General features: G+C 39.9%; 3 protein-coding genes across 4 annotated transcripts; 1 reads left to right on the top strand and 2 right to left on the bottom strand.

Moving 5' to 3' along the window:
* Positions 1 to 29,479: 29,479 nt before the first annotated feature.
* On the top strand, positions 29,480 to 54,049 carry cdkn3 (cyclin dependent kinase inhibitor 3). 2 transcript variants are annotated; one of them, XR_010018064.1, is made up of 9 exons: positions 29,480 to 29,946; positions 35,758 to 35,840; positions 41,377 to 41,432; positions 44,885 to 44,929; positions 46,423 to 46,645; positions 50,706 to 50,737; positions 50,871 to 50,974; positions 51,448 to 51,533; positions 52,649 to 52,751. XR_010018064.1 is itself a non-coding variant. In XM_063049079.1 (8 exons), the coding sequence occupies exons 1-8, from the start codon at positions 29,938 to 29,940 to the stop codon at positions 52,736 to 52,738; spliced, it is 642 nt and encodes a 213-aa protein (XP_062905149.1). In that variant the 5' UTR covers positions 29,480 to 29,937; the 3' UTR covers positions 52,739 to 54,049. The 2 variants fall into 2 exon arrangements, 1 of the variants encoding a protein (XP_062905149.1); XM_063049079.1 differs by lacking the exon at positions 51,448 to 51,533 and having other exon boundaries at positions 52,649 to 54,049.
* Positions 54,050 to 54,243: 194 nt separating this feature from the next.
* cnih1 (cornichon family AMPA receptor auxiliary protein 1) lies at positions 54,244 to 78,781 on the bottom strand. Its single transcript, XM_063049098.1, has 5 exons — positions 78,627 to 78,781; positions 77,958 to 78,026; positions 67,419 to 67,531; positions 57,893 to 58,036; positions 54,244 to 56,332 (listed from the first exon to the last, which is right to left on the bottom strand). The coding sequence occupies exons 1-5, from the start codon at positions 78,705 to 78,707 to the stop codon at positions 56,305 to 56,307; spliced, it is 435 nt and encodes a 144-aa protein (XP_062905168.1). The 5' UTR covers positions 78,708 to 78,781; the 3' UTR covers positions 54,244 to 56,304.
* Positions 78,782 to 92,883: 14,102 nt separating this feature from the next.
* Positions 92,884 to 121,645, bottom strand: LOC134347056 (glia maturation factor beta-like). The gene is made up of 7 exons (XM_063049111.1): positions 121,521 to 121,645; positions 121,115 to 121,211; positions 114,073 to 114,122; positions 113,673 to 113,724; positions 109,638 to 109,718; positions 96,022 to 96,095; positions 92,884 to 95,665 (listed from the first exon to the last, which is right to left on the bottom strand). Exons 1-7 carry the CDS (start codon positions 121,521 to 121,523, stop codon positions 95,594 to 95,596), a joined length of 429 nt encoding a protein of 142 aa, XP_062905181.1. The 5' UTR covers positions 121,524 to 121,645; the 3' UTR covers positions 92,884 to 95,593.
* Positions 121,646 to 121,896: the final 251 nt, after the last annotated feature.

Below are 121,896 nucleotides of genomic sequence, written 5' to 3' on the forward strand. Positions count from 1 at the left end.
ATTCTATAGCATGCTGAAATGTAATAACAGGGAGCTGATCTAGTGAAGTGTTTATTTGACTCTATTGTCTTTGTAAATTAAGTCAACATTTTGACAGTTACATTTAAAGCAAAATAAAAATGCCCTGCATCAGTCACAATCATCTGTTTAACAATTTCACTATCACATTTGCATTATGTACATATTCAAATATATATAATGAAATGTGAAATGCAGAGTGACATTGCTGTTGTGCAGCACATTAAATTATTTTAAAAGTTAGGTCTGAGAGGTATATTTAGAAACATTTACATATACAGTAGATTGTGTACATACTGAAATTATCCTGTTGGAACTGAACACTGTTCTGTCTCCTCCCATCTTATCACATCTAATTCCATTAGCACCATCTTCTATGTCTTTTCTCCCTTACATATTAATCCAACTTCCCCATAAACGTAGCTTTGCTCCAACCACTCTCTGCAGTAAAAAAAAATCCCATATTCTCTCAGTAAAAATAAGTTCCTACTTGATTTCTTGTATCAATGACCTCTCGTTTTGCTCTTCTCCATGGGTGGAAGCACATTGTGTGTCTACTCTATGAAAATTTCTCATCATTTTAAAGACTTCTATCAAATGACCTCTCAGCCTTCCTTTCAAGAGAAAGGAGACCCAACCTACTCACCTAATAGATATAACCACAGAGCCCTAATATCCTCATAAATCATTTTAATATCCTCTTTGGTGCCTTCATATTCCTTTGAAGATATGCTGATCAAAAGTAAATACAGAACTCAAAGTGTAGTTTAAACAAATTTTATCACAACTCTGTTTTCAATTCTAACCTTTTTAGCATACCTAGTTTACTTTTGTTAGAACCTTAATGACATTCTCTGATCATACACTTGTATACCCGGAAGCCTTTGCTCTTCCTATTCAAAGAAACCTCTCTACCTTTCCTACCAAATTGCAACTTCATACATCTTTATGTTTTTTTATTAATTTCCTAATTATTCTACTTAGCAAGTTTAGACAGCTCTTATAATTTGTTTAAGTCCTCAATGTTAATCAACCTTTCTAATTTAATATTATCTGTAAATTTAGAAATTATGTTTAACTAAGGTATGGGCAAAAATTGTCCTTGTTAGCAAGGCCCATGCTCCAGAAAATAAACAAATATGAAGATGCAAACTAAAACACAAAGAAAATACTATTGCAGGAAAATTTATATAAAAACATGGAAATTTCCAATTCTGTTGCTAAACAATATGCCCACTCTCCACATAAGCTGAAAAGATAAAGGATTTAAACTGAAATTAACTAATTAACAGCTGCTCAAATATTTCATCCATGAATATTTGCTTTAAAAGTTGAGTCTTGCCTTCAATAACAATTGCACTCCAATGAATTTTAGGGAGACACCTCAACTGAAAAAAATGCTCTTTCCAAAACACATTCTTAAATTAATATTTTATTTCATCTGGCATCAACTCCTCCTGCATAGTACATTCTCCAGATATGTGTGGACTTGTTGCATGACTTTTACTTCCAAGTAAATAGAAAATGTTTATAAAGCAGTCGCACTGGTATTAGTTCTGTATCTTCTCGTGAACTTCAGAGCAAAGCAGAGACAAAATGTTCTGACTGGAAGTATAGACCCAACTGCAGGAGATGTGCAGTTTAATTAGTTGCTATAAAAGTGGGATCTAATGTCAATAACATTTTTTCCTTTAAATTTCCTTACAGAACCCAGTTAGCCACCAATAAATAGAAAATACAAGTTCCCTGGCAACATCTCGTCATAAAAGACATTTTAAAAATATCAACTACCCTTCCCAAGTTTCTGCACTCTCCTTTGCTTCTTTAACTAATTTTGTTCCCAGTGTTTTAATTAAGACCACAGAAGTATTTAACATCCAGCAATTCCCTCCTCCTTCCCCCCCCCCCCAACACTACCACAGTCCCCAAACCAACCTCTGCTGTAAATTCTAAATACTGGGGGAAATTATCCATCTTTTTATGCTTTCAAGACAAAGTAAAGTGTGACTAAGAACATGCAAGTTTCATTAATATGAAACTTAAAGGCATTCTTATTTTAAAATACCATATATTATTTACCCATACGCATCCCTTAAACCAGTAGGGTTGCTCTAATAGGGCTTCTAATCACTGGCTTCATGTCTAACAGCCATAAATCACATACAATAAAATGAAAATATTTAGCAAACAGAGTTGTACATTTTTAACAGGGGATGCACCATGAGCTTTCAGGTATATTAGCTATCACGACAGCCAGAATAGGAAACTTTGCGGTCAATAGTACACTGGAAATTTGTTTGAGGGAGCAGGAAACAGGTCTTGTGGAGAAGATTCGCTTGGAGTGGGAATAAAAAGAAACTGAAGAGAAACATGGAACAGGTGTGAGTGCAAGCTGAAAATGTGAGGCATCTTCTTAAAGGGTACTTGGCCATGGCTGGATGCATGCTGAGAAAATAAAGACAGAGAAAGGGGCAACTGAGTTAGTCCTCTCAAAGTCCATGACAATTTTGCATACTATTAGAAGGAAAGGGAGAAGTTAAGAAGATACTGAGTAGCAGAAAAATAAAGCTCTGAGTAACCTTTGCATTCTGGGATGGGATGAGATGAGATAGATGACAGAGAAGAATAAGACCCAATAGTGATTTGCGGGCTACAGGAATAGCTGATGGTCGATGGCTAAATCATCTGACTACTACATATATTCATGTCCATTTTTTTATGTAAAGGGTGTGGGATAGTTGAACCAGCTGCTACTTGGAGAAATATCGTGATGAATAGACAACTAAAGACTGGACAGTTGGGACTTTGAAGGTCCAAGGAGAATGATCATCTTTGAAATGTCTTATTGTAAAACATTGCAGCTATTCCTGCTAACTACAGGAAGTTGCATTCTTCCTCTTCCACCATCCTCCGCACACAGGCAAATTACAAACATCTGTCCAGCAAATGTGCGTGAAACACTTATAAATTATTGGGTATACTCTGCCCAGAGGTCCAGACAAAGAAAGCACTCTGGAGGTTTTCGTGAAATCCTACATTATGCAAGTGTTTCTACCCACACAGCACTACACCACAGGGAGCTAAGAATGGGTCAGTAGAAATGCCATTGCTGTCTGTCAAGAATTCTTTACCAGTTAACTGGCCAAAATATAAACACATAATTCAGTTCTGTGAAACAATACCAACCTAATTTCACAAAATAATTCCACTAGTGAAGTGTTCTCCAAGGTATTTTCATTAACCTTATCCATTAGTACCCAGAAAGGGGTAACTCAGGTAGACAAAGTGGTGAAGGTGGAAAGTGGCACAGTTACTATACTGAGCACAAGAGTTGCTACTAAATACGGCAAGTGGGATACAGACTACAAGAATTTGAACTTCATGTTGCAGCTTGCAAGATATTAGTGAAAATGCACCCGGAATGTTGAGTGCAGCTCTGGTCACAAAGCCAAGTGAGGGATGACTAAACAGGCCAGGGTGTAGAAAAGATTCACATGGTTGTCGCCAGAACTGAAGGGCTTGCGTTATAAGGAGAAGACAAGCCTGAGAACTGCATGCCGGTGAAGGCTGGCGAGCCTGCCTTCAGTTGTAGGAAAGTTACTGAAGGGAGTTCTGAGGGACAAGATCTACCATCCTTGGATGGTCAAGGCCTGATGAGGAATAGTCAGCATGGTTTCGTGCATGGAAGGTCACATCTGATGAAATTCTTGGTGTTTTTTTGAAGAGGTAACTAAGAGGATAGATGAAAGTAGGGAAGAGGATGCTGTCTATACGGACTTTAATAAGGCCTTTGACAAGGTCCCACATGGCAGGTTGATCTGAAAGGTTAGGTTGCATGTAATTCAGGGGAAGCTAGTAATGTGGGTTCAGAATTGGCTCACTGATGGGAAGCAGAGAGTGATGGCTAAATGTCAATTCACCAACTGGAGGCTTGTGATAGTAGAGTGCCCCAGTAGTTCAGTTAGGGAAATGGGCTGAGGAATGGCCAATGATTTTTAACCTAGTTAAGTGTGAGGTGATGCATTTTCGACAATCAAACCAGGGGAGGATCTATACAGTGAATGGCAGGGGACTAAGGAGAGTTGTGGAACAGAGGGACCTGGGAGTACAAGTGCACAGTTCGCTGAAAGCAGCCGTGCAAGTAGACATGGTGGTGAAGAAGGCATTTGGTATGCTGGCCTTCATCAGTCAGGACACTGAGTTTAGGACTAGAGGCATTATGCTCCAGTTATGCAAGTTGATGGTAAGATCACATTGGACCATTATGTACCGTTTTGGTCACCTGTATAGCAAACATTGTTAAGCTGAAGAGGGTGCAGAAGCAATTTATAAGGATTCTGCCTCAACCCTTACTTAGTAACTTATTGTCCATTACACCGCTGGAATTTAGGGTAGCAATGAAGGTCCTCAATCTGTCTGCCTATACCGTCATACACAGATATAGAAGGATTCTTCATTGCTGTTCCCTATCAAGATCTTTTGACCAGTTAGGATTGTTAGCCCTGAGCTGAAATCCCAGACCTGGAGGACTGGTGGACCACTCTTAGTCTGGTCTCTACCCTTTGACTTGTATGGCATGGGTGAACCTAGCAAGAGACAAAGCACAAGGCCCTGACTCCGGCCAACATACCGTAGCTCTCCAGATCACTGAGGCACTCAGGCTCCAAACTCCATGACAAGGTTGTGGTCCTCTCACAGGTGTCTAGAACAGAGTGCCTCGGTTATAGGGAAAGGTTGGCCATGCTGGATCTTTAGTCCTTGCAGGGTAGGAGAATGAAGGGACACCTCAAAGAGTTTTATAAAGTTGTGAGGGACACGAGTAAGTTAGACGGTCGTAGTCTTTTCCAAAATGAGGGGATACAGATACAAGTTTAAGAGTCCTGCGAGGGAAATGAGTACCTGGATCGAGCTGCCAGAAGGCGGTAGACATCATTAAATAGGCATTTAGATAGGTACTATACATGGAGTGGAAGAGTTTGGATGGTTAGGAGCCAAACACAGGTAACTGAGACCAGCATGGACCAGTTGGGCTGAAAGGCCTACTGTATTATTCTATGACTCTATGACACTATGAGAAACTAGATAGATTGGTACTGTTATTCCCAGAGTGACAGAGACTGAGTGGCAAGAGGTTATTAAATCAAGAGGGGTATAGATAACTTTGATGGTCACAGTCTGTTTCCCAGGATAGTGAAGTCTAAAACTGAAAGACATAGGTTTAAGATGAGAGGGGATAAATCCAAAGGGACCTGAGGGGCAGGGTGTTTTTTCACACACCATGTGTATTCACAGTGAGCTTCTGCAGGAAGTGGGAGAAGAGGTATAATTATATCATTTAAAAGAGATTTATACGTTCACAGGTAGGAATGGTTTTGAAACACATGGGCCAAATACAGGCAAGAGCGATGAGCTAGGGAAGACATTTTGGTTGCCATGGACCAGTTAGCCTGAAAGGCCTGATTCCATGTTGTATATTGCAATGACTCCATCATGCTTTAAAGTTATAACACAAAACATCTGTATAGCTACCTTTTGTAAAGCTGGTGTATGTTTATTGAATAATAGAGTCCGAATTTCATCTCAGAATGATTATTATTCGGCAGTTTTACAGCTGTCTCAGATGTCCGTTTGCTTTTTTGTATCACTAAATCAAGTGTTGGTTGTGTGTGGTGGATCTGAAATGACGTAAGTTACAAAATTGAGTGACCTACCTTGATTAACTGTGATAGAAACATCAGTTTGATGTCTGTCAGGGGAACAGCTGTTTCAGAGTTAACGGTTAAGCCTTTCTGTGAGTTCGCTCTGATGATATAACCCTATTGTAATAGAAGTATGAGTTATCACAATTTCTCGTAGTGTGAGAGATTCATAAGAGCTTTTGTTACCACCAACTCATGAATGTCTATTTAAAGTGCTAAGTAGTGCTGAAAGTATGTAATTAACCTCTGTCCAGACAGTGAATCAATAGGTTACACAAGAACAACCACGAGATTATGCAATGCTGGGAACGCAGAACAACACACACATGATGCTGGAGGAACTCAGCAGGTCAGGCAGCATCTATGAAAATGAACAAACAGGTCGAGACCCTTCTATGTCTCTGTGAGGAACTAGATAGAGTGGTACTGTTATCCCTGGAGTGAAAGAGGTTGAGTGGTAAGCTTACAGAGGCTCAGAAAATAGTGAGGGGTTGCTTTTTTATCAGAGCTGATGAAGGGTCTCAGCCCAAAATGTCAACTGTTTATTCCCCTCCATAGATGCTGCCTGACCTATTAAGTTCCTCCTGAGTTTTATGTGAATTGCACAAGAATTTTATGAACTATATAAAATTATGTAACAAATCCAAAAGGAATCTAATCCTCCCAACATCAGTGTGTCAGTAAATTTGTGGAACTCTTCTAGATTTCTGGTACAACATTCAGTATTGCAGCAACACGCTGATGACACAATCAGCACATCAGCACGTGTTCCCGGGAGGGAAAGGTGCTCTCTTTCCGTCTCTGTGTTTGGCTGCACAGGTCTCTCCAGCCTGTAGATGTCTGCGTGGAAGACATAGCAGCTTCCACGATAACCAATAGTATCTGGGCAATCTGTCAATTCAGGAAGCAGCTACTGCTAATCCAGTATTGCCTTGCACTCACCCTTTTGGCCAGAGTACAAACCAAAGCAGCTTGCCCTATCTGCCCAGCACCAACCCTTGCTGGCAGCCTTTCCACACTCAGTCATAGGGAAGTGCCCATGGACAGCAGAGGTCTGTGCCAGATTCCAAGCACAAATGGTGTGCGACGGTGGGAAGGGAAGGGCTTTGAACCAGGTGCTAGGCACAGGAGCATGCATCATGGTGTCCAAACTCCTTCTCTAAAATTGCAGCGTGGTAACATTTGCACAGGTAGTCCAATTCTGCTAAAATAAAACAAAGTTCTGCTGAGCAGTGTTATGCTGAGTACCAGCCTTTTCATTTTTGTACTTAAGGATTGAGTTGTGCATTTTGGTCATTTTAGGCTTTTTTTCCAACCAATTCAACAAATATGGGCACAGTAAAAATTTCCACAAACTTTTCTGTTGGCATTCAAGGAATGAAGAAACATGGTGCTGGGGGCTTGGGATGGAGAGGTGAGGTGGGTGTCAGAGGAAATGAGTAAATGGAGGCGAGGGAAATGGATAGCGAAGAGAGGATTACCTGAAATTTCCAGTTTTCTTTCTCCTCCTCACCAGCCCATCACCCACCCACTTCTCCTACATGGGCCCATCCCCAACAGTTCCTGTCTGTCCATCACACCTCCTTTACTTTGTTCCCTGGCCCACCTTCCTTTTCTATCAGACTGCATCATCTATAGCCTTTGCTACCTCCCACCTACCACATTCCAGCTTTTGTCGCTGTTTCCACTCTTCCATCCTCCATCCGCCAATAACCCCTCCTCACCTGGATCCACATCTCACATTCCAGCCCTTATTCCACCCCTTCTCCTCACTTTTTTTATATTGGCTATCTCGCCTGCCTCCCTACCTTGCAGTCCAGTCGAAGGATCTTGACCCAAAACATCAACAGTCCGTTTCCCTCCGCTGATGCTTCCTGACTCCACTGAGTACCTCCAGTACTCTGTGATACCTTGATACGTTTGCCTTGATACCTAGCTAAAAGGCCAAGGACAGCAAGTGAATAGGAAAAGTACCACCTGCACATCTCCTGGCAAATCTCACATCATTCTAATCTAAAAATATATTGTTATTCCCGAATGGTTATTTAACCTAAATCCTGGAAATCCCAGTCTAAAAGAATATAAGAAGACATTCAAGAATAAACCATGTGGCTTCATGAGCTTTCTCGATCACTCTACAATATTATGGGTTAATTGCTGGTCCAGTGGGTGGGGAAAATCTGGGCAAACAAACCAGAGACCTGACTTCCATTCCCACCATGGCCAATATGGGATTTAACTTCAGTTAATAAAGATTACTTTTATTTGTCACGTGTACATTGAAACAGTGAAATGTGTCGTTTTGCATTAGCAGCCAACACCGTCAGAGGACTGTGCCGGGGGTAACTCACAAGTGTCGCCATTCTCCCGGCGCCAACACAGCGCACCCGCAGTTCATTAACCCTAACCATACGTATCTGAAATGTGGGAGGAAACTGAAGCACCCAGAGGAAGCCCATGCAGTCATAGTGAGAACGTGCAAACTCCTTACAGACAGCTGTGAGAGATTTAAACCGCAATCAGTCATCACTGGCGTTGTACGTGATTGAGCTAACTCCTACAGAACTGTATCACCCTAGGTGATCAATAATAATGCAGACTATTAAAAATAAAATAAACACATAATTGGTAATGGTACTGTAACCAATTAATTACAGAATTGTTATAAAGACTCATTTGGTTCACTAATTGCCTTCAAGGGAGGATGTACTGTATGCCAACCTTACCCTATATGGCCTAAATGTCTCCAAACCCATCAATGTGATTCACTCACCCACTTGAAACAGAGAAGAAATAAATCTGGACAAACACTCTAACCTGGACACCAAGTACATCCACGGGCAATTAACCTTGCAAAGTGCCACTCAAATATTTGGGGATTGTTGTCCACTTTGAGAGCTGTTCCAGTGGTTATCTGTCTCACACAGCGTACTCACATAATCACACCTTACCTATACCGTGTCAAAACTCTCCATTACAAACCCTGGACATGTCCCCTTCCACTGCATGAAAAAGAGATGATGGGACAGTAGCATAGAGGAAGGAGTGAATGGTGAATAGTGAGTCCTCAACAATGATTCCAGATTTCATGTGTTCTCCCTGGTACCAGGTCAAACATGTCAAACCTCTTCCTGTCCTCCATTAGCTGTTGAGTCAGAGTTTCTCCATGACGACCAACACTGGAAAGAAGCAAAAAGGGAGCAAGGGAACAGAATTTACTCTGGGGGTGGGGTGTGATGTGATTGTCCAAAAGTAGTCACTCAGGTTGTTTTGTGGTGTGGAGTAGGGTGGGTAAGGGAACGTACACAAAGGATTTTAGGATGTGGGGGAGAAGTTCCTAACCTGAACTTATATTCCATGTAACCAAATCGTCATTTATGTAACATGATGTGCTGGATCAGAGGATATTCATTCATTCCAGCCAATTCATTCTCATCTCTTGAAATGCTACACTTTATTTGTCAACCACTGAAGTGGGAGTTAGATAAAGTGCCTCCCTGTCACTGGTCCGGAGATGATCTCTGAGTTATATTCATTTACTTCTGGCCTGACACGTTCCCTCTTCCGAGGATTAACTTTTGAATGGATAACAGTATTTTCATGAACTAATGAAAAAAAATGCATATACCCCAAAATCTAAATTAAAATCAGAAAATGTTGAAATCACTCAGCAGGCCAGGCAACATAGAGTCATAGGGCTCTATAGGCAGAAACAGGACTTTCAGTCAATCTAGTCCATGCCGAACTATTATACTGCCCATCTCCTTCAACTCGCATCTGGACCATAACCAACCCACACCAAGACATCTGAAAAAAGCAAAACAGAGTTAACCTTTCAGCTCAAAGACCCTTCCTCAGGTCTTCAATTTGACACATTAGTTTTATTTCTCTTTCCACGTTTCTTGCCTGGCTTCCTGAGAGTTTCAAGCACTTTTTGATTTTCTGGTTATAAATCCTGGCTGTGAACGTTTAAATAATCCCACAAACCCTCAAAAACTAGAAAATTCTACTAGTTAACATGCCCTCTACTAAAGCATATTTCTTAAACACGGGGTTTGGGAAACCTGGGGTTAATCTAAATAACCAGACCAGACCTTACAAATTCAGGGTATGATTTGATCATTCACCACACCTTCCCCATCATGTTAATTGTTCCAGTACAATTTGGTTTGAAGATGAACTATTTTTAAAAAAAGCTACATACAGACTCCAGTATTTTAGTCCAGGAGAATTCTGCTAATTATCCATTTCAAAATGAATAGTTAAATATAAATTAAAATAGAATTCTAGGTTTCACGGCATTCTTAAAAATAGTTAATTTCTTTCTGGAGCAGACAGCATTGTGTTCAAGTAGGCATTGTTCAAATAAGTTTTCCCAAACCCCATGCATAAGAAATATGCTTTAGTAGAGGCATGTTAACGAGTAGAATTTTCTAGTTTTTGAGGGTTTGTGGAATTATTTAAACGTTCACAGCCAGTATTTAAAACCAGGAAATCAAAAAGTGCTTGAAACAGTCAACTCAATTCTTTCCAATCTGATACCTGTTACTATAAAGCATAAATTAGAGCCACAGGTGGAGTATTTCCACTTCATCCTCTGCTAACCTAGGCTACGTCCATACTACGCCGGATAATTTTGAAAACGAAGCTTTTTCTCATCGTTTTGACCTTCCATCCACACTGAAGCGGCATTTTCATCCCCTGAAAGCGGAGATTTTTGAAAACACTCTCCAGAGTGTGTAAATTTGAAAACTCTTGTGTCTCGTTGTAGTGTGGACGGGGTAAGCAGAGAGATTTTTAAAAGTTGTCATGACAACACCACAACAACAATGCTTTTTCTGCTTCTGCTTGGTACTGCACAAGCAGCACATGGGCTGTTCTTGGTTCTTGGTTCTTGATCCTCCAAAATATTCCGCATGGAATTTAAACTGGAAGTGGCTTTCAAGCTGCTCCCCTCAGTTTCTTTGTTTGCATCCTCTGTTCTTCTGCCTGTACCCTCCGGTCTCCCAGTCTGCGGTGGCCGTACCCTCGATCTCCTGTACCCCGTGGTCTCCAAGCCGGCACTGTTGCTGACTGACCACCGCTGTTATAACGCGTAGTCAGTGTGAGCGGCGTGAGAGTTAAATTGTAAAGTGAGCTTTTTTGACTAGATCCCCTAAATTGATTTGATTGAGTCTGTCTTTAAAAATATTAATGTCAGAAATACTGTGCAGGTCTGGCGGTAGAAGATTCCACTCTCTTGGTTCTTGGTTCATGGTCCTCCAAAATATTCCGTATGGAATTTAAACTCGAGGTGGCAGAGGGTGGGCTTAAGAAGGAGACTTTTGAAGAAGAAAAGCTGCCTTAAATTTAATTGGGTTTGGTTGTGTGACTATGTTAGAATAAGAGATTATTCCATGCTTTAATTGTGCGGGGGAAAATGAATTGCTGTACACATCTGACTTGGTAGTTAGTATTTCAAATTGAGTTGAATGTCCTCTTCTACTCCTACTAGGTTTGGGTTTGATGTGGGATTGGTAGTCTATGTCGAGTTGACCATTCAACATTTTGTAATTGTTGATCTTGGGCAGAGGACGGCTTCATGCGTGTGTTGTTTACTTTACTGTCTATGTTAATAGCTTGTTTGGAATTAAACATCTCCACTGCTTTGCTGACTTTGTAGTCGTTTGTAACTTGCAGAAACAGCTCGACTTCATTGTCTTTCTAAACGAAGAAGTCCGGTCTGATTTTCCAAGTTTTCTGTGTATTCCTCGAAGACATTGTTGAAAACTTTCTTTCGCTGTTGTTGTAGGTACTCTAGTTTTTGACCAATGGAAATAGCACAATGCCACCGCGGAAACGTAAATATTATACCGTTTTCTCTTCGCTTGTTTTCTGTAGATATGTCTGCGCATGCACAGTAGGAGTAGATTCACCCAAATATCTGTTTTAGTGTGGACAGAGATATTTTGAAAAATGCCTAGTGTGGACGCCTGTCGTTTTTACTCAAAACCGGCGTTTTCAAAATTATCCGGTCTAGTGTGGATGTAGCCCTAGTTATCCTTAATTATTAGCCAAATCAACACTCTATTAGTAGAAACATTAATTCATGCAACATTTATTTAATTAGGAAATTCAGGAGAATTTTTAACTGATTGTTACACATTGTTTCATAATATTGCCCATCGTATCCTCCCCTAGTATTGCCCATCGTATCCTCCCCTAGTATTGCCCATCGTATCCTCCCCTAGTATTTCCCATCGTATCCTCCCCTCTGTCTTTGTATAATTCTTTTCAAATGTCTTTCCTCCTGACTGAATACTGGTTTCCCTTTGGTGCACAATCATCATTACTCATTAAACCTAAATGATACCATTTGCAACTAATAGCAGTTTCTACGACTCTTTATCGGGATTGGATTTTTCCATAATTATGCATCAAAACTGAGGACACCAATCTATCCCACAAGCAAGAGTCATAACTGGGATGTGAACTAGAATAAATAGTTCATGCTATATCCGGAAACAGTAAATTATTCTGAAAACAAACACAACCCCACAGCCCAGACAACATCACGTACATAAAATTCGATGGAGATTGCACTGCAATGGATGGGCGTGGCAAGAAATCATTACACAACCAAAATAGTGACTTCCACTCAACCATTTCTTATAAGCAACATGCCGCAATATAGTTTAACTCAGACTTGCAAGTGGAATGTTTCCTTTCACTACTCAGGAACAGCTCTTCACAGAGGAGAACCATTTCCCCTCAACTCATCAGATGAACTATGGATGGTTAATAAATTTTCAAATGCATGTATCAGCTCTGCTATCAGTTTCATAAAAGCAGTTGGCATGTCACACAGTACTAATACCCCACAAAAAAATCTTCAATAAGCTATGGACAATGAAGATCGCCTGCTATCTCCACTCAACTTCCAGCTTTCTAGCCTCAATAGTTGCAGTAGATGTGAAAATATTTCAAAATCTCTGTATCTTTGGGAAAGCTTACCCAGGGTATCTGGAACAACCAACTTGTAAACTTTAAGTTAATGATACCTATAAGGCCTGTGCTTCACTTTAAGGCTGTGAAAGCAAGGTCCTGTATTCCAAGTGGGATTACAGATTGAAGAATTTCAATCTTCACTATCTTGGAAAAATCCTTGGAATCAAATTTTGACTAATAATCACCAACAGGAGAACTGACCTACATTTTATCCAGACAATCCCAAATGCTTACATACTTCATTGGCTGGAACAGATGGGATCTGTGAAGGTCATAGATGACAAAATCCCCCTCAGCAAAAGACCTAAACTCCAGTGTAGGTATAAGATCGAACAAATACACTCAGAATTCCCATAGAAAACTTGAGAACCAGGCTTGCAGTAGACTGGCCAGTTCAAGTCAATTGGAGTCAAGGCACCAGAGTGAACCACCAGGTAGCTTGGACTGAATTCTGTTGGGTGAGCCATGAGGTAACATATGCTCCAGGTAGCTAGTAAATTGATCGGTAGTCGCCACAGCCCACAAGTTGCCTCTTCTCCCACTCCCATACCATGACTATAGACAAACTAACCAGCTGTTAGTCGAGCCAAGGAATTTGATTATACGATTTGATTTTACAGTGTTATATAATCTAAAATTGCCCTTATCTGGAGCAAAATGCAGCAGCAGCCACTCCAGCACAGTTTCATGTCACTCCAAAGACTCAACTGAGTGACCCACTGACACTCGATTCCCATTAATCACAGAGAGGGTGGTGTCATTCCCTGTAACCAGGCAAAGGTAACTACATTACAGGGCAATTCCACCAATTAACCATTGGTAATCACCAAAGAACTGGGTCTTCCCATCACATCAATACATTGATTGTTTAAGTCCCTTTACTTACTTGTTTTCCTTTGTGCCCTATTTTACCACTAATCTCCACCCCCCCCATCTAATTCAAAATCCCCGCAGATTTACCATTGGTCCAGGACCTGATAACCTGGCCTCACACCCATCCACCTTATGAGCCAAACCATGTCAATGCAGATTTGCTCCAGCCCTGCAGCCTCGCCTCACTCCCGATGTTTTTATTGATTCCAGGCCCTGATCTTTGACCTCCACCCCTCTTTACACAGCCAGCATACTTTCAATAATAAACATCTGTCATGTCCATTCTGTATATTCCAAGACCTTGGTCTGCCAATTCAGGTAATTTGTAGGTTGGGTTAATTGAAGAAATAAATAACAGAGGTTACAAAGATAATTCATACTAATTTAAAATGTTACAGCATGCCATCCAGTTTATCAACAATAAGGGATGGCCAATAAGTGATGGCTGAGCTAGCACCACCTAAATCCTAAGAACTTGTTAAAATCCTACCCATATACACATAGTTGCTGTTTTTCCAGAGCTTTTATGACAGCTGCGAGCTTCCATGGATAAACTGGCTGCTCTATTTTAGCTTTTTGAGAATGTTAAAATGATGATTCTTTTCCCATGGGAGCCACATTTCTGTATGTCCAGCATCCTTTGCTACCAAGTAAAAAGATTTATATGTTGGTAACTATATCTGGACTGTCTGGCTGAAATCCCTTGATCGCTGGAAAAATGGGACATCTAATTGACACATTTACTTAAGCCAATGCCAAACTGGTATAATCAAACAGTTTTAACTCCTGTAATTTTTTGGGTTTTTTTTGCAAGAGTTGCATATCCACAATTCATAGAGACTCCATTCTATATATACTGATAACATCAATAAATTAAGGCAACACCAGGTCAAAGTCTCAAGGTGGATGAGTCCAGAGGTAGAAAGCCCAAAACATCAAAGACCAAAGTCAGGAGATGAAGGCCCCAAGGTGGAGTCTGCAAGTCCAAGCCAGAGACTGAAGGCTGGAGGCCCGATGTTTGTGATCCTGAGAGTCCGGGGCCAAGGACTGGAGGCCCAGAGGGTTTGCAGTGTGAGAAAGGGGTTTGCTTTGCTGTTGATGTCTTGTTTTGTTCTGATGTTACTGTTGCTGCTTGCGCTGTTCCGCTGTATTTGGTGGGCGTTGGCCCCGGAATGCATGGTGACACTTGCAGTCTGCCCCCAGCACATACTTCAGTGTGTCAGTTGTTAACACAAACTACAAATTTCACTGCGTGTTTTGATGTACATGCGATAAGCAAATCCGAATCTCAACCTGAATCCGAGAAAGTGTGTTATTGCTCCTATTAGCATTTGTCCCTACTGCTAGCTTTTCCTTGGACCAGTAGTTAACATTTATAAGTTATCTACTTTTAAAAGCACAGGGAAAACATATGTAAGGGGGTTTTGACTTTTATGTTACTGCGGAGGCTAATTAAAATGGCGTCTTTGTTATGTTAATCTGGGGAATGCGGCTTTGTTGTGTTAAACGCTGAGAAAGTTTGCGCTAACAGTTTGTTTTTGCTTTAGTGTGTGATAAGAGAGTGCTATTAACCAATTGGGATAGTTGTTATGGTTTTGGTGTATTTGAAGATACTGTATGCGCGGGGTTTTGGGGCAGAAGGCGGGAGAGCGAGACAGAGGATGGACGAGGTGCTGTGAGTCTGCTGACGGGGTCGGACCCCGAGCGGGACATTCTGCGAGGAGACGGAGACGGACTCGTGTGGAGCATCTGGTCGACCACCGCTGTGGGTCCCAGGCGGCCGGTCGAGGTGGTCCGAGGGGTCGCAGGGCGAAGAAGAAGGTCCTTGAGCTCCAACGGTTTTTGTGCACGGAGAGATTGAACTTTGATAAATGTGGCGCCTTTTATTTTCCTTTTATATTTTATTCTCTTTTAATTATATAGTTCCAGTAATATGTATAAACTGTAAATCATTTAATTGCATCTGGTGTATTGTCTGTTATTTGGGCGGGGTGGGGTACCTCACACAGCATCCACACAAACGAATTATCCAGTTTGCCGGGGCCGAGGCTGTTTCCCTAGACGACAGCAAGCCAAGCGACCCTGAGGGTGGCCGGGGGGGCTACACATACAGTGAACTTGAAGGCTGTAAAGTTAGGTAAAAAGTAATTAAAACACAACAGTCTAACATACAAGTGTTTGCAAACATTTCTTCTGGCAAAGGGAGAGGTGTGGACGGGGATCATGTGTCAGTTGTGGTCAAAGCAAGCAGACACAGGGGTCAGATGTCACAAAGCAGGTAGTGTGTGGCCCAAGGTTAAATACTGTGCCATCAAGGAAGATGGGGAACGATAGCCACTACATCAGCAGGAAACATAAACAGGCTAGCTGAGACTAGCTGGAAATGGGTCAAACAGATGCACAGAACACCTCAGAGTGGCCGGGATTGTCAGTGACCCTGCTTATCAAGGGAAAAGGCTGTAAAGAATGAAGCACATCAACATCCTAGGTTGAAGCCAGAAAAAAACAATACAGAAGGCAGAGCAGGGCAACCTGTGGTAGGACTGTAAAGGCCGTCCAATAAGAACCCTGTAACCACAGACTGGTGTGACAGCACCATCTAGTGTACCGTGTGCCGAGAGCAATCTTGGGCCTGCAGCCTGGCACACTCCGTAATACACTTGTGCCGTTTGCCTGTTAAAAATCATTGGGGAAGACCGCCCCTGTCTGCCAATGGAGTAGCAGTATTTTCCTGCTGCTCTTAGTTTTCTTTCTTTCCCCCTAGTTTAAGCTATGAATTTAAAATTTTTACTTGTTGATTCTTGAGGGTGATCAATATGTCTATGTCTACAAGAAGTGGAAAGAATTTACCTGAACCTAGTGATAAAGGTAACGGGAAAGGAAGGGTGCAAAAGGAAAGATCTGATGAAATGCCATCGTGGGCTGAAGATAACGTTCGGACACTGAATTCAATTAAGGATCAGACTGGATCAATTAAAGACTAACTGGAAAAGAATAGTAATGAAATGAAGTCATTTCTGGGAAAACTTAAAGATCTGGAAACTCAGGTTATTTCACACAAAGAGGAATTGAAGATAACTAAGCAAAAGCTGTCTGAAGCTACAACTTGTTTGGAAAGGTATCAAAATAAGATTATAGACCTGGAAACTAGGTCTCGACGAAGGAATATAAGAATTGTTGGGCTGCAGGAAGGAGCTGAAGATGGAGATCTAACGGCTTACTTTGGTAAGCTTTTCCACACTTTATTTCCTACCATTCTATCAAAGCTACCTGCTGTAGAAAGGGCACACAGGGCGTTTATCTCGAAATCGAAGGACCCTAGTCAACCAAGATCTGTTCTGGTTTGCTTTCATCACTTTAAAATTAAAGATCAAATAATACAACAGGCAAGAAAACAGAGAGTTTTTAGATTTATGGAATCTGAGCTCCGCTTCTACGAAGATTATCCAAGAGAGATAATGGAACAAAGATCAAAATTTGCCCTGGTAACGAAACAAGCACATGATAAGAATTTTTTTCCGTCTTTGAGGTATCCAACAAGATTTTAAATTTTCCCCCCTTAAATCATTGGCCTGATGGAGAAACAAGGTGCTCAGCATCCTTACAACTACATGATTCAATTGGTATAAAGCTTTCAAACTTTAATGAGGATATATCAAATAATGTATCTGTGATGATTAAATACACCATTCTGAACAGACAAATCCCCATATAATTGCAATTGGTATTGGTATTGGTTTCTTATTGTCACGAGTACCAAGGTACAGTGAGAAGCTTATCTTGAACATTGTTTGCACAGATCAATTCATTGCACAGTGCATTGAGCTAGAATAAGAATATAAGACCATTAGATATGGGAGCAGAGTTAGGCCATTTGGCCCATCGAGTCTGCTCTGCCATTTCATCATGGCTGATCCATTTTTGCCCTCAACCCCAATCTCCCACATTCTTCCCATGTCCCTTCATGCCCTGATCAATCAGGAATCAATAAGGTAAAATGATAAAATGCAGAATAAAATGTAAAAGCTACTGAAAAGGTGCAATGCAGGTAAATGATAGTAAGTGCAAGATCAAGATCATGAAGAGATAGATTATGAGGCTGAGGACTCCATCTTATCATACATGAGGTCCATTTAACAGTCTGATAACAGTGGAGTAGAAGATGTCCTTGTGCCTGATGGAGAGCCTTGAACTTTCAGATTTCTCAACCTCAACACTACTGACGTAGACAGGAACATTAGCACTGCCCCCTTTCTGAAATCAATGACCAGCTCTTTTGTTTTCTTGACATTGACGGAAAAGGTTTGTCATGATAACATGACAACAAAGCTCTCTATCTGCCTTCTGTACTCACAGCCTCACCACTGTTGATATCGAGGAGCATGCGCACACCCTCCTTCCTGAAGCAAATGACTAGCTCTATCAGTCTGCTGCCTTTGAGTGAAAGGTTGTTGTCATGACACCAGGTAATTAGACTCTCTATTTCCTTCCTGTAGTCTGATTCATCATTATATGCGATATGGCCTACCGTGAGGGCATCATCTGCAAACTTGCAGATGGAGTTAGAGCAAATCTGACCACACAGCTGCAGGTATAGAGGGAATAGAACAGGGGGCTGAGGATGCGATCTTGTGGAGCACCAGTGTTCAGAATAACGGTGGTGGAGGTGTGGCACCTATCCTTACTGATTGTAGAAAGCAAGTCACAGGTCCAGTGGCACAGGGAGGCATTGACTCCCAGGTTCAGGAGTTTACTTGGAATAATAGTATTGAAGGCAGAACTGTTGTCAATAAACAATGGCCTGACATAGGTGTCTTTACCGGCTAGATGCTTTAGAGATGACAGTAGGCCTGTTTTGGCAATAGGTAAGTTGCAGAGCGTTGAGTCTCTCTGGAAAGCTGGAGTTGATGTGTGCAATGATCGGCCTCTCAAAGCACTTTGTGATGGTAGATTTCAGAAGAGTGTGATTCTCCTGGTTCATCCATGGTTTCTGGTTTGGAAACATCCAGATTGTCCTCCTTGTACAAAATTCTCAACACACTTGCTGAATAAGTCTGTAATAGCAGCACATACTCATCTGGGCTGGCAGCAGAGTCTTTGAACCTGGACCTGCCTACTGAATTAAAGTATTCACTTAGATAAACCTGTTTCCTCAGACCAGTACTAGGCAGAACAAGGTAAAACAATTATAATAACAATGCAGAAGAAAGTGTAAAAGCTGCAGAAAAAATGCAGTGCAGGTAAAGTGCAAGATCATAATAAGGTGGATTGTCAGGCAAAGAGCCCACCTTATCATACAAGGGATCCATTCTAGAGTCTGACAACAGTGGAACAAGAAGCTGTCCTTCAGCCTGGCGGTACGTGCCTTCAGGCTTTTGTATTTTCTGCCCAATGGAAGGGGGTGCGTGGAGGTCTTATGTTTATGCTGGTCACTTTACTCAGGCAGTGAGAAGTATAGACAGAGTCATAGAAGGGGGGCTGGCTGCTGTGATGTTCAGAGTTGTGCCTACAACCCTTCGGCAGTTTCTCGCAGTCACGAGCAAAGCAGTTACCAGACTAAGCCATTATGTATCCAGACAGAATGGTTTTTTTGTGGTGCATCGATGAAAATTGGTAACGATTGATGGAGGCATGCCAAGTTTCTTTATCCTCCCGGGGAAGTAGAGGCATTGGTGAACTTTCTTGGCATTAACATGATGGGATCAGGACAAGTGAATGCTGATGTTCACTCCTTGGGATCTTGAAACTCTCAGCCCTCTCAACCTCAACACTGTTGATGTAGACAGGAGCATGTGCACCATCCTCCTTCCTGAAGTCAATGACCAACTCTTTTGTTTTGCTGACATTGAAGGAAAGGTTGTTGTCATGACACCGTGTTGCTAAGTTCTCTATCTCCTTCGAGCACTCCAATGCTTTGGCATAAGTTATGGTGCTGGTGAAGCACAGCGATGACTTACTGACAGCAGACACAACTATCTCTACTCCTGTACTCAAAGACGATTTCAGTACGTCTTTGAATACTCTCCTCTGACTTCCTGGTAACCTCTTGCTGTGACAGGGCTCATATTAGTCAGATTCAAAAGTTTGGTATCAGGCTTTCAAATGAGATGACCCGCCCAAAGCAGCCATCAAAATTTAATTAGGTGCTTAGGGCCTACACTAACCAGGGATGATGGTGTAGGAGAGGTTATTGATATTGGTTCACCCATTCTTCCAGATGCAGCGTTGATGGAACCTTTCCAATGTCTCAAGGTGCTTTTGGATGTCTGCTGAGGGTAATGCATGATCCCAGAGTCAGGAGTTCCAGCAGCCCGGCAGACTACCAGTTTTATGCCATTTCTAAGGTCTTGATTTAAAAGTACCTTTGTGTCAATCAACCAAGGGTTGTACTTGAGCGATGTAGGAGATGGTAAGTTTCTTCACTGATGTGTGCCTTCCAGGAAAGGTGGCTCCTGAGATACAGATATCACTGTCACCCTTTATCATGGGGAGGAGGCAATGTGACACGGAGAGACAAATTGGTAGGAGACCTTTGTTTCCACAACGTTGAGTGTAAGGCCCATTCCTCATACTCTTACATTTCAGGATATCAACAAGTGCATAATAAAAATTATTTTTGCTTTTGTCATTGCCAAGTAATGTTCAATAGGTCCAAAAGGTACATTTAATGTCAGTGAAATGTATACAATATACACCCGGAAATTCTTTTTCTTCGCAAACATCCACGAAAACAGAAGAGTGCCCCAAAGAATGAATGACAGTTAAATGAGAGAACCCCAAAGCCCCCAGCCCCCCTTCCACACACAAGTAGTAGCAAGGCAATGACCCCCTCCCCCCCATACCAGAGAAAAAAGTATCAGCACCTTCCACTGAGGCCTCAAGCATGCAGCAAAGCATCAATAAAGACACACACTTGCAGTACCCCAAAGACTACTTGTTCAGACGGTATTCGACATACCACAGGCTCTCTCTCTTGCTAATGAGGGAAAAAGAGATGTCCCTGTTTCACAGTGAGAGGGAAGACATAACAAACAACTCACTGATTCATGGTGTTAAAAATCAGATCTCTGGGCACACAGTCAGCAGCAAGCCACTGCTTAAATCTTTCGTGTCCTCCTACGACACATCGGGCAGTGGCACCAGCCTTGAATCAGCCTGTCTCCAGAGCCACAAAATTCAGAACCCTGACGGCACGCTAGTCTTCCAGGCCGTATCCCTGGGATATCAAAAAGTAGCCGGTCGTGAGGCCCTGAGAGCAGGTCCCATTCCCGCAAAAAACCGAAGTCAGAGTCTTCAAAAGAACTTTGAAGGGGGAGAAAAGAGATATCAAAGATAGAAATAGAGCTGTTTCTGAAGATGCAAGCAGAGGAGTTGTCGCTTAGCGCCATTATAACTAAGCTCCACCCTCCAGTATGTGATTGAATAAATACAGATAATGGTAACAAAATGTAGTTAATGGTAACAAAACTTCTATCTAATGGTACACCAACACAAATAATCTACCAATTTGCAAAGGGCATCTCAATCTATATCAACCCGCTGGTGACAGCAAAGCCCCACACCATGTTCGCAATGTCATTTGCATCTTCAGTGTGGCAGAAGGAAGTGCAATTGACCTCATTAATACATTAGGCTGTCTCACCTTTAAGAATAATTGATATGACAAAGGGATAAGGATATGGCAATAAGGAATCAGGTTGGTGAAAGGGAAATAATGTACTAAAATAATAAATCAGAAAATGCTAGAAATACTGAAGCGGGCTGAGATTGTGCATAGTAACAAAGCTTACAAATTTTCTCAGGTAAGACACTTCTCATGAGCACTGTGAAAAATGAGAGTTGTTACAAGGTATTAAGCAAGTTCAGATGTATGAACGGGTAGTTACAAACGTTTATAGAAAGATGAGTAGTTAGCAGAACAAGCAAGAAGATCTAGTATGCAAGACAGTTTACATGACTAAAGGACAAAGCAGATATAACAGAACAATTAAAACACATGCTGTCCAAATGATTTCAATTTATTGAGATTAGTATTGAGTCCAGAGGACTCTAATGCATTTAATTTGAAGTGTAGGTGCTAGAAATTGCATCAGGTTTTTAATGCTGTTAAAATAGTGTTGGAAGTTATCTTGACTCTTTTTGTAAAAGTTGCATGAAGAGTAGGGCTTCAGCTGGGGATTTCTCTGTGTCAAGCCTCTCTGAAACCAGACTTTTAACTGCAGCAACACACCAGAATGCTGGTGGAATGCAGCAGGCCAGGCAGCATCTATAGGAAGAGGTACAGTCGAAGATTTCGGGCCGAGACCCTTCATCAGCATTCACCTTATTGTTGCAAGCTCTACAACTATCAGCAAGTAACACACCAGATGTGATCCACAGAGACAGCCCCTAAAGCAGACATCCCACCCTGCAAAAACTCATTTCAGGGAGGTCTCAACCTCATAGCAGTCTGTGTCAATGAATTTGTTAATTTTGCAAGACATCAGATTCACAAGTGTTTTGTGAGATAGCTGACTTCTGAATTCTGTCTTAATGTGCCATGTTCACAATTGCTGCCGTCTTGGTTGATGAGCAGGCACAGTTTTTTGCTATTTCTGATTCAGGAAACATTTTCCTGAGTAGCCTGCCTGTGTGCTTACACACCTGGAATGGCAGGTTATGCTCAACGATGAAAGATGTAAAGTACACCTCAGCTCCAGTGACCTTCTCTGTCAGACTTTGGTTTTCTGCTGAAAAGAACTGTGAAATACTTGAGCAGCCTTCCCTGCGCTTAGCCTCCCTAATATGTTGTGGTCCCTAAAAGAAATAAAAGCATAAGGTGTATCCTTATTACAGGTGTGCGCCGCTTAACGTGCATTCCGACAACATCCGATCGCATATACGTGTGTACACACACACACACACACACACACACACACACACACCCCTGCAATAGTCAGGATCAGAACTTACTTTTTACATCGAAATGGGGGATTTTAAATGAGTGATTTAGAAGTTCTGTATCTTCAAGTTCAAGTTTATTGTCATCTGGCCGATTGTCCACAAACGAAATAATCTCTGTCCGGACCACGGTGTAGCCACAATACATATAACACGCACACCACATAAAATAATATATTACCATATTATTTAATAAAGTGCAATTCAAAATGCATATAAAGTGCGCAGCACAGGTAAACAGTTCGCTGTCCTAATAACGAGACCTCGGTGGGGGCCAGGTATTTATTAAAATTGGTTTTCCTTCTGAAAATGGCTGCGCTTAAACCCAACCCATCGCGGGCTTCGATGTACCTGTAAGTGGAAGTGTTTCAGGAAAAAACCCCGAAGAATTTGCTTGCTGCAAATTTCTTGACTAAGGTTAGTTCCTTGAGCTTATTTTAAGCTTCTGGGGAACAACAAAGGGCATTTATAGAGGGATATCCAGGTACTGCAAAGACTGGTAGCTGCAGGCACTAAAAGCTTGAGATCACACCAGTGGATTGAGCAGATATTTTCCTGAGAGCGATCCAGTCAATCAGCATAAATAAATACACATGATGGACAACAAATACAATGCTAAAATTTAAAATTACTTCATCAAGAAATATTTGGAGGCTTGAATAGAGGGAATCCTTCAAGAGGTCCAAAACCTTGTCTTCGGATTTGGAGGCTTGCGTACCTCAATGACCCAGAGAGCTGTTGGCTGAAGTCAGGTCCTTGTGCTTTGACTCTTGGTAGGGTCACCCATGCCAAATACAGCAAAGGGTAGAGGCCAGACTAAGAGTGGTCCACTGGTCCTCCTGGTTTGGTGTTTCAGAAGGGCTAACAAACTTTGACTGGTCAGAAAAATTTGTTAGACAAACAGCAATGAAGAATTATATATCTGTGTGCAAAGGTATTCCTGAGTCTCCACCCAGGATTTGTATGACTTACAGTAGTGATAACCGAGAGAAAATTGCTGGCACAATGAACACCTTCAATATCAAGAACAAAATTTGGAATGATCAATACTGCCAAGCTAGCACAAATAACTGTGGAAATGACAATTCGAAAACAGGCTAACATAGCAGAAATAACTATAGGAGATATAGAGCATCGCATAGCCCTGTATGCAGATGACATAATTTTGTTTTGTTCCAACTTGAAACAAACATTACTTGCCTTAATTGACCTGATAAGTAATTTTGGTACTTTTGCAGGCTATAAAATAAACAACAACAAATCTGCAATATTATTCATGGATAAAGACGAGAGACTCAATCCCCCACTTCAAACTCCGTTTATGGTGTCAGAACAGGGTTTTACTTATTTGGGTGTTAAAATTACTCCTACTATTGATAAAATTATCCCAACTAATTATAACCCTCTCACAGACTCAGTTATTCAACTTACAAACAGATGGATGAAATTGCCCATATCTTTGATTGAACGCATAAACATTCTAAAAATGTCAATTTTACTGAAGTTCCAGTACCTTTTCCAATCTATCCCACTTTCTCCTCCATCATCTTTCTTTTATTTATTAAAGAAATTTTTTTCTGATTTTATCTGGAATAATAGACATGCAAAACTCAGGCTTTCCCTGTTATATTTGCCATATGATAGAGTCGGGTTACAGCTACCAAATTTTATACGGTATTTCTGGGCGGACCAAATTAGAGCAGGAATGTTTTACTTTGTTAAAGATCACTCCCCTACTTGGGTCTCAATGGAATGCCAGTCGATTAATATCCCTATAGAACTATATATGTATTCAGCAGATAAGAAAAAACTGGTCAAACAAACTAAAAACCCTTTCTTAAAAAATATAATAATGGTTTGGCACGATGCTCTTGTGTATTTGGGACAGACATCTCAGTTATCCCAGTTTACTCCTATCTTTGGTAATGATAGCTTCCGGGAGCCTGGCACAGCAGACCCTGGTTTTAAAACTTGGTCGACCCGAGGCATAGCTAAGGTGTCTGATCTTTATAATGACAATACATTTATGTCATTTGAAGAATTCAAGGCCACATATAGAATTCCAACAAAATGTTTTTTTAAATACCTTCAGTTGCTAAGTTTTATTATGGCCAGGCAAGGTTACAGTTTGAAGCTCCCTCCTTTATCTACCCTAAAAGACATCACTCTGAAATTATCTGAAGCTAGGGGACATGTGACTGTATTATACAATTTGTTTGCAAGTAAATGCATCAAACAACATACTACAAGCATGGAGAACTGATTTGCATGAGAATCTGTCAGAAAAAGAGTGGTCAGAAGCTTGTTCCTTAGTTCAAACCCAATCAGTAAACGCTCATTCTAAGTTACTACAATACAAATGGATAACCAGACAGTAGATTACTCCAGTCAGATTACATCACTTTAACCCCAACATTCCAGACACATGCATTAAATGTTATCATCAAAGGGGTCCCCATTCCATTTTATGTGGGAGTGCCCCCAGATAATCTGCTTCTGGAAGAAGGTGCTGGATTTGATTAGTCAGATTATTGGGAAAAAAAGGTGCCCCTTGATCCTAAATTATGTATTCTGAATATTTATCCAAGGGACTTTGTAACCTCCAAAAATGTAAGGTCTCTGCTTAATATTTGTTTTTTGGAAGCCAAACGCTGCATAGCCTATTCATGGAAGAAACCAACAACCAGAGGACTCTCACAATGGCTGAAAGAAATGACTTCTTATCTTGCTCTAGAAAAGATAAGCTACATCACAAAAAACGAACTTGGCAAATTTTGGGAAATTTGGGACATTTTCTAACAAGTTTCTGGAGAACAATATTCAGGATGAAAGTAACGAACTGAATTGACTGCTTTTTTTAATGGTGGGGTGTTTGCTTTTTTTGTGTGTGTTTTTTTTTCTTTTGATTTCTTATGTATTTTATTTTTTCCTTTTCTTTAACTTTGTTGTACTTTCAAACCTATGGATGATCTAATGTGTTTTCTTTTCATTCTGCAAAAGCAATAAAGAGATGTTTTTAAAAAAAAATTTAAAAACTGTGGAAATGCGTCACAGGGCGTCAGTGAAAGCAGATGGACAGGGTCTGGATGACTAAAGGCTGCGACTGGTGAAACAGATTTACACTCAGGAAGGGAAGACAGTCAGCATCATGGTGGTGTTGCTGTCATTTTGCAACACATGAGGATCAACCAAGTACAGTATCCACACCAAGGTGAAGAAGCTGTACCAGATCTGTGTTCTATCCACAATCCTGTGCCGGTCAAAATGTTGGCACATGACAGAGTGCGACCTTGCCAAGCTGTCATCATTCCACACCATGAGCCTCCGAAGATCCTCCGCATTTTCTGGCCTAGAAAGATCTCCAACCATACACCCTACTCCTTCAGTATCACCAAGAGGACATGGCCATGATCATCATGAGGCAACATTAGAGATGGGTTGGGCAAGTAATGAGAAGAGAGGCCGACTCCATCATTAAGTGGCACTTCTGAAGGGTGCAAGAAATGCGGGAAACCAAAGACAATTTGGCGCCCATACCATAGAGGTAGAAGTGAGGACCCTGGACCACAATAGAGATGGCGAAGGACGGACAGAAATAGAGGACCTTCATTGCTGCCCTAAATGCCAACAGCGTAACAAAATAGAGGGAGTGGTAAGTGAGGTAAAGGGAGGAGGTAGAAGAACAAGTTTTGCTGGCAAGGTTTAGTGTGGATGAGAGGATGGTTAGGATGAATTGAATTGAATGATCTTTATTGTCATTATACGTAGGTACAATGAAACTTTGTTTGGCTTCCTCTCAGGCAATTAAATAAAGCGGTAGATAAAAACAAGACAGTAATAGAAAAGCAGTATTAAATAGATAAGTAGCAGAAAATAAGTTGCAGCAGCACAGAATATCACAGTAATGCACAAAATGCCGGTAGTGCAAGTATTTGAGTCCTTGTGTGTGCATGTGTGTGCTCACAGTTTCAGTCATTGTTCTGTGGGAGTGGTGTGATGGAGGCCACGGCTCTGGGATAGAACCTGTTCCTCAGTCTATTTGTTCTGGCTTTCAGTGTCCTGAACCTGTTGCTGGACGGCAGCGGGTCAAACAGGGAGTGGCCGGGGTGTGTGGTGTCTCTGGTTATGCTGAGTGCTTTCCTCTGGAATAGATGGTGTCCAGTCCTGGGAGCTCCATCCTGACAATTCGCTGGGCCGCCTTCACCACGCGATGCAGGTCTTGTCGCTCAGCGGCTGTGCAGTTGGCATACCACACTGTGGCGCTGTTGGTCAGGATGGTTTCAATTGTGCTTCTGTAAAAGTTAAGCAACAGCTTTTGTGGGAGTTTGGCCTGTTTCAGCTTTCTGAGGAAGAAGAGTCTTTGTTGTGCCTTTTTTACAAGCAGCGAGGTGTTGGTGGTCCACGTCAGCTGTTTTGACAACATAACTGCAGGGAACTTTAGGTTTTCCACACTTTCCACTACCTCTCCATGTATATGGAGGGGGGTGTGCACTCTGTCCTTTGATCTCCTGAAGTCCATGATCATCTCTTTTGTTTTAGAAGTGTTAAGGACCAGGTCGTTGCCCTTACACCACTCCGTCAGATGATCCACCTCAAGCCTGAAGGCTGTTTCATCCTCGTCCGAGATTAGGCCAACCACTGTGGTATCGTCCACAAATTTAATTATGGAGTTGGAGGTGTAGATGGGGGTGCAGTCACGTGTGAAGAGCGTGTAGAGCATAGGGCTCAGCACACAGCCCTGCGGGGTGCCTATTTTTAAAATGAGGGTGGTGGAGGTGTGCTTACCAATTCTGACTTGCTGTGGTCAGTCTGTGAGAAAGTCCATGACCCATGAGAACAGGGAGGAACCAAGGCCAAGAGTGAAGTAGTTTTGTGGAGGGAATATCTCAACAGATTACTGAATTGGGGAGAAGGGGAAGTAGGGGAAAATACAAGTGCTTAGAGATAGTTCCAGACTTGGTTGTCATTAATGATAGATGATAGCTATTGATTTTGAAGCTGGAAGATGAGGGTGAGTGACTTGTAGCTCTCAGGATGGGGAAAGAGTGAGAGGATGAGCGCAGGAACTGGAGCAGAGATGGGTGATGGCCCTTGATGGAATGAAGTTAGTATTCTTCAACCATCAGGCTCCTGAACCAGTGTAGATAACTTCACTCACCTCAACACTGAACTAATTACACAATCTGTACTCACTTTCAAGGACCCTACACTAATTTTCTCAATATTTATTTATTTGTTTTTTATATTTATTGTTTGTCTTCTTTTGTGCATTGCTTGTTTGCCTTTTTTGTGTTTAGTTTTTCATTGATTCTATTGTATTTCTTTGTTCTACTGTGAATGCCTGCAAGAAAATGAATCTCAGGTGATATATACATTTAACTTGAACTTTGAAAATCTTTGAGAAAGAGAAATTGAAAGTGTTGCAACATTGTCATGGAGACTATGGGAATGGGATGCAATCTTTATAGGAAGGAGGGTAAAAGGAATTGTTATCAAGGTAACTATGTGGTTTATCATGGATATTAATCACTTTCTCTAAACTTCTTTCAAACATATTTGAGTATTTACCTTTTAAAAGAAAAGGTGAAGGAGTTTTTGTTGATAGTTTTTGACTAACTTCATCACTTGGAATTCGTTAGTGCACAAGTTTAACGGTATTTCTGGGGTACAAGGTCTATGCTCTATTCCACTTCACAATAATCATAAATACAAGAGACTTACATGCCAAAGGCATCAACAGAGCTGGAACTCCAGCAAATATGATTAAAAATATCTTTCAAAATTACAAAAGCAGAAAAGAATTCAGGTGCTGGAATTAAAATGTCAATTCTGCTTTTCAATGTTTCCTGACTTTTCTGATTTTATCTCAAAATATTTGATACACAAGCTATCTAAAATCTGTTTTGTTTTTGGTCAGTTACATATAAAATAATGCTAATGTACCAAATTTACAAATAATTGTACAGCATTAAAAACTAATTTGGTAATTAAGACAATGTCAGATTTAATAAAGTTATTCGTTTGGGGCTACTTCCTTATTCATTGACTAAGCCCTGAAAACGTTCCTTCTTCAAAAAGCAACAAATGCTGGAGGAACTCAGCGGATCAGGCAAGTTCTATGGAGGAAATAAACAGTCATGTTTCAGCCCTTCAAAAATACATCCAATCCTCTTTCACAGGTTACTGTTGAACTATTTTCTTCCGTTGTCTCAAATCACACTGTTACTGTATAGCATCATAGCATCGTGCACCACGTATATTAAAGGCCAGAGGAGAAGACTTAATCCCCTAATTCAACCTAGTCAAAATACTTTTCCTCATCCTCATTTTTTGACAGAAAGTCTATTTTCATTTACTTTAGTTTCCTTTACTCTCTTCTATTTATTGCAAAATTTGTAGATATATAAGATAAGGTAAGATAAAACTTTATTTATTCCAAAGGAAATTATTGTTGAAGGTTGCTCAGTCCGAAATATATACTTTAAATACAAAATATAAGCATTGAAAAATATACAAAATGTGTATTAAAAATTAATAGTGATAGTTAAAGTAAAATATGTCTATATTTAAGACGAGTTTATATTAAAAAGTTAGCAGCTGTTACATAATTTACACACACGTCTGTAGTATTTTTAAGCAAACTTAGTTCAATATTTAAATATCAGCTCACATGTAAGCACCTCCAAATACTAAGGAAGTAAAGTTCGACATTATTGGAACGCTAAATGAACCAATAAAACGATGAGAAGTAGAAAACGTAACCAATCAACTCCCGCGGATTTAGGGTGTTGCTACATCCCAAAAGTTAACCAATCGAAAAACGCATAATAAACCACCTGGCCGCAATATCCAATCAGAATGGGTAAGATAGGACCACCCCTGACCAAGTGATTGGCTATCGCACCAAAATAGATTTTTTTGAAATCAAACGTATATATAGGCGGCTTAAATGTGATGCGGAATAGAGGCAGAGGGAGAATAGTGCGAGCTTAGAAACAGAGCAGGTGACAGGTGAGGGGTGCATTACAGAAATGATGGCAGAGAAAGAATAGATAATAGTGCAGAAGGAAAAAAAGGAGTATGAGTACAGTTGACAGGTGTGGACAGGAGTTAAATTTGTTAGCAAAAGAGCTGGTATAAAATAGGAGATACATATAGGACAACAGAATTAGTAGGAGAGTGGGGGTGCGGGGCAATAGCCAGGAAGTTAGAGAGATTGGATGTGACCGAAAAGAGGATAGCAGGAAAAAAGGTGAAGAAAATCGAAGAGAGAAATCAGCTGATGAGAGACTACAGGGAGTAGAGATGAGAATGATAACAGCAGCATAGTCGGGTTTAACGAGGCGGCAGAAGAAGACACCTGCAGCGACGAAAGAGTGAAATCTCAGAAACGCGAAGCACTTGGTGTCTCCGTGGTGTGATGAACCTGGTGAGTTCAGTTCCTGAAAACTTTTTACTTATTAAAAGTAAGGAAAGGATAGAAAAATATTGTAGCCACCGAACAGAGGCGTGGAATGCCTCTGACACCATATTTCACTTTCATCCAGACGTGTCATTAACCCACCAGATTAGAAACAAATTAAAGCAATATTGGTATCCGATACAATTTAATATGCTACAGTGTGAGGGAAAGCGACAAGGTGGTGGGACCCGAAGATGCCCTTCACTTGCCCCGGGATTTATAAAGTATGACTATGACTTGACAACACTAACCTTTTAAAAGTTCAAAGCCTATTTTAGCTTTTGCAATGGTAATTAGAAGCTTTCGGAATCGGTTGGATTACATTTAAGTAATTGCAATATCGAGTGTACTTTCCTTATTTTAATTTCTTTATTATTTCTGTAGCTGGTTATGAGTCGGAGTTTGTGAAGTTACTCGTGTGCCTGGCTGGTAGTGTGATCAGTATTTTTATGATGCCGTGGATTTGCTCAGTAGTTCTTTTTCACTGTCGATTAAAAGGTGGTGTAATTTGTGTAAACACTTGCAAGTGTAGGTAGGTAAAACAGTAATACATACCACCATCGCTTTGAATTTTTATTATTTACTTTGGGAGAAACTAAAATGAGAGAGTGTACAGCTTGAAGATAATCTGAATAAAATAAATGAAAGCAATAAAAAAGTGAGATATCCGTGTTCATCCTACAATACTTTGGCATTTTGCTCCTATAGTGCAACATTTTATTTTTGTTAAAATTCTTCTTTGATGCTAGACAAATGCGTTTATTGTTGTGCTCACTTGGCGGAAGGAATCGGAGGGTGTCTTTTCAATTTGGAGGGCTCTGGCCAGTGGTGTGCTGTAGGGATTGGTGACGGGTCCTCTGTTGTTCACAGTAAATTTATTATCAAAGTACAGATGTCACCATATACAACCTTGAGATTCATTTTCTTGTGGGCATTCTCAATAAATCAATAATAGAACCACAAAAGACAACAAACTGTGCAAATACAAAACAAGGAATAATAAATATCAAGAACACAGGATGAAGAGTAATTGAACGTGAGTCTATAGGTTGTGGGGCGAGTCCCGAAGTACCTGGGCTTCCTGATGGCAGCAGTGAGAAGAGAGCCTGAGCTGGGTGGTAGGGTCTCTGATCATGGATGCTGCTTTCCTGCAATAATGATTCATGCAGGTGTGCTCATGGTGGGGTGGAGTCATATCCACTACTATTTGTAGGATTTTCTGTTCAAGGGCATTGGTGTTTCCATACCAGGCTGTGATATTGCTGGTCAACGTACTCTCCACCATACATCTGTAGGAGCTTGTTAAAGTTTAGATGTCATGCCAAATTTTAGCAAGCTCCTAAGGAAGTAGAGACGCTGCCGTGCTTTTTTAATAATTGCACTTGTATGCTGGGCCCAGGACAAGTCCTCTGAAATAATAACACCAAGAAATTAAAATTTTCTGATCCTCTGATGACTGGCTCATGGACCTCTGGTTTCCTCCTGTAATCAGGCTCAGGCTCCTTGGTCTTGCTGCCATTGAGTCAGAGGTTGTTGGTAGAGCACCACCCAGCGAGATTTTCAATCTTCCTCCTATATCATGATTCATCACCACTTTGATTTGGCCTATGACAGTGGTGTCACCAGCAAATTTGAATATGGTATTGGAGCTGTTCTTAGCCACACAGCGTAAGAGTAAAGCAAGTAGAGCAGGGGGCTAAACACACAGCTTTGTGGTGCACCTGTTTGTTGGAAATCATGGAAGAGGTGTTGCCAATTTAAACTGTCTGGGGTCTGCAAGTGAGGAAACCGAGGATCCAATCACACAAGGTGCTATTGAGGCCAAGGGCTTGAAGCCTATTGATTAGCTTTGAGTTGGTGATATTGAATAAAGGGCATCTGGATGCATAATAGCTGTATAATTGCTGTCCAGATATTCCACGGTTGAGTGAAGAGCCAAATGAGATGGTATCTGCTGTAGACCTGTTGCTCTGGTAGGCAAATTGGGGTCAATCCAAGTTGCTTCTCAGGCAGGAGTTGATGTGTTTCAATACCAACCCCTCAAATCACTTCATCTCTGTGAATGTAAGTGCTACTAGACGATAGTCATTGGGACAAGTTAACATTTTCTTGGCCACCAGTATGATTGAAGCCTGCTTGAAACTGGTGGATACCTCAGACTGCTGATAGCGAGGTTAATGGTCTCCGTGAACACTCCAGGCAGTTGATCAGCACATGTTTTTAGTACTTGGCCAGGTACCTCATCTGGGCCAGATGCTTTTCTTGGGTTCACCCTCCTGAGGGCAGCTCACAAGTCATCCTCACAGACTGAAATCACAGGATCAGCAGGGGCTCTGGGAGTTCATGACAGTTTCCATGTTTTGGCATAGAAGGCATTGAGCTCATCTGGAAGCAAAGCCCTATTGTTGTCCATGTGGCTTGATTTAACTTTTTAAGAGGTGATCATATTTGAGCCCTGGCACAACTGTCGAGAATTCTTTGTTGATTCAAGTTTAGTCCAGGATTACCACTTTGCCTGTGAGATGGTTTTCCAGAGATCGTAGTTGGACCTCTTGAAACTTTCTTGGTCACCAGATTTGAATGCCTCTGATCTGACCCTCAGCAGATTGTGGATCTCATGGTTCATCCAGGGTTTCTGGTTGGGGACACACTCATCTATAACTGTTTTAATAGAGTCCTTGACAACCATGGTGTATTCATGGTTATCCATAAACGAGTCCTTGAACATGGCCCAGTCCAATGACTTGAAGCATCCTGTGACCGACATTGTTCTAATCTCTGGAGCTTTGCTCTTTAGCCTCTGCCTTTATGCGGGTAGAAGGACAGCTAAGTGACCCAATTTACTGAGATGCTATCTGGGCATGGAACAGTAAGTATTTCCTATCTTGGAACAATAGTGGTCTAGTGAGTTGGGACCTCTGGTGTTACAAGTGATGGTAATTGGGCAGGATTTTCTTCAAGCAAGCCTAGTTGAAATCCCTGACTATGATTTGAAATGTTTCTAATGACAATTTCAATGAGAATATAGTGGGCACGATTACTAATCGGTGGTTTAGTGGACAGTGGGATCTTGCAGTGGTTTAGAGGACAGTGGGATATTACACTGGGAACTATTTCTACTCTGGAAGAGTTGAATGTGTTCTGGTAAATTAAACCAGGTAGGACTTGCACCAGTAAATGGTAGGGCCCCAGAGAGTGTTGGAGAATGGAGACCAAGGAATGTAAACACATGCATAGTTTCCTGAAAGTGGAGCCATGGGTCGACAGCGTGGTGAAGGCATTTGACATGCTTACATATATCAATCAAAGCACTGAGTGCAGGATTTGGGATTCCAATTGTACAAGTCATCAGTAAGACCACACCTTGTGTTCTGATCTAGTTGTCCAGCTGGGGAAGGGTGGAAAAGGTGCAGGAAAAGATCCACAGGGGACGGAGTTGTGAGGAGAGGCTAGAAATAGTGGGGCTTCCTTTGCAGTGTAGATGACTGAGGGGTGACCTTGTCAAAGTTCAAAGTAAATTTATTATCAAAGTACACAAGTCACTATATACAACCCTGAGATTTATTTTCTTGCAGGCATACTAAACTCTGTAGAATAATAACCATAACAGAATCAATGAAACACTGCACCAACCTCGGTGTTCAACCAGTGTGCGAAAGATGACACATTGTGCAAATGCAAAACAGAAAAAATAGTAATTAATAAATGTCAAGAACATGAGATGAGTCTTTGAAAATGAGTCCATAGGTTGTAGGAACATTTCAGTGATGGGGCAAGTGATGTTGAGCGAAGTTATCCCCTTTTGGTTTGAGAGCCTGATGACTGAGGGGTAATAACTGTCCCTGAACCTGCGGCTCCTGTACCACCACCTTGAGGATAGCAGCAAGAAGAAACATGACCTCAGTGTTTGGGGGTCCCTGATGATGGATGCTTCTTTCCAGCAACATTAATTCATGTAGATATGCTCAATAGTGGGAAGGGCTTTACTCGTAATGGTCTGGGCTGTATCCACTGTTTTATGTAGGTCTTTCCATTCAAGGGCATTGGTGTTTCCATGCCAGGCAGTGACGCAGTCAGTCAATATACCCTGCACTGCACATCTGTACAAGTTTGTCAAAGTTTAGATGTCATGCTGAATCTTCAAACTCAAAAGGAAGGAGAATATATACACATAATATTTTAATATTTTTAATATTTAATATTTGTAATCCAGGGAGTGGAAAGTGCAGAATCAAATATTGCTGTGTTGATTGTACATTCTAGTACCAATTGTTTGGTGACAATAAAGTATAAAGTATCAAAGTATATATTCTCCTTCCTTTTTGAGTTTGAAGGTTTAGCATGACATATTTATGTTTTACTTAAAAAAAAACTTTTTTCCCACACAATGGGTATAGTGAACAAGCTGCCAGAGGAAGTTGTATAGTTGAATAGAATTGTAAAATTTAAAGGATACAGATACATAGATAGAAATGGTTGAGGGATAGCTCGGGTACATAACTTGATTGGCATGGATGAGGTGGCCAAAAGGCTTGTTTCTCTGCTGTACAATATAGGAAAGAAAATGGAAATGTGAGCAAACCAGGATATTTCAATGAGTGAGTCAGCACAATAGGACCTGTTGTCTGTTACACACCATTATGGTGATCTCTCTTCACGTGTGCATAATAGCCAATGGGACTCTACTTTCTGACCCTGAGTGTGCCAGCCAAAACCATTGGCCCTGGTCACCCATATTTCCCTGATCGGGAAGCTGAAAGCTCGAATGCTGGATTCCAATGACACAGTTGAGAAGGCCTTCCGACAAAAATCCCTGAACGCATTAAAGTTGTTAAAGCCCTACTCCCAATTATCAGCTGTCAAGTCCTGACACTTGGGAATGTTGTAAAACCATTAAAAGTAAAATAAGTAATTTTTAAGCAAAAATAATCATTCCAGAAATAAATAATCCTAAGAACAATGAAAATGTTTAAATTACTTTTAAAATGTAACTTAGGTGGCACGGTAGCATAGTGGTTAACTGAACACTTTACAGTACAGGCGACCCAACTTCAATTCCAGCCATTGGCTGTAATGAGTTTGTACATTCTCCTTGTGACCACATGTGTTTCCTCTGGGTGCTGTGGTTTCCTCCCACAGTGCAAAGACTTGGAGGTTGATAGGTTAATTGGTCATTGTAGATTGTCCTGTGATGAGGCTTGGATTAAATCAGGGTTGTTAGGTGGCATAGCTCGAAGGACCCGAACGGCCTATTCTGCACTGTATCTGAGTAAATAAATGAATAAGGAGCTCGCATTTTCATTTCTACCCTTAACCACTCTGCATCCATATCCTATGTTTAAATGCTGGGTACATTAACAAGATTGAGCATCACTACTGGGAATCCAGAAGCAGCCATCTTGACGAAACAATGCCCTCGTAGATTAAGTACATTTAGAACTTTTTGCATTTGACTGGACATATGACACCGCCTAGAGACTTTCTGCAACACTTGCCGGTAACATCTGATCTAAAATTACAGATTTAGTTAAACTAGAAAATAAAATTTGGAAGATTTCTGCATTCATAAATTAATATAAAAATGAAATGTTTTAAACAATTTTCAATATTTAGCACATACTTGATTATATTGATTCATGAGATCTTAGTTTAATCTAACAGTGTTCATTAGTATTGGTGGCTAAAGTAGGAATGTTTCATGTTTGTTTCTCTTATTCTGAGTACACTTGCAGCTGACTTCTATAAAATTGTTTATAATTCTTTGTTTTTTTTAAAAAGACTCCAACAACAAGGGCAAGTGAATTTGATTCTTCAGATGAGGAATTTGAAGAAGAGCACCACTTGCCACTCCAAGTATCTTGGTGAGCGTCTCCAGCGGATACAGTGGTGATGTGCTGCACATGTACAGAGACACACAAACACTTGGCTCAGCAGGCAAAATATTACTGTCATTTGAGAAACTTGCAACAGAACTTGTTTCTGCGAGATTTATTGCTCAATCTTAAATCCTCTATGTTAAAATATTCATGCAACACATAAGAGGAATAAGATAAAGTACAGTTTTTACAAATGTAATGATATTTTCACCAATTTCTCAGTCTTTTACATTTTTAAAACTTTTTAGTTAAGAAGGGAGTTTGCAATATGGAAACAAATATTTGGTTGTGATGCACTCTGTAACAGTAAGAAAGTGCTGAAAACTGTCTGACTTGTTATATGTGATCCTGAAATCCAGTGTGGCAGATGTTTGTATCTTCCATCACCAGTTTCTACAAATAATTAGTAAACATTTGACAAAAATGAAACGCTTGCCCTAACCAGCTGGTAATTTGTGCTGCATTCAATTGTCTTTCAGTCCTACTCATTTAAATCATTTTTTAATGTCATTGCGTATCATTTCAGACATGTCCAATTCTTTTTAAATAAAGACATACTCTACTTGAAGATTTAATTATGATGATGCACATCCTGATCTAAAACCGTGTGGCGTAGTATTTTTCTTCTCCCTTCAATTGCTAAAGAATATCTCAAATTCGTGCCTTAGTAACTAATTTGCCTGACTGTGATATTAACTATTTAACTATTCAAAATTTTAATAAGTTTGTTAACCTCTATTACATCTCCTCAGTCTATGTCTGTTCCATTGACATACTATATAGTAATTTTTCATGATCTATAACATACTGATGAATTTTCATTGTATCCTTTTTGTCCTTGCTATAATATGTTGCCCATTCTTTCAGTTTTAAGACAGTTTAATTATTATCTTGTATGTATTTATCATCCCTTTTTGCTTTTGGCCAATAAGGTGCCATGCACTTAATTGTCATAAAAAAGGCATCCGTTAGTCTTGCGAGGCCATGGATCTGCAGCTGGAAAGTCTTCACTCTCCAGGGCGCAGGCCTGGGCAAGGTTGTGTGGAAGACTGGCAGTTGCCAATGCTGCACGTCTCCCCTCTCCACGACACCGATGTTGTCCAAGGGAAGGGCAAGAGCCGATACAGCTTGGTACCAGTGTCGTCGTAGAGCACTGTGTGGTTAAGTGCCTTGCTCAAGGACACAACATGCTGCCTCAGCTGGGGCTTGAACTCACAACCGTCAGATCGCTAGTCAAACGTCTTAACCACTTGGCCACATGTCATAAGATGGCTCTTCAACTGTACCTTAGTGCTTTTCACCTCAGTTCTTGTAGTGGACACGTGAACAGAGAATTTAGCAATTTTTAGATATTTCTGCATGTCTTCTGCTGTTACACTTGTGTTCTTTTTCACCTCCTTCAGCATTGTACGCTGTGCTCTTGGTGTGATCTTTGCAAGATGCTCACTCCGAGGGAGAGTAGCAACAATACTGTGTTTCCTCTATTTGTAGACTATTTCTATTACTGTGGGCTGATGAACACTCAGGTCTTTCAAAATGTTCTTGTAGACTTCCAGCTTCATGCATCTTTACAATTCTTCTAAGGTCCATTGAAAGTTATTTTGATCTATGCATAGTGCACAGAGATCTCTCTTGAGAAGAGCAGGCTTTGTCAGTAACCTGACTTTGTGTGTCTTTTTTATAGGGCAGGGCATCGCCACAACCCATGCCTCTAGTCTCATCTCATCGATTGGAACACCCGTCTCCAAATAGCTTTTCTAGAAGGCATTACTCAGGGGTTCACATTCTTTTTCCAACAAATACATGTAATATTGAATCACTTTTCTCAATAAATAAATAAATGAATAAATGTATTTAATTAGGTTCTCTTTATCTAGTTTTAGAACACATGAAGATGTGATCACATTTTAGGTCACATTTATGCAGAAATAGGGAATGTTGTACAGGGCTCTCAAACTTTCTATTACAGGTTTATTATGCCTCTAATCTAACTCTCATGATACCCATCTCTATTTCTCACCGTCTCCCTTGACCCTCTGTGGTCAAGCTGCTTGACATTTTCTGCAACTATTTTCCAGAAAAACATTTAATATTTCAGTTTGCAGACCATTCCTGACAAAGGGTATTTAACTTGAATTGTTAGCTCTGTCTTTTCCACAGATGTGCCTGGACTTGATGAGTATTTTTGGAATTTAACACACACAAAATGCTGGAGGAACTCTGCAGGTCAAGAGGAAAATTAATAACTGATGTTTTGGGCCAAATAATTGTAACTTCCTGTTCTTTTTTCTTGGATTTCCAGCATCTGCAGTTTTTCTTCTTTCCACAAAGATGATTTACATATTATTTATATTGAATGATTGTTTTTAAATTAAACTTGATAAAGCTTCAGGATTCAGTTGAACTTGCTAGGTTTTTAAAAAAGAAAGGGAGCGATTTGCAAACTGATCGAGATGCAACATCCACTCTAACCCAGAATGATCTTGAACAGCACTGATTCATTGTCTCATTTCAACTGTTCCTACTAATCATTCACACTGGGTTAGAAGGACATTAATTGCATATATTTATAACATGAGGTGGTCCTGTGTGGGCACGTGGCCAAGTGGTTAAGGCATTGGACTAGATACCTGAAGGTCGTGAGTTCGAGCCCCAGCCAAGGGAACATGTTGTGTCCTTGAGCGAGGCACTTAATCACACATTGCTCTGCGACGACACCGGTGCCAAGCTGTATGGGTCCTAATGCCCTTCCCTTGGACAACATTGGTGTCATGGAGAGGGGAGACTTGCAGCATGGGCAACTGCTGGTCTTCCGTACAACCTTGCCCAGGCCTCCACGCTGGAGAGTGAAGACTTTCCAGGCGCAGGTCCATGGTCTCGCAAGACTAACGGATGCCTTTTACCTGGTCCAGCCAGATATCTCTCTCTAAAGGGAAGGATAATGTTCATTTGGATAAGTTCAGTTTTTAGGAGCTTGACGATAAACCACACAAATAAGTCAGCTGGTAGGATAGTCAGTGCAGAAATGAGTTTTTCAGCCCATTGGGTCCACCTGACCGTTAAGCATGTAATCTCTCCACCTTCCCATCAGTTACTCCCTCTGCACCGTAGAGCTGACTTACAGCAATCAATTGGCCTAGCAACGCACACAATGACAGGGAGAATGTGCAAACCACACCGGCAGCATCCGAGGACATGATTGCACTCCTAGCTGCTGGAGCTACAAAGCAGTAGATACACCATGCCACACCAAGGTGGCAACAGAAGGGAATAAACTGCATTTTGAGAATCATTTAGTTGCTTAAGGCTGCTGGAGAACACGTGTGTTTTAAGAAGACACCCAAACTCTACTTGATATTCACTTATTACTAAAAGGGCTGTCCAATCAGAAACTTTTCAAACCACTAAAATAATCAATGTGGTACATTTTTATTGTCAATAAGAAAAAGCTGTTCTTTAAACTATTTATTATTCCAGCTGTTAACTACAGACTTGAAGAAAAAAATTACTTCAATTTGGCTTAATTTCATTTAGGTATGAATTGCTCAGCTTTCAGAAAGTTGGCGAGTCATTTGCAGGATATGCTGCCAAAGCTAATTGAGCCCTCCATTGGTCAGGGTTGACTATGGATCGCTGAGTCCCAGTTGTCTACATTATACACGAGCCAGGGCAGCACAATATGGAGAGCAAGCTGTTGCCGTATGTAGCAGGTTACCCCTCCCAACACAGCTGATGAATCCAAAGGAATAACAGAGATTAATTCAGTCCAGCTGCAGCGCTGTTGCAGAAGTTGCCAGTCAGTGTTGAACTCAGCATGGGACTGCCTTAGGGACTGTGGCTCTGGATTTTTCCTCTGGATCCATAACTGGCTTGCTTACAGAAGGCAAAGAGTGGCTGTAGACGGGTCATATACTGCATGGAGGTCGGTGACCAATGGTGTGCCTCAGGGATCTGTTCTGGGACCCTTACTCTTCGTGATTTTTATAAATGACCAGGATGAGGAAGTGGAGGGATGGGTTAGTAAATTTGCTGATGACACGAAGGTTGGGGGTGTTGTAGATAGTGTGGAGGGCTGTCAGAGGTTACAGTGGGACATTGATAGGATGCAAAACTGGGCTGAGAAGTGGCAGATGGAGTTCAACCCAGATAAGTGTGAAGTGGTTCATTTTGGTAGGTCAAATATGACGGCAGAATGTAGTATTAATGGTAAGACTCTTGGCAGTGTGGAGGATCAAAGGGATCTTGGGGTCCGAGTCCATAGGATGCTCAAAGCAGCTGCACAGATTGACTCTGTGGTTAAAAAGGCGTACGTGTATGAACCTTCATCAATCGTGGAATTGAGTTTAGGAGCTGAGAGAAAATGTTGCAGCTATATAGGACCCTGGTCAGACCCCACTTGGAGTACTGTGCTCAGTTCTGCTCACCTCACTACAGGAAGGATGTGGAAGCCATAGAAAGGGTGAAGAGGAGATTTACAAGGATGTTGCCTGGATTGGGGAGCATGCCTTATGAGAATAGGTTGAGTGAACTCGGCCTTTTCTCCTTGGAGCAACGGAGGATGAGAGGTGACCTGATAGAGGCGTATAAGATGATGAGAGGCATTGATCATGTGGCTAGTCAGAGGCTTTTTCCCAGGGCTGAAATGGTTGCCACAAGAGGACACAGGTTTAAGGTGCTGGGGAGTAGGTACAGAGGAGATGTCAGGGGTAAGTTTTTAACTCAGAGTGGTGAGTGTGTGGAATGGGCTGCCGGCAACGGTGGTGGAGGTGGATACGATAGGGTCTTTTAAGAGACTTTTGGATAGGTACATGGAGCTTAGGGAAAAAAAAGGGCTATGGGTAAGCCTAGTAATTTCTAAGGTAGGGACATGTTCGGCACAACTTTGTGGGCCGAAGGGCCTGAATTGTGCTGTAGGTTTTCTATGTTTCTTCAGTGCCAAAGCCTTCCCGTTGAATGGGTATAGCCTCAAAGCAGCGATCAAAGCTTTCCTCCTTCTGGTTGAGCCGCCAACCACAGCTTACGAGCCCATCCGCCTGGAGCGGCTGTTTATAAGGTGCCAGTAACATGCCCTTGCCCCTCCTCCTGTCAGCAGAAATGATTCCGCTGAGCTTAATAGCTAAGCCACACGTGAAGGCCAGGAACTGGACTTGGTTGTGAGAGGTTATTTGAGACACGCACACGATTGGGTGCATTTAATAGAGAGTGGGAGCTTACCCCCACTCCCATCCCTGGCTATAACAACCCATAAATGCTACTATCCTGAGACAGTCTGTGTAATCAAACTAACTACTAATAATGAGGCCAGAATGTAGACACTGGTGACAATAACTAAAAATCTAATTATCTGTCCAGTCTTCATAAGCAGATGAAAGTATTTGTTGACGCTGATGCCTTGTTTGACAGTGATCTACTGTTGTCTAATAACTATTAGAAGTATAGGATTAATTTTGCAAGTGCAACTTTTGTTGGGCAATTAACTTTCTGAAATAAAGATAGAATTTCTTTGTTATAAATTTAATAGGTTGGATTTAACTGTGCTGAACTACCAACAGTCCCTTGGAATCTGTGCACTACCAGGTAAGCCACTAATTTTCTTCTCATAAAATATAGAAAATCTACAGCACAATACAGGCCCTTCAGCCCACAATGCTGTGCCAAACATGTATTTACTTTAGAAATTACCTAGGGTTACCTATAGCCCTCTATTTTTCAAAGCTCCATGTACCTATCCAAGAGTCTCTTAAAAGACCCTATTGTATCTGCGTCCACCACGCACTCACCTCTCTCTGCTTTTTTAAAAAAAAACTTACCCCTGACATCTCCTCTGTACCTTCTTCCAAGCACCTTAAAAGTGTGCCTTCTCATGTTAGCCATTTCAGCCCTGGGGAAAAGCCTCTGACTATCCACACGATCAATGCCTCTCATCATCTTTACACCTCTCTCAGGTCATCTCTCATCGTCTGTCGCTCCAAGGAGAAAAGGCCAAGTTCACTCAAGCTGTTTTCATAAGACATGCTCCCCAATCCAGGCAACATCCTTGAAAATCTCCTCTGCACCCTTTCTATAGTTTCCACATCCTTCCTGTAGTGAGGTGACCAGAACTGAGCACAGTACTCCAAGTGGGGTCTGACCAGGGTCCTATATAGCTGTAACATTACCTCTCGGCTCTTAAACTCAATCCCACAACTGATGAAGGCCAATGCACCATATGCCTTCTTAACCACAGAGTCAACCTGTGCAGCTGCTTTGAGCATCCTATGGACACAGACCCCAAGATCCCTCTGATCCTCCACACTGCCAAGAGTCTTACCATTAATACTATATTCTGCCAGCATATTTGACCTACCAAAATGAACCACTTCACACTTTTCTGGGTTGAATTCCATCTGCCACTTCTCAGCCCAGTTTTGCATCCTATCAATGTCCCGCTGTAACCTCTGACAGCTCTCCACACTATTCACAACACCCCCAACCTTTGTGTCATCAGCAAATTTACTAACCCATCCCTCCATTTCTTCATCCAGCTCATTTATAAAAATCATAAAGAGTAAGGGTCCCAGAACAGATCCCTGAGGCACACCACTGGTCACCAACCTCCATGCAGAATATGACCCGCCTACAACCACTCTTTGCCTTCTGTGGGCAAGCCAGTTCTGGATCCACAAAGCAATGTCCCCTTGGATCCCATGCCATCTTACTTTCTCAATAAGCCTGGCATGGGGTACCTTATCAAATGCCTTGCTGAAGTCCATATAGACTACATCTACTGCTCTACCTTCATCAATGTGATTAGTCACATCCTCAAGAAATTCAATCAGGCTCGTAAGGCACAATCTGCCTTTGACAAAGCCATGCTGACTATTCCTAATCATATGCCTCTCCAAATGTTCATAAATCCTGCCTCTCAGGACCTTCTCCATCAACTTAACAACCACTGAAGTAAGACTCACTGGTCTATAATTTCCTGGGCTATCTCTACTCCTTTCTTGAATAAGGGAACAATATTTGCAACCCTCCAATTCTCTGGAACCATTCCTGTCTCCATTGATGATGCAAAGATCATTGCCAGAGGCTCAGCAATCTCCTCCCTCACCTCTCACAGTAGCCTGGGGTATATCTCGTCTGGTCCCAGTGACTTATCCAACCTGATGCTTTCCAAAAGCTCCAGCACATCCTCTTTCTTAATGTCTGTATGCTCAAGCTTTTCAGTCCGCTGTGTCATCTCTACAATCACCAAGATCCTTTTCCGTAATTAATACTGAAGCAAAGTATTCATTAAATATCCCTGCTATCTCCTTCGGTTCCATACATACTTTTCCACTGTCACACTTGATTGGACCTCTTCTCTTGTGTCTTATCCTCTTGCTCTTCACATACTTGTAGAATGCCTTGGAGTTTTCCTTAATCTTGGTCGCCAAGGCCTTCTTAAGGCCCCTTCTGGGTCTCCTAATTTCATTCTTAAGCTCCTTCTTGCTCACCTTATAATCTTCTAGATCTCTATCATTACCTAGTTTTTTGTACCATTCGTAAGCTTTTCTTCCTGACTAGATTACAACAGCCTTTGTGCACCACAGTTTCTGTACCCTACCATTCTTTCCCTATCTCATTGGAACATACCAGTGCAGAACTCCACACAAATATCCCCTGAACATTTGCCACATTTCTGCCATACATTTCCCTGAGAGCATCTTATCCAATTTATGCTTCCAAGTTCCTGCCTGATAGCCTCATATTTCCCCTTACTCCAATTAAACGCTTTCCAAACTTGTCTGTTCCTATCCCTCTCTAATGCTAATATAAAGGAGATAGAATTATGATCACTATCTCCAAAATGCTTTCCCACTGAGAGACCTGACATGTGACCAGGTTCATTTCCCAATAGCAGATCAAGTACAGCCTCTCCTCTTGTAGACTTATTTACATATTGTATCAGGAAACCTTGCTGAACACACCTAACAAACTCCACCTCATCTACACCCCTCGATCTAGGGAGATGCCAATTTACACTAGTGGACTGTTGATCTGAAATATTAACTGTTCCTCCCTCCACTACTGTCTGACTCACTGAATATTTCCACCATTTGGTTTTTGAGATTTCCAGATCTTACAGCTTCTTTTGGCTTTTAATCCCTTCCCCAAAGGTATTTCACAAAGGACACTTTTGCCTTCAAGATACCTCAGACATGTTGCTATCTGCTTACCTATCCAACTATGCAAATATTTAACTGAAAACTTGCTGTTAATGAGTTTTAAAAACTTGCTATACTGCTAAACATGCAGCATTCAACAATCTTGGATTATGAATGCTCAATTATAGAGTTCTACATTGTTGAAGTGGTGCCTCGATCCTGCCCCATCTATGCTGAAATTGTGCCCATCTCATTATGCCTATCTATTCTAATCCCACTTAATTGCATTAATTCCACATTTGTCTGTCCTGCTCATTCAAGTACCTGTCTGGTGTTGCTTAAATGTTCTTTCTGTTCCTGTCTCCATAACCTCCTGTGCCACTTTCTGAGCTTGCTATGATCTTGTGCAGTTGCCTGACTCCACCATACCAGATGGTGATGTCAGCCTTTCTAGTGTGGTGGCCAGAACTCCGTGCAATACTCGAAGTATGGTCTCACCATTGACTTGTACGGTTGTAACTTAAAAGTCCCAATTCTTATACTCAGTGTTTCAGCTGATGAAAGGAAGCATTCCATATGCTCTCCTCATTACCCTGCGTATCTGTGTTCCCATTTTCAGGGAACTATATACTTGCACCCAAAGATTTCCTTATGATACACTCCTCCCTAGGGCCCTATCGCTCATTGTGTGTGTTGTGCTGTGGTCTAACCTCCCGAAAAGTATCACATCAGTTTCCCCAAATTAAATTATTTCCCAGTTGATCCAGATCTTGTAGTCATCTGATCCAACCTTCTTCACTGTCCACTATATCACTAATTTTGGCGTCATCTGCAAACTTGCTAACCATGCCACTTACATTGTCAACCAAATCATTGATAAATACTGTTTTATTTAAACAGGTTGTAAATTTAAAGATGTAAGGAGGAACCTTCAGAAAGATCTAGGTAATGGATATTCTATTTAAACTCTCTAGACTTGAATTTCAATATAGACATTTCAGGATTGTACTGTACAATGTCAATATTTCATATTTTTTAATACATGGGGTGGGGAGTATCAATCCTAGAAAAGTGCCTCTAGGACCATTTTTTGTAATCAGAAGCTGCATCATCTGCCATGTGTCAAGAAACAGAGCTGAAAAATATTGTTTTCCTATTTACTTCTTTCACTATCTGTAATAGCCAATTATATTCTGTATTTTTTTTTGGGTAGTAATTTGTCAGTGCTGAAAGGGCAAATTGGCTTTGCCATAATGGCAGTAATATAGGTTACTTGGATTGCTTTCCTCTCCTTTCCCAACCAACAGTAAAAGGTAAAACAAGAAATCTAACTTGTAGAAACAATTACAAATGTGTGTATTAGCTTTTTTAGACAAATTCTGCAAACTGTACAGTTGTTCAAGTCTTGTTATGCGCATAAACACTTTAGAGATGTATTAGTGCATATAACCATAGGAATTAGGACTTCAATCACTCAAGCCTCTGTTGTGGCTTATCTAATTGTAACCTGAGCTCTACATTCCTGTCTACCTACAGTAACTTTTCACCCGCTTGTATCAATCTTTAAAGGTTAGCTTTATTTGTCACATTCATCGAAACATACAGATGCAACAACCAACAATGCAAGCATGTGCCAGAAGCAGCCCGCAATTGTTGCCTTGCCCCTGATGCCAATTAGCATGCCCATAATTACTAGCCCTAACCTGTCCTCCTTTGGAATGTGCAAGGGAACTGGGGAACCTAGAGGAAATGCACACTGTTACAGGGGAAATACACAAATTCCTTAGACATCAGAGGGAACTGAACCAAATCACTGGCACTCCAAAGCATTATACTGTACTAACGACTAGCCCAATCTACCTCTGGTTTAAAAATACTTCGCTTCTGCTTCTACCATCCTTTTGAAGCTGGCCCTGAGAAGGGAGGAAAAACACATCCGGCTTAAATAGGTTATGCTTATCTTTTTAATAAATGCCCTTTGTTCCAGATTTTCAAACTTTCATGGAACTGCTTCAAATGTGTTAACAACCTTCCTTGTACACAGAGACCAAATTATCTGCATTTTATTCTTAAATTTGTCAACATTTAGATACATAGGATAAATCTGATATTTCTTCCCCCTTCCCATCTGCCACCCCCCACATTTGCTAGATCTTTGCCCAAACATGTAATCTACCTACATCCCTTTGCAGCTTCATATTGGTTCTCTTTATATTTTCTATTGACCAAATCATTAGTGCTTTCATTCAAGTCATTTGTAAAAGGACTTCAGCATTGAACTCATTCACATCTAGCCAACAATAAAAAATATTAGTTTCTTATCTTGCTTTTTGTTAGCCATTTAATCATGTATACACTCCTTTCCCCATGAGCTTTTGTTTTGTGAGTTAATATTAGATGTGGCATAATTCATAATATCCATCTTCAACTATTGACAGAGGACCTCAAGAGCTACAATATACAAGATGTATTTGTGTTCTGCACCAAGGGAGAAATGGTGAAGTACAGGGTTCCAAGCTTGTTAGAATCATACCAGCAGGAAGGATTCACGGTGCATCACCATCCTTTACCTGATGGAAGTGTTCCTGATATTGTGAGCTGTTGGAAAATTCTGGAAGAGTTGAGAATCTGCTTGGAAAACAGCAAGACAACCCTTATCCAGTAAGTGGTATTTCAGTCTGTTGCAAACTTGCATTGTAAAATGTATATAGTTCTTTACATTATTAAGGATCAAAAACTCTATAGTGACAACTATCACGGCCATTTAATTTCCAGCAAGGTTATATAATGCCCCGATTCACATCTTTACTGTTTATGCATGTCATTTAGCAGTTCTGTAAGAGCAGTCTGTTCTGCTTTCAGCCTGTTTGGGTTATTGTTGATGATGAGGAATGTGAGCCATCCAATTAGGATGGTAGAACTGAGGGGAGGTTTATCTAGTGATGGCTCTAAGGTTGGTCTTGGGGGTTTTTATTTTGTTCGGTGGGAGATGACGAGAGAAGACACGGGAGAAATGGTCGTAGGATACGACCTGGTGGGAGACCTGTTTGTTCAAGATGGATTGCGAGCAACGTTTGGAAGATGGTGTGTGCTTTCATGCTGACCAGCGCAAGTGACAGAAGTTCAAAATGAGCTCCAACTTGTGCACATTTGACTGCTTAATTAAAATGGGCCCTTTTCTTTGTTATCCTTTACTAACCTTTCAGTTAAGATTCATAAATAGAATTCTTTCAATCGTATGCAATGTACTGTCTGTTATTTTGCAGCAGTAACGTGTAACAGGGTAGCAAATTACAAGAACCAGGTTTGAGACAGGAGAGCCATCTCAGTCTCACGAGTTTTTTGGGACCTGAGAGTGCTTTCCCTAGACTTGCACAGCCAAGGAAACTAGGGGGTTCCAGTTATAATTTCCAAACAGTTATACTATTATGGGAAATTCCTTCAGCTGAAAATGCATAGTGCTATGAAATAGCGATTGCATTGTATAGCAGCTTTAATGTAGCAACACATCCTATAGCATTTTGCATAAATTCCACCCAAGATATCTTAAAGCTGCCAAGCAAAGGACTCTGAGGAGTCCTTTGAAGGAGGAAAGAGAATTGGAAGGAAATTTGAGTTTGGGGTGTGGGCAGTTTGAGCGATTTAAGGGATCGCAAGATCAATGGTGAAATGAGGATTTAATTGAAACACTTTCCCCACCCCAATCATCTCCCACTTCTATGATGTTAGAACACAGACCTCAATTGTTCCCTAAAGGCTCTTGAATAAGTGAATCATCCCAGTGTTATTGCTGAGAACAATTACTCCTCAACCATCAGGCTCTTGAACCAGAGGGGATAACTTCACTTGCCCCATCACTGAACTGTTCCTACAACCTATGGACTCACTTTCAAGGATTCTTCATCTCATATTCACAAGATCACAAGACAAAGGAGCAGAAGTAGGCCATTCGGCCCATCGAGTCTGCTCCGCAGCTCCCCCATGAGCTAAACTATTCACCCATCTAGTTCCAATTTCCCCATATCCCTTGACACTCTGACTAATTAGATACCTGTCAATCTCCTCCTCAAACACCCTCAATGATCGGGCCTCCACAGCTGTATGTGGCAACGAATTCCACAAATCCACGACCCTCTGGCTAAAAAAATTTCTCCTCATCTCTGTTTTAACTGGGTACCCTCCAGTTCTATGACTATGGCCTCTCTGTCCTGGACTCACCCACCAAGGGAAACAACCTTCCCACATCTACTCTGTCCTGCTCCTCTACCTATCTTGGTGTCATCCGCAAACTTAGCCACAAAACCATTTAATCCATAATCCAAATCATCGATATACATTGTAAAAAGAAGCGGCCCCAACACCGACCCCTGCGGAACACCACTAGTAACCAGCAACTAATCTGAATAGGATCCCTTTATTCCCACCCTTTGTTTTCTGCCTATCAGCCAATGCTCCACCCATTTCAATATCTTTCCTGTAATTCCACAGGCTCTCTTCTTATTAAGCAGCCTCATTTGCGGCACCTTATCGAAGGCCTTTTGAAAATCCAAATACACAACATCCACAGCCTCTCCCTTGTCAATCTTATCAAGATTACCTCAAAAAATTCCAATAGGTTGGTGAGGCAGGATCTTCCCTTCATGAAACCATGCTGGCTTTGGCCTATCTTGTCATGAACCTCGAGGTATTTCATAACCTCGTCCTTGAGGATTGACTCCAATATCGTTCCAACTACCGATGTCAGACTAATAGGTCTGTAATTTTCTTTTTGCTGCCTCCTTCCTTTCTTAAATAGTGGAACTACATTTGCGACCTTCCAGTCCTCCGGAACCATGCCAGAGTCTATTGATTCCTGGAAGATCATTTCCAATGCTTCCACAATCTCCAAAGCCACCTCCTTCAGAACCCTTGGGTGCACCTCATCCGGACCGGGAGACTTATCTACTCTTAGTCCATTTAGCTTCCCAAGCACTTTCTCTCTAGTAATCTTGACTGTACCTAATTCTATTCCCTGATACCTCTGGCTATCACGTATATTGCTCATGTCTTCCACTGTGAAGACTGATGCAAAATACTCATTCAGTTCCTCCGCCATCTCTTTGTTATCCATTATAATTTCTCCGGCATCATTTTCAATCAGTCCCGTATCTACCCTTGTCACTCTTTTACTCTTCATATATTTTTTAAAAAACTCTTAGTATCCTTTTTTATGTTAAACGCCAACTTCCTTTCATAATTCGTCTTTTCTTTCCTTAATGACTTTCTTAGTTTCCTTCTGTAAGTTTTTAAAAGTCTCCAGTCCTCATTTTTCCCACTAATTTTTGCTTTCTTGTACGCCGTTTCTTTTGCTTTTATTTTTGCCTTAACCTCTCATTAGCCACATTTGTGCCATTTTTCCATTCATGATTTTCTTTTTTCTTGGAATATATTTTTCCTGCATTTTCCTTATTTCTTGTAGGAATTTCATCCAATTCTGCTCTGCCATCCCTCCATTTAGCTTACTTTTCCAATCGACTTGGGCCAGTTCCTCTCTCATACCACTGTAATTTCCCCTGTTCCACTGAAATATCGATACACCTGATACCAGCTTCTCCTTTTCAAATTTGAAACTGAACTAATTTCCCCTGTTCCACTGAAATATCGATACACCTGATACCAGCTTCTCCTTTTCAAATTTGAAACTGAACTCAATCATATTATGATCACTACTTCCAAGGGGTTCCTTTACCTCCAGCTCCCTAATCGCCTCAGGTTCATTACACAGCACCTAAACCAAAACAGTCCCCTGCTGGGCTTCTGGACAAGCTGCTCCAAAAAGCCATCCTGTAGGCATTCTACAAACTCCCTCTCCTGAGATCCATTACCTTCCCGACTTTCCCAATCCACTTTCATATTAAAATTCCCCATAATTATCTTGACATTTTCCTTCTGACACGCTTTTTCTATTTCCAGCTGCAACTTGTAGTCCACATCCCGGCTGCTGTTTGGAGGCCTGTATATAACTGCTATTAGTGTCTTTTTACCCTTGCCATTTCTTAATTCTACCCATAAGGATTCTACCTCTTCTGATCCTATGTCCCTTCTTTCTATTGATTTGATATCGTTACTTACCATCAGGGCCACGCCACCCCCTTTACCTACCTTCCTATCTTTCCTATACACTGTGTATCCTTGGATATTCAGCTCCCAATCACAAGCATCATTTAGCCATGACTCCGTGATGGCCACAATGTCATATCTTTTAACCTGCAGCTGCGCAGCAAGGTCATCCACTTTATTTCTAATGCTGCATGCATTTAAGTACAGTACATTTAGATCAGTATCTGTTGCCGATTTTGCTATATTTCTATTTTGTAGCAAATTATCCTGTATATTCACGAGCCTGTCCTTGCCATCTTTGCTGCACAGTATTTTTGACTTATTTCTGTTTTCCTCTTCCTCAACCCTAACACTTTATTCTGGATACTTATTAAGTATTTCTTACATTCATTCATTTTTCTTTTTTACATTTGCAGTTTGTTGTCTTTCTCACACTGGCTGAATGCCCAAGGTGGTGCATCCTTTTATTGATTGTGTTAATAGTTATTACTTTATAGATTTACTGGTTATGCCTGCAAGAAAATTAATTATGAACTTTGATATGGATATTTTGATCAAACTTTGACCATTGTGACATGAAAATGTCAAGTATATTAAGCAATTCTCTGATATATTTTTGCAGATGTTATGGAGGTCTAGGACGCTCATGTCTAAGTAAGTGCAAATTTCTGCTCCTGTGTCTTGTAATTTTCTTTCAGCCCCTGCCCCAACTCAAAGTGTACCCAATTGAGAAATTCTATTTAATGACTGATTATACCTTGTGTATTTTCATAAATTTGTGTTTTAGTTGCTGCATGTCTCCTTCTTCAACTGGCTGATACTATGCTACCAGAAGCAGCAATTAACCTTCTTCGTGAACTAAGAGGAACCAGAGCTATTCAAACTGTCAAGGTAAAGTGGACTATAAAGCTTCTCACTACCCTTTCCTTCTGCTACCACTTTTCTAGTTAATTGATTCTGGCTGGAAAAATCTTCAGGTGGAAGGAAAATTCTTGTATTTCCAAGATGTCTAAAGTTCTGTATTGTCACATTCTTGTACGTTTTTTTAAAGACTGCCGCATTTTAAATTAAATGCAATTAAGAGACCAGAAGCTAAATTATCTGTACAAAGTTGTTCACTGTTTTGCTCTGCTCAGATTTTGATAGATTGCTCTAGCCTAAAAGCTCATCTAATCTCCCTTTGACAAGAAAGCAGGAGTCCTGCAGCTGTGCCCCCTTTCCTCTCCTGTCACCTCCCATCTGTTGTCTTCCTTCATCTCCTTTCTAAGGCTTAAGGCAACTGAGTTGCTGTTTAGCTTCAGTATCTATTATTATTACTACACTTGAACAAAGCACTTTAATACTTGGGTATCTGCTGTCTTTAGGAAGCAGGACAAGGCATCAAGATAGATTAAAGTTACTCAGCACTCCAAGGCACTTGCTGGCTACTGAAGGCAATGAAGATTCCAGTGTGGGTATTTAAGGTTTTTTGGAATAGCTCCAAGATGCTATTTTAGTGTTTACATTGAGGCATATAGAATTCTGAACTCTGGCTGGACAGTAGAACAAGGGGGAACCAACTCAGGCCATGAACTTGGCTATTTAGGAGCATGATAAGAAATTTCAAGGTTGTTAATTGTGTCCTCAAAGTTGGAGAATTGTTTTTTAATATATTCAAAACTGATCAAAATAAGGAGAGGAAATCATGTGGGCAAACCAAATACAAAATGAGTTATGATCTTAATGCTAAACTGAAGGAGCAAAGGCCTACATCATCTATTTCCAACCTCAAACACCAGTGCATACTCTGCCTTTTTAAATGAACTGTAGCTACCCTTAACAATGCAAATCCCACTTTCTCTGATCTTATAGTCACAGCTCCCAAACCCCAAATCTTACTTTTAACTCCTCATGATTACTTTCCTCCTTAAGCCACATATTGCTTCTGCTCAACTGCCAGCTTTTCTTTACAGCAGACAGTGACATAATAAAACACATTTTGAATTTGTAACCCTTGGACAAGCCTAAATACAAGACGTGTATCTGTCACAAAATAGGGAGAGCAACAGCCTAATTCAGTGTCAATAAGACAGCATATACCACTTGCTCATTCCCACTAGATAACTTCAGCTATCCTTCTACCCTCCATTTCTGCAGTTAGAAGGCCAGCTAACCAAGAGACGAATGAGCTATTAATTCCCCCTGGGATCAAGAAAATGGAGTAAAATACAAGTGTGCCACTTAAAAATACCACAATCCTTGAACTGCAACATACTGTATGTAATACAATGAGAATATACTGTAGGCGAAATCTGACTTCATCATGGAGATTCCTTAGAAATGTCCTTCAGAGCTCCAGCATCTTCGTTCCAGAAGGCAACTGCTATGGAACAGGGCTACCTCTGCTATTACACTCGTGCACAGTACAAACAAACCATTCATTTTCTGAAAGCTTGGTGCCAGCAAACAATGTCATAGCATTCAATTCTGGGATAAGAGTTAAGTTAAAGGTGATTTGAGCTTGTCTATTTAGGAATTAGTTTTAGTAAAGAACTGTAAAATGAATGTTTCTTGTTTGTTTGACAGCAATATAATTACTTGCATGATTTTCGAGATAATCTGGCAACATACTTGGAAACAAAGGAAGACTCGCCATGTCGATCAGTGTCAAGATGAAGGTTAAATGCAGAAATTTCAGACTGTATTGTCATTTGTAAAATTGTAAATACTATATTAACTTTTTGATTTAAAAACAAATCTTCTAAACAATCAATACTTAAGACTTGAAATTATTGTACACAAACTGATTATCCAAATACATAAATTAGTACAAAGAATAACTTGTATTCAGCAACTAAATGGGTTGAATTCAGTTCCAATAGGAGCGTTATTCTTTGTGTATTTTGAGTTCACTGATGAACTGGGCCACTCCGAGACTTCAGTTGCTCCTTGTATATTATTAATAAAATTAAGTTACAATCAACTAATGGAAGTTACCAATGTTGACATTCAAAGTATAGGTAGCTTAACTATTTTCTACATTAGTGCATTTGCTCTTAAGAAAATGCATTTTCCTTTACCCCATCTTAAAAGAAGGATCTTAGGAGCAACATACACTTTCTTAACATTGTCAGTGCTTTGCCCAGGATTGTCCAAAAATAGGCAAACTGGGTAACTGAAATGGAATACTGGAGTAAAAAACTGAAGAGGTGGTGCTGCTGCCATTTTTCTATGAACAACCATGGGTTCCCAGATACAACTTGAAACACAAGGGAATTCTCCTGCTCCAATATTGACCAATTAACCAGATTCTGATTTAGTGATATTGAGTATATAATTTACAATAGTAATTTCATTTAACTGTTCAATTAGCTAAAAAGTACCTTAATACTTTTCATGGCGTGTGACCACAGCCAGAAGTGAGGAAATCTGGCTCGTTTTATTTTAAGTTTCAATTTTCAGCATATAACAGTTTGATTATACATATTCTCTCCACCATAAACAGACTCAATCTGTAGTAACACAGTGGATCATTTGCTCTATTTTTCCAAGCATCAGTTCTAAAGACTATCCAATCCCATCGTCCCTTCAGTTATTTATCTAATTCACTGTAGAAGTTTTTAAATCTAATCTACTTCCACTGCCATTTCAGGTATTGCATTCTAATTTATAAATTGCAACATAGAAATTGTTTTATTCTTCTATCCAATGATTTCATTTTCCCTGTGACACCAAATTCAGTTACTTGCTGTCTTCCTAGCAGAAGCAAATTTTCTCCCAAAACTATTCAATTTCAAACATCTCTAAAATCTTCCATCAATTTTCTCAGCTCCAAAATAAGCAACACACAGAAAATTTCCTTGGTGCACTGAGGTCTTGATGTTTCCTTGGAAGAATGAAGCCCCAGATTAGGCAATGTTCCAATTGACTAAATGGTGATTTGTAAAAGTTTAGTCTAAGTACCACCAGATACACTCCAGCAGTTCCCAAATCTGATATTTACACAAGCAAGAAAAACAGGGTACTGTTGTCATGGGGAGACAATCATCTTCAAGATACTTGAACAAGAGATCCAAATGAAATTATTAATAAATTCAAGTAGTGCAACCCACAGCCCCATTGTAGATGCAGCTCTTAGTTGTCTTAAAAGAAAAACTTGAGGTGTTACAAAACTTGAGCTCTCAGTCTATTTTAATTTGTCAATTTGATCTCATGCTCATTGACAAGGCTGTATACTGGCACAGTAAAAACAACTTGCATCTACATAGTGCCTTTCTGCACACATGAAACAAAGTATGAAAATTTATTTGCAATAAAGTTGATGCAATGATATATTCAAGTATAAAGTAGCATAATTGGGATGTCTGTCAAAACCTACTTAAGCAAATGAAATGCTGACATATGGTAATGCTTTCAAAGTGCTGTTGAACTTTTCTGGAGTAACACATAAAGGCTGAAGGAGCTCAGCAGGTCAAACAGCATCTACAAAAAGGAATAAGGAGTTAATGTTTCAGATAAGAGTGGACCATAGGAGAAAGGGACGGAGGAGAGACACAAGAGGAAGGTGATAGGAAGATAAGGAGAAGAGATGAGAAGTGAGTATACCCTTTTCCTATCAACTTCTCTCTTCTTCAGTGTTTACCTTTTCCATCCATCTTCTAGCTTCTCACATCACCTCCCCTTCTCCATCCCCACCTACCTACCTACCTTACCCTTCACATTGCTTCACCTATCACTTGCTAGATTATACTCCTTCCCCTCTCCCAAACTCCTTATTCCAGCTTCTTCCCCATTTCTTTCCAGTCCTGATGAAGGGTCTAAGCCAAAAACATTGATTCTATTCTTTTTCATAGATGCTGCCTGACCTATTGAGTTCCTCCAGCACTTTGTGTGTTACTCTGGATTTTCAGCATTTGCAGGATCTCTTGTATTAATTAAATTTTCTAAATATTTTTGTCAGGGCAATGGAAAGGGCCGCACTTATTCTCATGCAACATGTTATTTGTCAAAAGACTCATCATACTTGGCTGCAAGATCATTTACATTGTAAACAGTTCGTAATTTTGTCATAAACATCTTAACTGAGAAAATAAACAACTTTGGAAACAAACAATACACAAAATATACAGTGACTTGGTGAACAGTCTTTGATCAATTTCTCCATCTCCATGTGATTTTCAGGACATGAAAGTTTAAGGATTGCCTAAATAATGCTAAATCTCAATTTGTTAACTGGGGCATTTTTAATATTGCACACAACACTTAGCCCTTTGTACGTCAATAACAGTATTACTGTCTATGGTTCACCCAATGCTGTTCATTTATATTTAAAGCTTTTATTTACGTATTGAGAAATAACATACAGCTATAAGTGTACCACACATGGTGACAGCAAATCTTTTTTTTAAACAAACCAAATTCACAGAACTTTCCTATTATGGGACTTTGTTTCAACTTCTAAAATAAATTCAGAAAAAGATAGGAGACTTAAATTTATTATGCCATACTGTAGTTCAACTTTGAATATATATATAGCTCAAATCAATGGAGTATTTTGGCACTGTCACCACAGTTAAAACAGCTCAACACCATTTCCGAAAGTAAGAGAAAACTTTACTTAAAAAGACACACTACAGAATTTTCAAATTAAAATTTATACCTAAATGAATCCTTTCTCATGCAAAATATGACCATCATTGGTTATATTCGTCACTGCTTCTGGGAGTACAATATCAAGCCATTTTTAAAAAACTCTGCCCACAGTGTGAACAACAAAGTTAAATTCACTAAAACAAATTGATGTTTTATGAGATTTAACTACTCAAACAATATCTGGATATCCAAATGTGTTAGCCAATTACATTTTTCAAACATTTTGGCCTAATTACATTACATAATATACCCAGATTATTTCTAAATTACATAAGAGTGCTGTTTGAATTTTATATTCAAAATGTAATCTTGCAATAATTGATTTTCATACAAGTTCAAACATAATTCAGACTTTTGGGTCAAGGCAAATCAAAGAAATCCTGCACAGGCAAAAAATTACAAAGTCTGGAGGTGAAAAGTTCATGAAAAGTGAAGGAAAGCATTTAATCTGCATATATGAAAGCATGTTGTATCTGATGAGTTATAGGTTAAGTTGATGAACTCAAGTTCTCAAAAAACCACCATCATCCTTTTGTTTCCTTCGTGGAGTGCACAGCTTCATTGGATCTTGGAAATGTTTTTTTTTTATTTTAAGAACTCACCAGCACATAGATCATTCTGTAAAACATTAAAAATGCAAAAATCTGTCAAAATAATATTCCATTTAGTAATAGTAACCAAATTCCTTTTAGTGAACTTTACTAATGTATTTATTAAGTTGACTATATCACTCTCAATTTAATCACTCTTCAAGCATTAATTCCGTCCTTTCTAGAAACTTCCCTGTATTAACTGAAATAACATTCATTTTTACAGTGCTATTATTTTAGTTAACAAAGTACCTAAAATAATGGAAATCGGTCTGTCATCTTGAAAGTGACCACCTCTCCCAATTACTTTTTTGTCCATATTACTTCCCTCTACAAATCTGTTCTTATATACTCCAGTGCACTGCCACATTTCTAAAGTCGTTGACTATTAAGGGAACCAACAGATAAGGAATTAATACAGCAAAATAGCACCCAGGTAAATAATGAGCGATGATCTTCTTGAGTGGTGGAGTAAACTTTTGTGTTCTCCAACACAAGCAAGCCAATGAACTTTTCAATCGTTATCCAATTTTTCTCTGTTCTAATCCTGTCAGTTTAGAGTACCCTCAGCTTCCATAGGAAAAAAGAATAAGCAGTGAAAATGTAATGACATCCTTCACTCACCATCTAATTAATTTATATTATATAAGTCTTCAATCCTTAATGTAAAAGTTAGAGATCAACTTTCACAAGGATTAAAATTTTCTCATTCCATTGTTTCAAAAACAGCACATAAAACATTTATAGATCCTTCCAATATTTAAAACACCTCTCCATTGACTGTCCATGGTTTCTTATCTAATCTGATTTTGCCATCCCCTCTAATCTCAAATGAAAAATCGCACATCTTTAACTTATCTAAAGATGACACAAAATAATTTATTTCATATGAGACTTTTTCTCTGATCAATTCCTCATTGTATATCTAGCCCTAATTTGGTGAAAACTTGAATGCTCTCTACACTGGACTTAACAGTGGTGCAAAATACATAATTGCATGAGGTGAGATTGAATTTTCAGCCCGGACAGGATGATCTGACAGCTCTATTCACCGATCATCAGTGATACCAGTCTCCATCCAATTCTGTTCACACCACATGAAAGCATGAAGCAATTTAGTAAAATAGATGCAGCCAAGGTAATGGGCACCAAAACCAATTTTGCTGCAGTACTCAAGATTTGAGCATCATCGAACCACATGCTTGAAAATTAGTCAAATATGTCCCAGATTTCAAGCTTGAGCCCAAAGACCCAAAAACTAAATGCAAAAAAAAACGACACCTCCTTAATTTATTATGGGAACTCACTAAAGAATTACATTATTTCTCTTTCTCTTTTATCATCCGTGGGGTTTCAAATCCCAAGATTAATATTTACAAATTACAATTTCTCATTTCTTCAATTTGCAGTTTCATGTTTTGCTGAAGTTTCTCAATGGAAAATACTCAAAGGAAAGATGTAAAATTATGCCTTTACCTTAACAGTTAAAAAAATCTATCACTCAAGCAAAGCATTTTGGTGATGCACAAGGAATAGAAAATAGGTCAAAAAATATTCAAAAGTGTAATTCACTTTGACACTAACTTACCCATATAGGTAGTAAAAGAAGGACAACAGATAAAATGCTAGTTTGCACCATCCTTCCTTCTGACAGTATGCTAGTATATCAGCATTCATAATAGTGGTTGGATCATAGAGGCCTGGGACACTCATCACTGGTCTTGTCATGTACCTGCAAAGAGAAATATCCTGATTAAAAAAGAAAACATTGTCAAATAACATGAAAATCTCATTTTCTATTATTGAATTTAAAACTGATAAAGATAAAAATCAATAAATTTTAATCATTTATAAAACATGGGAATAATAGGATAATAACCACATCCTGCTAGTGTTAATACTAGATGAGCTCTCCTAGCTTTCTGCAACTAAAACCATCAATAAAATTCTCTATTCCCTTCTCCTTTGCTCCTATACTTGTCCAAGTTATCCTTAAATGCATTAATGCTACTCTTTTCAGTGACTATGTGGGTCAAGTTCCACATTATCAAAAGAAAAAATTTACTTGAATTACCTTCACTTCCCTCCCTCCCTTCCCCACCACCATCTTATTCTGACTTCTGTCCCCCTCCTTTCCAATCCTGTCAAAGGGTCTCGGCTTGAAACTTTGATTGTTTCTTCCCCTCAACAGATGCTGCCTGACTTGCTTCATTCTTCCACCATTTTGGATGTGTTAATCCAGATTTCCAGCATCTGCAGAATCTGTCATAGTTCTGAATTCCTTATTGGATGTCCTGGTGATGGAATGATGGTATCTAATTACACTCTACCTCACAATTAGAATAAATCTCCCATTAAATACTTAAGATCCATAACTTTTAAAGATTACTAGGAGGTCACCTTCAGTGTTTTCTCAAAAGAAGAGACCAGTTTGTTCATCCTTTTCTGATATACAAATTCTTGCATTTCTTGGTTCATCCTTCTCTATACCTTCTCCAGATTTGTTTCTAGCTGTATTAACCAAAACAATATGCATTGTTCCAACAGTGGCTAATCAAGGTCAGTATAGGTTTAGCATTACTTCCTTATTTCTCAAAATAAACCATTGAACTCAATACACATTTAAAAATAAAAATTGCTTTGTACTGATACAAAGTACTTTGATTGCTTTGAACCTGTGTACTTTTAGTGACTGATACTCTATGAATCATTTGTTCAAAGCAAATTATATTTTATAGGATTTGCATAGGATCACACATTTTCATATACTTTAGCAAGGGATGAGATCACATTTTCACTTAATTGAAATAGGGTTACAGTACATTAACAAAACTGTAACCATTCATGGTACAGTAAATATACACTGAGGTTACTTTATTAGGTACTTGTTAATGCAAATTTCTAATCTGCCAATCGTGTGGCAGCAATTCAATGCATAAAAACATGCAGACATGGTTAAGAGGTTCAGTTGTTCAGAACATGGAAGAAATGTGATCTAAGTGACTTTGACAGTGGAATAATCGTTAGTACTATACAGGGTGGTTTGAGCATCTCAGAAACCGTGATCTGGGATTTTCGTGCACAATATTCTCTAGAGCAAGGGTTCCCAACCTGGGGTGCATAGACCCCTTCCTTAAAGGTATTGGTCCAACGTAAAGGTTAGGAACCCCAGCTATAAAACATCCAGTGAGTTCTGAGGAGAATGGCCAGTCTGGTTCAAGCTGACAGGGAGGCAACAGTAACTCAGATAACCACGGGTTACAACAGTGGCGTGCAGAAGAGCATACCTGAATGCACAACATGTAGAAAATTGAAGTGGATGGGCTAAAGCAGCAGAAAACCACACCGGGTCACATTAGATACTCCTGTACCTAATAAAGTGGCCACTGAGTGTACTTGGTAGTTTGGTACAATCAAACATTCCTCTTCCATCAATTTAAAAAATTGAGGGCCTCTTTAATTGAATGCTTAAAATAATGAAAAAGCACAGTAGAAACCATCACCTGGTGGTAAATAGTTTATTATTGTCATTTGCACCAAAGTACAGTGGAAAAACTTGATGAAAAACTAAGTGAAAACCTTTTTTCGCACACCATTCATACAGATCAATTCATTTAAACAATGCAATGCATAATAAAACAATAACAGAAGGCATAATTCAGTGTTAGAAGTTACAGATAAAGTGCATTGCAGATACATAATAAGATGCAAAGTCGTAAGGAGGTAGACTGTGAGGTCAAGAGTCTCTTATTGTACTAAAGATCTATCCAAGTCTTATAACACTGGGACTGAATCTGTCCTTAAGCCTGGTAGTACATGCTTTCATTCTTTTGTATCTTCTGCCTGATAAGAGGGAGAGGAGAGAATGACCAGGGTGGGTGAAGGTTTTGATTATGATGGTTGCTTTACCAAGGTAATGAGAAGTGTAGACAGAGCCCATGGAAGGGAGGATGGTTCCAATGATATGCTGAGCTGTGTCCACAACTCTGTCGTTTCTTGTGGTCATGGACATACCAAGCCATGATGCATTACTATATGCATTGATTAAAAACTGGTAAAGGTCAAGGAGGACATGCTAGATTTCTTTAGCCTACTAAGGAAGTGGAGATTTTGTGGCTGTGGTGTCTACATAGCTAGACTAAGGCAGGCTACTGGTGATGTTCACTTCTAAGAACGTGAAGCTCTCAACTTCTCAACCTCAGCTCCAGCAATGTAAGCAGGAGCAGGTGCACTACCTCCTCTTCCTAAAGTCAATGACCTAGCTCTTTTGTTTTACTGCCATTGAGGGAAAGTTTGTTGTCATGACACCATGTCACTTAGGCTCCCCATCTTTCTCCTGTACTCCATCCAGCTCATCATTTTTTGAGATATGGCCCATTATAGTAGTATCAGCAAATTTGTGAAAAATATTAGAGAATCTGGCTATACAATGACTATTCAGGGAGTACAGTAGAGTGCTGAGAATGCAGCCTTGTAGACACCAGTGTTGAGAATAGTTGTGGCAGAGGTGTTGCTGCCTATACTTAAAGATAACAGTCTATTGGTTAGAAAGTTAAGGATTCAAGAGAGGAGCTGAATCCCAGATTGAGGAGTCCAAAGATGAGACTGCTTGAAAATTATAGTCCTGAAAGTGGTTCTGTATTCAATAAACAATAGTCTAAGTTAGATATCTTTACTGTACTGATTCTCTAGAGATAAGTGCAGGGTCAGGGAGACGGTGTCTGCCACATACTGTTTCGGCAGTAGGCAAATTACATTGGGTTGAGGCTGTTTGGAGTTAGTGCGTGTCACAACCAGCCTCTCAAAGCCAAAGGTGGATGTCAGAGCCACTGGGCGGTAGTCATTAAATATTTCCCTTTTTTAGGTTTTAGGATGACAGTGGTCTTTGTAAAGCATGTGGGAACCTCAGATAGAAGCATGGAGAGGTTAAAAATGTCTGACAATCTCCCCCCCCCCCGGCCAGCTGATTTGCACAGGATCCAAGAACATAGACAGTGACACCATCCTAGCTAGGTACTTCCTGCAGGTTCACTCTCCAGAAGACCGATCTTACATCCATAATAGTGACCATTTCAGATGCATTGGAAGCTGTGAGGCAGGTTTAATTTAGAGGATAATATTAGAGCTTGATCATTTATATCAATGATTCAGGAAGCTTTTTAAACCATTTAATATGCCATGTATCTGGTGGAAATGTGGCTTTTTAACCCCCTTGCAAAGGGCTATAAATGGTCATAAATTCATAAAATCAAAATTGAGAAAAGCTTTCATTAAGGGACAGAGATAAAAGCACTTAAATGAGAATATAGTTGCAAAAAAAAAGTTTGTAAGCCCTTTGCAAATACTTGGTTTTCTGCATTAATTACTCATAAAATGTGTTCTGATCTTCTTCTAAGTCACAATAATAGACAAGCACAATCTGTCTAAACTAATAACACACAAACAATTGTACTTTTCATGTCTTCATTGAACACATTGTTTATTCATTCACAGTCTAGGCTGGGGAAAAAGTATGTGAACTCTTTATTTAATTACTGATAGAACCTCCTTTAGCAGCAATAACCTCCACTAAATGTTTCCTGTAGCTGCTGATCAAATGTGCACAACGGCGAGAAGGAATTTTGGACCATTCCTCCATAAAAAACTCTTTCAGTTTATCAGTATTTCAGGGATACCTTGCATTAACAGCCTTCTTCAGGCCAGAGCATCTCAATTGGGTTAAGGTCTGGACTCCTACTTGACCATTCCAAAACACAGATTTTCTTCTTTTTAAACCATTCTTTTGTTGATTTACTCGTGTTTCAGATCATTGTCTTGTCGCATCATCCAACTTCTATTAAGCTTCAGGTGACGACTGCTACCCTGACATTCTCCTGTAAGACGTCTTGATACAATTTTGAATTCATGTTCCCTTAACGACTGTAAGCTGTTCAGGCCCCAAGGCAGCAAAGCAGCCCCAAAACATGATGCTCCTTCCACCATGCTTCACAGTTGGGATGAGGTTTTGGTATGCAGTGCCCTTTTTTCTCCAAACATAGTGGTGTGCACTTCTGCCAAAAAGTTCAACTTTTCTCTCATCTGTCCACTGAACATTATCCCAGAAGCATTGTGAAACATTCAAATTGTCTTCTGCATATTTGAGACGTGCAGCAATGTTTTATTTTTGGAGGTCAGTGTTTTTTTTCTGTGGTGTCCTTCCATGAACACCATTCTTGTTCAGTGTTTTTCTTACAGTGGACATGAACAGGGACTTTAGCAACTTCCAGAGATTTCTGTAGGTCTTCTGCTGTTACCCTTGGGTTCTTTTTCACTTCCTTCAGCATTACATGTTATGCTCTTGGTGTGATCTTTGCTACTCTCCTAGGGTAGCAATAGTACTGAATTTCCTCCATTTATAGACAATTTCTCTTACTGTAGGCTGATGAACACTCAGGTCTTTAGAAATACTTTTGTAGCCTTTTCCAGCCTCATGCATCTCTACAATTCTTCTTCCAAGGTCCTCTAAAAGCTGTTTCAAACAAGGCATGATGCACTTGCATATCAGGCTCTGTCAATAACCTGACTTTTGCACGTCTTTTTTAAGGAGCAGGGCAGCTCTACAACTCAATCTCATCTCATTGATTGGAACACCTGACTCCAAACAGCTTTTGTAGAATACATACTACTTTGAACCTAGACTATGGTTGTTTAAATGATGTACTCAGCATTGACGGAGAAGTAGTACAATTGTTTGTGTGTTGTTAGTTTAGGCAGATTGTGTTTGTCTATTATTGTGACAGATGAAGATCAGCTAACATTCTGAGTAATTAATGCAGAAAACCAAGTAATTGCAAAGGGTTCACAAACTTTTTCTTGCAACTGTACATCAGTTTGATGTGACTGAATGACAGAATAGACTCAATTATATACACAAATAAGAAACTCAAAAAATCAAGCTCAATTGCTTTGGATCTTTTTTGACAGTTCAGTTTTCATTCAGATATGCAAGATGTCGGGAGACATTCAAACAAAGAAAGAACAGGTTATTAACTCACAATGAGCTCCAATTTTCAAGATATTAATCACCAATTAACCTTTGTCATTCCTTCCACCATGCCATAGCATCATGGGTACAAAATGATTTGTTTACAGGTAGAAAATAGTAGTTCAGGTTCTTAAAATCTCTGTTTTTAAAGCAGTAAGTAGTAACTTATTCTTTTGCTCTATTTATGATGCAATTCTAAAATATTAGCATGTTGTAAAAGAAAACAATGGAAAACCATCACGGTTTTGCTTCTTAGAATATGATGACCTCAGCACTACGAGGGCTAAAAGCAATACCAATATTATTGTCATACTTCCAATTCCAGAATCTACTTGATTCTTTTAAGGGAAACTTATGAAAATGTTCCTCCATGGGAAAGGAAACAAAATAAATAGATATCAGGTATTGCCCTGCGGTTTGTGAAAGAATCAGTCAAAATGGCCCAGTATTTTTCTGGATATTATTGATGTGCACCCCTCTGGAAACCACGTATAACTAAAAATTTTACTACTCACTAACTGTATACTGTACATCATGCCTGGAGCTATAGAACAACCTGGATGTCAGTTTAAAAAATAGCATAATGGAGTTAATGCTCCTTCCACTGGAAGGAAAAATTATTTTTTTTTTAATACAGACTTTCATGAGATCTTGCAATAAACCTCCACCACAGATTAACAGAAAATCTTGTAAGCTTTGTTGAAATCCAAAATGTCATATTTAATCAATATTTTTGTAACACAGAATCACAAGTAGCAGTAATACAAGGCTAAATCAGCCCCTTGAGTGAATCTAGCAATCAATAAGATCTTGTCTGGTCCAATCTTGGTTTATAAACACAATTTTCCTATGATCCCTCTCATACCCAACAACTCCTCCTTTGTTCAACTATGGGTAATAATATCTGAATAGTTAATGTATCTACCCCCACAGCTCCCTAAAGGAAAGAACTGCTGAGTCACAATCTGAAATGTGTGAAACTATGCCTGATTCTAGATACTCCCCATTAATAATTCTCCAAACATTCACTTTGTCAATCAAGGATCTTGTCTTTCAATATGATCACCTCCCATTTTTTTCTTTGCTCCAACAAGTATTGTCACAATCTCCTCAACCTTTCTTCATGTCAATCCTGTCATTCCAAGAATTAAACCGGTGAATCTTCACTACATTGTCTCTAAAGCAAAAACAAACATTGCTTAAGCCCGCAGAACAAAGCTGCACATAATCCTCCAGATGTAGTTTCATTAGCATCCTGCAAAGTTGCATGAAAACTCACCTATGGTTGTACTCCATGCTCTTTGTAACAAAGGTCAACATTCAACCAGCCTTCCTAATTATTTGCTGACATCGCCTGCTGACACTGTGTTTCATGTATAGTAAAATACTGATGATCTGCTATCTGACTCTTCAGGAATCCCAATGGTTCAACTTGTCTCACAGCTGACATTTCCCCACACTGGCCTGGCACTTTATACTAGAGCACTTTAAACATACTGGAATCACTGCAATATTTAATACAATATAATGTAGTATCTTAAAAATAAAAGTGAATTAAAATTGCGTGGGATAGCACGTTATTTAAAATGGCATGAGCTACAAAATGTTGCAATGCACAGGGATCTGGAATCCTAGTAAAACATCAATTATTGCACATGTTTGGGACTATGGTGGTGCCACGCTGTCAAAAGTCCCCTTTATCCTACAGATAATGAAATCTGTTAGATACATGGACTTGAGGTTCTCAATACTATCCTGAATGCTTATTCTCATATTGAGGGATTATGGTGAGGATGTTACATTTTTTGATGGAGACTGAGAACATTGGTATTGTAGATAGTGTAGATGACTGGCAAAGAATACAGTGGGATATAGATCAGTTGCAGATAAGGGCAGTGAAATTGTAAATGGAGCTTAACGCACCTAAATGTGAGATGTTGCAGCTTGGTAAATCAAATGTAATGAGACAGTACAATATTAACTGCAAGACCCCTAACAGTGTTGATGAGCAGCGGAATCTTGGGGGTCTAAGTTCATAGCTCCCTGAAAGTGATTACATAGGTTGATAGGGTTATTGAGATACAGCACAGGATAGACTCTCCTGGCCCTTCAAGCTTCGCCGCCCAGCAAACCCCAATTTAATCCAAGCCTAATTTACATTGACCAATTAACCTACAATGGTAAGTCTTCGGACTCTGGGAGGAAACTGGAGCACCCAGAGGAAACCCATGCGGTCACAGGGAGAATGTACAAACTCCTTAAAGGGCAACAGTGGAAAAAACCTAAGTCGCTGGTAACGTAAAGCATTGTGCTAACCACTACGCTACCATGCTGCCCTTTATTATGGCATGCTTGCCCTTATTAGTTGAGGAATTGAGTTCAAAAGTCAGGAAATTATGTTCCAGCTTTATGAAATTTTTGTTAGGCCGCACTTGGAGCATTGTACAGAGTTCTGGTTGCCCAGTTATAGAAAGGATATCAAAGCTTTGGCGAGGGCGCAGAAGTAGTTTACCAGGATGCTGCATGGATTAGAGGGCATGTGCAATAATGAAAAGTTAGATAAACATTCTCTGGAGCGGTGTAGGCTGAGGGGAGATCTGATAAAGGTTTCTGATTATGAGAGGCATAGATGGTCAGACAGCATCTTCTTCCCAGGGTTGAAGTATCCAAAACCAGAAGCATGCACTTAAGGAGAGAGGAGGTAAATCCAGAGATGCGAGGGGCAAATTATTTATTTGTATAGACAGACAGTGGTGGACGCACTGGAATGGTGGTAAAGGCAAATATATTAGGGACTTTTAAGATAGATTTAGATGGGCACATGAATGTGAGGGAAATGGAAGGATATGGTTATTATATAGGCAGAAGGGATTAGTTTAGTTTGCTATTCAATTACTGATTTAATTGACCTGACACAATATTGTGGGCTGAAGGGCCTGTTTCTGTGCTGTACTGTTTTATGTTCTATTCCTGAAAAGTTTCCTGTCCATCTGTTGACATCTTACTATGACAGAAGTCAAAATTGAACATGTGTTCAGGCAAACAAATGATGCGGCCCACCCATCAAAACAGACAGAGCGTAAATGAGGCCCCAATGCTGGGAGAGGACCCAAGATAAAGTGAAAAGATTTTATTTGCACGAAACTAGACAGATCAATCCGTACATAGTAAAACAGGAACACAGAATGCAAAACGCAGTATTTGTTAAAAAGCAAATCCAGTGCAGATAGACAAAAATGGCAAAAGCTACAGTGATGTAGATTGGGAGATCAACAGTTCATCTTTATGATACAAGAAGTCAGGTTCAATAATCAAATAACACAAGGATAGAAGCTGTCCTTCAACCTGGTTATACATGCTATCAAACGTTTGTGAACTCTGTCCAACAGGAATGGGGAGAAGAGAGAATGACCATTGCGGAGGGGTCCTTGATAATGCTGGCAGCTTTCCCGAAACAGTGGAAAGTGTAAACACAAGACACTACAGATTCTGGCATCTAGACCAATAAACAAAGTGGAAAGTGTAATCCGAATAAAGACTTTTATGCTTCCCAGTTACAGCTTCCATGTCACTCAGTTTTATTCAGTCACAACAGATTCTATACTATTGCTCAAAGCAATCCCATTTCCTCACTATTTTCCCCTGAAACATGTCTTGTCCACATTCCCATACATGTTCAATCTGATACAATTTTAACTACTGAAAGTCATCATTTACATTTGCATAATGACAGCAACTTTATTGTTGGTCTTAAAATTCCAAGAATAAATGCAAGACCGGATTCAAATCTAAATATTTTTATATTAACAGCTCAATTATCACATTTTCATGAATTAAATTTCTTATTCTGATGTCTACTGCACTTATAAGTTATCCAAATGTTGGTCTTTAAATATTCCTATCTAAAAATTGATAAGATCATCTGTTGGGCTATAAATGAAAAATCACATGGAACAAAGACACAGAACAAAGTTTTACCAAAACTGCAAATAAACTAACAAATAAATGATGTGTAACTAATATGGTAAATTCAATTACTGATACAAAAAGAAAATACACAAATGTAAAATACCAGACAATATTAACTTACCTCCAAATATGATAGCCCAGCAATGGCATATTGAGACCAAGTGTAAGCCATTCAGATGCACAGAGAAACATGACACAGAAGAAGGCATGGATAAGGTACTCGGGAAGTACCAGCTGAAAAGAAAATCCTAAAATGAGTATGCTTTATTATATTTGCTTACAGTTCTAAAAGCTGGGCAAAAAATCCTAATCTTTTGTTTTATGTAACTATCCTATAGCAAGAGATTTTCATAGTTACCAAAGCAATAGAGTTTTCCAGTGGGGCTCATTTTGAATAGAAAGGATTAATTATTAAAAGTGCTCTCTCTGGTGCTCAGTAAAACAGATTAAAATATTGCTATTTTAATTATGGGCACCAGAGTTCATTCAGCCAGAGTAAAGAAATTTAAAGTATTTTCTTTGCTAGTTTTACGAGTTCCAGAAGTCTCAATTTAGTTCTGAATATTTGCAAATCCATAATACTAACTATAATCCAGCACCAATCAGTGTCAAATTAGCAATTTCAAACACCACAGGGAAGTTGAAAGACTTTATCAAGGACCTATCCATCCCATGTAAAATGTGTCATTTACCAACACTGTTTGAAATATGGGAAAACAGGTTAGATCATACCCTATACATATAAAAATAAACTGCATGGAATTAAAAGGAAATAAAAACATGCATTTCAATTGAAAAGAAGAATAAAAATAAAATTTTCTAAAGAAGCATTTACATGCCTTGTCCAGGTTGTAAATGTGATGAGAGGCAAGCATGGCAGAGCAACAGAAGCAGCACAGAATGGTTCTATCATATCTCATTCAAATTACAGAGTTATCAGAGCATACAAAGGAATAGCAGCTTGGAGTAAAACAACACATGGGACATCTGTACAACATGCAAAGCTATGTAACAGTTAACTGTCAGTATTTTAGAAAACTTGTTCCTAAAAGAACTTTAATCCCTGAAACACAACCAAAGTCTGTGATGCAAACCAAGTCACAGTGACCCCATATAACATCAGAATATGCCATTTCAAGGGCTGACTGCCCTGCAATCATGTCAATCTTCAAACCTCAGAACTTCAATTGGGAGCATTTGAGAGCTTAATAAAGTCAAGCATTTCAGGATTTATTTTAGAACAGTACAAGGTGCATATAAAAAGTGATACAAGTATAGAGGATAAAAAAGTGAAAATAATGTGAAAAACTAATTGAAATTATATTTATGATTATAATTGTTTTTCTGCCTCAAATTTTGAATATGAGTTTTGTATTCATCAAACTAGGAAAACGACAGGAGGCACAAGCAAAAAACAGAAATGGACAGTAAGTAAGTGCAGGGCAGAATATGAAGGGACAGAACTACGGAAAAACTCTTTCTTTACAGCAGCACATGATAAACAAAAAAAGCCATACCAGATGTTAACACTAAATATTGCTGAAAGTCAAGAATTATCAAGGTGTAGAGGTGAAATTGAAAAATTAAGACTGCATGTAAATATAACAACAGGTAAGATCACAGAACCTTCCTGAACTGACAAACAGAAAGAGGATAATCAAGGAAAGAGTAGGAAGGGCATACTTGAGATTGAAAATAAACCTCGTGTGCGGGGGAAATAACACCTGAATTAGTACCTGCTTTTGGCTTCACAAGAGGAGAGAGATACAAAAAATATTAAAGAGAATACACAGTATGCAATGTTGGCTTTCATAAATATAGCAATAAGTATAAACAGTTACTATTTTTGAAAGCAGAAAAATTGCAAGGCCAGAATGGAGTTAAAAGCAACTGTGGTAGTCTGGGAAATAAAGTGACAGAGTAACAGAATACAAAATAATATCAAAATGTTTTTTCTGAGCACAGGGAAGTATCCCAGAGGTCAGAACTGGTGCCACTCTTCTTCTAAATCCATATAATTATCTAGGCTTGGATGTAAAGACATTATTTCCAGATCTACAGATGACACAAAACAAGGCACAATGAACTATGAATGTAATTATTAAGTTTTGTTTCAGAAGAACACAATGAAGATGGGGTACAAAAGCATAGAAATTGGTCCCATTTGGGTAGGAGACAAGGTATGTGAACAATCCACTGAAAGTGAACAGGATGAGAGAATGAATTAAAGGTAAAACATCATGAAAGAATATTAAACCATAAGCTACACTTCTGCCACAAAAGAAACAGCATGTCTACTTTTGAGCACCACAATTTTGGAGCAATATGAAAGGTCTGGACAACGGAAATTTGGTGAAATAATTTTGGGGTTAGGTATTGTAATGCCCTGATTAAGATTTCTACTGATATGCTAAGAGGTATTTTATTTTAGCAGTTTTGTGCAAAAGCAGTGTGTTCTGCTGTTAAATGTTTTGACCGGCTAAAGATAAAGGAGCCATGTTGTCCAACCTAGGTTTGTTGTGTCAGCCAATCAGGATTGAAGGACGTTCTAGAGAACTGGGCGGGAAGAGATTTCTCATGGACAGTAGTCTGGTTTGTTGCCTTTTAGCAGGAGCTGTGGAGCAGGGCAGAAGGGAAGATGGGGCAGAATGCCATTGGAAGAAGTGCTTTGTGCAGGTGAATAGCTCCAAGGAGGAAGGGTCAATACTCCTGAGAGAGCTTGTTCATTCGAGATGGTCTTTAAAGGAAATTCAGACTGTGGCACGTGCTTTCACACAGAGAGTGGCTACAGCGCATGAGGAAAGAGTAGGAAGGGCATACTTAAGATGGAAAATAAACCTTGAGTGTGGGGAAAATAACTTCTGAATTAATACCTGCTTTTGTCTTCACAACAGGAGAGAGATACTACTCCAGAAATGAGCTCCACTGTTTATATGCACATTGGACTGGTTTAACTGTAATGGGGCCTTTATTTTTCTTTTCTTTTCCCTATAACTGTATATTTGGTAAGTACTTATGCTGGTGCACAATGTGTCATTTCTGGGCTACTGATAACTCTGTATGAGCAGTATTTACACAGCATTCGCTCAAATCAAGGAGCCTTTAATGGGAACATCCTGATATTCTTGTTGGCTGAACCCCAAATCATGCCAACCCTAGACATATATAGCTTATGAAAGGCAGCGTTCTCACTACTGAATCACATGGTTGTTAGTAGAGTTAGCTAACGAACCAAGTTGATGTACGAGGCCCGGTGAGAGGGTTACAGTACTTTAGTTAAAGTGGAGCAGAAGTAATTCTCAGGACAGAGAGGGAAGAGGGGGCTTATAGATGTATTTGCAGTCCTAAAGGATAGAGGCATAAATCAAAACTGATTAATTGGCAAAGGGGTCAAGACTAGGGGTTATACAAGAACACAAAATAAACAGGAGCAGGAATTGGTTGGTTGCTCACCATTCAAAAAGGTCAAGGCTGATCCAGTCTTGGCTTCATCACCACTTTCTTCTCTCCCTTTACCCTATTATAGCTATAATGTTTGTCAATCTCCATTTTAAATGCATTTAATGACTTACAGCTCTCTGGGACAGAAAATGGGAACTCCCTTAATCTGAAGCTATGTTTTAGACATCCTCACCAAAGGAATCATTCCAGCATCCACCCTGTCAATCCGTCATCAAAACCTTAAGGGTTTCATAGAGATCAATCATCATACTCAAATGAGTACAGACCCAACCTTTCTTCACATGACAACACTTTCATTACAGGAAAAAAAACATAATAAACCTTCCCTGCACTGCCTTTAACGTGAGCACATTCTTCCTCAAATAATGGAGGACAAAACAATGTACTGTACTCCAGTTGCTATCTTACCAGTGTTTTGTAAAGTCGCGTAAAATCCTCCTTACTTTTACACTCCACAATGATTTCTAATAGACCGGCATTCCATCAGCCTTGCTAATTATTTTCTGTGCTTGCATGCCAACTGTTTCAACTACCTCATGTACCGTATGTTAGATTCTTTTGTATCTTTAGTAAATTTGGCTGCTGTAGATTTAGCCCTTTCATCCAGATCTTCAATATAGACTTCCATAACTCACGAGGCACATAATAGTTATTGATTGCCAACTCAAAAGTATCCCATTTATCCTAAATGAGTTTTCTGTTACCTGCCTATGCTTTCTATTACCCACCCCATCCCTGTGTGTCTGTCTCTTCTGCAGCAACGTCTTGTGGCTCTTTGTTGAAGCCTTCTAGAAAACCCAACTGATTGAGTGAAGTGAGTCTATTAAAAACATTTTGGAGAAATGTATAAAATAACCAGAAAACCTAAATAATTAAAAAGATTCTTGCAACCAAAACTCTCCTTCATACCTGTTTTAAAAAAAAGAAAAAATTCTATTGAAATGAATGTGCTTACAGAGCCTAGACATGGTCTAATCTGTGCAGTACTCATGAGCCTTAATACAGGTGCTGGGGATAAGATATTGTACAACTTAGTATAAAAATATGGATCCAGAAAACATGTTTAAATGTTTGCAAATGAAAGAGATGAGGAAGTATTTTGTGCCAAAATGGTGATGGAATGTTGAGTTCACACGTTAAAAGAATGATAGGTGAAACCCATCTCACATTTTACAGAGATCTTGCTTATAAAATTGAAATTCAAGATGTTTTATGTCATTTCCCATACACAAGTGTGTAAAGAAATAATTGTTACTCTGGATCTGATGCAGCGCAAAACAAAAACCCCACAAAAGGTAACTAACACAATAATTAAAAAACACACAATAAATATAAATACATAAGACAGCTTATATACATAGACTGATTGAATGTTCATAAGGTGACACTAAGTTGTACATAAGGTGACTGCCAGGAAGTAATAAGGTAGTGGAGTTAGTGGGTGGAGTTGTTGATCAGCCTTACTGTCCAGGAAAGTAACTTAAGTCTGGCAGTCATAGTGTGGATATTACGTAGCCTCTTCCCTGATGGGAGTGGGACAAGTAGTCCATGAGCAGGATGGGTGAGATCCTCCATATGTTATTGGCATTTTTTCAGCACCTTTCTATATACATGTCCTTGAAGGCAGGTAGGCTGGTACCAGTGATGTGTTGGCCAGTTTTGACTACCTGTTGTAAAGCCTTAATGTCCACCGGTGTAGTTTCCATACCAAGCAGTGATGCAGCTTGTTAGGATGCTCCCTACTGCATATCTGTAGAATGACTTGAGTATGGATGTGCAAAATCCAACTCTCTTCAGCCTCCTCAGGAGGCAGTGGCGAGCTTTCTTGACTGTGCGGGATATGTTCTGGGACCATGAGAGGTTGCGTGTGATGTGCACTCCCAGCGATTTCTACTGCTGTGCAGCCAATGTAAGGGAGGTGTGAGTGGTGCGAGATCTCCTAAAGTTGATAACCATCTCCTCTGTCCTATCGATACTATGGAACAGGTCATAATCTACAAGGCACGATCAAGAGCAAGGAAGTTATTACAGACATAATGGACCAAGTGTCATCCTCCTGTGCCAGAAAAGTCTGATTCTCTCCATTAGAATGTTCTGTCAATGTTTTTCAGTATTTTTCATAATTAAATTGTTCATATTGTTGAGATAACATATTCTGTTTTATTTTAGTTTCTCGTTCCTTATCAGTTGCTACATTAGAAATGACTTAAATAAAAGAACCCTCAAGCAAATACAACATCCTGAGTTCTAGTTAACAGCAGAAAGCCAAGGTCAAGCTGAACCCCTGTTCACAGCATGCACAAGCATTGCCAAAAACAAAATGTGAATTGACAACATTATGATAGTGACTACAAATCTCATTCACTGACGAATGAGTCAAGTATCTGGCCATCATTTATTATCAGGAAATTACATATTTCCACAATACCATCAGTCCCATTGGTTAGCTGTTTCTTTAAAAATGGTGGATCAAGATCAGTGCTTTTCCACCCATTTTTTAAGCAGTACAGGTGCCAGAGTCTGACTGTGGTTGGGCAAGTAATACTTTAATTTACTTAACACAATGAAAAATACATTACTCCAGTGAATATAATATTCAAAACTACACCAAGGTGCAACTAGCTGGTCAGTGAATAAATGCACTGTATGAAAAGGTACAGCAAGACTCATATCTTGTTTGAGACTCAGATCAATCCCTGGTCTGTATTAATGTAAAGTTAGAAAACAACAGCTTGCTTCAAATAGAGGGGGAAAAAAACTGAACAGAAATAACTCCGGAGTTCAGGGTAAGCATGATAAAATAGAATTGCTGTTCAGTTTTAGCACTCCTCCCAAAAAAATAACGATGGATTACAATTTTTGCGCAAAATATTATGAACATATAAACAGAAATAAAATTTTAGACAACACGTACAAAATGCTGGAAGAACTCAGCAGGTCAGGCAGCATCTATGGAAATGAAAAAACCGTCAACGTTTTGGGCCAAGACCCTTCCTTAGGACTGGAAAGAAAGGGGGAGATGACAGAATAAAACGTGGTGGGGGGGGGAGTGAGGAGAAGGAGGATAGCTAGAAGGTGATAGGTGAAGCCAGATGGATAGGAAAGGTAAAGAGCTGAAGATGAAGGAACCTGATAGGAAAGGAGAGTGGACCACAGGAGTAAGGGGAGGAGGGCCCTAGGGGGAGATGGTAGGCAGGTGAGAAGAGGGGAGGGGGAGGGAATTTCTTTTACTGGAAGGAGCAATCTATATTCACGTCATCAGGTTGGAAGCTACTCAGACTGAACATAAGGTGCTGCTTCTCTACCCTGAGGGTGTCCTCATCGTGGCACAAGAGGCGACTATGGACTGACACGTCAGAACATGACCGGGAATCGGAATTAAAATGTTTGGCCACCAGGAAGTTCCACTTTTGGCAGATGGAGTGGAAGTGCTTGACAAAGCAGCCTCACAATTTACAATAGGTCTCACCAATGTAGAGGAGGCTGATACTTTCTTGAAATTTCGACTTCTACTACATGTCCATTTGTTATTCAGCAATCATATAAAATATTTTTTAAAAATTTTTTCCTCCTGGTTTGCAATACAAGAATTCTTTAACATGATTGATTCCTTGAATAACTGAATACTAAAGACCATCTTTGAGCTTGCAAGTGTAGTGACCAATATCAGAAGATGCCTCAACAGATTTTTTAATGGGCAAATTTCTTCATATTTAGTAGAAAGTGTTATTGACTTGTGACAGCAACAAAGCCATTTAAAGGAAAAAAGAAAACTATCTAGAAAAGAAAGCAATAGCACACATTTAACACTGAGCAATGATATTTTACTATGAAATTAGCAGCAACCTTGGGATTCTTCCAGACAAATCATTCTATGCAGAGATCCTAAAAACTGCCAGTGATGCACAGAAGCATGCGTCTTCAGGCTGCGTTGTTCATAGCTTTGCCTCATTGATATGAAGGGAATTTTTAAAAAATCACTTGAATCAAAGACATGACTTTAATCCACTTGCAAACCAGGCTCTTTCTAAAATATGGTGCTTTATAGCACAAGGTTTTTGTAAACATGCTTTACAAAATGTAAACATTCCCAAGTATCATTACTTCTTAATAATCAATTTGGCCCTACAAGATCTTATTAACGGTTATAACCAAATATGAATTTTTTGGTCAAAGGATTTTGATGTGATTTTAAATAATGTCTATGGTATTTCTGCTAATCCTGTACATTATAATCTTCATTTAACACACAATATTGAAAAAGTTAAAGAAAACTTTTGTTCCTGAATGGCTGTTCAGAGCAATCAATAACCAACAGACCATCAAGGATCACCCCACCCCGTCATCCAGGCCATGTTCTCCTCGCTTACACCATCGGGCAGGAAGTACAGGAGCTTTTAAGTCCCACACCACCAGGTTCAGAAACAGTTATTACCACACAACCATCAGCCTCATGAACCGGTGTGAATAACTTCATTCAACAAAACTCTGAACTGATTCCACAACCTAGACTCACCTTCAAGGACTCTACAAGTCATGCTCTCAGTATTATTTTTTTTTTATTTGCACAATTGTGCAAATCTTTTGCATAGTGAATGTTTGTTAGTTTTTATGTATGTTTTCATAATTTCTATTGTATTTATTTTCCTGTAAATGCACGCAAGAAAATGAATCTCAAGGTAGCGCATTTATGATAACACGTACATAGATAATAAATTTACTTAGGGCTTTTAATGGATTTCAGTAACTTTGAACTCAACCAGAGACATCAGGAAAAACTTAAAAGGAAAGCTTTCTGGTAGGTCACTAGCATGCATTGATGGCAACTATTTTTGGGGTGAATTTGCATAAAGACAAATTTTCTGTAAGTCAGGTTATTTTCACCTATACCCTCAGAAAATCCTTACTCAAAGCACAATCTTGTTGGTATTGTGTTGGAAATATATCTCATTTCTATTAAAGACTGTGCTGTAGTTTGCAACAAATCAACAATTTGTTCAATTAACAAATGTCATGTAGTATAATTAAAATCCTATTACAGTATTTTCAAATCTACATCAATTAGTCTGGTTCAAAAACAATATAATCCGTTCTAATGTACACACATTAACAGCAGTTTTGGATGAGAGAATGGAGAACTTCAAAAATCTTGAACAAAATAATCAAGCAGAATTACAGAAGAGAATGAGACTATAGCATCATACACGTCCTCTGCTACTACACAAAGGAAACATGGTCACACACATATTCATTGGTAACTAAATAAGATCCAAACAACAGCCTTAATGCACTCAGTATTCAATATGCTCTAGTAATGTAGTGTCATAAACAAACCTATAGAATGCTGAATCATAAAAACAACAGTTGGAGAAAGTAATGTGCTGCAATGTTCTGACTTAAAACAGAACCACGCCCCACTGTTCCTCTTCCCCATACACTTCTCAACTCTCATTACAAAAACATAATAACCGCTGTCGATACCAAACCCAGGATACATTCACTTCCCATCATGAATTCACTAACCTTTCAAAGACCTGTGGGATCTACTTTACTGGAGACCACTACTGTAGCCATTCTATGGAACACAAGTGACAATGAAGCCTCAAGTAATGGAAACTGAGGACAGTCCCAACAGCCTGTGACAGCCAGTTGCTGTCAAAAGCAAGTTTAACTATTTTTAATTGTCCACAATATTCAGTGACATTTAAAAACAGCTTCAAAACATTTAAATAATTGGGTTCGAAAATAAATTTAGTTAAAATACATTAAATCATGTAATGTGAAGTGAAATACAAAATATCTTAATAACTCTATTTGAATGCTGCTTAAATATTCAGCTATTGCTATCGTAAAGCTACAAGTCTGATGCAAATACTTATAGCTACTTAGCTCATATACTCTGGAATGCAAAATGGATTTAATGACGAATACAGCAATGCAGCGGGAGATCAGATGTACTGACACCAGATTATGAAAGTACCTCCAACTTCCATGTTGCACTGCTCAGATCTAGACTGGTGGAATGGTGATGATGCCCAATGCAACTGACCCCAGTCCAAATCATTGTGTAGAGGCAGTGCGGTAAAGAGCCACAAAGTTGATTTGTTTTCACAAAAGCTTCAGAAATGCACACTTTTCCTGCACTGAAGGCAGTACAGTGTAACTTTCCTACAAGGTATGCAAGGTGTTAATGCAGAGGAAGTGTGTGTCTGAAGAAAATATCTTCTTCTAAACTTAAAAGAGCAGGACAAGGAAATACTAGCTTAAACTAAGAGGTACTAGACATAGAAAGATCCTCTAGATAAATTAGGATGTGTGGAACATCCACAAATTATTTAAGGAATGATTCTACAAATGGAAAACAGGGGAACGATGAGCTTTCTGTAAATAGAGAAAAGTATGCCAAATAGTTCCATTATCCATAATTAGTGGTCATTTCAGCCAATAACAAAATCGTGAGATTGACATTTTGCGAGACCATTGATTAAAAAGAATTTATATTTGACAGTTCTAAAAGCATTGCACATCTTCTGCAAGTATCTTCTCATTCCTTGAAAGGCAGCACACCAGAACTTCAACATCAAGATGAGTATTTATTAGCAACGATTAAATGCTTCACCATATGCACAATAATGGGTTATGTTTAATGACACTGGGCCATTTACAATAGTCTTTCAGTTAAATGGCCTTCACAATATTTTCATTCGTTAATCATTTAAGGAATCTTTTGATTTTTAAGGTTACTAAATATCATTCTAATTTCAAAATATATTCAAGTTCCAACTGTTCCACTCAGCTATGGATATTAGCACAGGTGGACAAGGCACAAGTTTTAATAACAACATACTGTTTAATTTATTTCTTGCAAATTATCAATTACAATCTGAAAGACATTCACATATGACCACAGGATTTTCTTTAATGAAAGGCATTTAACTAGAAATTAGTACAAACCTTTAATGCCATTTTGACTCTTTTAATCTTTTTGACCTTTACAACTGTCTTTGTACCGAAAAAAATGACAAAAGCAGATTGAAAAAATGTTAGTATGACAGCTGATAAGATCAGTGTAGATTAGCAACAGTCAGAATACAAAGGTTAAGGCAGCATGAATCAACAGACTCAAAAGAAAAATCGTTTAGTAGGAAGAGAAATTGAAAATTCACATATATACAAAACTCATTCCACGTTAACTTACAGGATTGAGTGTATTACATTGGTCTATCGGATTCTTGTAGTCAGTCTTCAATTCATCAAATGCGATAATCTGGAAAAGAACATTAAAGGTATAACTTGGTATCACTTACACCAACATTTTCAGAGACCATAGATAAATCTAATTTACACAAAGAAATACAGAGAAATCCAACAAATCTATTCCACATACAACTCCTGTTGTCAGAGTTTTTAAATTAAAACAATGAATACATCATCCTGGATCCACTTACGAATGGTAACACCCTGATGTTTCCTTAGATGCTGCCTGAGCTGCTGAGTTCCTCCAGCATTTTGTGTGTTATCTTGGATTTCCAGCATCTGCAGATTTTCTCTTGTTTGTAACAAGACTAATTCAATCCTGTACATGCACTAACTATGCCGTTCTAGGAGTGAACAAGTCATAAATGAGGAAGCTTTAAGCACAGGGTGTGGATGATAATATTTTAATAATAATTTACCACGAAAGTGAAGGATCATTATCTTATTTTGACGTTATCTCCTCAGGCCTGACAATAGGTGTAAACTATGGAGGCCAAACTGAACCCAATACAATCACACGCCCTTCCATTTAAGTGTGAAATAAAAATACACAAAACGACTCCTCCAAAAAAAAGAGCACGGACCAAGATCAACATAATCGGATACTCACATGCCAAATGGCAAAGAATATTAGAGCAGCAGTGAGTAGCAGCGCCAACATGTAACAAAAGGCCGCGAATGTAAACGCCATCTTCGCTGAGAGCAGACGCCACTTGCCGGGCTGGGCCGGGTGTGCGCGCTGCGCGGGGACAGAATCGGATACGTCAACGCCGCAAGGTCACGTGACGCTCACAGCCCCTCCCTCCGGAGTTCGAACTCTCCCGGGCTGGGCCGGGCCAGGTGTGCGCGCTGCGCGGGGACAGAATCGGATACGTCAACGCCGCAAGGTCACGTGACGCTCACAGCCCCTCCCTCAGGAGTTCGAACCCTCGCGGGTCGGGCCGAGCCGGGTCGGGCCGGATCGGACCGGACCTGGGCGGCCTGTCGGGTCTCGGGGGTGATCTGTGCTCTTGTCCTCCCTGCTTACGGGACGAGACCAGTGACGGCGAGAAAATACAGCTTTAACCCTAAAATTTACTGGTAGGTCCATACATACAAGAGAGACCTCAGATGCTGGAAATCGTGAGCAAAAAAAAACACACGCAAGTGCTGGAGGAACTCCGCGGGTCAGCCAGCATCGAGAGAAATAAACAGTCGACGTTTCGGGCCAAACCCCTTCATCATTACTTAATGACTCCTGGTTAACTTCCAGCAGAAAATTACTGGAACTAAAGGACAAGATGTGAAATAAAGCTGAAAGTCCTGAAAATAATTGACAGCCAAAACGTGGGTTTTCATGGCCATTGTAGCCTAAACGCACAAGGCATAATCCCACCGGCTGCCAAGAATGTTGGTGAATTTATTAATGACATCTAACCCCGACCCCCTCTCATATTCCTACTAAAAACCTGACCATGAAGAGCTTCATTCAAAAATCCACAACCTCCTATCCAGGGTACTTCATAGATGTCACAATCATGACCATCTTCAAGAAATGAAACTATTCTAAACTAGTAACTACAGAGGCCTCTGTTGTCTGGCACAGGAAAAATCTTTGGTTCCTCCCTGTGGCCAAGAAGTTGCTCTTTGAATCTTACCACATAAAAGGCAAAATCTACAGATGCTGGCTATCCAAGCAATGCACACAAAATGCTGGAAAAACTCAGCAAGCTAGGCAGCATCTATGGAAAAGAGTAAACAGTTGACATTTTGGGCCGAGACTTTCATCACAACTCCTGAAGGGTGTCCACCCGAAAAGACAACTGTTTACTCTTCAAATCTTATTGTGGATTTTGTCCATCAGAGGTATCTTGTACAGGATTGCAACTCGTAGAAAAATGTTGAAATAAGTAGTTACTTATACTTAAACTTCAGTCAGATTTTTGACATTGTTCATCAGGAAGGACTCCACACCACTCTTTCAGTTATCTACCCACTTGCCCCTTACATTTGTTTATGAGCCACCAGGTCCAAAAACAGGACCAATTTCAGAGTCAAATAAGCGAACATCATTAAATCTCATAACCTTTGATGCCCTGACTAATCAAAAACCCATCATCCTCCACTTTAAATATACCCAATGACTTCATGGCTGTGGCAATGAATTCCACAGATTCATCACTCTCTGACTAAAAAGTTCTTCATTCTAAAGGGACATCCATGTATTCTGAGGCTGTGCCCTCTGGTTCTATGATCCCCTATAACAGGAAATAACTTTTCCATGTGTGCTCTATCTAGGCCTTTCTATATTTGATAGGTTTCAATGAGATCCTCCCTCGTTCTTCTAAACTCCAGTGAGTACAGGCTTAGAGCCATCAAACACACCTCATACATTAACCCTTTCATTCCTGTGAACTTCCTCTGGACCCTCTCCAATGCCAGCACATTTTTTCTTACAATAGGGGCCCAAAACTGCTCACTGTTCTCCAAGCGCGGTCTGACTAATGCCTTATAAAGCCTTAGCATTACAGACTTGTTTTATTTGTATTTTAGTCCTGTTGAAATGAATGCTAATATTGCAATTGCCTTCCTTATCACCGACTCAGCCTGAAAATTAAGCTTCAGGAAATCCTTTATGAGGACTCCCAAGTCGCTTTGGACTGCTGATTTCTGAATTTGTTCCCCTTTAGAAAATAGCCTATGCTACACCCTTATTTCTTCTATCAAAGTGCATGAGCATAGATTTCCCTTCAATTTATTCTATCTGTCACTTCTTTGCCTATTCTCCAGATCTGTCTGCAGACTCCCTGCTTCCTCAGCACTACCTGCCCCATCAGCTATCTTTGTATATGGTGCCTTCTTGACCACAAACCCATCAATTCCATCATCCAAACTGTTGACGTATAAGGTGAAAAGAATTAGTCCCCAGACCCCTATGGAACATCTCTTGTCACTGGCAGCCAACCAGGAAGGGCCCCCTTTATTCCCACTCTTTGCCTCCTACCAGTCAGTCAGTCTTCTATCTGTGCTAGTATCTTTCCTGTAATATCATGGGCTCTTATCTTGTTTAGCAGCCTCATGGGTGGCACCTTGACAAAGGCCTTTTGAAAATCCTAGTAAACAACATCCAGTGACTCTCCTGTGTTTATGCTCAAAGGGTTCCTACAGATTTTTCAGGCAAGAGTTCCCGACTTAGGCCTATTTTATCATATGTCTTCAAGTACCCTGAAACCTCATGCTTAATAATGGACTCCAGCATCTTCCCAACCACTAAAGTCAGGTTAACTAGTCTATAATTTCCTATCTACCGGTTCCCACGGCTACCTTGACTATACCTCTTCCCACCCTGTCTCCTGTAAAAATTTATTCCCAGGATGTGGCTTTCCTTTCCAGAACATCAGAGATGTCCACCTTCTTCAAAGATCGGGGTTTCTCTTCCTCCACCATTGTTGCCACCCTCTCCCGCATCTCTTCCATTTCCCAGACTTCCATGCTCACCCCATCTTCCCACTGCCTTTAGAGTGATAGAGTTCCTCTTTTCTTTACCTACCACCCCATGAGCCTCTGCATCCAACACATCCTTCTCCACAATTTCCGCCATCTCCAAAAGGAACCTACCACTAAATACATCTTTACCAATCCCGCACCCCTGCCCCCCCCCACACTCTCCACTTTCTGCAGGGATTGCTCCCTCCATGAATCCTTTGTCCAATTGTCCCTCCCCCTGACACTTATCCCTGCATGTGACCAATGTGCTACACCTGGTCATTCACCTCCTCCCTCACCCGCACTTGGGGCTCCAAACGGTCCTTCCAGGTAGGCAATACTTCACCTACTAGGGTCATCTATTGTGACGGGTGCTCCTGATGTGGCCTCCTCTACATTGGTGAGACCCATTGTAAATTGGGACACCACTCCGTCGAGCACTTCCGCTTCATCTGCCAAAAGCGGAGCTTCCTGGTGGCCCATTTTAATTCTGATTCCCATTCACATTGCGACATGTCACACCATGGCCTCATCTTGCGCTAGGATGAGGCCACTCTCAGGATGGAGAAGCAACACCTTATATTCTGTCTGGGTAGCCTTCAAACTGATGGCATGTATTTCAATATATCCTTATGAAAAAAGATCGCCCCTCCCCTTCTTCTATTTCTCACTCTGTCCTCTTACCTCTTTCTCACCCTGGTGCCCTTTCTTCAATGGTCCTCTCTTTATCAGATTTCTTCATCTCCAGCTCTTTACCCTTCCCACCCACCTGGTGTCATCTACCACCTTCGAACTGTCCCTTTTCCCCTCCCCCCCCACCTTTTTATTGTGTCTTTCCTCTTCCTTTCCAGTCCTGAGAAAAGGGTCTCAGGCTGAAATTTGGCTCTTTGCTCATTTCCATCGATGCTGCCTGACCTGCTGAATTCCTCCAACATTTTGGTGTGTTGTTTATAATTTCCTTTCTTCTGTCTCCCTCCCTTCTTAAAGAGTGGAGTGACATTTGCAATATTCCAGTCCTCCGGCACCATTCCAGAATCTAGTGATTCTTTAAAGATCATTATTAATGCCTCCACAATCTCTTCAGCTACCTCTTTCAGAACCCTGGGGTGGAGTCCAATTTGTCCAGGTGACTTATCGAACTTCAGGCCATTAAGGTCCCACACACCTTCTCCTTAGAAATAGCAACTGAGCTGACTTCTGCCCCCAACTCTTAGCTTTCAAGAATCAGCAAGGTGCCTTAATTCAGTTATGAGACTCCAATGTATTACACAACAGCAGACTTCACAATTTTCTATGCAGAACTAGCATGTCTTTCATGGATTAAAATTATACAAGGTCAATCTTGCTTCATTTTCTTACTCTCAAAGCAGGGTAGTACTTGAGCAATGCATGATCAGGCCCTGAGTATTGGAGAACAGAAGTTAGAAATTTGTCCACATTTTGCTGAAAGAGGTATCACGGGTAGACAGGGTGGTGAAGAAGATATTTGGTACACTGCAGTTTATCATTCGGGACATTGAGTATTTGACTGAGTATACTGGTGTAGTTGTAAAAGATGTTGGTGAGAACACACTTGGAGTATTGTGCGTACCATTTTCATCAATTTTTTTGGCGGGGGTGGGGGAGACACCACTAAACTGGAAAGAGTCCAGAGAAAATTTACAAGGATGCTTCCTGGGTTCATGGGCCCAAGCAATATCAAAAGGTTGGGCAGGCTGGGATTTTATGCTTTGGAATGTAGATGATTGATGGGTGCCGGATTGAGAGATAAAATCATGAGGGTGAATGTAGAGTCTTTTTTCCCGCTAGAAAAGAGGAACTAAAAAAGATGTAAGAGGCATAGGTTCAAAGGTGAGAGGTAACAGATTTAAAAGGGGCCTAAGACACAACTTCTTCCCACAGTGGGTGGTGTGTGATCAGAATGAGATAGTGGTTGAGACATGTACAATAACATTCAAAAGGAACTTGGATAAGTACATGAATAGGAAGGGTTCAAAGTAAATTTATTATCAAAGTATTATATGTCACCATATACTATACTACTGAAATTAATTTTCTTACAGGTATTCACAGGAACAAAATACTATAGAACTAATGAAAAACTACACAGTCTGACAAATGTGCAGAAGACTAAAAACAGTGCAAATGCAGAAAAACTACTAATAATAAAAATGTAGGTAAATAAATACTGAGAACATGCATTATAACTCTTGAAAGTGAGTCCAGTGATGAGGAGAGAGAAGTGATCCATGCTGGTTCAAAAGCTTGATGGCTGAAGGGTATTAACTGTTCCTGAACCTGGTGGTGTGGAGCCCACGGCTCCTCCTGTACCCCTTCCCAATGGCAACAGCCATAATAGAGCATGACCTAAATGGTGCAGTCCTTGATGATGGATGCTGCTTTCTTGTGACACCACTCCTTATAGATAGTGGGGGAGCTTTTCCTGTGATGCACTGAGCTGTGTCCATCACTTTTTGTCGGCTTTTCCATACTAGGCCATAATGCAATCGGTGAAAATATTCTCCAAGGTGCTTCTATAGAGCTTTGTCAAAGTTTTAGAGGAAATGCCAAATTGGTGCAAACTTCTAATAGAGGCATTGCTGTGCTTTCTTTGCAATGGCAGTCCCAAGCAAGATCCTCCAAACACCAAGGAATTTAAATGAATTAAAAAGGTCTAGAAGGGGATAGCCAAATGTGGGCAAATGGGACCTGTGTGGCTGGCTGCATTGGTGAGTTGGGCCAAAGGGCTTACTTCCTAACTGTGTTACTCTTTGACTCCATAACATGAGAACAGGATTAAATGTGGCATCCAAGATGGAAAATAATTTGCACATTTAAGAAAAAAATCCTGTAATTTTCTGCTAGGGCTTAGTAATCCAATTAATAATAATACTTTTTAAAAACATGTAGAAGGGTGAGATTTCCTGGTGGTGGCTGATGGAGAACAGCAATTTGCCGTTGCTCCAACTCTAATTATCTTACTATTTCCAACCTGTCTTGAAACTTTTTTTTTAAGTGTGATATTCTTTCATTATGGCTGGAAGGAGTGCCAGAAGTACTAAAAAGGATGATTTTCCTGCCTCTTCGGATTCTATTATGGAATTGCTGCAAAGTCATACACGAGAAGCCTCTGAGAAATTTCAACAATTCAGCTCTGAATTTAAACAAATAGATGGTAAATTGGATTGTATTCAACAAATTCTTAGTGAACACAATAAACGTATTAAAAATAATGAGGAAAATTTGTCGGCTCTGGAAACGGAAGTGGATGAATTGCAGAACCTTTGTGAAAAGCAATCGAAATCCAACAAAAAGTCAAGACAGAAGATTAGCAACCTAGAAAATAGAAGTAGAAGGAACAACATATGAGTTCTTGAAGAATTAATCGAAGGTAATTATCCTATGGAGTTTTTTTGCAAACTTTTTGCCAGAATTATTTCTGGAGATTTTGACATCTGTGCCTACGATTGATTGAGTTTACAGATCTCCTGCATTTAGAACTTCTAATGGTCAGAGACCAAGATCAGTCATAATCTGTTTTCAGGAAATTAAAACAAAGAAACTCTTAATTCACGAATCTCGTCGAAGAGGCATGATTGACTGTAATGGTCGCAAGATTAGAATTGTCGATTATTCACCTGAGGTTATGCAGAAACGTGTTAAGTTCAAAGAAGTTATATCTGAGCTTTTTAATAAGGGTTTCAAGCCTTCCCTTCGCTACCCAGCCCAACTCAGAATCACACTTAAAAACGGTTCTTTTGAATGGTCCCGCTCGACTGTTGAAGCACAAAAGTTTTTAAAATCCGAAGGCTAGCTGTTTAGTTTCTCCTTACATGAAGACACAAGATTAAATGGAAATTTTTTAATTTGCAAATCCCATCGAAGGGGCATGATTGGTTATAGGGTGGAATATTAAGATTCTCAAAGATTATTCGCTTGAGGTTATGCAGGAATGTGCTAAGTTTAAACAAGCTCTGTTGGAAATTTTTAAATAAGGGTTTTAACCTATCCCTTGGCTACCCAGTTTGACTGAGAATCTCATTAAAGATGGATTCTTCAAATGGTTTCATTTGAAGCACAAAGGTTTTTTAAGTTTGAAGGCTAACTGCTTAGTCTGTTTTTCCATGAAGATATAAGATTAATGTTTAATGTCTATCTGTATGAATAATTGTATCTTTTACTTTTAGTAAACCTTTGTAACTAATTTCCTTTTGTATTTTTTAATACTGTATTTTTGATATATGAGAATTGAATCTCTTGTTTGGGTATTGTTTAGTCTAGGTTGGAATATAAATAACCTCGAAACTAATTGGTGCGATCACCAGGATTTTTGGGGGATTTGTCCATAGTTCATAGATGCCGACTTTCTATTGGTTGGTTTTCTTTCTTTGGGAGATGGGTGGGGGTATGTTTTTTTTCTCAAAAGCTGTTTTCAAATTTTTAGCCAACTTTTTGCTTGGTTTTTAACTTACATTTTAACCCTTCCTTTAAATAATATTAAAAATGGACCAAACTGTTAATTTCATGACACTTCTCACGCTCTTAAACTTTTCGATGATTTTAAGTTCCCTGGCCCCCACCGCTTTATTTTCACCATGGATGTCCAGTCCTTATATACTTCCATCCCCCATCAAGAAGGTCTCAAAGCTCTACGCTTCTTTTTGGATTCCAGACCTAATCAGTTCCCCTCTACCACCACCCTGCTCCGTCTAGCGGAATTAGTCCTCACTCTTAATAATTTCTCCTTTGGCTCCTCCCACTTCCTCCAAACTAAAGGTGTAGCTATGGGCACCCGTATGGATCCGAGCTATGCCTGCCTTTTTGTTGGGTTTGTGGAACAATCTATGTTCCGTGCCTATTCTGGTATCTGTCCCCCATTTTTCCTTCGCTACATCGACGACTGCATTGGCGCTGCTTCCTGCACGCATGCAGAACTCGTTGACTTTATTAACTTTGCCTCCAACTTTCACCCTGCCCTCAAGTTTACCTGGTCCATTTCCGACACCTCCCTCCCCTTTCTAGATCTTTCTGTCTCTGTCTCTGGAGACAGCTTATCCACTGATATCTACTATAAGCCTACTGACTCTCACAGCTATCTGGACTATTCCTCTTCTCACCCTGTCTCTTGCAAAAACGCCATCCCCTTCTCGCAATTCCTCCGTCTCCGCCGCATCTGCTCTCAGGATGAGGCTTTTCATTCTAGGACGAGGGAGATGTCTTCCTTTTTTAAAGAAAGGGGCTTCCCTTCCTCCATTATCAACTCTGCTCTTAAACGCATCTCCCCCATTTCACGTACATCTGCTCTCACTCCATCCTCCCGCCACCCCACTAGGAATAGGGTTCCCCTGGTCCTCACCTACCACCCCGCCAGCCTCCGGGTCCAACATATTATTCTCCGTAACTTCCGCCACCTCCAAAGGGATCCCACCACTAAGCACATCTTTCCCTCCCCCCCTCTGTCTGCATTCTGCAGGGATCGCTCCCTACACAACTCCCTTGTCCATTCGTCCCCCCCTTCCCTCCCCACAGATCTCCCTCCTGGCACTTATCCGTGTAAGCGGAACAAGTGCTACACATGCCCTTACACTTCCTCCCTTACCACCATTCAGGGCCCCAAACAGTCCTTCCAGGTGAGGCAACACTTCACCTGTGAGTCGACTGGGGTGATATACTGCGTCCGGTGCTCCCGATGTGGCCTTTTATATATTGGCGAGACCCGACGCAGACTGGGAGACCGCTTTACTGAACATCTACGCTCTGTCCGCCAGAGAAAGCAGGATCTCCCAGTGGCCACACATTTTAATTCCACATCCCATTCCCATTCTGACATGTCTGTCCACGGCCTCCTCTACTGCAAAGATGAAGCCACACTCAGGTTGGAGGAACAACACCTTATATTCCGTCTGGGTAGCCTCCAACCTGATGGCATGAACATCAACTTCTCTAACTTCTGCTAAGGCCCCACCTCCTCCTCGTACCCCATCTGGTACTTATTTTTATGCACACATTCTTTCTCTCACTCTCCTTTTTCTCCCTCTGTCCCTCTGAATATACCTCGCCCATCCTCTGGGTCCCCCCCCCTTGTCTTTCTTCCCGGACCTCCTGTCCCATGATCCTCTCGTATCCCCTTTTGCCTATCATCTGTCCAGCTCTTGGCTCTACCCCTCCCCCTCCTGTCTTCTCCTATCATTTTGGATCTCCCCCTCTCCCTCCAACTTTCAAATCCCTTACTCACTCTTCCTTCAGTTAGTCCTGATGAAGGGTCTCGGCCTGAAACGTCCACTGCACCTCTTCCTACAGATGCTGCTTGGCCTGCTGCGTTCACCAGCAACTTTGATGTGTGTTGCTGTTAATTTACTCAGTTTTAACATGAAAGGGTTAAATCACCCTGTTAAACGTAATAAGATTTTTGCTTATATTAAGAAATTTAAGGTCCCTATTATTTTTTTTACAGGAAACTCACATACACAAATGTGAAAAATTTATGTTTTTTTAGCCGTTGGAATGGATTTCGTTTTCATTCTTCTTTTCAGGCCAAATCTAGAGGAGTTTCGATTCTTACAGATAATACACTTTCCTCTGTCCAACATAAAGTAATATCTAATACTAATGGACATTTTGTTATAGTTTCAGGAAAACTAGATAATAAATTAATAGTATTTGCCAATGTGTATGCCCCAAATATAGATGACCCAGGATTTTTTGAACATTTTTTTTTCATTTTTACCAGATCTCAAACTTTATTCTTTGGTGATGGGAGGAGATTTTAACTGTTGGCTAGACCCAATTTTAGACTGATCATCTTCTAAACCAGCGTCTCTCAATAAATCAGCTTTGTCTATTCAATCCTTTTTATTGAAGTGTGGTATAGTTGATGTTTGGTGTTTTTTACATCCTTTAGATAGGGAGTATTCATTTTTTTCCCATGTTCAACATACATATTCCAGGATTGATTTTATTTTATCGATAGTCAAATGATTTCATCAGATCGTTCCTGTGAATATAAAGAGATTACCGTTTCAGATCATGCTCCTATATTTCTATCTTTAAAACTCCCTGGTCTTCTTCAAACCAACAGATTCTGGCGTTTTAATACAACTTTGTTATCTGATAAGGAATTTTTAAAATTTCTGCAGAAGCATATTATTTTGTTTTTTGAAGAGAATAAAAAGGAAGAGACTTCTAATCTTATTGTATGGGATACTTTCAAGGCCTATAGTAGAGGAGAAATTATTTCTTATACTGTGAGTGTTAAGAATAAAGCTAATAAAGAAAGAATTGAATTAGCCAATCAATTGAAACAATTAGATCAAAAATATGCTATAACTCCAGATCCTGTTTTATATAAAAGATGAGTTGAAGTTAAAACTAAATATGATCTTCTGTTAACATATCCAATTGAAACTCAACTTCTTAAAGATAAAACTCAATTTTACATTCACTGAGATAAATCAGGCAAAGTATTGGCCAACCAATTAAAAAACTTCTGTAGTTAAAAGACAAAGTAAAGAAATTTGCAAAACTAATGGTGATAGAACAACTGATTACTCTGGAATAAATGATATTTTTAGAGAATTCTGTTCTAAACTTTATAGTTCTGATTCCCCTATAGATAATACTGTAATGAATAATTATCTAGATCAATTAAATATCTCTGCACTTTCTGCAGATAATTGCAAACAGACGGATCAACCCATTTCTTATGAGGAAGTAGCTGAGGCTATATGTTCATTACACTCAGGGAAGGCTCCGGGTCCAGATGGATTTTCTAGAGAATTTTATAAGGCTTTTTCTTCATTAATTATACCACTTAGTCTTTTCGGATTCTTTCAAATTGGTAGTTTGCCTCAATCTTTTTATGAAGCTTCTATTTCACTTATCCTAAAAAAGAACAATGATCCAACTGAATGCCCTTCATATAGGCCAATTTCATTACTCAAAGTTGATACTAAAATTCTTTCTAAAGTTCTGGCTCGTAGGATTGAAAATATTTTACCTTCTATTATTTCTGATGATCAGACTGCATTTATTAAAAACTGACATTCCCATTTTAATATACGCTGTGTATTAAATGTTACTTACTCTCCTCCTCAGGAGATATCAGAATGTGTGATATCCTTAGATGCTGAGAAAGCCTTCAATTGGGTTGAATGGAATTATTTATTTAAAACCTCAGAAAAATTTAATTTTGGACCAGATTTTATTCAATGGATTAAATTTTGCTTGGGTTCTTACTAATTTTCAAAATTCCAACAGAGGAGGAGGAGAAGATGGCGTTGCGACGTAGCGCGCGCGGCCTCTCCGGTGAATGATATCTGTTATCTGTCAAGTAGGGGACCGTGCACAATTCTGATTTGATGGAGACAGACATGAGAGTATGGAGGAACATCTGGAGAAATCGCTGACACTGCTACTGTGTGGTAACCAGAATCTCTGGAGCAGAAGGCCCCAAATCCTCGGCTTTGCTTGCTTCGGCGGCCGGGGCTAGGTCGAAGGCGCTCGGCAGAGTTTGGCGCTTGGGAGGCTGTATCGGAGGGGCTGGTTGGAGGCTCGAAGTTTTCAGATGAACGGACTCGGTGTCGGCTGTGGTCGGCTGCTTCCAAGGCATCGGCAGTTGTTGGTGCCTGGAGGTTTATGGCAGGGAGTTTCTCCCTTTTGCCACCTGCTATCCGGGACTCAGGAGACGATTGACTTGGGATTTGTTTTCTGTGATACCACTCTGGAGGAACATTGTATCATTTCTTAATGCATGTATGCATTTTTAAACGACAATAAAAGAGGACTGAGTGTTCTCATAATCTAATCTAAACCATTTAAACTTCACCACGGAACTAAACAAAGCTGTCCGTTGAGTCCTTTGCTTTTTGATCTAGCTTTAGAACCCCTTGCCATTGCTTTTTGAGAATCTAATGATATCTGTGGTATTTTAAGGAGAGGTATCACCCACAAAATCTCGCTTAAGTTTACGCTGATATATTGCTTTTTATCTCTAATGTTGAGACCTCGTTACCTTGCGTACTTTCTTTACTTTCCCATTTTAGCCAGTTTTCAGGATATAAATTGAACCTACATAAGAGTGAATTATTTCCTTTAAATAATTTGGTATCAATTAATACTAATCTCCCTTCTGAAATTGTAAGGAATCAATTTACTTATTTGGGTGCAACAGTCACTAAGAATTACAAACACCTGTTTAAAGAAAACTTTTTTACTTTATTGAACCATGTAAAAAAGATATTATTAAATTGGTCACCTCTTTCAATATCGTTGATTGGACAAATTAATTCTAATTTTTTTGTGGTATCTGTTAGTCTCGCGAGACCATTGCTCTGCGCCAGGAAAGTCTTGTTTCAGCCTGTGTTGGTAGAGCAGCGTCTGTTGTGACTGTAGAGGCTCACACAGGAGTGATAGTCTCGGCTGTAGCCACTGCACTTGAAGGCGCTGTCCTTCAGTGTTATCTTGGTGCTTTTTTTCCGATGAGTGCACTTCTCTTCTCCTCTTTTTAGACCTCTGCGTAGTTCCAGCCTCCAGCAAGAGCAATCGCTTGCGATGTCCTCCCACCTCTCGACGTTCATGTTCAGTGATTTCATGTCTCTCTTGCAGACATCTTTGAAACGAAGATGGGGCTGCCCTTGTGCTCTCTTGCCGGAGGCCAGTTCCCTGTATGGCAGGTCTTTCAGGATCCTCCCATCTGACATACGGAGTACGTGGCCCAGCCAGCGGAAAAAATGAATATTCTACCTAAATTTTTTAATCTTTTTCAGGCTTTACCCATTTTTATTCCTAACTCCTTTTTTGACTCTCTTGAATCTATTTTATCTTCCTATATATAGAAAAATAAATGTCATTTAAATAAAGTTCATCTTCAAAAACCTAAAAAGTCTGGAGGTTTAGCCTTACCTAATTTTAGGTTTTATTACTGGGCAGTTAATATATATCATCTTATGTTTTGGCTATATTAATCGTGTAGACTGTCCGGTATGGGTTTCTTTAGAAGCTAACTCGGTTAATAAATTTTCTATTAATTCTCTTCTTGGATCCTCACTTCCTTTATTTGTAAGTAAGCTAACTGATAATTTAATAGTTAAACATACTCTGAGGATCTGGATACAATTTAGAAAACATTTTGGTTTATTGAGCTTTTCCCTTTCTAGTCCCATTTATTCTAATTTTTTTAAACCCTCCATGACTGATTTGGGTTTTAAAGAATGGGACGGGTTGGGTATTAAATGTTTTTGGGATCTGTTTGTTGGAGGAAATTTTTTTTCATTGGAGCAATTGTCAGCTAAATATAGCTTACCCAAAACTCACTATTTTTATATATCTACAAATCAGAGACTTTCTAAGATCTCAATTATGCATATTACCTATAAACTCTGATAAGAACTTACTAGATGTAATTTTTAATTTGACAACTTTTTATAATGGTTCAATATCTAATATTTATGGTATGTTACTGGAGACGAGGAACGTTCCTTTAGACAAAATTAAGAATCCAACAAGATTTGCAGACATCGATATCTGAGGAAACTTGGAATGAAATTTTTAAACTGGTTAATACTTCATCGCTATGTGCGCGTCCTTCCCTCATACAATTTAAGGTGGTACATAGAGTCCATATGACTAAAGATAGGCCATCTCATCTTTATTTGGATATATCTCCCTACTGTGACAGATGTAATAATGGAGAAGCTTCATTAATTCATATGTTTTGGACTTGTCCATGTCTTGAAAAATATTGGAAGGAAGTTTTTCAAATTTTTTCTTTACTTTTCAAAGTCAACTTTAAGCCTAATCCTCTTACGGCCCTATTCGGTATTGTTGCAGGACAAGATATCAAGCTGAAGACATCTGACTTACATATTTTGGCCTTTAGCTCTCTTATAGCTAGGAGGGCACTTTTGTTTAAATGGAAAGATGTTTCTCCTCCTACTCATGCTCAATGGTTATGCGACAATATGTCATGCTTAAATTTAGAGAACATTCGTTGTTCAATTTCTGAATCTCGTCAAGACTTTCAAATATTGTGGGGATCCTTTCTGAATTATTTTCAAAACTTTCAGAACCCTCAATTTGTTGTTTATATTTAGACGTTGGCTATTATTAAATTCTATTGTACAAGAAGGTACTTTACCTTTTTTTAACTCCTTAATAAACAGCTTCGGTCTTCGTAGGGGTTAGACTCTTTTTTTGTAATAAATTAGTATATTTCAATATAACTTTGTCTAACCTACATGAATACAGGGTAATGAGATTGTTATGAATATATATATATTGTAATTGGTAGTTTTTTTTACCTTTATACTGTATATACTTTCTTGTACTCTGTATTCTATGTAGAAACTAATAAAAATATTAAAAGAGAAAACATGTAGAAGGGTAAAAAGGCATCACATTTTGCGTACATGAAAATCTTTATTTTGCACCCACAGAAAGAAACCCAAAAATATCAATAATTGCACCACATACAATGTAGTTCAGTTACAGTTAACCTTTATACTTACTGCTAGCATCATGCATTTCAGGATACAGACATGTCACATCTCATTTTAGTACAAATCATTCAAATGAGCAGTACATCAATCTGAAAAGCTCTTTAAAGTGGTACAAAAATTGTAATTTTCTTTTATGCAGTTGTAATCCCAATAACAAACTTGTGTCTATAGTGTTAACATAATAAAGCACCTCAAGGCACTTCACAGCTTCAAATACAAAAAAAAATTGACACAATCAAATGATAGATTAGCACTGATGGTCAAAAGGCTTCCTTTTAAAGTTAATTACAAAGAGGTACACTGAAAGTTTAAGGAGAGAATTTCAGAGCATAGGCTGTTAAAGATAGTCACTGATGCTACTGCAATTAAAGCACATGTTTGCAGGAGTCAAACTATAGTAGCATAAATAGTTGGGCGAGAGATCGGAAAGGGACAAGACCATAGCATTTTGAAAACAAATAAATTAAAATTGAGGTGTTGCCAGACTGGGAACTGGGTGTATTAAAAGGCATGAGTAGACATTTAATATGATTAAACAAAAACGCAGCAAAAATGCTCATACTATACAAGGACATCTTGGCAAGACTGCATTTCTTAATAACTTGACCATTTAGTTTTAAGATAACATTGGACATATTGAGCAGTTATGAATTCCATTTTCAGATGGTACAAATTAAGCATGCAACAAACAAAATGCATAACATATATCAAATAATGTATTCCAAGATTAATATCTATTAAAAAATTGAGCAATATGATGTTAAAAATATCACTGTGGATTTAGCACAAGACATTATACAAGACATACATTTTTCAGCTGAATGCAGTTTGGAATGCTCATTAGAAAAGTAAGAAAAAGAGACTGTGTAAAAACTATTTGCCAAGATTCAGATGTAAATTGTAGTTTGAACACTTCTGCAAGTCTCCATTTAATAAATGAAATTCTGTTTGCAGCTTCCATGGGAAGGATGCCATAGCATTGCAACAATTGCTACTGCAATACATTAAGTACCCACACATGCCTAATTAACTCAAGCACTGAAAGCATTAACTTCATCATTTAAATCATATGTAACAAATGGAATTTAAGATTTTCTTGTACAAAATGAAACCTATTTAGCTGAATCCAACTTATTCAAATGCAAGTAGATTATCTGAAATCCAAAACCAAGAGATTATCCTGTCGTAAACTACCTTGCAAGTGATTTAAAATAAGTAAAATGTTAAATTAGAAACACAGACATAGGAACAACTTAAAAAAAAATAGACTGGGGGAAAATTATCACTGAAGGTATCCTTAGACTAAATAACCCACCATGAAACCATTTATTCATTCTTAAACTTTACAGTACATGTTCTAATTCAGTATAATTTGTATAGACTTAACATTTTCAAATATGCTAACTAGATTTAGTGTTCCATGGGATTTGTTTTTTTAAAAAAATCATTTTTTAAAAATGCCCCTTTAATAGAAAATCAACTAGATACTGAAAACTAACTTTCACAGGGAGTAAGTTCCAGAAGCAGCCATGAATACCATTTATCCTTCTCTGATTCTGCTCAACTAGCTTATGAGCAGGGTTTACAGAGCTGAATGGGACTTGTTTGCTGGGAGTGTTGCCTTTAAGTATCAAGGTGGTAAGTCATAAGGCATAGGTAAAGGCAACAATCATAATCAGTTTCCAGGGCATTTAATACTTTGGATTAAATGTCTGCAAATGGATTGTGTTCTGTGGCCATCCAACTCAAAAACCACCCTTCTTAAAAAAAACAGTAGAAGAAAGTCTCCCTCACTGGCTGTCTAGTTTAGACGGTTAAGTTCGTTATGTGGAATGCCTTTGTCACTGCCAGGATAATTGCTAGTTTGGAAGATTCTTGTGAAGACACTTGAGACAAAAAATGTGGGTCATGACAGAGAAAAACTCGCAAAACCATGAAAGTTAAATATGCCAAAGATAAGGTTTTACTTTAAAATAGTCAACCGATACTATTAATTCATTAATGAATACATATTTTAGTATGGCTACAAATTGGGCTTTTCAATATTTTTCAAGTTTTGAAGTGTACCAATGAAAACCAATTATGGAATTTATATGGAAAATTCATGAAAGAATCAAAAATAAAATACATGACCAGCACAGTCATAGAGTGTTTTAATTTTTAAAACAGTATGTGAAAACTTTGGATGATTTGAAGGATAAGGCAGGGTCAACGCAGAAGCCTATTTATCTGAAAAGAATAGTTTTCACACTGTAGTGTGTTCTACACAATAACATGTTTAGATAAATTCATTAATTGGTAATCCTTAAAGGAAAAAGAATGATGATGATTGCCTGGATTATGCTTAAACCAGAGGTCAAAATGACCATACTATCCACGTATGCTCGAAAACTCTGACCTTAACTTATTTTTCTGGCTTACACCAAGAACAGAACAAGGTTAAGTGCTTGATAAGTTAATGTTTTGAAAAACTGCATTCAACATTTTCACAGTGCTTAAATCCAAATACAACTTTGAACACAAAGTATAAAAATCACTTAATTTTCCAGTTTATATGCGTATTTAAAATTCAAGCTCATGTCATTCATATGAAGTGAAACAGAATACTGTAACTTTGTTAACGGAAAAATCCAAGTTTTTTGCAAAGCCACTCTTCAGTGAAGTCTTCTGTATTTCTAATTTCAAACACCTGAAAGACAAATACACAAATTAACAGCTCAGACCAGTCTCTATTGTGAAGTAAATCAACAAGGAACATTCATTAAAAAAGAGCTTCTTTAACAATAGGCTATACTTAAGCAATTCAGTAAAAACTTTACAAGATTTCTTTAAATTATATATCATAACACAGCTCTCAAAATGTGCTCCACTTTAAACCAGTACTAAACAGTGCTCCCAGTATCCAAGGGAGCAGAAGAGGATGGCAAGGAATTATGATCAGTGCCCTATCACTATCAATAGCAAAAAAATATATATATTATATATATTATATATATAAGTACTTTTTCCTTAAGAAACAAAAAAGGTTAAATTCAAACCTCTCACCTTGGTAAATTCTGCTATATCCACCAATCCAATTTTGCTACCAGCATACATCATCTGCTGTTCAGGCTTGCAACCTAAAATTAAAGGCAGAAAGTAAAGCTTTGATTAGAAGCCACTAATCTTTAAAATCATAAGAGGGACTGTTCTGCATTGATACATGAAGAGTATTTATTTTACATAGCCCATCCTACTTTTAACAAAGGGTAAGGAACATATGCATGTCAAAGAAAACTCTCCACACATATATTATCACAATTATAAAGGTTAAGGACGAGAATAAAAGAGTGAGTCACAAAGCCCCAAAACTGCTGTACCACGCAGAGATTGAAGCTCCACTCACAAATCCCAGTGAGACAACCCCATTACAGTCTAAAAAGCCACTTTCCTTGACCATCAATATATTCAATGATTCAACTTCCACAGCTGTCTGATATATATATATATATGTACACACACACACACACACACACACACACACGGAAGACAGTGCCTTATTCTGATAGTCTTCCCCAGTTAAATTTAGATTTCTGTACTGTTAAAAAACATTCTCTAAGCATATATTCTTGTCAATTTCCTGAACTCCAATGAGGCGGCCTAATCTGCTCCGCCTTTCAAGGCAAACCCATCATCCCTGGAACCAAATCAAGTGAACCTATCTTAACTACCTCCAAAGTATATTCTTCATTAAATAAGAACAGTACACAGTATTCTTGAGTGTAATTCTTTTTCCACAGTTCACTCAGGTTACCATAATGTTAAGCCATAACCCAAAATTATGACCAAATATTGGAAGTAGTGTCAGGGTGAGTACTTTTTCAAATGAACTAAGATATATAGTTAAAGACCATGATGGGGTATGACAACCAAGCAGAAAATAGGTTCCCCTATTCAAGCCTCAAAAGAAAGTTTATCTTCTAAAGATGTCAACTGCTGTACTGCATCTTCAAGCACTGAATGCAGAATCATGAATTGAGTAACTGAGAATCATAAACTATTGCAATGTACATTACAGGTACGAAAGCATGCTAAGTATCATTATTTACATCACCTGACATTATGCACTAAACTGATATCAATGTAAATGAGCACCTTGCAGGTTTTCAATTTCCTTTGTGCTGTGTTTAAAATATGAATTTGACAATCTTACAGAACTTTACAGGCAAAACATCTATTCTGTAATTAGAGCTCAATTTTGACATGTTAATTGTCACTGTTCTTCAAGTGCTTAAAACTACATTTTAGGTCAAAAATATAGCTTCTGCAATTCTATATTTAACAAATCACTGAGTATACATAACAATGGAACAGTCTTGCAGATTCTTAATTTTCAGTTAAGAGTTTCACTTTTATAACTGGTCTGTGCAAGAAAGTGAGAAATCTGTGTTAGCAAATAAAGCGAGTACGCACCCTTTCAGCAACACACAAAGGTGCTGGAGGTATTTAGTGGATCATGTAGCATATTTAGAGTGAGGTGGACAGTCGATTGTACTAGTCAAGACAGATGAAGGGTCACAACATGAAACACTGACTGTCCATTTCCCTCCAAAGATGCTGCTTGACCTGCTAGTTCCTTCAGAACCTGTGCATGTTGCTCCAGATTTACAGCATCTACAATGTCTGGCACCTCCATATAACCTTTGAAGAAGAGGCAGAAGGAATTACAACAGGGAACACAAAACTGGCTGCAATATCAAATGAATGGTATTTATTTCTTTGGAATAGACAAAATAACTCAATGGACAAGAACAATAATTACCAGAGAGCATCAATATTCACAAATGAGTCTCCACTTAATTCCATTGTCAACTTTAAAATGTATCATTTCTTCATTGTTTGAAAATCAGGTTTATTATCACTAACATCCATGGAGAAACTTATTTTGCAGCAGTACTAGAGTGCAAGGTATAAAAATAAGTTACAAAAATAAATAAAAAAGGAATAACAAGGTGGTGTTCATAGACCATTCAGAAATCTGATGGTGAGGAAGATGCTGTTCCTGAATCATTGAGTGTGGGGCTTCAGGTTCCTGTACCTACAAGCTCATGGTGGTAACAAGACGAGGGCATGTTCCAGATGGTGCCTTCCGGAGGTATTACTTCTTGAAGATACCCATGATGGGGGGAGGGTTGTGCCTATGATAAAGCTGGCTGAGTCTACAGCTCTCTGCAGCCTCTTGCAGTCTAGTGCACTGCAGTCTCCACCATACGTCTGTAGAAATTTGTAAGAGTCTTTGGTTACATACAAAATCTATTCAAAGAAGAACCATTGGTGTGCCTTCTCAATGATGACATCAGAGTGCTGGGCCCAAGATAGATCCTCAGATATTGGTCCCAAATTAACTTGAGGCTGCTCACCTTTTCCACTCCTCAAGGAGGACAGGCGTGTGTTCTCCAACTTTCCCTTCCTGAAATACACAATCAATTCCCTGGTCTTGCTGCTGTTGAGTGCAAGGTTGTTGCTGTGACACCAATCAGCCAATCTATCTCATTTCCAAACACTTCCTTGTCACTTTCTGAGATTCTACCAATAGTACTGGTGTCATCATCACATTTACAGGTGGTGTTTGAGCTGTGCTTAGCCACACAGTCATAAGTGTAGAAAGAGCAGGGCAGTGGACAAAGCACACCTCCTTGAGGTGCGCCCGAACTGAGTGTCAATGAGATGTCACCCTCACTAATCCATAATGTGGTCTCACCCTGAGGAAGTCAATGATTCAGTTGCAAGCAGAGGTATGTACAAAGGCCATTTTGAAACTTGTTGATAAGTAGTGAGGGGATGATGGTGTTGAACACCGAGCTGTAATCGATAATCTGCAGCCTGACGTAGGTATCGCTGTTGAGCAGGTGGTCCAAAGCAGTGGAGAGCCAGTGACATTGTGCCTGCTGTAGACCTCTTGTGGCCTATTTGCAGCAGGTCCAGATCCTTGTTCAGGCAGGAGTTCAGTCTAGCCATGACCTCTAACCTCTCAAAGCATTTCGTCACAGTGCATGTGAGTACGACTGCACAACAGTCCTTGCGGCAGCTCACCCTGCTCCCCTTGGGCACTGGAATGATTTCTGTTCTTTTGAAGGAAGCAAGAATCTCCAGCTGCATCAGTGAGATATTGAAGATGTCCTTGAACACTCCAGCCAGTTGGTCTGCACAGATGTTCAGTACCCTGCCAGGTACACACTCCTGGAACTTACCAGCATCTTCACCTCAAAGATCATAAATGATTTTTAAAAAGTGCTCACCAAATTAAGGACAAGTTAGTGTGGGTAACAAATTGTTTAGTCACACACTTTTGGGGAATAAACGAACAGGAATGTAGTAACAGTTTGCTTAGAAAACACTAACATCATTTACCAAAAGGAAATTACATTTCCAAATCTAGAGTTTGGTGTTATCGCTTCTAGAATAGATAAGAAACAACAAGAGATGAGTGCATTTGGCTTTTCAGAGCTTTCGGTAATGTACAAGTGGCTGTGCTAAATAACGAGGCCACAAAAGATCTTATCTTAATTTTCATGTGGTTAAAGCCACACATTAAAAAACAAATCATAAGCATGTGGTTCAGGAGGAGGAAAATTTTTAATTCACTTGCTAAGCTTCACAACTATATAATATTAAAAACCTTTGGGCATTGCAGATGGCTGCAGGAACGTTGTGTCAAAGATCAAACACAAAGCCAAAGGGCATTCGATACTGCTACAACAGTAAATGAGGTTATGATTGATTCTGAGACTCAAACCCAAACTCATGACCAATTCTACTAACCTCAGACCTGAAAGGCTCATTGACTGATCAATCTCAGCTCTTTTGGAGAAACCCAAAAAATATATATTTACGACATTTCTTATTTTAACTCAAACTGGCTAATCCCTTATCCAAAAATTCTTCAGTTAAAGGAAATAGCTGCTCAACCTCCAGACAGACAGACACACTTTATTGATCCCAAGGGAAATTGGGTTTCATTACAGTTGCACCAACCAAGAATAGAGTATATATACAGCTATACAAACCATAAATAATTAAATAATATGTAAATCATGCCAGGTGGAAACCAAGTCCAGGACCAGCCTATTGGCTCAGGGTGTCTGACCCTCCAAGGGAGGAGTTGTAAAATTTGACAGCCACAGGCAGGAATGACTTCCTATGACGCTCTGTGCTGCATCTCGGTGGAATGAGTCTCTGGCTGAATGTACTCCTGTACCCAACCAGTACATGTAGTGGATGGGAGACATTGACCAAGATGGCATGCAACTTAGATAGCATCCTCTTTTCAGACACCACTGTGAGAGAGTACAGTTCCATCCCCACAACATCACTGGCCTTACGAATGAGTTTGTTGATGCTGTTGGTGTCTGCTACCCTCAGCCTGCTGCCCCAGCACACAACAGCAAACATGATAGCACTGGCCACCACAGACTCGTAGAACATCCTCAGCATCGTCCGGCAGATGTTAAAGGACCTCAGTCTCCTCAGGAAATAGAGACGGCTCTGACCCTTCTTGTAGACAGCCTCAGTGTTCTTTGACCAGTCCAGTTTATTGTCAATTCGTATCCCCAGGTATTTGTAATCCCCACCATGTCCATACTGACCCCCTAGATGGAAATAGGGGTCATCAGTGCCAATCACTCTGAAACCTGAAGCTGAGGCAAGGAATCTTTGATGTGATATAGCCAAGGTAAGTGAATGGGCAAGAGGATTCTTTAAACAATGGAAAAACTAGTGAATACATTAAATACTGATGATACTCAGAAGGTTAAATTGTATGTTGGAGAGCAACAAAGGACATAGAACATAGACATCTACAGCACATTACATGCCCTTCGGCCCACAATGTTGTGCCGACCATGTAACCGACTATAGAAACTGCCTAGAATTTCCCTAGCCTATAGCCCTCTATTTTACTAAGCTCCATGCACCTATCTAGGAGTCTCTTAAATGACCCTATTGTATCTGCCTCCACCACCATCGTCAGCAGTGCACCACCACACTCTGTGTGAAAAACTTACCCCTGATATCCCCTCTCCATCTACTTCCAAGCACCTTAAAAATATGCCCCCTCGTGTTAGGCATTTCAGCCCTGGTAAAAGGCCTCTGACTATCCACATGATCAATGCCTCTCATTGTCTTAGAAAGATAATGTTTCTGGTCGGTGACCTTGCATCTGAACTGAAAATCAAGTTTTAAATTGCAGAGAAGATCACAGAGTGGATGTTTATGACATGGCAGACACTGACACATTTTGCTGATGTGATCTGAGAGGGTGATGTACATTTATTAATGAAAATCTCTGTCTGGAGTAATGCAAGTAAAAAAAGATGAGTGAGCAGAAGGGAGAAATTAACAGTATTTGAATTAGAAATCTGAAATAAAATAAAATGCTGGAAATACATCAAGGCAAGACTATAAAGGTAAAACAAACATCTGCAGCTATGACTGTGCTTCAGGTTACCTGTCACTTTAATTCTCCTTCTCACTTGTACTCTTCGGCCCCCTGCACTGCGCTAGCAAAATCCAACGTTGGCTTGAGGACAGAACATCATCTTCTATCTGGCCTCACTGCAGTCCTGAAGTTCAACAATTTCAGACAACTTGTCTTCCCTGTTTGTGTCAGAACTAGCCAGTAATGCAAGGTCATCTAGGTGAAACATAATTCTGTGTTTCAGTTACCACAGATGCTGCTTAATATTTCCAGCACTCTGACAATTGGTATGATTTTCATTTCTAGTTCTCACATTTTTTCCCTCATTTATCTATTTTTATTTGTTCAAACAGACCAGCTGTGATTAACACTGATTGCCCTGTCTTGGACTGCATCAGCAGGATATGTCACCTCCCAATCTTGGTATCACAAATACTCCCTTTGCTTCATTCATCTCTTTTCCCCCTCTGGACCTTAAAACACACTGTCTTTTCTCACTTTTCCAGTTCTAATGGAAGACCAAAGGGAAACATTTGCTTTTCAGAAACAGCAAATGTTGGTCGTTCAGCAGAGTAATATAACAGGGGAAAAGGCCCTTTGACTCTATTGATCCATGTTGACCATAGCATTCTCTCTGATAGTCCGAGTTCAGATCATGAACCACCAAGCCCCTTCCCCTCCATGTACCTGTCCAATGATGTGTGGAGGAATCACAAGGTAATTTCAGGTACAATACACATTTAAGGCAACTGTTATGGTATCTTTGGCAAGTAGTTAGAGTAGAAAGGTATTGCTGAGGGCCGTGAGACTGCATATTCAGTCTTAGTCACATTTTCTGGCTAAGAATATACTTGCTTTGAAGTTGGCACGGTGTATGCAGACCAGATTAATTCCTGGGGTGTAGACCCAACTGATGAAGAAATTGCATAAGTGGCCTACAACCCAAGGGAGTTACCAGAATAAAGTAATAAATCACTGAAATAATACAGATTGTCCTTGATACAAGAGAGTTAACTGACAGACACCCAGCAGCCCAAGTGATATAGTATATTCACCTGCACTGAGGATTTATTCAATTGAAAACTAGGAATAGGAGTAAATTAATCAATCAGTTTTACCATGGCAGATTCAAAATTAAATAATTCTCTATTGCATGAATCGTTGTTTGGTGTGTAACTTCTAATAAAATACATCAATTACATGAATTCAAGTATAATATGTTGGAGAGTGCATGGAGTAAAACAAAAACCTGTGCAAGAGACAATGAAGAAACATGCCAAAGGGCAAGAACATGCAGATGTATTCATTTGGAGGTTAGTATTTATTTTGACAGGAAGACTATTTTTCTTTAATGTGAAGAATAATTGCATTCAGAGGCATCGGAATCTTTGCACATGAAGGAAGAAAATGTGGAGCAAAAAAATTAGAAAATTAAATATCACATCACCCTTTGTGGTACACAAACTGGAAGAAGAGAGTGAAGAACAGTTACTCTGATTATCTAGGATTTTGGTTATAGTATCATAGGAACACTGAATTTCCTTACCCAAGAAAGGTTACAATTTGCCTAAGAAGATTGGAATGAATATATACAAGACTGATTCCTGAGATCAAGGACTATGCTATCAGGAAAGCTTGTGTAAACTAAGCCTACGTTCCCAAGAATTGAGAATAACACAAGGCAATTCCACTGAAGCACAAACATTCCTGGACATTAACAATGTTTCACATGAAGTTAGGCAAGTGTTCCATTTCAGGTTGGAATACCATGCTCTCAAAGGCTGTGGATGTTGTTATTTCAAAAATTACCATTGGTATTATGGATATCATATGATTGGCATGCAAAAGTTTGGGCACCCCGGTCAAAACTTCTGTTACTGTGAATAGTTAAGTGAGTAGAAGATGAACTGATCTCCAAAAGTCATAAAGTTGAAGATGAAACATTCTTTTCAACATTTAAAGCAAGATTAGTGTATTATTTTTGTTTTGACAATTTTAGAGTTTAAAAAAAAGGAAAAGAGCACCATGTAAAAGTTTGGGCACCCTAAGAGATTTGAGCTCTCAGATAACTTTTACCAAGGTCTCAGACCTTAATTAGCTTGTTAGGGCTATGGCTTGTTCACAGTCACTGTTAGGAAAGGCCAGGTGATGCAAATTTCAAAGCTTCATAAATACCCTGACTCCTCAGACCTTGTCCCAACAATCAACAGCCATGGGCTCCTCTAAGCAGCTGCCTAGCACTCTGAAAATTAAAATAAATGATGCCCACAAAGCAGAAGGCTATAGGATAGCAAAGCGTTTTCAGGTAGCTGTTTCCTCAGTTTGTAACGTAACTAAGAAATGGCAGTAAACAGGAATGGTGGAGGTCAAGTTGAGGTCTGGAAGACCAAGAAAACTTCCCAAGAGAACTGTTCGTAGGATAGCTAGAAAGGCAAATCAAAACCTCCGTTTGACTGCAAAAGACCTTCAGGAAGATTTAGCAGACTCTGGAGTGGTGGTGCACTGTTCTACTGTGCAGCAACATCTGCACAAATATGATCTTCATGGAAGAGTCATCAGAAGAAAACCTTTCCTGCATCCTCACCACAAAATTCAGCGTCAGAAGTTTTCAAAGGAACATCTAAACAGCTTGATGCATTTTGGAAACAAGTCCTGAGGACTGATGAAGTTAAAATAGAACTTTCTGGCCACAATGAGCAAAGGTATGTTTGGAGAAAAAAGGGTGCAGAATTTCATGAAAAGAACAAAAGATAATAGGTGCAGGAGTAGGCCATTCGGCCCTTTCAGCCAGCACCGCCATTCACTGTGATCATGGCTGATCATCCACAATCAGTATCCAGTTTCTGCCTTATCCCCATAACCTTTGATTCCACTATCTTTAAGAGCTCTATCCATCTCTTTCTTGAAAGCATCCAGAGACTTGGCCTCCTCAGCCTTCTGGGGCAGAGCATTCCACACATCCACCACTCTCTGGGTGAAAAAGTTTTTCCTCAGCTCCGTTCTAAATGGCCTACCCCTTATTCTTAAACTGTGGCCTCTGGTTCTGAACTCACCCATCAGCCGGAACATGCTTCCTGCCTCCAGCGTGTCCAATCCCTTAATAATCTTCACACATCAAGGTTGCTGGTGAACGCAGCAGGCCAGGCAGCATCTCTAGGAAGAGGTACAGTCGACTTTTCAGGCCGCGACCCTGAAGATGAAAAGAGGATGGCTTCGACAACAGGATAATAATCCTAAACACACCTCAAAATCCACAATGGACTACCTCAAAAGGCACAAGCTGAAGATTTTGCCATAGCCCTCACAGTCCCCCAACCTAAAAATCATCGAAAATCTGTGGATAGACCTCAAAAGAGCAGTGCATGCAAGACGGCCCAAGAATCTCACAGAACTAGAAGCCTTTTGCAACGAAGAATGGGCAAAAATCCCCCAACCAAGAATTGAAAGACTCTTAGCTGGCTATAGAAAGCGTTTACAAGCTGTGATACTTGCCAAAGGGGGTGTTACTAAGTACTGACCATGCAGGGTGCCCAAACCTTTGCTTCGGGCCCTTTTCCTTTTTTGCTATTTTTGAAACTGTAAAATATGAAAATAAAAAAGTAATCTTGCTTAAAATATTAAAGAAATGTGTCATCTTTAACTTTATGCCTTTTAGAAATTAGGTCATCTTTTACTCGCTTAGCTATTCACAGTACAGGTGTCCCCCACTTTTCGAACATTCGCTTTACGAAACCTCACTGTTACGAAAGACCTACATTAGTTCCCTGTTTTCGCTAACAAAAGGTGTTTTCACTGTTACGAAAAAAGGCAGCGTACAGAAAAAGCAGTGCATGCCCCAAGTAGCCGCTCTCCCCGGGAATGGCATTCTTGCCGGCATTGCTTCAACACGTGCCTGTGAGCAGCCATTTGCAAGATGAGTTCTAAGGTATTGGAAAAGCCTAAAAGAGCTCGAAAGGGTGTTACACTTGGTGTAAAACTAGACATAATTAAGCATTTTGATCATGGTGAACGAAGTAAGGACAACGTGTTTGGCTTGTGGAAGTTGACAAAGCTGATGTTGAAGAGGTTTTGGCATCCCATGACCAAGAACTGATTGATGAAGAGCTGATGCAATTGGAAGAGGAAAGGATAACAATCGAAACCGAGTGAGTAATTAAAAGTACGACTTTAATTTTGAAAGGGTACATTGGTTTAGGGCATACTTGCAAGATGGTTTGAGTCCTTACAAAGAACTCTATGATAGAAAAAGGCGCCAGGCTCAGCAGTCAAGCATACTGTCGCTTTTCAAGACTTCCACATCAGACGACGAACCTTGACCTTCAACAGCGAGGCAGGCAGACATAGAAGATGACCTGCTTGCCCTGATGGAAACAGACGACACCCTAGTATCCCACCACCCCAACTCCCAGGCCGCGGACAGATACCAATTCGTGGAGAATGCAGCGGTAGCCGTGAGGCACACAGCACATCTTTAAGAAAAAAGCCGAAATATAAACTAATTAATTAGGTGCCGCCCAGCACGCAATTGTCGGCCCAGATCAGAAGTGACGCAATTGGTAATCGTCTCTGATCTGGGCCGACAATTACATGCCAGGCAGCATCTAATTAATTGGCATGTTTATTTTGGCTTTTTTCTTAAAGATGTGCTGTGTGCCTCCCGGCTACCGCTGTACCCCTGCATGCTTCACGGATCGGTATCGGGTCGCTGCCCGAAGGGTGGGGGCCACTGCACCACCCCAACCTGCGACGACTCAGCCTAACACACCATCATCAGTGTGCTCGATGTCTTCCCAATTCCCGTAAGTGATACTACACTGTACATACATTATTTCTACTTTATATAGGCTGTGTATTCTTACATATTATTTGGTATGATTTGGCAGCTTCATTGCTTAAAGGTTACTGGAGAGCGCTTGCGCCGTGTTTTTGCCGATGGCGCTTGTGTGAGATTTTCACTTCGGAGAACAGTTCAGGCAATGATTGTGGAAAAGTATTTCTACTTTATATAGGCTACGTATTTATCATATCATTCCTGCTTTTACTATATGTTACTGTTATTTTAGGTTTTATGTGTTATTTAGCATGATTTTGTAGGTTATTTTTTGGGTCTGCGAACGCTCACAAAATTTTCGCATATAAATAAATGGTAATTGCTTCTTCGCTTTACGACATTCCGGCTTACGAACCGTTTCATAGGAACGCTCTACCTTCGGACGGCGGAGGAAACCTGTAACAGAAATTTTGACAGGCGTGCCCAAACTTTTACATGCCACTGTAAAGCTTATAAAGAAAAAAGTGGTTGAAGGGAAAAATAAAATCTGCCATAATTATATTAAATGATGAAGCTGGCTCATAGACCCTTCCTCTTTCTTCTTATATAAACTAGATAAAAATATTCCATTTGTCAGAAGAGTGGATTAAAAGTGCATTGGCTCTGGCTTAGAAGGATATAAGAGAACAGAGAAAATTTATATTGTTGCTCCAGTATGGGTCATTGAAAAGTACAGTTCAGATACATTTCACTGACTATGTTTCTGAATTCTAGAAGTTGCGAAAACAATTTTTAAAAAGTTTGTTTTGTTCGTCAAGATAAACACTGGAATCACACATACAAATTAACAGCTTCGTATTTACAAAGTTTGAAACTGGTTTCATAAACTGTAGAACTCCACTCCAAATCCAAGTACCTTTCATAGAAGGGAGGACAAGAGATGAACACTGGGAAGCTGCTTTGTCTTAAATACTAAATAATTATTACTTTACTTGCAATTAATTGCAAGTTATTTTATTAACCACAAAACATAAACCTTCAAAATTCAAAATATGAAAGCAATTTAACATGGTCAAATTGTCTTAAACAAGTTAAACCAATAATGATAGTACGATAGTTTTAATTTGCAAATTTATGACCCTTTGCAAGCTCAAGCAGAATCAAGAGACATTCCGATTCAACAGTGACTATAAAAGGTATTCACCCCCTTCGAAGTGTTCATATTAAGTTGGCCCTTTTTTTTGACACTGATCAACACGCACGACACGCTGGAGGAACTCAGCAGGTCGGGCAGCATCAGTGGAAACAAACAGTCAACGTTTCGGGCCGAGACCCTTCGTCAGGACTGAAGAGGGAAGGGGCAGAGGCCCTATAAAGAAGGTGGGGGGAGGGTGGGAAGGAGGAGGCTGGTAGGTTCCAGGTGAAAAACCAGTAAAGGGAAAGGTCAAGGGGTGGGGGAGGGGAAGCAGGGAGGGGATAGGCAGGAAAGGTGAAGAAGGAATAAGGGAAAGCACAATGGGTAGTAGAAGGAGGCGGAACCATGAAGGAGGTGATAGGCAGCTGGAGGAGGGGGCAGAGTGAAACTGGGATGGGGGAAGGGAGGGAGAGGAAATTACCGGAAGTTGGAGAATTCAATGTTCATGCCAAAGGGCCGGAGACTACCCAGACGGTATATCAGGTGTTACTCCTCCAACCTGAGTTTGGCCTCATCATGGCAGTACAGGCCACGTATTTTGTGTTTTTGACACTGATCAACAGAAAAAGACTTTTCTGTGTCAAAATGAAAACAGATCTCTACAAAGTGATCTAAATTAATTACAAATATAAATCACAAAATAATTGATTGCACAAATATTCATCTCCATTAACATGACACACCAAATCATCACCGGTGGAGACATTTGATCTTAGAAGTCATATAATGAGTTAATTGGAGATCACTTATGTGCAAAGTGTTTCAATTGATTGAGGTAAAAATACACCTGAAATCTGGACCGTCCAACTGTCAGTATTTGGGCAAAAACTACATCATGATGACAAAAGAACACTCCAAGCAACTCCACGAAAAAGTTAGTGAAAAGCACAATTCAAGGGATGGATACAAGAAAATTTCCAAGTCACTGAATATCCCTTGGAGTACAGTAAAGTTAATCACCAAGAAATGGAAAGAATATGGCACAGCTGTAAATCTGCCTAGAGCAGGCCATCCTCACTGAGTAACCCGTGCAAGAAGGGGATTAGTGACCTATGGCAACTCTGGAGGAGATACAAGCTTCAGTGACCAAGTTGGTAGAGACAGCGCATACCACAACTGTTGCCCAGGTGCTTCACCAGTCACAGCTTTATGGGATAGTGGCAAACAGAAAGCCACTGTTGAAAGAAACTCACATGACATCTCGGCTAGAGTTTGCCAGAAGGCATGTGGGAGACTCTGATGTCTGCTGAAAGAAGGTTCTATGGTCTGATGAAACAAAAATTCAGCCTTTTAGCCTTCAGTCTAAACGCCATGCCAAACATCGTACATCATCATAAACACACCATTCCTACAGTGAAGCATGGTGGTGGATGCATCATGCTTCACTGCAGCAAGCCCTGGAAGGCTTGTGAAGGTAGAGGGTAAAATGAATGCAACAAAACCAAGGAAATCCTGATGCACTCTGCAAGAGAACTGTAACTTGGGAAGAGATTTGTTTTTCAGCAAGACAATGACCCCAAGCATAAAGCCAAAGCTACACAAGAATGGCTTAAAAACAAAGTTAATGTCCTAGAGTGGCCAAGTCAGAGTCCAGACCTCAATCCAATTGAAAATTTGTGGCTGACTTGAAAAGGGCTGTTTACTCACAATCCCCAGTCAATCTGATAGAGCTTGAGCAGGTGAAAAACTGCAGTGTCCAGATGTGCTAAGCTGATAAGAGACCGATCCACACAGACTCAAGGCTGTAATTGCTGCCAAAGGTGTATATACTAAATATTGACTTGAAAGGAGTGAGTAATTATGCAACGAATTAGTTTCTGTTTAATAATTGTAAAATGTTTAGACGAATTTGTAGGAATTTGTTTTCACTTTGACAAGAAAGTTTTTTTTCTGTTGATCAGTGTCAAATTGGCAAATTAAATCCAATAAAATCCAGTAAAACAATAAAACATGAAAATTTCCATAGTGGGGGAGGGGGGTATTTTTTTTCATATAGGCACTGCATGTTTGTACTTGTTACACTTCCAATAAGCATTACTTCAGAATACAGGAATCTTCAAAAGTATTATTTTGAATAGAGTAAAATCAGTACAGCTAGAATAGGTGACTCTTGAAAATACAAGAAAATCACTTCATGGAAGCACTTGAAGGAAAATGAAGCAGAAAAACAAAACTACAGTGAATCAAAAAATTGATGTGTTGACAAAGATGAAAGCAAAGTTTGGAAATTGGCCACTTACCGCAAGGACTGAAGAAAATAAAGCAGAGTGGATAGGAAATCCTTCCATCACTGTGTTTATATCTGTAACTATAAACTACAAATGTACTAAGTTAAGAAAATTACAATTTTAAAAACTGTTCACCTACAAAGGAAGGAATATATGATATTGAATCATTCTATTTTAAAATAGGCCAACTGGCCTTTGTTACCCTTAGAATCTGTAATTACAAAAACATCTTGTGGAAAGTGGATTTTACAGAAATACCAAATAACAATCATCAAATTTATCCAAAGAAAAAGATTTGCACATACTTTCTGTTGATTTAGTTCAGCAACTTCTGCATATTAATTCATAGAAATTCAAATGACAATACTTAAATATTTCAAATCTTTTAATTTTAGTCACCGGTACCAGATGAGGTGTACCCCAGGCTACTGTGGGAGGCGAGGGAGGAGATTACTGAGCCTCTGGCAATGACCTTTGCACCAGTGGGGACGGGAGAGGTTCCAGAGGATTGGACGGTTGCGGATATTGTTCCATTATTCAAGAAAGGGAGCAGAGATAGCCCAGGAAATTATAGGCCAGTGAGTCTTACTTCAGTGGCTAGTAAGCTGATGGCAAAGATCCTGGGAGGCAGGATTTATGAATATTTGGAGAGGCATAATATGATTAGGAATAGTCAGCATGGCTTTGTGAAAGGCAGGTCATGCCTTACGAGCCTGATTGAATTTCTTGAGAATGTGACTAAACATATTGATGAAGGTAGAGCAGCAGGTGTAGTCTATATAGATTTCAGCAAAGCATTTGACAAGGTACCTCGTGCAAAGCTTATTGAGAAAGTAAGGGGCATGGGATCCAAGGGGACATTGCTTTGTGGATCCAGAACTGGTTTGCCCACAGAAGGCAAAAAGTGGTTGTAGACGGGTCATATTCTGCATGGAAGTTGGTGACCAGTGGTGTGCCTCAGAGATCTGTACGGGGACCCCTACTCTTTGTGATTTTTATAAATGACCTGGATGAAGAAGTGAAGGGATGGGTTAGTAAATTTGCTGATGACACAAAGATTGGAGGTGCTGTGGATAGTGTGGAGGGCTGTCAGAGGTTACAGCGGGACATTGATAGGATGCAAAACTGGGCTGAGAAGTGGCAGATGGAGTTCAACCCAGATAACTGAGGTGGTGCATTTTGGTAGGTCAAATATGATGACAGCATAGAGTACTAATGGTAAGACTCTTGGCAGTGTGGAGGATCAGAGGGATCTTGGGGTCCGAGTCCATAGGACACCCAAAGCTGCTACGCAGGTTGACTCTGTGGTTAGGAAAGCGTATGGTGCATTGGCCTTCATCAATCGTGGGATTGAGTTTAGGAGCTCAGAGGTAATGTTGCAACTATATAAGACCCTGGTCAGACCCCACTTGCAGTACTGTGCTCAGTTCTGGTCGCCTCACTACAGGAAGGATGTGGAAACCATAGAAAGGGTGCAGAGGAGATTTACAAGGATGTTGCCTGGATTGGGGAGCATGCCTGATGAGAATAGGTTGAGTGAGCTCAGCCTTTTTTCCTTGGAGCAACAGAGGATGAGAGGTGACCTGATAGAGGTATGTAAGATGATGAGAGGCATTGATTGTGTGGATAGTCAGAGGCGTTTTCCCAGGGCTGAAATGGATAGCAAGAGAGGGCACAGTTTTAAGCTGCATGGAAGCAGGTACAGAGGAGATATCAGGGGCACAAGCAACACACACAAAATGCTGGTGAACGCAGCAGGCCAGGCAGCATCTATAGGAAGAGGTACAGTTGACGTTTCGGGCCGAGATCCTTCCTCAGGACTAACTGAAAGAAGAGATAGTAAAAGATTTGAAAGTGGGAGGGGGAGGGGGAGATCCGAAATGATAGAAGACAGGAGGGGGAGGGATGGAGCTAAGAGCTGGAAAGTTGATTTTCCTCGTGTTTGAGATATCAGGGGTAAGTTTTTTTACGCAGAGAGTGGTGAGTGCGTGGAATGGGCTGCCGGCGACGGTGGCGGAGGCGGATATGATAGGATCTTTTCAAGAGACTCCTGGACAGGTACATGGAGCTCAGAAAAATAGAGGGCGATGGGTAACCCTAGGTAATTTCTCAGGTAAGGACATGTTCAGCAGAGCTTTGTGGGGCTAAGGGCCTGTATTGTGCTGTAGGTTTTCTATGTTTCATCTAAATACACTATTATATTTATCCAGTACATCTAATTGTCAATTTTATTTTTAGCCCAATATATATCTAAAGTAAAATATCGATTAAATAATTCTTAAATTTGGCCCATACAAGCCTAGCCAGTCTTGGATAGTAATCAGGAGCAAGTCCCCGAATGGACTTCGTCAGATTGCCCTCAGTGCCACTCAGCAAACAAGATGGATGGAACTAGGGACCATTTCTTTTCAGTCATCTCTAAAATTCATCTTTAAAGCAAAGTGTTGCAAAAATTCCTTTGAATTTAATGACTTAAATCTTCTATGGCATTTAGTTAAATAATCTTTATAGAGGCTCTCTCCAACTCCCACAAGATCAACGTTTAATTAGACATTCAAAAGACTTGTTATTATAGTTCTTTAAGTGTACTCTCTCAATTGCTTATTCACGTAGTGCACCTGTATACATATTCTTCAAGACATCAAATTCAATCCTTGGAAAATGCTGAATTTATCATCCTCAGACAATACCCTTAAGAGTGAAAATCATTTTAGGCTGGTGTCTTGAAATTTCCGGTTTGGAAAGGGAATATCTGGCTCAAGCAAAAGTAATCAGTCCCCTGCAACAGCACTGTAGGATAAATGAAAGCTTAGAATCTTGCACCTTTCACCTGTATATAGTGCATCTTTGGGTTCTGTGTTACCACCAGACCTAACTTCTTCCATAAGAACCAAGTATATGAAACCAGTTCTGAAAAATGCACAGATGGCAGAATTATGTTTATCCAGTTATACTAAGAATCCAATGAAAACTTTAATCCAATTTTGCTGCATGATATGACTCAGTTTCCCTTGGATTTTGTGATACTGACACAGTTTAAAACAAACTTACAAAATTACAAAATAAATCATCCATATTGACATGGTAACAAATATCAGCAAACACTTTCTTTTCTTAGAGAAATCTCAGCTTCAAATCTAAATTTCTTAGTGTGCCAAGTTATCATTTTTAAATTCCAACTGTTCTATGCATTGACGTAGAAAAAGTGTTCTGGATATGACTTCTCACAAAACCAAAAGAAAAAGCAACATTCATGGGAATTAACATAGAAAATTCTACAAATAGTTGCTAGGTCAGGTAATATCTGTCGAGAGAGTAACAGAGTTAACATCTCAGATCAATGTTCTTCCATCAGAACAGTGAAATTTGAATTGCAGAGAAAGTGACAGAGAGAACAAAAGGATGCAGACCCCAGCAGGTTTTGAATTACATCAGTGGTAATGCTGAGAGGGTGGGGAAAGTACATCTGGACGGGGAAGAGGGCAGATGTAAATATGTATTCTATGATGGTTTTAGAAGTCTAACGTAAGGGAAAATACCATCCATCTCCTGGTTGGGAGGCTAGGTGGTGAGTGTAGAGTGAGGGAAATGAAGTAAGTGCTGTTGAGAGCCTGTCAACTACAGCAGTGGGGTGAAAGAAAAAAAAAATCACAAGGAAAAAGTCTATCCAGAAGCACTGCTGTGAAAAGTGGAACAAAGTTTAAAGCACAAAACCTCATCATTAAAACTGACATGTTCTAGCTTCACACATAAAAGTTGCTGGTGAACACAGCAGGCCAGGCAGCATCTCTAGGAAGAGGTACAATTGACGTTTCCGGCCAAGACCCTTCGTCAGGGCCCTGAATCACTGAATTCAACAATTTCAGAAAATCTTGTCTTTCACATTTCCAACATTCAGTCCCCTTTCTGATATTCTGGATTACACTTGCATTCCTCCAGACACGTTTCTCAGTACCACCACTAGTCTCTCCCATATGCTGCCCAAACTGTTCAGCTTTTGCAACATTTCCTTTGTTTGTTTCCAATTTCCAGCATATACAAAAGGATATCTAGGTTGATGTTCAGGGAGTTCATTCCGGAGTTCTTCTGGGGAAACATCCTAAAGTAATACACAATATTTAAGTTAAATAATACCCCAAACCTGCGATGTTATTCCACTGCAACATTGATTCAACTCAGACTCTTATATGCACATAATTTAAAATTTTCCCTCTTCTTGATTAATGATAGATATGTTCAGACCCTGATTCAGCCTTGGTCACAGTACCCATCTTCCTTTCATTTTCTTTAATCAGATAAATTCAGAAAAACCACATTCTGCATGAATAAAAATAATCAACAGGCAGCACACAAGTGGATCTTTCTTGTTCCCACCTCTTGTCCCCCATTATGTTTGAAGTTTAAATTTAAACCAATACAGATTGGGAAATTTTGAAAGGACACTAACCTCATACTCTTCATCCAGTATCACCATATGTTGTTCCTGATCAATCTTCACTGTAACAAGAAGCATCAAGTTAGAAGTTTTTTCTCTGAAAGTCAACGTTCACCACAAAAGCAATGCAAACGTAAGCTACTGCTCCATTAAGTTTACAGATAACTGCTTCTTCAGTTACAAAAGGTAATATTTGTTTAATTAACAGCTGAGTTACTTGTGATTAAAACCTGATGGTGGTGATTGTGAGACGTTCTGTTTTCAAAGAATGAATGTCACTCCCCAACTCCCCTGCAAGGCATAGGGTGACCAGGATCTTCTGACTACGCAGGCAGCTGAAGGCTCTCCTGGAGCCTACTGGAGTCTGAGAAAGCTTGCAGCTAAATTATTACCAGGACCCAGGGAGTGAGGAATAACTAGTAATTGGGGAGCAGCCCTACAGTGGCAAGTGGTGACCTCATTCTGAGGCCTTGCAGATGAAGAGTGGGAAGAGTGGGAAGAGTGGAAACAGATGTCTGCCAAAGGAAAGGAATGGAACTGAGGGTGTATTTGTGGATGCATCTAGGGATGCATGTGCTTGCCCAACGTTTCCTACCCCACATCCATCCATGTCTGCCCAGTGCACCTGAAGCCTATGTTGTGCATTCATACCTAGAGCATGGTAAAGCCTGTGTTTGTGTCCACAAAATGTATGTGAGGCAAGTCCATGCAGAAGAACCTGCATTCTAATTGTTCTGGACCTCACAGGCATTGAGACAAGGCCTCACTTGTATGGTAGCTTGCAATAAGCACCCCAGGTCCAAAGAAACTCAGCATGCTATTGCACAACATCTCCTATTACCTAGAGCTAGAACACATTCTTTTTCTCTCTCTTTTTCTCCCTCTGTCCCTCTCACTATACCCCTTGCCCATCCTCTGGGCTTCCCCCCCTCCCCCTTTTCTTTCTCCCTAGGCCTCCTGTCCCATGATCCTCTCATATCCCTTTTGCTAATCAACTGTCCAGCTCTTGGCTCCATCCCTCCCCCTCCTGTCTTCTCCTATCATTTCGGATCTCCTCCTCCCCCTCCCACTTTCAAATCTCTTACTAGCTCTTCTTTCAGTTAGTCCTGACGAAGGTTCTCGGCCCGAAACGTCGACTGTACCTCTTCCTAGAGATGCTAGCATTCACCAGCAACTTTTATGTGTGTTACTAGAATACAAAGTCATTCTTGACACGGACTGAAGATACATACAAACTATCCATAATAGTGCACAAGTGTGGTAACTAACTTTTCCCCAAGTTTACATTTTTCAAACAATAGGGTCCTTGTCTGATTTGAGTTCTGAAAATGTTCATTGCAGGGCCAGATTTCCATTTTATGTTTTATGAGTTTTATTCCGCTCTGGGCGTTTTGTGGTACAGAAGTAGAAACTTTTGTTATTCTCATTAAGATGCCCTGATGTTTACATGCTGTACTTTGTGATGTTCACCATTCCTGAAGCACGCACAATGGAAAATAACAATTCTCATTTGAAGAAATATGAAGTAAAGCCCACCAACATTATTCAGGAATATGTTCTGATACAGCACGTCTGCACAACACAGGGACTGCATATCTGAAAGACCATCTCTTCATTAGATGAAGAATCTGGAGCCAACTCTGAATAACAAACAGCATTGAATGAATTTCCTTTGTACAATACCATCTTTCACCATGCTCACTGTTTAATTGCCATTTCAGCAGACTGCACGTTAGCCTTGAAATTCAGGATGCTGGACTCACCACAGTCAGCTGATGAAAAAAAACTTAATGATAGGTTCACATCTTTTGATTATATATCATTTCATAGCCTGCTACTGAAAATAGTTGAGTACTTCATAATTTTCAGTTGGGTTCGAAGCACCACAGAAAAATTGCAACTCCAATTGCCTGCTTAAAAAGTTTTGGCAAGGATATATAAAATCCTAAAAACTGTTAAAATCTTAAAAAACATAGAGCTTGCTAAATATTACAGCATTACTTGGGAAGGAGACAAAAAAAAAGTAATTACTTCTAGGTATTGGCTTGCAGAATTTCTCCAGTGCTTTCTCATTTTTGTAATAATTGAGGCTTGATGCAAATATAACCACACAAGTTGAACTTTGTGCAAGTAACCAAAGGTAAATATAAGAAATTTCACAGGTACTGAAATTCAAAGCTACACACACACAAAATGCTGGAGGAACTCAGCAGGTCAGGCAGCACGTATAGAGAGGAATAAACAGTCGATTTTTCAGGCCAAGACCTTTCATCCGAATTGGAAAGGGTGGGGGGAGAAAAGCCAGAATAAAAAGGTCGGGGTAGGGGATGGAATATAAACTGATAGGTAATAAGTGAAACCAGGTGAGGGGAAGGTCGGCAGGTGGGGGTAGGGGAATGAAATGAGAAGCTGGGAGATAATTGGTGGAAGAGGTAAAGGCCTTAAGGAGGAAGAATATGATAGGAAAGGACAGTGGACCATTGAAGGAGGGGCACCAGAGGGAGGTGATGGGCAGGTTAAGGAGAAGAGAAGGGGTAACAGGGGAACCAGAATGGGGAATGAAAAAGAGAGAGGGAAGAGGGAAGAGGGGAGAAATTACCAGAAGTTAGAGAAATCAATGTATATGCCATCAGGTTGGCGGCTACCCAGACGGTATATGAGATGTTGCTCATCCAAACTGACAGTAACAGCTTATCCAACCATTGTGGCAGTAGGAGAGGCCATAGACCAACATGTTAGAAGATGGAAAGTAGAATTAAAATGGATGTCCCCCAGGAAATAATGCCTTGACGAAGTGATTCCCCCAATTTACAGTATATTGGGTCTCTCTCTTGGAGAGAAGGATGCACCGGGATTACCAAACACAGTAGATAATGCCTACAGACTCGCAGGTGAAGTGGCAGCCATCTGAAGACCTGTATGAAGTCTGAATGGTGTTGAGGGAGGATGTGTGGGGGCAGGTGCAGCACTTGTCCCACTTGCAGGGATAAGTACCAGGAGAGAGATCAGTGGGGCGGGACGAGTGGACAACGGTGTCGGATCGAGACTTTGAATCAGAAGTACAAAGTTTAAAATAAACTTATTATCAAAGTATGTATATTATTATATACTGCCTTACGATTCATTTCCTTACACATATTTACATGGGAAAAATGCACTCAAAAATTGCCGATCTGCATGATGGCATGTTCTTGTTCTTGGAGCTTGCCAATCAGCCGCGTTTCAGTATATCCAGGTCCGGCCCAAAGTTGGGTGACTTTGGGGCCTGCACAACCCTGTGGGCACAAACACTTGATGGTCTCGTGTAGTGAAGTGAAGCAGGAGCTGAAACACTGAAGACAGCAGAAGACAGCATGAGTGGCTGTTGGAGGCCTCTGCACTGGGTAACTTGGTGATCCTCTAGTTGGAGAACTTGAAATAAAAAGCAACACTTCAGACTGACTGTAGCAGCAAAATAGCAACTATTGTCTCCCTTGTCGCTGTGGGAAGAGCAATTATGTCTCTTAGTTAGAAAGAGTGCTTGTGGGAAGTTGAAATGTTGGAGAAAAGTTAGTTTTTGATGTACTGTAGATCATGGTCACTCTGAGGGCTGGCCTACTGGGTGGTGGGAATGCTGATGCTTTATGCTAGAGTAAGTGTTGGGGGGGGAGGGTTGATACTGTTTGTGCTTAGGAGGGGGCTGGGGGCTTTGGGGTTCTGGCAATCTTTTTGCTGTCATTCATTCTTTGGGTTTTTTTCTGTTTCAAGGATGTCTGTGGAGAGTAAGAATTTCAGGTTGTATATTGTATACGTTCCCTGATATAAATGAAACTATTGAGAATTTTACAAAAACTATACATAACTGACAAGGACTGACTGCAAAAGACAAACTGCAAATAAAAATAAGACTGAGAATATGCATTATAAAGAGTGCTTGAAAGTGAATCTGTAGGTTGTTGAAACAATTCAGAGTGCTGGTGAATGAAACTGAGGGAGTTAAGTGATGTTGAATGAGGGGGTTTTGTTGTGACACAGCTAACCAGATTTTCAATCTACCTCCTATGTGCTAATTCTTCACCACCTTTGATTCAGCCAAGAACCTATATAAGGCACTTAATCACAAAATCGTAAGTATAACTTAAGTAGAGCAGGGGGTTAAGCACAGAGGCGTGTGGTGCACCTGTGCTCATGCAGACTGTGGAGAAGTGGTTGTGAATCTATACTGAGTGGGGTCTGCCATCAGAAATTGAGGATCCAGTTCACAGGGAGGTACCGAGGCCCAGATCTTGCAGCCCAGTGATGAATTGATGGGACGACAGTGTTTAATACAGAACTGTAGTTAACGAAGAGTGTCATGGCTTATGCATCTTCATTTTCCAGGTATTCCAGAGCTGAGTGAAGAGCCAATGAATGGCATGTGCTGTTGACCTGTTGAGGCAGTAGACTAATTGGCGTGGATATAGGTCACTCCTCAGGCAGCAGCTGATATGCTTCATGACCAACCACTCGAAGTTCTTCATGATAATGGATGTCATTGAGGCCGGTTAACATGCTTTTCATGGGCACTAGTATGATTGCTGTCTGCTTAAAGCAAGTGGATGCCTCAGACTGGTAAAGCAAGAGGCTGAAGAAGCCTGTAAACTATTCCAGCCAGTTGATTTGAACAGTCTTCGGTATTCAGCCAGGTATGATGTTAGGGCCAAACGCTTTCTGTGGTTTCACCCTCCTGAAGTATGTTCTCATGATGGCCTCAAGTCACTGAGATCATTGGACACTTCAGGGCTATAGGGGTTTGTGGAGGTCCCACCACGTTCTGTTGGTCAACGCATAAAAGGCATTGAGCTCATCTGAGAGGGGCAGTTGTCCAGCACCACTCCGTTATTCCTGTTTAGTCTGGGATTGTCATTTTGTATGTGAGATCACCTTTGAGAAGTCATACCTGAACTTCTTGTACTTTCCTCGATCACCAGTCGTAATCGCCACCAATCTAGCCCTCAGCAGACTGCGAATCTCTTGGTTCATCCAGGGCTTCTGGTTGAGGAAGACTGATGATTTTGTAGGGATAAACTCATCCACATGTGTCTTTATAAAATCTGTGATATATGCAGCACATTCACTCAGGTTCTCTGATGAGTCTCTGAACATGGCCCAGTCCAGCAACTCAAAGCCGTCCTATAACTGCTTCTCCGCGTCCCGTGACCACTTCCTTGATGTCCTTACCTCTAGTGCCTAGCTCTTTAGTCCCTTCCTACATGCAGGTTGGAAGAGGATAGTGAGATTGTCTTGATTTCCCCAAATGTGGTCACAGAATGGAATAGTAGCCATTCTTGATGGACGTGTAGCATTGGCTGCGTGTGTTTGGGTCCTCTGGTACGGCAAGTGATATTCTGGTAGTAGCTCAGCAAGTTGGGCTGACCGAACATCTACGAAGAGTGTAAAAGGTGCCAGGGTAAGCAGCTTCTTGTTGGTTAATAACAGCAACGAATACATCGAATGCTGGCTTGATATCTGCCTTTGGTGGGTATACAAACTTTGGTGGGTGTCAGAATCATGGCCGAGAATTTTCTAAGTAAATGGTCAGCACTTAACCACTAGATGTTCCAAATCAGGAAAACAAGAGTAGACATTACTGCCACGCCTTAGCACCACAATGAGAATATTATGAAGCTACGCCACCAGCTCTGCCCTTTCCTGATACCGCCGTTCGGTAAATTGACAACCCCTCAGGCCGGAGCCAAGTTGTGAACAAGGAAAGAGATTTTAAAGGGCACACCTTGATGACTAAGTAATTAAATTAGAAAATGTCCTAAAGGGCAGAATTAAAGAACAACAATCTCAAAATTTGGGTGCAAGAATGGAGAATAAAGAGCTCACGGGACTTAAAAACAACAGAGGAGGGAAATTCAAGCAACACACATAAAAGTTGTTGGTGAATGCAGCAGGCCAGGCAGCATCTCTAGGAAGAGGTGCAGTCGATGTTTCAGGCCGAGACCCTTCGTCGGGACTAACTGAAGGAAGAGTGAGTAAGGGATTTGAAAGTTGGAGGGGGAGGGGGAGATCCAAAATGATGAGAAAACAGGAGGGGGATCTAAACTTCTTCGGTGGAGATACTGAAGTGAACAAGCAGCAATGGGCCCATGGATGACTTGCGGAAAATGAACCCCGATACTTAATACAAAACTTGATTCTCAATAGTGGGAGCAACAGAACGTTTATTTTAAGGCATGTTAAAAAGATTATTTATTTAATCTGATTTTATATCAAAGTACATTATATGCAAAATTAGGAACAACATTGGTCTAATCCAGGATTTGGCAACCTTTTTGCCTCTGTGGGCCGGATCGTGTTTTAATGAGCGGACGGTGGGCCAGATAAATGCCTTAAAAAAGCTTGAAATATGGGAATTATCCATTTAAATACATCTAAATATGTTTTGCCTCAAATTAATGAATGATGCATGCTAGAAAATCATTTGTGCTTAAGGTTGCCTACCCGGGTCTAATCCACTCCATGAACAAATCCAAAGACCTATGGTATCTAATTTTGGAGATCAGTCCGGAAAGTTTAGAGAAACAGGAGGCTTATTTTCCCAGAAAATAAAATTTGAAGGCTGGAATCCCAGAGATATTATAGAATTATGTATTGATTTTTCTAACTGCTATGCATTGTTTTGGAACATCTGTTTCACATAGATTGCCAAACTCGGTAACTTAATTTTCTCCAGTTCTTCAACATACCGTAACACCGACTGTTCTTCAATCATCCTGATTTTAATTACACGCGTGCCCTTTATCAATTCTAATCAAAACATCATACTCCCCTACTCTCTCTTAATCCGCTCCAGTCCATTTTCCCTTGTCAGACTTCATACACATTGCATTTAAAAGGATCCTGTCCTTCATTCACACTTTCTCTTCTAGTCAAATGATAAATTCTGCGCATTAAAAATTAAAATGTCGCCCCTTCAGTTTTTGTAAGCATTTTTAATGTTGTATGAAAGTGGACTAGGGCGTGGCAGGGTGGAATCGTTAATCCGAAACTGTGATACGGAACAAGCGTAATGTGTTTCACTCACTTATCAGGGCTGCATTTGTGGTCTCTTTGCGAAAACGAAATTTTTTAAGCTTTTCCATCAGCTGTTCATCGACTCCACACAAACTCACTGGGCAGCTCTGAAAGGAAGGGAGATGGGAGAGCACAGTGACGAGCAGGGCATTACACATCGGGGAAAAAAAAGGCAAGTATTTGTCAGGAATCAATCATACTGTAATCGTCTGTATCTATTTAGGAGCTGGCTCGTGGTTCACCACGAAGAAAATTAAAAGCAGGGAACACAGCAGGAAAATGATGCTTGTGGGATTCTTAGGCCCTGAAAGCGCTGGTCTCCCGAGCCAGTGGATGAGGAGCTCCGGCTACCGAGCCCCAACCCCAACACCTGGAAAATGCCGCACACTAGCCCCAAAACAAAACCCACTTCTTACCATTTTCAAATCTCTTCCCCCACTTTTTCAATGCCGGAGGCTCTTGATTTCCCTTCTGATCCCTGCAGCCTCGTGATTCCAACAGGAACCAATCAGCAATCGGGCTCATCACTCCTTAATTTGAATGACATCATCGGGAAGAATCCCAGGACCTGGGATAGACAGGAACAGCGCAGCGCTTCTCTGTCAGAAGCGATGGGGAAGCAAAATCCTCATAGAGATTCGGGAAATCCAGAGCAACACACACAAAATGCTGGAGGAACTTGCCTTGGTCCACAACGCCAATTATTTATTCGGTTCCATAGATGCTGCCTGACCTGCCGAGTACCTCCAGCATTTTGTGTGTGTTAATCCTTCATAGTGGATGCGTTCTTTT

Source organism: Mobula hypostoma, chromosome 1, assembly GCF_963921235.1.
Source record: "Mobula hypostoma chromosome 1, sMobHyp1.1, whole genome shotgun sequence".
NCBI classification, from domain to species: domain Eukaryota; kingdom Metazoa; phylum Chordata; class Chondrichthyes; order Myliobatiformes; family Myliobatidae; genus Mobula; species Mobula hypostoma.

Excerpts from the sequence above, each read along its gene's own strand:
- cnih1 (XM_063049098.1), bottom strand. The coding sequence starts at position 78,707 with ATGGCGTTTACATTCGCGGCCTTTTGTTACATGTTGGCGCTGCTACTC. Across the intron at positions 78,027-78,626 it reads TATTCTTTGCCATTTGGCAT|ATTATCGCATTTGATGAATT; the intron begins GTGAGTATCCGA and ends GTTCTTTTCCAG. Across the intron at positions 58,037-67,418 it reads CTGGGCTATCATATTTGGAG|GTACATGACAAGACCAGTGA; the intron begins GTAAGTTAATAT and ends TTCTCTTTGCAG.
- LOC134347056 (XM_063049111.1), bottom strand. Across the intron at positions 114,123-121,114 it reads CACAAATGCAGCCCTGATAA|TGAAGATTGATCAGGAACAA; the intron begins GTGAGTGAAACA and ends TTCTTGTTACAG. Across the intron at positions 96,096-109,637 it reads TATTTTCTTCAGTCCTTGCG|GTTGCAAGCCTGAACAGCAG; the intron begins GTAAGTGGCCAA and ends CTTTAATTTTAG.
- cdkn3 (XM_063049079.1), top strand. Across the intron at positions 46,646-50,705 it reads AGCAAGACAACCCTTATCCA|ATGTTATGGAGGTCTAGGAC; the intron begins GTAAGTGGTATT and ends ATATTTTTGCAG. Across the intron at positions 50,738-50,870 it reads TCTAGGACGCTCATGTCTAA|TTGCTGCATGTCTCCTTCTT; the intron begins GTAAGTGCAAAT and ends TTTGTGTTTTAG.